The sequence below is a fragment of the Pinus tabuliformis genome, chromosome 8, assembly GCF_031772625.1.
Source record: "Pinus tabuliformis cultivar Carrire ecotype Pingquan chromosome 8, CPIR1, whole genome shotgun sequence".
Lineage (NCBI taxonomy): Eukaryota > Viridiplantae > Streptophyta > Pinopsida > Pinales > Pinaceae > Pinus > Pinus tabuliformis.
Window position 1 is genome coordinate 1904907548 of NC_142294.1, and position 144179 is coordinate 1905051726.

Here is a 144179-nt window from a genome sequence, read left to right on the forward strand (position 1 = left end):
GGGAATGGTATGTTGTATAATACTGGTATCATTGTTGGACACCTAATCCTCTAAGGGTTGGTGTGGAAGCTGAACAACCAAAAGGAGTCCAAGGGACCACTTGGAATATGAAAACAAGGGTCACTCATATGTATTATAAATATGTATCATTGTGAATAAGAAATACAATCTCATGTTTATCTTTCCTATTTTGTCTCTGTCATGTGTGTGTTTAACATGGTATCAGAGCTACAGGCGAATTTCTGCCCTGCTCAAATTTGAGCCACTAATTGTGGTCTCTTTGTGCATGTCAATTCTACATGCGTGCTGATAGAACTTCCATTATTGTGTGCATGCCTATTTCATGTTGCACACTGTTCAGCCAACCTCTCTCACCTAGATTTGTGTTGGGTTCTCTATCCACTGACTCAAATAGAAAAAAATGCGCCTGACACATCTGCCTTCTGCCAGCACAAATTCCTAACTCTGAACGATGGTGATTCTCTGCGCATGAATGAATGGCTCTATTGAATATTTCTGTAGCTTGACATGCAACTGATTCAAATGGAATACATTCTTCCAGCTATGTGGAAATCAGCTTGGTCGCCGCTTTTTGCAGTGATATTTCTTCTACAGATTGAATCATTTTCTTTTCTGTTTGGATCATAAGCTGTTTGTATATTTGTAAATCTGTTCTCTTTGTTGATTGAATATGACACCTACATTTTGGAAATATCGGTTTTGTGCAACATGATTATTATTTTAGGAGGTCAACAAATTTTGAAGGTTTCTGGTTTTTTTCACTGATAGAAATAAAACACTATTCTGAGAGATAATGTTTCCGCGGCCTAAGTAGAGTACTAAATGTCTTACTGGGAGGTCGAATCTATTTTGGTTTGACTCTTTTGGGTTATTTTTTTATGCATTCGTCAAAGGTATACGCTGGGATGTTTGAAGACCAGAGTGTGGTTATGACTGAGGGATTCAATATATATTGCAGAAATTTTCTCATTAAAGTTTGAATGCACATCTTTGAAATGGAATGTGTTGCCCTAACTAGAATTCAGGAGGACATTTCATGAAGTACCCTTGCTCAACAGATCAACAATCCTCTGTGCCAATATAATTCTAGAAAAACATTTTGACTTGTGCACTGCTAATTTGAACCATGACTGGAATGTACAAGGAATAATTGGTGAGTGTATTGAAGTTTCATTGCCATTAGCATTTCAGAATCTTATAGATTGAATGTCAAGCGAAGGAATTCGCTAGACACTGGAAGTGTGGATCTCTCAAGGACAAAGTACATGCATAGAAACACCTGCAAATATATTACAATTTAGTTAAACGAGTTAATGCTTTGTGGGTGAGTTTGAAGGAGCGATATGACAGTATACTTCATCAAATTCTCAAGTTAGTGGTTGCTCTTATCATTGTTTGTTGTCGTAGAAACAACTGGAAATCGCAAGTGTGAAAAGGCACCAATAGCTGCAAGCAAAGCAACAACAAACATAGCACCATCGACATCGAGATAGTATATATCCAAGTATGCCATCCAAGCTGCTTGTCCCTTTGGTATTGATAGTTCCTTTAAGTTGATAACCCCAGAACTCGCAAGGACGCTAAACAATTTCTCAGAAATCACAATTGTTGTATCTACAGGTCTGCTAGGCCGAACATCCGGAGAACAAATGGGTAGCATTTGAAAGCCGACAACAGTGTGCCCTTCATCCGGAGTGTTTCTAGTAGGCGTCATTGCTTCAAATTTCACTCCAGCCAACATGGTAGCACTTGGTTCCTCAGTGACTTCATGAATTTAGGTTTAAAACAGCGCATAAATTCAGCGCAGCTGGAGCCTTAAGTGGGCCAAGAAGCTAAACATGCGAAATTTGAAGTTTGAAATCCTTCCAGCACACAACGTTGGCCATCCACATTGTCCATCATGATGCCTACGCTAGCATTTTCTAATTTTTCACGGATCTTTTCCCCTGGTTAGTAACTCTAGTCTAGTATACTCGAGGTCATACATTTGATTCGCACCAAGCGAAAGAAGTTGAAGAAAAAAACGAAATAATCTTGGTCAGGAGTGGGTCTCCAAATGAGCTCGGTGTTGATCGCGATTATGGTGGTTCTGGCTATCATTGCCTCTGCTCGTGCTGGCATTGTGGGTATCAACTATGGTTGCAACTTGGTGGGTAGTCTTCTCACACTGAACCATATCTGAACTTTCAGCTTCTCTCTTTTCCTTCTTCCTTAAGTGCTGTCCAGAAAACAACAAACATATTTCTTGATGTGCTTCAAGTTTGCTCATAGTGATTAATTTTGTAAAGAAAACAAGCCACTCTATCAATTTCCATTTTTATTTAGGTTAAAAGAAGAAGAGGGCAATGTTGCTTCAGTACTCTTTTGTTGTAAGTTAAGATGGATTTAATTAATGAGGTTTTAGATTTATTAAATACCTTGATACATTCCACTGTTGATGGGAAGGTAAAAATCGACAAAGGCTCTCTCTCAAAAATTCATACATGTCTACAATATGCACAAGAACAGATTTATTTTTTGCAGCTTGAATCACAACTACAACAAGAGGAGTTACAAAAGTATAGTCATGATTCTAAACTTGTTTATGCTCAGAAAAATTCTCCTTTTGAGTCAGAAATTGCCTCCCATCAACATGCAGAGACTAATCAAAACAATAAATTTGAGGTTGATTCAAGAGCATATGTGAATGCAGATTTAGAAGTCCATCCCACACTTCCCAAGCCAATCATCAGACCTTGGGAAGAGCTTGTCCACAACAAGCATAGAACATGTCTTGGATATGATAAGGAGGTGTCCTTTCATATTCCAGACTACTCCAATCCAATCCAATTTCAAAGTGTTGGATTTCTTCATGACAATTCACCTTCAGCTTCTGCCCCTCTTCCACAGCAACAACAACATATTGTGAAATGCCAACATTGTGACCGAGTTGGCCATATGAAAGATCATTATTTTGATCTTCATCCATGTAAGCATTGCCGGTGATACCTCTTTAAAGAATTGGGGACACTTCCTCTAGCAAAAGAGTTCCAGGAATTGCATTAAGCATTCCAGAGTTGTTGGTCATCCTTAAACCATCACAGGTTGAGGTTCTCCCTTTTATGTGGGGTGAGACCTCCTTTTCAAGGTTGAAGGTTTCCCTCTTCAAAACATGAGGAGAACTTCCTCTAGCAGAAGACCTGAGCTTCATGCCAGACTTGGAAGAGTTTTGGGAACTGCACTAAGAATTCCAGTGTTGGTGGTCATCCTTAAACCACCTGCCTTATACCAACATTTCTGAGAGCACATTCAACCTAGTGCTGCCATGCATTTTTGCACATTTTGTATTAGAGCTCTCTTCTTGGACTCATACATAACCCTTCAGAATAATGGGGGAGAATGTTGGACACCTAATCCTCTAAGGGTTGGTGTGGAAGCTGAACAGCCAAAAGGAGTCCAAGGGATCACTTGGAATATGAAACTAAGGGTCACTCCTATGTATTATAAATATGTATCATTGTGAATAAGAAATACAATCTCATGTTTATCTTTCCTATTTTGTCTCTGCCATGTGTGTGTTTAACAATCATATGCCTTAAGATCCTCATAACCCCAAAAAAACACATTAGAATATTATTTTAGTAGATCAATATACTTTTGTTTTTCTTTGGAAGGTAAGGACTTGGACGAATTTACAATTTTAGGATTTTCCTCAGTACCAATATTATAATGTTTGACCTCAGCCCCTACAGGTTCTATCTTTGGCTTCTTAGCCACATCATTGAAGTCAAACAAATCTTCTAATGGTACCAAACCTCTTGGTGACACATTGTCTTTCAATTGTAGGACCTCAAGCTCATCTGGAATTTCATTAGTCTCATTCAACACTATTTCATTTACATCATCGTCTACACACTTATCTGTATCAATATGTGCAGTCTCAAATTCTTTTTTTAACTATAAAAAATTTATACTTGCTTATCACTATAGAAAACCTGCCAATATCTAATGTTATCTAGAACAACTAGCCTATGCTTCACTTCAACCTCAAATTTTCCATTGGGATGAAAATGAATCTTACAAGCACTAGGTGATGTAGCCAATAAATCATCCAAGATATTTTGACCGCTAGGAATAAAAGATAATTGATATTATAGAAAGCACTGTAGGAAATCTAAGACAACATTCCTGTAGGCCCTTAGTCTAGGGTGTTTAGCCAAGTACTCACCTTCGATTTGATTAATGATGGGTTCAGAATGACCATGTACAGAAATCCTTTTAGCTCCTGACCTCTTCAAAAATTGTAGTCTTAAAATTAGTTCTTCATACTCATCTATATTGTTTGTGCATTGAAAATTGATCTTGTAAGAATATCCATTTGCTTTACCTATTTGTGAGTTTGAGACCCAAACACCTGCCCCTTCTCCTTCTTTGCTTATTGCCCCATCAAAATCCATATTCCATAGGGCTTCACCCTCTTTATCTTCCTTCCCTGGATCTAATTTCATCTCCTTGGATTTTCTCAATTCAAATTTTAAGTCAGATACTTCCTCTTGTGCACATATGTCATTATACAGAATGAAAGAATCCATGTATGAATGCACAAAATATAGGGGATAGTTATTTGGTTTGTCTTGGCTACTTACCATATATTTCATAATTTTTCCCTGTACAACCTTCTCTATTGACCAAAAACTAGAATAATAGCATATGTCATGTCCATTTGTAAGGTACCATTTAATTTCGCTCCCCATGATCTTGATACTAACATTCCATATTTGGGAGGTTTGCCACTACAATGTCCATTACTACACTCTTGATTGGAATTTGGGCCAAAGTCACACATAGATCCTTGATCAAAACATCTCACTTTTCTAGAATCAAAATCATATAAATCTTTGTAAGGTCTTGTTATATCTAATCCTAGCTTTTCCATGATTACTCTAGGCATAAGATTGTGAGAAGCACCAGAATCAAGCATGGAATTATGTAGAATGTAGTCATGGATATTCAAACTGACATAGAAGGGTGGCACATTTCCATCCTGAGACTTCCCTTCAACTTCAGGCCCAAACAATAACTTAGGTTGGTCATCAGTCAAATTGACTTTGTCTATTCCCTCCCCTACTTTTAGTGCCTTGATGACATGAGATCTATATGCATTCTTATTAATCAATTCTGTCAGAGGAATATAAATTTTGACCTTGGATAATTCATTTTCGATACTAAAATATGTTTGAGGTTTATCAACTTCCTTGATACTCACATCCTGTTTTTGAACAACCTCCTTTTGAGGATCATCCTTTGCCTGGCTGGTGGAAGGGGTGTCACTTTGACTCTTCTTGGCACCATTTAGTGTAGTCTTCTTACTTCTTGAATTGTATTGTTTATGTACCTCGATGATAGCATTTTGGTATCCCTTTTCATACTCATCTGTCTCTACAGGGATGACTTCAGGTTGTGATAACAAAAATAGATCTTGTTCTTCCTTAGTTAGGAGAACATCGTTTGTTAAGTCGTTAAGTTTGGAAGAGCCAGACCGTTTCTGTCTTTATTTGTTCGATCGATAAGGGCGGGCGAAGCGTAGAATGCGAGTTGGCGGTGTAAAACGATGGATTGCACTGCGTGCTTCAAGGATGCTATCTACAACGAAGGAAGTCACTTCGGTGAAAGATGCCAAAAGTGATGCTGTTGGAAAACATGATTCCAGTAGCATGCCTCAATCTGTTCTAGTTGCAAGAGATAAAATAGGCCTGGGGATAAGCCTTCATTGAAGTACAAGCCCCGGAAAGCCACAGGACCAAATGAGGCAGACGATCATAAAGAAACTGAAAACATATACTGTGAAGGACGGTCAGACATTGTACAGTCTGCTCAGCTGAGGGCTGAAAATCTGACAGCAAGGAGCCGTAAGGCCGCTCGACCATAAGGTCCGTCAGGGGCTCGACTGATAAGGACCCTTTAGGGGGCTCGACTGATAAGGAGAGGAGAGGATGCGCAAGCAGGCTCGACCATAAGGATGCGCAAGCAGGCTCGACTGTTAAGGAGAGGACCTTTAGGTGCTCGACCATAGGGAGAGGATGCGCAAGCAGGCTCTCAATCTAGGGAGAGGAAATTGCTCTATGAATCGACGGAACAATAGCCCCTGACCTCTTTTTACAACTCAACCCCGAAATCGACGGAATCACAGCCCTAGACCCTTTCACCTCGGCCCCCCTACAGAACAGGAGTTCCTACCTTGACTGGGCTACTCGGCTTGCCTACTTGAATAGAGACAGTAAGAACACATGTTTTTTACTTACGAGCATCTAAATTAAGTTCTACGGATTTGATTTATAACTTATTAGTCTTCTGATTAGGCTGGCCGGGAAGGTGTGGACAAAGGCAACTGATGAGTCTTCCAAAATAGGCGTTCCAACTGATACATCTTCCGAGAGAGGCGTCCACATCATTCCCAATCTAACCCCAAATAAATTTATTTGATTTTCATCAAGGTCCTCAACTATGCTAGCTTCTTCATCTGCATAATACTCTTGGAATAGAGGTCTAATTTGTTGCTGATCATCTGGGCCTTCTTGTTCTTTTTGTTTGATTTGAGGTGGGTTTCTCCTAAAATTATGATTTCTGATTAGAGGACCCACTAGAGTTTCCCTTGGTGGAGCCCTGTCAGTTAAACTTGTCCTTTCCATCATTATTTCCATGGTACTAACTAAGGTGTCTAGCTTTACATACGAAGAAGAAGAGGAAAGATCTTGTTTGATTTTGACTCTTATTTCCGAAGAGATATGGTTAGACTACATGGTGTTCCGAAGAAGATTGTGTGAGACATGGATGCGAAGTTCACTTCCAAGTTTTGGAAGGAATTATTTGCAAGTTTGGGCATAGAGTTGGCCTTCAACAAAACTTATCATCCACACACACATGGACAAACAAAGAGGGTCAACAAGAGATGAGAGGACACGTTGAGGATGTATGTGATGCATCAACAATAGAATTGGGAAGCATACTATCTCCCTTTTATTGAGTTTACATACAACAACAGTTATCAGGAGTCACTGAGGATGAGTGATTTTGAGGCATTGTATGGGTGAAGTTGTAACACTCCTATCAGTTGGAGTGATCTAGTTAGCAGGGTATTGATTGGACCAAATATGTTGGAAGACATGGAACATGAGATGCAGGTGATCAAGAAGAATCTTAAGGAAGCACGGGATAGGCAGAAGAGTTATGCAGACATGAACAGGTTGTTCAAGGAGTTCCATGTTAGGGAATAGGTTTACTTGTGCATCAAACAAAAGAAGAGATCCTTGTGGATTGGATCATGTTCCAATATAACACCACGATTTTGTGGACCCTTCAGCATCACCGAGAGGATTGGGTTAGTAGCCTATCAACTTGCACTGCCTCTGACGGTGAAAGTCCATGATGTTTTTCATGTCTCGTTGCTTAAGAAGTATGTTAAGGATGTTGATCATGTGATTAACTGGTTTGTATTGTAGGTGGAACTAGATGGAGAATCCCAGCCCAAGCCTCATTGTATATTGCAGAAAAAGGTGCTCATGCTCTGGAACTGAGCAATAGAGCAAGTTAAAGTGAAATGGAAGCACTTTGAGCCCGATGAAGCTACATGGGAGATGGTGGATCAGATGCAGGCTATGTATCCTTCCTTGTTTGTCAGTTGAGAAAAATAAGATGGTGGTTTGGTATTTGCTTATGGTGGTTTGGTATTTGCTTTATGGTGGTTTAATATTTGTTTTATGTTAGTTTAGTATATGCTTTATGGTTGTCAATGTATGCATTATGATGGATATATGTTATATGAGGTTTTCATATATATGCTTAGATATGATGTTAGTATATGTTTTGATATATGATTTGGCATATGTTTTGGAATATATATTTTGATGATGTTGTTATATGTACACCCATGTATGGATGTAAATACTATAACGAGTTGTGTTATAAAGCTCCACTATGTGGTATGGGTGTTATGTTATTATGCTATCATGCAGTTATGTTATCATGATGTTATGATGTCATGTAAGTTGGCACTCAACAGGGTGATCATTGTAAATACCGTAATGAGATGTGTTACAAATCTCCACTATGCGATATGTTGTCATGTTATCATGATGTTATGTCTTGAGCAGATATTTCATTGTAAATAATGCGTCGAGATGTGTTATAAAGCCCCATGACTAGAATGTCTTCTCTCAATAGGTTGCTGAGGTATATGTGTGATTGAACACCAAGGACGGTGTGCCCCAAGGGGGAGGGTTTTGTAATAGCCCTTATGAAAATTCTATGTAATAAATGTTAAAAACAATAACCACAAATGACTGGGACACTTATTCCAAGTTGAATGTTGGGCAAGACATCCTAGGGTGTGTTCATTTGGTTGTTTATAGCTAAGGAAATTGGCAAAGGCAATGGATAAGGCATTAAAAGGCATTTTGGCACATTTATTTATGAAAATAATGGAAATTAGGAGAAAAAGGAGGTGAAAGGTCACGGGTTGCATGTGAGGAGGAAAATGAAGGAAAATAATGGGAAATGAAGAAAATAGAGGCCTCATTCATAAAAAGGCTTCTTAGGATCAGTTGGTAATAGTTTTTCAATTCAGTGTTGGATCTCTCTCCCTCATTATTCTCTCTCTCATACTCTAGGATGCTTAGATTTTTCTTGGAGCACTTTTGGAGGGTATGGCATACTTGGATTCTTGGAGCAAGAAGGCAAAGGAAGAGAAGGAAAGCACAAGAAGGCATCGACATCAACAACTATATCATATTTTCTTATAGGTACCAAGTTGCATGTATGATTCCTTCACTAGTTTTGGCATGCATGGCATATGCGTGGATTTTTTGTTGTGATCTGTCATTGGCATGGAGGATGGCCAAGATTGATATTGGATTTCCTAGCCTTGCCATTTCCTGGATAGCGATGGTGATTGTGAGTTTACTTTCATTGTTTTTTTTTTGTTGGTTCTTGTGTTTCCTTAGCTTGGGTTGAGTTATTAGTCCTGGAAGCCCTAGTTGGACAAATGCTCTAGAAGCCCTGTACCAACTTGGGTTGAGTTACTAGTCTTGGAGCCTTGGTTGGAAAAATGCTCTAGAGCCCTTAATGGGTTGAGTTACTAGTCCTGGAGCCTTGGTTGGACAAACTATCTTATGCCTGGTAAAATTTGTGGGTTGAGTTACTAGTCCTGGATCCTTGGTTGGACAAATGCTCTGGAGCCTTGGAAGGCTTGGATAGAGACCAATCTAATGATGGTTTTTTGATGTCCAGCCATGAGGTGGAATCATTGCTTGATGGGTTGAGGTGGATGGCCTCTAGAAGCCCTGGATGACTTTTGATTGATGTGTTCTATGAGATCCCACATTCATGCTTGGAATATGGCATGAGGGTGAATGGCTGAAGAGAGATTTAGCTCAGCTATTCTACGGTCGGGTGGAATGTCGTAGTCCCATATCCGGTTGGTTCATTGCATTCATTAATGAGAAATCCATTCCCTTGGTTTTCATGTGTAAAGGTACAAATGTATTTATGGATTTGATGGCTGATATTTTTATTGTATTTTTTTGCTTGTCATGTTGGTTATATGCACATTTTATAACAACAACTATGTATGGATCTCAAAATGTTTTTACTTGTATGTGAATGGATAATGTTTCTATGACCTAATAGATGATAATGCAGAAAATGGCATGAGGGAAAAATGGTTCATAGTGATTCTCAGATAAGTATGAGATCCATACACTTAACTCTATTATTTACACTTGTATATTTCATGTTGATGATATGTTTGATGAAATGCTTGTCATGGCTAGTAGGGATCCAGTCAAGGTCATGAATAAGTATATTCTTTTGTACTTGTTGAGTGATAAAAGGTGTCTTTTTAACCCCTATTTATCCTACATTAATTATCAATCCAGGTATGATTTTTTATCTCAAGAGTGTACTCAATCTGAGGCAGTCACTTGATTCAAGAGTAATGTTTTCTAGTTTGCAGTATATTGCTAAATACAAGAGTAAACGGATGTTGGAAATAGAATCTAATTGTAATTAAAAAAAACCTTAATGCTCTGAAACTTAAATCATTCATTCATAAAACTATATCAATTTATTAGTCAAGGATGCAGTAGTGATAACTCTTTCCTCTGTCAACTGATATAAATGAAATCAATCATAAACAAGACCTCCAATCTAAGAACTTAGACAGCGATAGTCAATTTTCTTTACAGTTGTAGATCTTTCAATCCATACTAAATCAAATAACTAGAAATAACAATTCAACTAGAAATGCTTACTAAAACACATTTGCTACACTATCAATTAAAAGGTGAAAACAAATCATTGTAGAAAAGGAACAGCAACTAAGTCTGTTGAAAATATTGAACAGTGAAGCTTAATCTACAAAAATGAATCGAACAACAATCTTTACCCCAAATGAACTGAACATCAATCTTCAGATAATAAAGGAACAACAAATCTCATTAGGTGTAGACACACAGCGAGTATAAAGTAATAGAATTAGTAATCTTATTCTGGTAAGGTGAATATTAATCGTAGGTATAAAGGAACGGCAATCGTGATTATAATTGAATAACAATTAAATGAACAACAGTTGCAGTTGTGAGTGAACAACAGAATCTAAACTAGACAGCGTAGTATTGTTTCAAAAGGAACAACATGACATTGAGTTATGAATAACAATCATGTTATCAACGCAGTCTAATTACGATCTTGATGTAACAGAGTAATTTAGCGAGATGTTTAGAAACAGAAGATTATCGAATAAAGCGAATTAAGGAAATGCAAAGGAAATCAAACCACACATGACTGTAATTGTAAAATAGTGATACAAGAAGCAAGTGGATCCACCAGGGCCGGGCCCTTAGCCACCAGGGAAGCACTGCTGTGTTTACTCCAGGATCAAATAGTGGAACAAAAACTGAGTTATATATTAATCATATATGGTAGAGTTATAGCTATCGCTCCTCAAAGAGAGTCGATGATCAAAGTTGAAATTATAGCAGTAATTCTAAAAAATCAATTCTCCTCCCCTTTGTCTTACAATTGCTACCCCATTTATAATGGGCAGGAAGATACATCAAGGTTATAGATAAATTTTAAAGTAGCAATCCCTCAGGATCAAAAGATCTTGAGGGCTTCATTTAATCTTCCATCTTTAGTTGTCTTCTTGTCCTCTTGTGCAACCACTCTATTTTCTCCGTATTTTCCTGAGTTGCGTGCTCCAGTCTCATTCTTCTTGTCTGGACACGGTTTCCTAACAGAGGAACAACAATTGCCTTGATTTTTTCTTTACCTTCTGAATAGTGATTTTCTATTCCCTTCACTTTTTGTATAGAAAAAGACAATAATTAGTTATTTTGTATTAATCACAAATCTCCTTAATTCTATCATAATTCTTTAACATATTACCATTTTAGAATGTAAAGGAGTTATGATCCAAAGGAAAAGATAAAGAAATAAATGGCAAATGCATACCTTTTCCATCGCTCAACACACCCCCCTGCTTACCCTTTTTCATGTCCTCATGAAAACCATGTAATTTACATGCAAGGTAGTTAGGGAATAGGCTGGAGAGGGATTTTCATGAAGTGGTCTAAAACCATGATTTGCAGCTAAAACTTCAAAAATGGCTCCTGTCTACCCCTCAGGAAATTCGTATATAGCCTTATATCCTGCTGCAGGATACCAGATAATGGGGCTTCGAAATCTACAACCTAGCCAAAGTGGACCTTCTCTCAAGATGAGGTTACTATAGGTAACCAGGCGATCGGCAACTAATTTAAAATTTTTATAATTGAAGGGTTCTCTATCCTGGATATTTCGATTGGAAGTCTTCCATCGGAGTTTAGCTGCTGCTATGGCAGGGTCTTTGATTGAAAGGAAGTATTCTACTCCTCTCTGGACAATTGCTTTATGGATGGGTCCCAAGATCTGGATCACACCCTCCTTTTTCATTAAGCTTTTATGCTTAGCCCACAATTGCGATGGGTTTTTCGGTTCACCTCTAACCCAGAGGTCCATCCTATTTTCTTGTCTCTGAAAAGTATTATGGACCTTGAGCCACTTTATCTGGTTAACAACAAACGAGATGAATGCTTGAAATTGGATATCACCCACAAAAGGACTGGGATTCTTTTCCATTTCCTCCTCCAACTCAAAATTATGCAAATAAAGTTCACATAGAAATCGTTGGACTTTCACTCCATAATGTTTAAAACAGTTTACGAAATCATCAATAGTTTTTAACTCTATAGGTACCCCTGCCTTGACAACCTTAGTTTTTAACTATAAATACCTTTCTAACAAAAACAAATCATAATTTTTCACAGGTGCCCTACAGGCTAGAACATTAGTATATAGAGAACATAGGGTATCCATTCGGCTTATGACTGAGCTTAGCTTATTTGTTACCTTTTCAACTTTTTCCTTTGCCTTCCGACATTTATCAAAGGCCCCACTCTCTGATGCACTGATGTTCTTAAATTGTTGCTGTGACTTTTGATATTTCTCTAGAGGAACAATCTCTTCTGTGAGTTTTCCTAACGCCTGTTGAGCCTGTGCTAGATCCTCTTAGAATTTCACTATCCTAGGATCATTGTCTGTCGAAACTCTTTTGGGCTGAAGATCTACCTGGATCTTCTTATTGTGACATCTGGTTCCTACAGTCTGTGTCCCTTTATCATAAATTGTCTAGTCAGTCGTGACGCTAGAGGATAGTGCCACTATTTGGACATCCTTATTACTGACTGGTGTATCTTCTATTTGGAACGTTGCATCTGTAACAACCGCATGTTGTTCCTTGCTGTCTTGAATGGATATGGGCTCCGTTTGAGTCCCCATGGCATTTATTTTATGGGGTTTTGTTCGGGTGGCTGCATTTCTTGTTCTTGCGGTTCTTTTTGAGATTTTCGCCATTTTTAGGGCCCTTATCTGTTGTCTGAGTTGTTTTATTACATTCCATAGCCTTTGTTGTTCCTTATGTAGCCTCTTGATTTCATTCATCTTCTTCTTCAAAGGAACAACTGTTTCTTTTCTTGGACCTGGGCTTTATTCTTCAAGGATTGTACCCTCACCCTAGCTTATTTCCATATTTTCAGTTTGGAACATTTCTTCAGTGTTCTCGTCCTCCTGATTAGGTTTCTTAGGGGAGGTAACCCTGGTTTGATCTGCTATTTCCTGGATGGCTTCTACTTCTTCTTCGTCATTCATCTCCTCAAATGCACTCTTGTTGTGAGCAGAGTGTTCCTGTGACTGCCCTTCTTCTTCTTCCTCATCATTCATCTCCTCAGATGCACTCTTACTGTGAGCAGAGTGTTCCTGTGATTGTGCTTCTTCTTCTTCCTCATCATTCATCTCCTCAGATGCACTCTCACTGTGAGCAGAGTGTTCCTGTGATTGTGCTGCCTCAATATTGAGGTTGAGCGGGCTCTGTGGTTGAATATACTCACCCATATTGGCCAAAATTTGGGCCAATTCATCTTCCTGCAATGGACTTTGTAGTGGACTTGCACCAGAGCGCTCAGTTTCTTCCTCCAATTCTTCTTCCAATTCTTCTTCCCATTCTTCTTCCACATTTTCCCCTCCTTCAAGTTGTGGGGGTTGCTCATCCTCAGAGTCTAGTATTTCTAAGGGTTGGCTACTGTTATCTTGGAGATTTCCCAACATTCCCCTACTTTTCCTCAATCTAAGGGATTGTCTGCATTTCTGCAGTCTAGTTGATGTGCTGGTGGTTCTTTTTCTTTTCGGGGCTGGTAAGACCAATCCCCCGTCTATTGAAAATAACAATTCTTCCCAACTAGAGTACTGCTGAGCAAGAATATGATTGACTATTAATCGAATTAAACCATGATTACTTACTACCATTTTTGTATGACGTGATTTCCTTATACTCCGAGCGGAATCATGCAATAAATAAATTAAACATGCAGGAAAATTTACAGTACATTTATGTCTTAATACTGCTAATAATTTGAGATGGCATGGTCTTACCACATCCTTTCTCCCATCGCATGTGATGTAGCTTTGCACTATTCTGGCTAATTCTACCCATGGTTCTCCCAGGGTTGTAGGCAGGACTCCTTTTCCTTTGATGGTAAGGTTCTGTCCTTCATCCCAGAAGATGGCTATGGCGTCTCGAAGTCTTACTTTTTTCTTGGTCCATACTGGTCTGACTGCCGGTAGTCCAGATATTTCGGCAATTACCACCTCTGTTACCATTATTCGCCTTCCCCTCACCATGGAATAATCTTCCTGCAAATTCTGCAGAAATTCAATGGCCACAGTTTCATGGGACTGTTGTAGCCGTGTAAGGTAATTGATCCATCCTGCTCTTTCCAGAATTGCTCATGCAGCGTCAGAAATTATCAGCACTTGTGGTTCGTTGCATATTGCTCTGCCTCCCATTTCATCTAAGCTTAGCACACTGTTAATTTTTTCAAAACACAGAAATGACAATGGAACAGCACAACTGTGCATATTGGAAAATGTCAATATCGTTAAATTTGCTATTTCCGAGATCTGATGGAGTTGTAGTACCTCCAAATAAGGAATTGACACATCTGCCAGTGTATTTTGGAGATCACCTACCCCCCCTGAAATATTATAGGTCATCCTCAACTGGCAAATGGAAGAGTGGCGTACTGAATGGCAACCGTACAAAAAAAAAGGAACGACGTATATATTAATGGCATGATTGGAAAAGTAGCGAATTATTGAAATCAAGGCTTATGATGAAAATTGCAAATAGATATAGAAATTCTATGAAATGATGCAAAAAATAGGGGAGAGGATACCTGACGTAAGTAAAAATGCTTATGTGGTCATTATCCACTTTAACCATTATGATTGATTTCTAACTGATATTTCATGTGTAAGAGGTTCGAAAGGGTTATATAACATAATCTGATTTGAAATAAAGATAAAGATATAAGAAAAGGGTTTATAATGAATATTGGTGTATGAAAACTATGACTTCAATACCATCAACAAAGCTTTATTGCCCACAGGTGTTCATAACCTTGACAAAGTTGCTTGTTTCACCCTTGGAACCATAATCCTTTATGTATGCCTAAGAAAGTGTTGTATGATGTCAGAGTGGAGGCCATTGTGCTAGCTTGGTAACCAGATGAATCACAATGCCATTCACCAGGAAGGAGTGGAAGGTGGGCAGGCCGGCTTGTGATGAGACCTCCTGTTCCAAGGACATTTTTTATTTTTCTAATATGCCTCTTGGATCATATCCCTAGTGTGGTGGCCATAGTGGGAATGCCACTTCACTACTTCCTTATGATCATGGTAGGTTGGCTCTTGATGAGATCCCCTATCCTTCATTTGACAAATCATGTTAGTAATCATATAGATATATATTTTTCTCTTCTTCTTTTTTGTTTTTCTCTCTTATATAGCACTTTCCTATTTATATACAGAGGATGGCTCAACACTCCTTAAGAGTAGGGATGGTGGAAGAAGTCTAAACATCTCAATAGAGGAAAAATATGCCCTTATTCTTATTCAATAATAATGATCAAAGAGAATTATGAAGATTAAGGAAGAACCAACATGATAAAAATAATCAATCAAATTAGTTTTAGTGAAAATAAAGACAGCAAAGTGATATAAATAGTTGTGTCCTTTCCTCTTTTTTCTTATCGATACAAAGCAATTTCTCTAAAGATAATGATTTTTCTTTGGTTTGTTGATTTCAGTATCCTCTAGTTTTTGTGTTCTTGCATGAATGTATGCCTGTGCCTTAAAGGGATCATGAACAGTGAACCATCATTCACAAAAATCCTCTAAATGATGTTCTTTAAGAAACACACACAAAAAAAAAATGCACTCAAAAAGTGTTGTTCCTTAGATGGAACAACTGTTGTTCCTTAAGAGGGACAGCAAAAAGAATATCTGCACGCAAAACCGTGGTTCCTTTAAGAGGAACAACAAACAAAATAAAAAAAATACACTCAAAACTATTGTTCCTTAAATAGAACAGAAGTTGTTCCTTAAACGGAACAAAAAATAAAGCAAGCACGAAATAAAATACCGATCCTTTGGCAAAACAGCCTATGATCATCCGAAATCAAAACTGTTGTTCCTTCAGAAAGAACGGCAAAAAGAAAAATGCGAAGGAGGGTTGTTCCTTTAAAAGGAACGACAAAACAATCTGGCGGAAGTGTTGTCCCTTTAAGAGGAACATAAAAAAAAATCGGGCGGAAGTGTTGTTCCTTTAAGAGGAACAACAAAAATGCAATCTAGCGGAAATGTTGTTCCTTTGAAAAGGAACAACAAAATGCGAAAGTGTTGTCCCTTCAGAAAGGAACAGCAAAAATGCAAAAGTGTTGTTACTTCAGAAAGGCACAACAAAAATGCGGAAATGTTGTTCCTATGGAAGGAAACAGTAAAAACGCGGAAGTGTTGTTCCTTTGGAAAGGAACAATAGAAATGCGGAAATGTTGTTCCTTCGGAAAGGAATAGAAAAAATGTGGGAATGATGTTCCTTCGGAAAGGAACAACAAAAATGTGAAAGTGTTGTTCCTTTGGAAAGGAACAGAAAAAATGCGGAAAACAACAAAAATTTGGAAGTGTTGTTCCTTCAGAAAGGAACAGAAAAAATGAGGGAATGTTGTTCCTTCAGAAAGGAACAACAAAAAACAAAAAATGCAGAAATGTAAAAGTCTATACAGAAAGTAGTTTATACAAGCAGAAAAGAAAAACTTATGTACAAAGTTTGAGAACAATGGGATTATTTAGTGAACCAATGCCAAGGAAGGATTATTTTCCTCAGCAAGAATTTGCATATCAGAATCTTCCCGTAGCTGCTGGTAAAAGGATTCTCAAGTAAGCGGTTTATGGTACAGTAACACTCAGTGACTATTTGTTTTAAAGGCATATCCAGATCCGTCAATAGTAGTTAAAGTAATGGTGCCATTATCATGCACTTTCTGTATTTCATACAGTCCAAGCCATCGAGTTTGGAGTTTTCCCAAAAAATATTGAAACCTAGAATCATATAGGAGTGCCCAATCTCCTTCGTGGAATATTTTCTTTTTGATTAGGGCATTGTGTCATTTTGCTCTCTGCTGTTGAATTAATGCAGTTTGTTGAAGAGCCAAGAGCCTAATTTCATCTAGCTCGTTAATTTGCTGTAATCTGTTAGTCTGGGCCTCGTTTAGATTCAAACCCACCTCCTGTGCTGTTCTTAATGTTTGTATCTCAAATTCTATTGGAAAGATGGGTTCTTTCCCAAATACTAGTTGATATGGTGAATGGCCAGTGGTATTTCTCCACATTGTTCAGTATGCCCACAAGGCTTCGGCAATCTTGAAGCCCAGTCGCATCTGTGCGATGCAACTATTTTTGTAAGTATTGCCTCTATCACCTTATTCGTGCTCTCTACTTGGCCATTTTCCTATGGGTGATACAGAGTGGTAATTTTGTGTTGAATGTGATAATTTTTTAATGTTGAAGCAATTTTATTACCTACAAATTGCGGTCCTCCGTTTGTGATTATGTCCCTCGAGAGGCCATATCGCACAAATATTTGGAAAAGGAAATGTATTACAAAATCCTTTGTAGCTCTTGGAAGTGCCTCTGCTTCAACCCATTTGGTAACATACTTTGTTGCTACTAGAATATATGTTTTCTGATTTGATAATGTGTTGATCGGACCAAAAAAATTGAGCGCCCAATGCTCAAATTGTCCGATTACTAACTGTGGGTTTAAAGGCATTTCGTTGGACTGTCTAGGGCATCCTGCTCTTTGGAAACTGTCACAGGCTTGAACAAATTTCATAGGGTCTTTAAAGATTGTGGGCCAGTAATAGCCTGTTTGCAAAACCTTGTGGCTAGTCCTGCGATATGCGAAATGTCTGGCACACGGTCCATCATGACAAGCTTTCAGAATGTCAAATATTTCTTCTTCGTGGACACATCTTCTGATGTGCATATATGCTCCTGTATGAAATAGGTAGCCCCCAATCCAAGAAAATCGGGTACTACGTTGCACAATCTGTTTTCGTTCATTGGGGGTTAGATGCTTTGATAATTTACCTACTGCTAAATAATTTTCCACATCAGCATACCAAGGTATCTTGACAACAACAACAAACAAATGTTCATCTGGGAATTGATCTTCGATTGCTACTGCATCCGCTGGCTTCGGCATTCGTGAGAGAAAATCAGCTACAGGCTTCTCTTTCCCAGGTCAATCTTTTATTGTGATGTCAAAGTCCTGCAATAAAATCAACCATATTGTTACTCTACCATTTGTAACAGGTTTATTTGCTATTATTTTATGGCAGAGTGATCTGTATATAAAACAATAGGATATGCAATGATGTAATGCCTAAATTTATTTACAGCATGCATTACAGCTAAAAACTCTTTTTCAGTTACTGTATAGTTTATTTCAGTAGGAGATAAATTCTTGCTAATATAATGAATTTCATATGGCTTTTTATCTTCTTCGTGCCCAAGGACTGCTCCAATAGCTGTGTCTGAAGCATCAGATGAAATTTGAAATGGCAGATCCCAATTTGGGCCTCTAAGCATTGGGGCTGTTGACACAAGATTTTTCAGATCCTCAAAAGCACGGTCACATTTATCTGTCCAAATAAAATCAACATTCCCTGTCAATGCGTATAGAGGTGCAACTATTTGAGAAAATTGCTCTATGAATCTCCTATAATAACCAGAAAATCCTAGAAAACTGCGTACCTCTCTCTGTGTTGTAGGAGTAGGTATTAAAAAAATTATTTGAATTTTGGCCGGATCTACTTGTATTCCAGCTGCTGAGATATAATGACCTAGGATGAGTCCCTCGGTCATCATCATATGGCACTTTTCATGGCTCAAGTAGAGCCTGGTGGCAATACATCGTTGCAGCACCTTTTCCAATGTTTCTAGTGCTGGCTCAAAATCATCTCCATACGGTGTGAAATCATCCATATATACTTTGAGCCCTTCATTTATTAAATCTGAAAAGATGTTGAGGATGGCCCTCTAAAATGTGGCAGGCGCATTGCATAGGCCAAAGGGTAGGACTCTGTAGGCAAATGTTCCCCAAGGACAAGTAAAAGTAGTTTTATCCTGGTCTTCAGGGGCAATCTGAATCTGATTGTACCCACTGAAGCCATTTAGGAAAGAAAATAATTTCTTTCCTGCTAATGAATCTAATACCTGATCAATGAATGGAAGGGGAAAGTGATCTTTTTGAGTTGCTTTGTTCAATTCTCTGTAGTCTACACAAATCCTCCATTTTCCATTCTTCTTTGGCACCACTACTAGTGGAGAGACCCACTTGCTATCGGAGATTGGATAAATAAAGTTTACATCTAAAAGTTTTTGTAACTCAGCTTTCACAATATCTTTCAGGTGAGGGTTGAGTCTCCATTGGGGTTGGCGAATGGGTCTAGCATCCTTTTCTGTATAAATGTGGTGCGTGCACAACTGGGGATCAATTCCCTTCATGCCCGGATAATCCCAGGCAAAAGCTTCCTTGTATTTTCTCTTGTTCAGCAGTCAGGTGTTTGTTAATGAAATAGAGGTAGTGGGTATTGATTGATCATGCGTGTCTTTGAAGGGATCTTCTTTTAGTTCATTATTAAATGCTGCCTCTAGCATGTGACATTGTACATGGGATCTGGATTCAGATTGGTTAATGAAGTTTTTAATAATGTCATCCTTTGTTTGGTCTTTAAAATCGAGGGCATCTTCTATGGTTAATGGGGACCTAATGTTTTTTGTGAGATATGATACAGGTTGTTTGTTAGTTTTCATTATTGTTAAACTTGACTGGATTGGAGGGTATAGAGCTAGATTCTTGATATTACTCCCTCTAGTTATAGTCATACTACCTTGTCGGCAGCCAATGTAAGCATCAGTAGTCGCTAGCCAAGGTCTACCTAAGATTAAAGGGTGTCCATCGAGTCGGTTTTTGGGGTTGATTATCAGAAATTTGGCAGGGTATTCCTAGGAATCTACAGATACCATGACATCGTGTAGTGTACCTTCTGGCCTGACTACCGATTGTTCAGCTAGTTCCAATGGGGTGGTAGTTGGTTATATTGATGTAATGCCAAGTTTTTGACAAGTGGTGGTTGTTAAAATATTAATTGCAGCCCCTAGATCAACTAGGGCATTTGAAAAGGTTTGTCCATTGATTTGCACTGTCACTATAGGATTCCCTGGGTCTTCATATTTGACAGGTGCTTCTCTTCCTGATAGTAGATCAGATAGGGTGCCGACTACTTGGACGGTTGGATTAGTTGTTATTCTCCTCTTTGGATTTCTTATACATAACTCTTTGATAGTTTTTGCATATATTGGAATATCTTGGATTGCCTGGAGGAGTGGGATCTTTATACACAAATTTCTTAATTCTCCTAGAAGATCAAAGTCAGGATGTTCTATAGGGCATGGTATGATTAATCGTTCTGGGAATGGGGGAGAAGACGTGGTTGCCTGGTTGTGAGTTTTTTGTCTGACCACATCCTCTTCTTGTAGTGGTTGTTCTACAGGTAACGGATTTTCAACTTGAGCATTTTTATCTCCCTCAGTTTCTATTATGTGCCCAGACCTTAATTGAAGGTCGTTGCACTCCCTTATGTTGGTTTCAAGTTCTGGTGTTTCGATTATTTGAATAGATTGAACCGATCTATTATTAGGGTTTGGGTTGGGTTGGGTTGGGAGTTGCGGTCTTAAGTTGGATTGGGGATTTTGTTGTAGTGTATATGGTATTGGCAGTGTGGGTTGAGGGAGGGGGATGGTTCTAGCTGGCTAATTCATCGGTCTTTTCCAGTTTGACTACCAGGCTTGACTCTGCGAAGTGGAAGGGGACCATTGTGTTGGATATGCATTGTTTTGCCAACATGGTGGAGAGTAGGGAAAGTTTGGCCAATTAGTTTGGCTTGTTTGATTTGGCCATGGTGATGAAGGAAATGGTTGTTGTGACCAGCTTGGGAAGGGTGGCTGATTTTGCCACATTGTATTATATTGTTGAGCATGATATTGCGGAGGTTGGAAAGAAGAATATGGATCAGAGGGCATACCTGGTTGTCGTGGCTACCATTGACAGCACTGATTGAGTAGGTACACTGGTTCTGATTCTTCTTTCGCTTCTTTGTACACTGCTTTCAAACCCAAGAGTGAGGGGCAGTTCTCTATGGAGTGATCTTTTGTACAAATAGCGCATACTTGAACTGCATCCAATGGGCACTCTTTATGGCTATGTTTCTTTCTACATCTAGGTTTTGCTATGCTTCTGCTTGCTTCTGTTTAGCTTACATAATATCGAGTTGTGTTGTCAGAGTCCCCAATATATCAGTTTTGAAATCCTCCAGTAAATTCCTGATTTCTGTGTGGGTTACTCCTCCACCAGAGATCTTGTTGTCCCTTGTGAGCATGTCATGTTCCGCTAGTTTTAGCCTTGTACTGCCTCTTGAACTCCTAATACACAAATCAATAATGTCAGCAAAATTTTCTTGATAGATGTCACCTTTTCCCATAATATTTAGTGTTTCAACCCATTGTTCCTTCATTCCTTTAATTAATGTAGTTTTTAACACATTGTCAGGTAAGGGTAATGATGCATAAGGAGATCTCTGAAGATTATATTGAAAATGTTCAACATACTCTTCTAGTGTCTCATTAGGTCTGGCTACCATTTGAAATATTTCATCCTTTAATTCTCTAGACCTACAATAATCCTGATATTTCTTTAAAAAAGCACCTTTCATCTGATCCCAGTCATTTATAACACCTCCACATAACCCCATAAACCATCGTAAAACTGCTCCTTTTAATGTGGAGGGAAATAGTTTTAGCTTTTGGGGATCAGTGGTATAGTCATACCCTCAACATAATACATCGAATTCAAACAAAAATGCATCTGGGTCTTCTGATGTTAGGCCATGGAATGTAGGGATATGCTGCAGCGGTATGGCTTTCATAGGTGCATTTATTGCAGTGTCCACAATGGGATATTGGAGTGTGGAGGTCTGAGGTGTTTGCTGATTTTGGGCCATTTGATCAAATATGTGTCAATATCCTTATAGGATTTCTAGGGAGTTATTCCCAGGCTAACTAGAAAGAGTAGGAATGGTCTTAACAACACTTCCTTGGTCTGGGATGATGAGAGTTCCTTGTTGAACTAATATCTGGGGGGATCTTGGCTCTTCAGGTTCTTAAGCTTTGTTCTAGATGATTTTGACAGCACTTCCCTTATCTGGGATGCTTAGTGGCTGAACTGTTCCAAGAGGAGATCTTGGTTCTTTTGTTTCCCCTATTTGTCCTCCTCCTTCGCAAAGATTACTAAGGTTCCCTTCTTATAAAGATTTTCGGCTAGAATTCTTAATTTCTTGAAAATCTTGCTCTTCTGTTTGGCTGTGCACCTCAGCAAAGGCTACAGATGGTGATTCTGTGGCCCAAAGGGAGTTAGTAGGTTGTCTAGAAGCAATTTTTCTAGGACCTACCGATGGCTAAGGTTCTGCTTTTTTAATGATATCGTCTATAAAGGTCGATCAGCCAAGGGTCACCGGTCCCTTAGCTTTATTAGGTTTGGATAGTGGTTTTGGATTCTTTTCAGGCTTTTTCTGCTTAATCATGCACACAACTCAAATACTTATTTCTACCCAAAGTAATCAACAAATCTGTAGGAGAGCAGGCGGGGGAGCAGGGTTGTTACATGCTCCGTACGTAGGTTCTTACCTTTTGTTTTTGATACCCAATTCTCTCCTAACAGGCACTTATCAAATGCACACTACTCTTCTTTAAAAAACAAATGGCTACACTCTCCCTGGCAACGGCGCCAAAATGTTGAGTGATAAAAGGTGTCTTTTTAACCCCTATTTATCCTACATTAATTATCAATCCAGGTATGATTTTTTATCTCAAGAGTGTACTCAGTTTGAGGCGGTCACTTGCTTCAAGAGTAATGTTTTCTAGTTTGCACTATAGTGCCAAATACAAGAGTAAATAGATGCTGGAAATAGAATCTACTTGTAACTAAAAGAAACCTTAATGCTATGAAACTTAAATCATTCATTCAGAAAACTATAGCAATTTATCAGTCAAGGATGCAGTAGTGATAAATCTTTCCTCTGTCAACTAATATATGAAATCAATAATAAACAGGACCTCCAATCTGAAAACTTAGACAACAATAGTCAATGTTCTTTACAGTTGTAGATCTTTCAATCCATACTAAAGAAAATAACTAGAAATAACAATTCAATTGGAAATTCTTACTAAAACACACTTGTTGCACTATCAATTAAAAAGTGAAAGCAAATCCTTGCAGAAAAGGAACAGCAACTAAGTCTATTGAAAAGATTGAACAGCAAAGCTTAATCTACAGAAATGAATCGAACAACAATCTTTACCCGAAATGAACTGAACAACAATCTTCAGATAATAAAGGAACAACAAATCTCATTAAGTGTAAACACACAACGACTATAAAGTAATAGAATCAGTAATCTTATTCTGGCAGAGTGAACATTAATCGTAGGTATAAAGGAACGGAAATCGTGATTATAATTGAACAACAATTAAATGAACAGCAGTTACAGTTGTGAGTGAACAATAGAATATAAACTAGACAGCGGAGTATTGTTTCAAAAGGAACAACATGACATTGAGTTATGAATAACAATTGTGTTATCAACACAGTCTAATTACGATCTTGATGTAACAGAGTAATTCAGCAAGATGTTCAGAAACAAAAGATTACCGAATAAAGCGAATTAAGGAAATGCAAAGGAAATCAAACCACACACGACTGTAATTGTAAAATAGTGATACAAGAAGCAAGTGGATCCACCAAGGCTAGGCCCTTAGCCACCAAGGAAGCACTACTGCGTTTACTCCAGGATCAGATAATGGAACAACAATTGAGTTATATATTAATCATATATGGCAGAGTTACAGCTATCGCTCCTCAAAGAGAGTTGATGATCAAAGTTGAAATTACAACCGTAATTCTGAAAAATCAATTCTCCTCCCCTTTGTCTTACAATCGTTACCCCATTTATAATGGGCAAGCAGATACATCAAGGTTATAAATAAATTTTAAATTCCATCTTCAGTTGTCTTCTTGTCCTCTTGCATAGCCACTCTGTTTTCTTCGTCTTTTCCTGAGCTGCGTGCTCCAATCTCGTTCTTCTAGTCTGGACACGGTTTCCTAATGGAGGAACAATAGTTGCCTTGCTTTTGTCTTTACCTTTCGAATAGTGATTTTCTATTGCCTTCACTTTCTGTATAGAAAAATACAATAATTAGTTATTTTGTATTAATCACAAATCTCCTTAATTCTATCATAATTCTTTAACATATTACCATTTTAGAATCTAAAGGAGTTATGATCCAAAGGAAAAGAAAAAGAAATAAATGGAAAATGCATACCTTTTCCATTGCTCAACAGTACTTTCATTTCCATGTTATTTACTGATTTGAAGAGATGGATCATTTTTTGGCAGTGTCCTAGGATCTGAGCCTAAAAAAGTGGCTTAAATCCTAGAGTCACTAGCACGACACTAACTCTTTTGGTCCACAGACACTCGCAGGTAGGCCTGTGAGAGTGACTTTAGGTTGTTGGTTGCTCCCTTGCCTAAAGCATGAGAGCGAATATGGCCCAAAAGACCTAAAACAACAGCGGGACCAAGGGATAAGTTGTCTGAGTGGCTGACTTGTCATCTGAGGGTTCTGTTGATGCTTTTGGATGTCTATATGGTGTGTTTATTTCAGTTCCACTTCCTTAAGGTGACTTAGGAGGTCTAATCATATCATAGTGGCCTCTCGTCACATGTTTACCCCAGTTGGTCGGTTGCTTGGGTAGATGTGGGAGGAGGGTGTTACAAAGTGGTATCAGAGCAAAGTTCACCCCTCTGACTGGATGGGCCATGTGTCGGTCATGCATGAATGTTAATTGCATGTGTGTCTCTTACACTTATATACCTATTGAAATTGCTTGATGATTGATTAGGGCTGTGTAGAAATTCTCTATAGATCAACTAGCTTTGATACCATGTAGAAATTCTCACTGTAGATCACCTGATAATGCAATGTACTAAAGAAAAATACTTGATCTAATTCTACTATCAAACTTGCAAAATCTTAATTGATTTTGAGCAAGATCAATAGAAACACATATAACAGAGAAGAAGAAATCATACACATTAAAAACAAAACAATACTCTGGGGAAAGCCTTAGCTAAAAACCCTGCTATCTGTATTATCATACAAGTGGAAATATCTCAGGATTACACAAAGATTTAGCTCACAAGCTATCCAACTCTCAGTACAATCCCTCACTGCTGCTCATAGAGAGAATAGACTACACATGTGCCTTTCTTCAGTCCTCCAAGCCTCCTATTTCCTTGAGAAAATTATCTTGGGTCCTCCTGCTGCCACCTGTGTGATTCTCACCTCACACACAACACTGATCTCTAAAATAACTGCGTAATCTTAAAGGAGTTAATTCCTTCTGCATGGATGAGTTTCCTTTATAGGAAAATTCCTCCAAATGATAGTACAATGTCCCTGTCTTTAATCTCAACTGGGTATCTGTCTGAACTGACATGCATGAGTTATTTATGAGAGAATATTCAATTATCTAAAGAACACTAGTTGCATGCATGCATGCATTAACTAACTGAACTCACAATCAGTTCCACAAAGTGTTTGGAACTAATCTAACTAGACTTAACTCGGTTAACTAAGCTAACTAATTACAACTCAAATACAACTCATCCTTATCTCCTTAATTAAGGGATAACTTCCTCAATCAAAGGGATAACTGTTGCAAGTCTTCACAAAGACTTCATGTTTTATTTTCTCCAATTAATTAACTCAAGATGGATTAATTAATTATTTTTCAAAAAGCTGGTGAGACTAAATTCAAATTTTGATTCAAGGACAAATCAAAATTGGAATATATCCCGAAATACTATTTATAGCAATGCTATTTTTAGCATTTCTATTTTTTGATATTTCCAACAGAGTTGGAGTATATCCTAAAATGCTATTTATAGAAATTTTATTTTTAGCATTTCTTGTCGCTATTTTCAATGCTCCCTCTCAACAAGAAAGGCATTCAACTCGAACCCAATCTTGAACCTTCAGAATGTTCTGCATGCAACACTTCTCTCAAGTGTTGTTGCTCCAGCAACTCCAGAAACAAAAAATATCCAACCTAAATCATAATCATGCCTCTCTCATCAAAGTCTCTAATTGTTATTGCCTCTATCAACTGAAAACTCTGCACCTTTGTGCTCTTCAGTATCTGATTGCTCTAGCCTCTGCCACTTTGATCTATGACTGCATCAATCACACTAATTCCTACTGTTGCATCTGTGCTACTGTTGGTCCTATCTCCCAGCATTCATCCGCACTGCACCTCCTCTCATCATGTTGCATCGTGTTACCCAGTACTGCACTGCAACTCAGTTACTAAGAAGTAAGTAACTGATCTCCCAACTGACCTCTCTATTGGGCTAGAAACACCCTCTAATGCTAAATCTCACTCTACCGCTCCATCCACATCTATCTCTACCCACTCAACTAGTCCTGCTACTCCTCGTCGGGGCTCTCATAGCAAGGTCTAATCAAAGAGGTTGGGTACCTCAAGGATCCTGCCCCTATTTCAGCCCTCTTGGGACTATCACTTCACATCGTCCCACCTCACACCTGGAGGTATGGCTGCATGTGATACCTCTTCCCACTTGGCTCGAAATTTCCCACTACTGGAGGTCTCTGCATGAGTGGATGCCTCCACTCAGTCTCCTCTCGGCTTCTCCAGTTGTGGCTGCTCCACAACCTCTTGAAGCTGCTTCACCAATTATGGCTCCTTCACATTTGTCTAAGACTTCTTCTGGTACTGCATGTTGAGAGGTAATGTACTTTCCCTCTCAACCACCAAGTCTCTAATAGTTTCCTTGCTCCTCAAGGCCTTGCATGCATCTTGAACCTCAAGAGCATACAAGTTCTTCACTCATGAACCGATCTACTTCACCTATCTCGTGATGATGTTTCTAAGGAAAACCTTTCCCTTACTGAAGACAACATCGTAGCCTTTTTCCTCTAACTTCGCAATCGATACCAATTTCTTCTTCAGTCCAGGCACATACTTCACATCTATCAAGGTAATGAGAGCTCCATGCTCCCTCCAAAAATAAACCGTGCCCACTCCTGAAACACTATACTTTTCATCATTACCCATCTCTATGCACATCTGGAGGTCTTTCTCCTCCAAGGTACTGAACAAACTCTTATCGTTGGTCATGTGGAATGAGGCTCCACTATCAAGAAACCAACCACAACCCATCATCAATGAAACCATGCATGTAATGAGGGTAAAATCCAATTCGAACCAAGAGGCTAGGGCCTCACCTTTATATCCTTCCGAGGATCCCTTCTTGGATTTATTCAATGGACAATTAGTTGCATAATGGCCCACCTCATGACAATTAAAGCATCGCACTTTAGATTTGTCAATCTTCTTCTCACCATGGGAAGAACTCGATTTGGAATGAGAATCCTTATCCTTCCCTTTCCTTGACTTACTGGCTAAGGCTATATTTTCTTCATCCTCCTTGAATGAAGAACCATCTCTAGTGCTCCTCCTAATCTCCTCCTACATCAGATCCAACCACAGTCGTTCCTAATCTGGTAGTTTCTCTCTTCCATTCGCTAAGTCCTGGTAGCTATGCCAGCTCTTAGGAAGGCTGAGGAGAGCAAGACTCACCATGCCATCATCAGCTATCGTGATTCCTACACTTCCAAGCTCATCTCTGCAAGTGTTGAGCTTGTTTAGATATGTAGAGATCGTGTCACCCTTTTCACACTTGATTTTCCAAAGCTTATTCTTCAGTGCTAGCTTCCTCTGGTTGCTTTTGTTCTGATATAGATCCTTCAATGTCTTCCACATTGAAAACGGAGTCTCCTTCCCATGGAGACTCGAGACAATATGGTCTCGAACTCCCTCCAGAAGAATCCTCCTCGCTCTCGCCACACATTTCTTCCATTTCGCCAATTCTTGGGCATTAGCTGCTGCTGGCTTGGGGACTTCTTGATCAATGAAGTCCTTCAAACCGTTATCCTCTAATACCGCTTCCATGTGATCCTTCCAGGCTATGTAATTCGAGCTGCCATCCAGGGCATACTCGAGTCTCAAGCCATTGAACACCATTGGTGAACTTTGAGATGTGATAAGAAATTGATTATGTACCTACAATCAAGAACTTCAAACTTCGAACTTCTCCCTTCTTTGTATATTGTTCTCCACTTTGATCAACTTGGCTCCGATACCATTTAGAAATTTCTCTATAGATCAACTAGCTCTGATACCATGTAGAAATTCTCACTGCATATCACCTGATAATGCAATGTACTAAAGATAAATACTTGATCTACTTCTACTATCAAACTTGCAGAAGCTTAATCGATTTTGAGCAAGATCAATCGAAACACATATAACAGAGAAGAAGAAATCATACACATGAAACACAGAAGAATACTATGGGGAAAGCCTTAGCTAAAAACCCTACTATCTGTATTATCATACAAGTGGAAATATCTCAGGATTACACAATGCTTTAACTCACAAGCTATCCATCTCTCAGTACAATCCCTCACTGCTGCTCATAGACAGAATAGACAACACCTGTGCCTCCAAGCCTCCTATTTCTTTGCGCAGTTTCTCCTGGGTCCTCCAACTGCCACCTTTGTGATTCTAACCTCACACACAACACTGACCTCTGAAATAACTACACAATCCTCAAGGAGTTAATTCCTTCTACATGGATGAGTTTCCTTTATAGGAAAATTCCTCCAATTGATAGTACAATGTCCCTGTCTTTAATCTCAACTGGGTCTCTGTTTGAACTGACATGCATGAGTTATTTATGAGAGAATATTCAGTTATCTGGAGAACACTAGTTGCATGCATGCATGCATTAACTAACTGAACTCACAGTCAGTTCCACAAATTGTTTGGAACTAATCTAACTGGACTTAACTCGGTTAACTAAGATAACTAATTACAACTCAAATACAACTTATCCTTATCTCCTTAATTAAGGGATAACTTCCTCAATCAAAGGGATAAATGTTGCATGTCTTCACAAAGACTTCATGTTTTAATTTATCTAACTAATTAACTCAAGGTGAATTAATTAATTATTTTTCAAACAGCTAGTGAGACTAAATTCAAATTTTAATTCTCAATTTTGATTCAAGGACAAATAAAAATTGGAATATATCCAGAATACTATTTATAGCAATGTTATTTTTAGTATTTCTATTTTTTCTATTTCCAACAGAGTTGGATTATATCCTGAAATGCTATTTATAGCAATGCTATTTTTATCATTTCTATTTTTAACATTTATTGTTGCTATTTTCAACAGGGTGTAGTATGGTTATCATGGAGAATTTGATATTGATTTGATGAAATGTATTTGAAATGAGTATGGGACTAACTGAGTATGGATGATAGGTCGCTTACATGTCGATTTCATGATACCTACTTACATCATTGTATGTTAGGTTACATTTTAAATATTTTGATTACATGCATCAGTCTTGTAGGTTGATTACAAGAACTGGTCGATTATGTCCAACTACATGTGGTTATGAGTATTTGTAGTTGGCTTGGCATTGCTTATGCATACTATTGGTTGCATGTGGAAATGTGTACAATGGAATAATGGTTATTGTCATGCATGAGGTCATAACATGCATTGTTGATATGGCCTTGCATTGACGACTAGATGTTGTAGGGAAAAGTATCCGATTCGGATGACCCTATCCCACTCTAAGGGTGATAGTACCTCAGCAACAACTGTAGAGGAAACTACTGAAGGTTTACTTCTTTATGAAAGCAAAAGAGAATGAAAGAATGCACTAACCGTTGCCTTGCGCTTAATGTCGAATCCAAACTCTTCTCTTCGCTGCTTGTTTCCAGCTCCTTGCTCTTTTGCTGGCCCAGCTACAATGAGATCCTGCAAAATGACAAAGAAGGAAACTACAAGAAGCATGCAATCATAATTGATTCACGGATTAGCATAAACCAAATATACAATTATCACAATACATTATTGAAACAAGTGCATATAGAAGAACCTCAATAGCTTTTATTAATGAAGAAGTAAAGGTTCTGAGAGTGTTACAACCATTGAAGGCTCCAATCCAGCAACACCTCCCAGCAGAAAGAATTTCTCCTCTTCACCTCCCTCAAGCAATCACCCAATAGTTCTATAGTGAAACCAACAGCATAGCATTACTTTGCACAAAATTCCAGCCCCCTGAGCTCATAGGAGAGAGATCAATATATAGATGAATTGAGAAAGGATGAGTCAGCTTGCAACTGATGTGTAGCTGCCTTGTGTCCTGTTGATCTTCAGTTGATCTTCAGTTCTTGAGTCCACTTGGAGAACCTTGCTTCCACTTGGAGAAACAGAGCCTCTGACTCATCACAAGGCGAAATACCTGATCCAAGTGTCATTTTTGGAAGTTTCCAGAGCAATGACTCAGTGTGCCACTTGTCCCATCTCGCTCAGCGCAGGTGGCCTTTGTCCCACTTGCTTTGCAACGCAGGTACACCATGGAGGAGCTGAGTTTCAGCACAGAAGCCTAGTGGAGCACCTGCTTTGATTTCAGGATTGCTTGTTTTTGAGTGTTTTCAGGTGGAGAACTGATCTGATAGCTGTTGGTTTGCTGACCTTGTTCCTCTAGGGGTAGGAACATCATGTTTAGGGACTTTGGATCCCTTGGATTATTGACAATTCATGCCTGTTTCTGTAAGGCACAAAATTGTCTATAACAGATGCCCCCTAAAGTGTGAGGTCGTTTATCGGGTGAAATGCTTTATTAGTAGGATCCGAAGTTCATTCAATCTGCTGAGAAGTGTCCTGTAATAAGATACAATACAATACATTATTTTTCATACTTTTTCATGATCTAGATGAGGCGGGAATTCCCATGCTCAGCTTTATAAATACATTTTGGTACATAGAACAGACGATCGTCTGATGGTAGACTGATAATTCTCTGCTGAAATTATCATCCTTTGAGAAGGATGGTCATCTGCTGTAATGATGTACATATCAAATGTCTTTATGTCCTGAATATATATCGCAACCCGGATGGATGAAACTAGATCCGGGGTCTTCAATCTCTTCCGATCTTCACTCGATGTACAAGTCGATCCATGTGAGAATTTCTTGAAGTCGAACATGGAAAGACATCGCTTGATTACCGGTCAATGAAGTAAACCGTTAACAAGCGCGAGAGGAATCACCGATAAGGATGATGACCCTCAAGGTACGACAGTACAATTCACATGGTGGAAATAAAGGACTTGGCGTCGACCACCATGCAAAATCTTCTGGTCGAAGGTCATTGATGTATACCTATCGCCGGAAGTGAGAAACTTGCCATTGAGGCATGCAAGCTTCAAAGTACTGAAGGGGTTGTTCCTAGATCAACTCCATGGATAATGAGCTGATGTCGACAAGGAGCGATCCGTCAAAGGAGGGCCTTAATGAATCCCACATCAGTGACACGGAACGGAGCTAGTGATTGTGATGAGGTGAAAACAAACTGTGATGTATGATTCAGGGTGGCGGTCATGAAATGGATGAAGGACAATGTATGGCAGTGGATGGGACACGGTTGACTCTCTGCAGAACAACATCTCTTGAACATATAACGACACTGATGTGATGGATTGGTAGCATTACCCCAAATGTGGATGGTGTGGCGAGGACCATGGTGATGAGACCGGTTAATGAAACAACCCAACCCGATGTGATACAAAGGACAAAGTGTCATGTTCAAGAGCGACTTGCTACCATTAAAGCTGTGAGGTTCTCCCAATTTTTCCCCAGTCATTGTTGACCAGTACCTCTTTATTTTTTATCAAGCTTGAGGAGGATAACATATGCTTGTTCTATAACCTGCCCTTCGGGCAAGCCCATCGCTATGTTTTAACGAGCCTAGCGATAGGGAAACTCGTTCTCGTCTAAAGACAAGTTTGTCGCTATTTAATGAATTTAACGAGTCTAACGACAAGGATAACTTGGTCCTTTTCATTTTTAGAGAGTCTAAAAAGGTACATAAAGTCAACTCCAAAATTCCTTTTTCGTCATCTAATCCCTTAAGTCCGAAAAAGTATAAAACAATACAGAAGGGATGAATTTTCGATCGCTTTAACGAGCCGAACAAAACAAGCGCTCGATCTTTTTGTGCAATAATCCCTCAGGTCCAAAAAGATTAAAATCTAGAGGAGGGATAGCTCTTCCGGTCGTTTTAACAAGCAGGAAGGCCAAAACTCGGCAAACTTTTCATATTTTACGAGTCAGTGAAAAGAGCTCAAAGAAGACTCGTCTTTTGAGGAACGAGTGATGAACAGGGCAGCAGCAGATTCCAGGTACAGGTTGGAATTTTCCAATCACGGCAGTGTCACAAGGATGGCTAAGTGAAATCACTCTTCGCGGCTGTTCCTCAAAATGGGTAAACAAACATATGGAGATGAACGATTGGCCAAATGAATGGATGGAGGTGAGACTGCAAGAACACGACCAAGGGCTTTAATATGGCAGTCAAGGTTATTTACCGGTTCATTTTTTCTGAGTGAGCTCGAACTCTGGGGGAAGATTGCTCACAACTTATGTTTATTTTTTAACGAGCATGAACTATGTGCTAAAACTGCTCGGATCTTGCGTTTATTTTTTAACGAGCATGAACATGGCTAAAACTGCTCGAATATACCAGTCTTAATACAAGGAACGCCTCAGGTGAGGTAGTCATATTTAAGGAGCTATACCTCACTAGTTACTCCAATTTGGCAAGTTTTAACTTTTGCCCCACATCCTTTCTTTATGCAAGCTGGAAACGGCTAATCCTACGAGTTTAACGGGTTAGACCTACAGGTTTAAAGGGAGGACCTAAAAATTTAAAAAATAAATAGTCGTCCCGTGCTTGCACTCCAAAAGGTTCGCATGCCCCCAGGTATAAAGTATAATTTCAAGGCTGCCCCTCCTCTGTCCCACCTCTGTTTTTCTACTTGTCGTCTTGCTATATTTTTAACGATACTTGTCTTCTCGTTATTTTTCGGTGCCGACGGTACTTGTCTTCCCATCAGTTCACTTTTTGATTTTTGCAAGATCGCAACAGATAAAACATTGGTATTACGGGCGGAGGTTTGCCTCTTACTTATTATCCGAAAAATGGTTATGTTCGCTGCCGCAAACTAAACTCTTTTTCCGGCGATGTCTATTACTAGGTTGCTAAGGATGGTGACTACTTGTTGCAGCAACTTCATCTCTTTCTTTGGAGGTTGCCCCTACTTATCCTTCAAAACATATGTTTTAATGGGTGAGGCTTGAACTCCAAAGATGGTGGCTACTTGCCGCCACAAATGGATCTCCTCCCTCAGGAGAGCCTAATTTCTAGACAAAGGGAGCCGATTATTTCGCTCACATAACTTTGACAAAAGAACTTTATCCTAGAACAACCCTCTCTTCCTTCCTTCGGATGGGGTACGGACTAGTTCCATTCTTCTGCGGAAATTAACTTTATACCCAAGGTTTTCTCTGCCCAAGGCAGGCCAGGGTGCATGCCCCCTGGGTCCCAGTTCTTTCTTTCTGAATCACTTGCATTCATCGGGAAGTAGAACCGGGGGTGGAGGCATTCCTTGAGTAAATAAACCGTTAAGGGATGGTATTTGACTATTTGCGATGCGTGATCCTGGAAATGAAAGTTGGTCTACGAGCTTGACCATTCTTCCTTCGTGCGGAAAACACATAACTCTAAAGAGTGAGGACACTATCGCCTCCATGCAATATATATAGTCTCGTCCAAGGAGTAAGTTATACACCAAGGGTCCCTGGACGACCATGATGTTCATATGAACTGTCTTCCCTTTCAATGTAACTGGAACATTGGGGAGAATCCCTAACGGGTGACTGGTTCCTTTATCAAAACCTGATAGATTTCTCATCTCAGGTAAAAGCGCTGGGCAACCCAGTGCTTTCCAAGCAACAGAGGAAAGGATACTCACAGATGCCCCTTCATCAATGATAGTTCCAGCCATCACCATTCTGTAGATTTGGACGATGATTCTGAATGGGATACTGGCTGGTAACCGGGGTCTGCCTAGTTGATTCCAATCAAAGGATACAACTAGGTTGCTTGGTAGTGGGACCGAATACACGGCCGGATACGACCCCGACGATGTTCCTTCCTGCGATAAAGGAATGGGCGCATTGCCCTGATGCTCATCAGAGTCTGTGTTGATGAAAAGAATATGGACGGTGTCATCCTTATCCTCTTCAGTGAGGGTGTCATTTGAAGATGAATCTTCAACGACGGTGTCATTTGAGGATGAAACCTCTGAAGGAAGAACCGGGTCAACTGCCATTTCGACCTTTAGACTTTCATCTGGTCTGGATTCAGCCGGTTCATTCTCAATGACTGACACTTCAGCTGACCACTTGAGCGGGCCAGCTGGATCTTCAACTATCGAGGGATTAGGCACGAGTTTTTGGTATCCAGGAGGAAGTCGTAACGGTGATACCGGACGATCTTCCAAAACTCTCTTCGCCTCATCTAAGAATGGACATCGGTGGATGGCGTGATCGCCTTCACACAACATACAGGGTGATCTTGGTCTCCCTTTTCGTCCTTCACTCTCGCTAGTTGACGGACTGCAATCAACATGACTACCAGAGGTTGATGCTACCGGATTGTGCAACCTGGGGGACCAGTCCCTTAGTATCCGGGGAATACAAGGACAATCACGATGGAAGTGGGTCCCTTTGCAAATGACACATGGCGATTTAGGCCCGGTCGGTGCAGTGTGTGGATTTTTGTCAGATGTCTTTTGCTTGCCCCCAGTCGCCTTCGCCATAGGCCCCTTCTGCTTTTTTTCTTTCTTCTTCTTTTCCTTCTTCTCCATGGGAGGCTGACTTTTGCCGGCTCTACCTCGCAAAGATGAAGGATCAGAGGAAGAATTGTAAGAAGTGGAAGGCTGGTGAGTAGCTCTAGACTGGTCTGACTGTTGATTCGACTGCTCAGGATTAGTGGCGATCTGAACTACATTAGTTGAAAAGAGCCATACAGGTAGGCCAATTGTCAATCCTGGAAGTGACAATGTGGCCATATGAGGCGCACCAACATCTCCCCAAGAGGAGAAGGGATTGGGACTTCTGCCAAGGTGACTTCCTTGGTTGGTGGGCTCCATACTTTTCAACTAAAATATCAACGTGGGAATAACGGGTGATTATGTTCCGATTAAAATAAATTTTATTAACGACGCTTTAGACACAACTTTGCTTTTTCATGTTTTAAGAGTCGAGAAAAAGCTAAAGATGACTCTAGTCTCCTTCGATATTTTAACGAGCCCGAAGTGACAAATGCTCGGATGGACTTTTTCAGTTATAGAGTTTGAAAGAGGCCAAAAGAAACTGCTCTGGAGTTCTAGGCAGAGGGTGTGCCAAACTTTTCGCGAAACCACAGAATACGTTTTACGGTACGGGTGGTCGATCTTCATGAATGTTGTGTTCACTGCATCGCGATCAGTAGGGCGGCCGACACGGCTTCCTATGGATAAAGGCTTTGTTCCTATAGGGGTCTCCCAATATATACGCGACGGTACGTGGGAGCACAAGTACGTATTAGTGCCACCGACTCTCAGGAGGAATCACCCACCTTCGTAGAGATCGACAGTCACTACGTTTAACGACGCCGGAACACGTCTCTACCTAGACCTCTAAATGTTTGCGTTATGTTACAAAGCGTTGTTATGTAAATTGAATTTATTTTAATGTTGATCTTGTTTAGCAGTTTGCCTTTAAGGATCACCACGAGATGTATGTAACAAATTCCTGAATGCAGTCTAAGATGAGAAGAAAACTTTTCAATCTTTCAACTTTGAAAATCTTAACTACTGAGGGAGAAGAAAGGCAAATCTTTTCACACAGATCATAGAGCACACACTAATGCAATTTTTCCTAAATCGTCATGCAAACAGTCAAATGCAAAATGCACAATGCATGTATTTTCTTTTCCCTTTCTTAATGTTGATGGGTTACAAAAAGAAAGTTGTTATATAACTTTGATTTCGATTTAAAGCGAAAACAAACAAGTTTGTCCAAAATCAAAAGACACCTTAAGATTTACTTGTTTAATCACTGGAAATACATGAAATCAAACCATAATGACGAAAGTAAAAAGACTAATCAGCTATGGACAACAAACAAGCTAACTCTTTAGACCAGCAAAATGCCTAACACAGGTTCAGATCTAAGAGGCCAAAGCAAGACTAGTTTACTCTTCGTTATGGGAAATTGTAAATGAAGTAAGAAATACAAAAGAACAAGTACAATTTCGTTATATAACAGAGGCGGAATGATGGCAAGTAAGGTTGGTTTCAGAACAGGTGCAAGACTGGTAACTGGCTGCCAAATCTATAGTGAAAACAGGCAAGAAAAAGGGAGGAAACCCCAAATGCACTAGGCAAAATTGGGCCAACGCAGGTGCTGCTCAGCCAGTCTGGCTCTCAGCGCAGGTAGCCCCTTCGGGACCTGCATTGCAAAGCAGGTAGCCTGTGTACTACCTGCTTTGGAAAACGAAAGTTGCGTTTTCACAGTTTCCGGTTCACAATTTTCTCAAAAATGCACAGTTTTTGCTCAAATCAGAAGCAATCAGTCAAGCACACTCAAAGGGATGATTAGGAGGATGAAAAGCTATCACTAAGAGCTTACAAGGATCCTTGTAGATCAACTCTTCAAATCATGAACATGCTCAGAAAATGAGCTAGAGTAGCTGCCCTCTACTTCGCTTTTGATATAGTCAAAAGCTTTTCGATTTGGTACTCTTTTGTTCAGGAAATGAATAGTAAAATACTACAAACAATCAAACAGATACGATCCCCAGCGGATTCGCCATTTTGTTGTAGGGAAAATTATCCGATTCGGATGACCCTATCCCACTCTAAGGTTGATAGTACCTCAGCAACAACTGTAGAGGAAACTACTGAAGGTTTACTTCTTTATGAAAGCAAAAGAGAATGAAAGAATGCACTAACCGTTACCTTGCGCTTAATGTCGAATCCAAACTCTTCTCTTCACTGCTTGTTTCCAGCTCCTTGCTCTTTTGCTGGCCCAGCTACAATGAGATCCTGCAAAATGACAAAGAAGGAAACTACAAGAAGCATGCAATCATAACTGATTCACGGATTAGCATAAACCAAATATACAATTATCACAATACATTATTGAAACAAGTGCATATAGAAGAACCTCAATAGCTTTTATTAATGAAGAAGTAAAGGTTCTAAGAGTGTTACAACCATTGAAGGCTCCAATCCAGCAACACCTCCCAGCAGAAAGAATTTCTCCTCTTCACCTCCCTCAAGCAATCACCCAATAGTTCTATAGTGAAACCAACAGCATAGCATTACTTTGCACAAAATTCCAGCCCCCTGAGCTCATAGGAGAGAGCTCAATATATAGATGAATTGAGAAAGGATGAGTCAGCTTGCAACTGATGTGTAGCTGCCTTGTGTCCTCTCTCTCTTCAGTTGATCTTCAGTTGATCTTCAGTTCTTGAGTCCACTTGGAGAACCTTGCTTCCACTTGGAGAAACAGAGCCTCTGACTCATCACAAGGCGAAATACCTGATCCAAGTGTCATTTTTGGAAGTTTCCAGAGCAATGACTCAGTGTGCCACTTGTCCCATCTCGCTCAGCGCAGGTGGCCTTTGTCCCACTTGCTTTGCAACGCAGGTACACCATGGAGGAGCTGAGTTTCAGTGCAAAAGCCTAGTGGAGCACCTGCTTTGATTTCAGGATTGCTTGTTTTTGAGTGTTTTCAGGTGGAGAACTGATCTGATAGCTGTTGGTTTGCTGACCTTGTTCCTCTAGGGGTAGGAACATCATGTTTAGGGACTTTGGATCCCTTGGATTATTGACAATTCATGCCTGTTTCTGTAAGGCACAAAATTGTCTATAACACTAGACCCTAGTTAAAGTAATGTTTATGAGTTGATACATTTACTTGCGTATGTCTATATGCTGTTATGATTATGTTATACATGTATCACACTAATTTGGTAATCTTGCATATAAGGTATCCTCCCCAAGCTATACTAAGGTACGTTGGTCTATTGTGATTTGGTTTATCTGACATATTATGCCTTGCAAGAAGAAATATCAAATGGATAGCAATATGGTTGACTATAGAGACTCTCTCTACGAATCCGAAGAGTAGTATGGTGTTGGGAACCCCTCTTTCTTGGAAGTTACATTGAGAAGTTTAAAGGAGGAGATAAGGAGTTGTAAGGCAGATAATGACAAAATCATACAGTCACAAGAAAAGTTAGCAGGGGTAAATGCAGTCATACTTTAGAGCTTGTCAAATTTGCAATGACAAGGACCACTACGGATCAGTCATGAGAAGGAAGATAAAACTAATGGGGCATACAACTGTAGATCACATGGTGGTCACCGATCAAATAGAGAGGACACAATCTGAGATGAACGATTATTGGACACTCTGGAGAGGAGAAGGGATGGACTGAGGTATGACTCTAGTTCTGATTTAGATAGGCAGTATGATCATTATCGTTATCATCCTTACAGGAGGAATGATAGGGGGTATTTTTTTGATGAATTTAAGAAGGAAAAGCTACCTACTTTTGATGGAGAGATAAAGAGATCACAAGATGCAGAAGCATGGCTGCTTGGTATGAAGAAATTATTCAGGTTGCATTACTACTCAGAGAACATGAAAGCTAATGTGGTTACTTTCAGTCTTAAAGGTAAAGAAGACATCTAGTGGAAAGACGTGAAGACTGTCAGAGACATAAATGAGGAATATCTGACTTGGAGTGAATTTGAGTGGCCATTCAAGAAGAAGTACTGGTTAGAGAGATACTTCGATGACAAGGCAAAATAATTCTATGAACTAAAGATGGGATCCATGATAGATGATGAGTACACCAGTAATTCCTTGGAACTGTTGAGGTATGTGCCTTACCCCAAGGAGGAGAAGGCTAATATTTAGAGATTAATTAGTGGATTACCGGTTGCATTCAAAGACAATATTAAATTCGATGAGCCTAGATCATTGGAGGAGGCCATTTGAAAGCTAAAGCATTTCTATGAACAATCAAAGTGCAAAACTGAGACTAAGTCAGACTGGAGAGGTGATGTAAAGAACAAAGGAAAATGGGATAAAAACTAAACAAGGCCACAATGTATAGATAACAAGGATAATTTTGAACCATCTAAGAAGTTCAATGCATTAGATAAAGGATAGGTACATCGACCTCAGCAGCAAAGTAAGGAGCTCGTGCGTTATTAGACTTGTGGCAAAGACCACCTTAGGAGAGATTGTCTGCAACATCATAGTGGTAGACCTCATATATACAATGCACATGAGGCACATACTATTGGAGATGTAGGCCAGAGTATTCCCTGTATCTATGCAGTCATGGAAAACAAGCAGGTCGAGCATCAGGAATATATCATTGAGATGGATGGTAAGGTTTGTGATCAAGTTATTTATATTTTGATTGACCTTGGATGTAATTATAGCTATGTTAGTCTTGACTTGGTGGATAAGTGTGATTTGAGTAAGGAATTTCATGCAGAGTCTTGGTTAGTGCAGTTGGCTACAGGTATGATGAAGCAAGTTCATCGTTGGGTAAGAGCTTGCGCATTTGACTTAAATGGTATGCCTACAATGACACATTAGAATGCATTACTGTTGGGTTCATATAGTGTGTTATTGGGCATGGATTGGTTGTATCTACATAGAACCAAGGTTGACTGCTATGACAAAGCTATTAAATGTGTTGATGACAATGGGGAACTAAGAGTCTTGAAAGGTAAGAAGAAAGACACATCAGTTAGGATGGTGACAAATATGCAAGCAAAGCTTCGCCACAGGAAAGGGTGAAAGCCAATTGTAGTACATATTTCTAGTGATAAGCGTAAGGAGGTTGAGGATGCAGATGTGTTGAAAAACTACCTGGTTTTAAAATAGTTCACTGACGTATTTCCTGAGGACATTAAATAGTTTCCACCTCATATGGAGGTAGACTTTTCTATTGAGTTAGCGCCAGGGGCAGCTCCAGCATCCAAAGCACCTTACAGGATGAGCACACCTTATTTGGTTAAGTTAAAGTTGTAGCTGAAGGAAATGGTGGACAAGGGATACATTAGCCCAAGTGTATCACCTTGGGGCGCACTAGTCTTGTTTGTGAAGAAGAAATATGGTACCCTTAGATTATGCATTGATTGCAGGCAGTTGAACAAAGTGACTATCAAGAATAAGTATCCTTTGCTGAGGATTGATGACTTGTTCGATTAGTTGAAGGGAGCAATAGTGTTCTTGAAGACTGACTTGAGATCTAGATACCATCAGGTACACATCAAAGGGGAGGACATTTACAAGACTACGTTCAGGACTAGGTATGGCCATTATGAGTTTGTTGTTGTTCCATTTGGCTTAACGAATACTCTAGCTACATTAACGTGTTTGATGAATAGTGTGTTTCATCCATACTTGGATAATTTTGTTATTGTTTTTATTGATGATATACTGGTATATTCTAAAAATGAGGAAGAGTATGTCAAGCATTTAGCAGCAGTGTTGAGTTGTTGAGGGAGCATCAATTGTATGCTAAGCTCAGCAAGTGTAGTTTCTTTTAGATGGAGCTACACTACTAGGGACTTGTTGTCTCCAAGGAAGGAATTGCAGTAGATCTAGAGAAGATAAGGGCCATCATGGAGTGGGTGGCTCCTAAGAGTGTGGGTGAGGAGATATCTTTCATGGGTTTGACAGAATATTATAGGAGGTTCATCAAGAACTTCTCGCATATTAATTATATTATCACATCATTGTAGAGGAAAGGTAAGAAGTTTGAATGGACCGCAGAGTGTGAGGCTAGCTTTGAGCAGCTCAAGTAGTTGTTGACACATGCACCGGTGTTACAAATTGTAGATCCGGACATAGAGTTCATATTATGTACAGATGCTTGCAAGAGAGGGCTAGGTGGAGTCCTTATGCAGGATGGACAAGTGGTATGTTATGAGTCTCGGGGGTTATGGAAGGTGATTGAAGTTGTTGAAGCAGAGCATTACCAATTTTTCCATAAGCCTTACATGGACGAGATCCTTCCTACAAATCATGTTTAATTTTTGAGACTATACAAAATTGTTTTTTACTTTGAATGTCTTACACCAAATTTTTGTATGTATCTGATATGTTATTTTTTTTCATTGTTATTAGAGGATGTTATTTTCGACAACACTATATCAAACTCTTTATTTATTTTGGCTAATGTTACAGAAAATGTAAGTCCATATTTTGATAGGACAATAGTCATATTTTCTGTTTTTTTACTTTGCAAATGCCTCTAAGGATCTGGGCAATATCCTAGTGAATGCACACTTTAGTGTTTATGTACAAAATTATTTTATTTTCCACGCTTATGAAGGAAAGTACAGTTTTTCCCAAGGAAAAAAATATTGGAATAATGATCCATTTGAAAACATTAAATTTGTTAATATTTAGTGAGAGATTTGTGGAGAGATCTATGAGTGATTGAGGAGAGATTTGTGGAGATATTTATGAATGATTGATGAGAGATTTGTCGAGAGATTTATGGAATAATTTTTGAGATATTGTATGAAATGATTGAGATATGTTCATGTATAAATATATGCAATTGATCATGAAAAATTATGAGTCGGTGTGCTATTGTTAAATATTTTATGCTTTGTAATTTCTTTTTACTATGCTTTCCTTCATTTGGTATCAGAGCTTGGTGTGTGTTGTTGTGTTGCAAAATTGATGTGCATGAATAACAAATCTACATGGAGCCAACTATGGAGTTTTAGAAGCAGTGAAGCATTCCTCCAAAAACTATAGAGTTGTAGAAGCACTAAAACATTCCTCCAAAATATTAATTGTTGATCTGCAGTTTTATTTATGCCAACCACTACAATTTATTTATTTTCCAGTGTTATGATTTCAAAAAAAATCCAAAGTATTTATTGTGGATCAATTTCAGCCATATTATAGACATTATGGAGACTTGTGGGTTGTGTGAAAATATGTGCATATCTATGTTTGTAGAAGTTGTGTGAGAGTTCTTCAATTTTTTAAATCAAGAAAGAAGAATATATATTCCCTATTCCAAATGAAAATATTTGTGGTCAGTCAGCATGGACCAAGCATGGAGTGTGTGAAAATTCGACAGAGCTTTTGAAGTGTTAGATTCTAGCCCATCAATGAGACCTACATTGAAAATCCAGGACATAAGTGTTGGAGAAATTTGCATTGAAAAATGAAAAGTATGGAATTTTATATATTAAAAGTTACTTTCATTGTGGACCCTTTTCAATCTGGGCATGACTGGCATGAAGTTTAAAGTTTAAAAATATGAAAAGTTTGTGCCTTTCATTAAACATGAATAGTGTAGTGTAGGTGAAATTATTATGTTGTATGTGACTAATTCTACCTTCTTTATTTTTAAAAAGTGAAAGAGTAGAGTAAGAATTTTCCATTTTTTATTTTTTAATATATTTAAAGAGTCAATATCCATGCTTAAGTCTATTTTTTAGTTGAGTAAATTTGGAGCCATAAGGTGCATTTTTGGTGGTACCTAACACCTAATATTATTGTTTTTTTTATATAGGTGAATTATCAGTTGAACCCGACATCATGTTCTTCAACAAGCGAGCGTGTTCAAGCGAGCATGAAAATTAGCACTGGAAAAATGGGAAAACGAGGAAAGAGGCTACAAAATGAAAATTGTGAAATAGAAATGCTACAACGGGATCTCAATGATGCACTTAACCAAATTGACAACTAAATAAACAATATAAAGAGGAAAATTCCATAAGAAACAAGTTTTTTAAAAAATTTTGATTCCAAGAGAGATCACGTAAATGAGCAAGAAGAAAGGTTTTCACTGGATGAACATATAAGTGATATTCTAAAACTTAATGATAATAAATATCAATTGATAGAAGCTTTGCAACAAGAATGAATGGCAAAAGAAAATGTATTGTCAACAATTGAAAGAGAAGTAAAACAATTAATTCAAGAGAAAGCAAAATGTGATGCAGCTCATGATACAAGTGACCTCATAATTTATAGTGATTGTGATGATAAGAATGAAAAGGTCCATGTATCTCTTGCACATTATGAACCTGAGAATGATAGTTCAAAAAGTGAATTGCATGTTGAAGGTGATGAATCTCAAACTGAAGATGGTAAATTGGAAATTTTTAAAAACATACAAAGAGAATTGGTTCTAAGCTTCTTAACAAGATGGGTTACGATGGAACAAGTTTAGGAAAAGAAGGTCAAGGAATTAAAAAGCCTATACAAATAAGTGTAAGAACAAAGTATTAAGGCCTTGGTTATGGAGGACACACGAGTGATGCAACTAACAAATCTGTCAAAGGAGAAACATTAATTACGGGTGAATCATTTACTAGCACAACAAATCAATTGAATAACCAAGAACAATATTGCAATCATTGTGGAAGGAAAGGACATCTACAAGCTAAATGTCGGAATCTACATCCCCGTTGTATTTGTGGTCAAACAAGTCATGATCATCGTAAGTGTTGGAATAAGTATATATCAAACCCTCATATAACAATGCAATGTTGTTGGATTGATGTAAATGAATGGAAAAGGTTTTCTTTTATGTTGATAGGTTTCTACAAAGTTAAATCTTCAATTGTACAACAATAGCTCTCACATAAAGTTCATGAGTCAGTCGGTTCCCCAAAAGTTAATTGTTATTAAGGAAATATTTGTTTCTTGAGTCAAATGAAGCATGAATAGTCCTTATAATGGTTCGTGGTAATCCAAAAACCACTTTGTAATGTTAGAGGAAGGTTTGTGGTCATCGAGAAACAGCTTGATGTAATGAATGGTTTGTGGTTATCCAAAACCACTTGATATTTAGTGATAAGCCAAATAAGGTGAAATTTGTAATAGTTGAGGGTAAGCCCATGAGAAGGTTAGGGGTAAGAGAAATAAATTCTTGATATAAAGATGATTCAATTTAGAATATTGACTTAACATCCAGATAATGTAGTGCATGAAGACAATGATAACTAAAGATACAGATGAAGATGAAGAAGATTGAAGATGGCGCAGAATCTAGAAGATTGAAGACAAAGACAACTCAAGACATTCAAAATACTGAAGATGAAGACATTCAGAGATGATCTTGGAATATTTCCAAATGGTCATTATGGGGGAGAAATGTTCGAATAATGATCCATTTGAAAATATTAAATTTGTTAACATTTAGTGAGATATTTATGAGTGATAGATGAGAGATTTGTGGAGAGATTTATGAGTGATTCATGAGAGTTTTGTGGAGAGATTTATGAATTATTGATGAGAGATTTGTGGATTAACTTTTTAATGATTATAGGAAATGATTGAGATATCCTCATGTATAAATATATGCAATTGATAATAAAAAATTATGAGTTAGTGTGAGAGAGTTGGTGCATTATTCTTAAATATTTTATGCTATATAATTGATCATAGAAAAAGGATTTTAAAGAATCGCACCTAGATTCTTTTTCTTTTATTGAGGTTCGATAGACTGCATTGGTCTTAATGGACATTATCATCATCATCATCATCATCATCATCATCATCATCATCATCATCATCGTCGTCGTCGTCGTCGTCGTCGTCATCATCAAATTTATTTTTGCTGTGTTTTCTTTCAAAAAATACTAATAATTAACTATATAATATAATATATGTAATTATTGGTAATTATTATATATTGTACTAAATGTAATGATTAATATATTTATATATTATTATATTATCGCTATTATAATATATGTGTGTGTGAGATATTATATATAATTATTGATGTTTAATATATATTATAATAAATGTATTAATATGTTAATATATTATTATATTATCACTATTATAATATATGTTATAGTGAATAGAGAGAGATAGAGAGGGAGGGGGAGAAAGAGAAAGGGTGTAGTCTAACTTAGAGATGAAATGAGCTTTTTTAGAGCGTTTTGTGGTTAATTTTAACTAAAATCCGACAGAGATTTTTTTAAATTTGAGTTTAAGTTGTATAATTTGTAGCATTCCACTATCGTAGGAGCTTATTCAAAAATGTATTTTAAATAATAAGAAATGGAAATCTTGCTTCAAATTGTATCCCCATAATCCAGTGATACAAACTAAGCATATATATATATATATGTTAATTTTTTATTATTAAGTTGCTAGGTTGAGTCTAGTTGGTTTATTAAATAATTTTTAATTCTCCTAAAATGAATTTCATCCTTAACTCCTCCCACATGATTTGAACCTAAAACTTAGTGGAGACTAAACCCCAAGAAAACTTAGTGGTCTACACCTCATGGGTTTGCTAACTTATGATATATATAAATAATATTATGATATTGTAATATGCATTTAATATTAACTATAAGAATTATTATATATGTTTTTTATTATAGAAAGTTAATTATTAATGTTAGAATTAATATTATAACGTATAATAATTTATATCTAAGTTGTCTTTAGTGCGAATTTTTTGAAGCTTTTCCGGTGGGTTTTTTTGGTCTAATTTCTCTAACATCCGACAAAAATTGATTGAAATCATAAGTTTGATGGGTAAGTATGTATAATTGAAGTGCCCTAGGGGTTTTTGAGGGTGTTGAATCCATAATACAATTAGAAAACTGGTTTAAATAACACAAATCAAGATTTCCACCACCAGAAAGTCCAAAAGTCGCACTAAAGACAACTCCATTTATATCTTAATTGCACCAGGTGCTCCATAGCCAAGTATGGTAGAGATGTAATGTTTAACATTTTGAATAAATTAAAGAAAAATAAAAATTAAATAAAAAACTGTTAGATTAATAATTAAACCAGCTTAGACCCATTTTAACTAGGGATTTACCAAGAGTCTAGATGGATAAAATCTTTTGAAATGCAAACATTTTTTAAAGTAAAAAGAGATTTGGTCCCTCTTAGCTTTGTAGAGTTAAGATAGATCTAGGTTGGTATTAGTTAAGATTATATATTGATAGTTAATGTAGTATATTATGATTTACTATAAATATATATTATCAATTTAAGTTCATTAGGTTTAATAGTATTAAATGTTGTAATACATCAAAATATTTTAACTGGATATTTACCAAGAGTCTAGAGGGATCAATTCTTTTAAGATGCAAACCTATTTTAAAGTAAAAAAGAGATTTGGTTCTTCTTAATTTTGTAAAGTTAAGATAGATCTAAATAGGTATTAGTTAAGATTATATATTAATAAGTAATATAGTATATTATAATTTACTATAAATATATATTATCAATTTAAATTCATTAGATTTAATGTTGTAATACACCAAAATATTTGTATATATATTTTACATTTAAAATTAAATTTTCTAGCCTTTAAAACTACTTAATTAATAAAAACAAAACATTTTTTTTTGGCTTTCTGTAATCTACCTTCATAGAATTTTGATGTTTGAGAACAAAGTTAATAAAAACTCAATTGAATATCAGTGTTACTTGCATGTCCAAAAACACTTCACACCTATCTAGCGATAACATATAAATAAATGAAACTAAATAATTTGAAAAAAAAACAAAACCATAATATATTTTGCTAATATAAATTAATATAATAAATATTAAACTTTATAGTTAAAAGATTAATTAAAATAATAACCACATAAATCAATTACTATAATTCTACTCTTGGGTATAAACTAATAATGACATCTTCTAAACCATAATATATTTTGCTAATATAAATTAATATAATAAATATTAAACTTTATAGTTAAAAGATTAATTAAAATAATAACCAGATAAATCAATTACTATAATTCTACTCTTGGGTATAGACTAATAATGACATCTTCTAACACCTCCAATTAATAATAATTCTACTCTTGGGTATAGACTAATAATTCTACTCTTGGGTATAGACTAATAATGACATCTTCTAACACCTCCAATTAATAAGAGACGAACTTTCTGCTATTCTTAAAATCACGCTATTTTTATGGGATACTATTCTCTAGGAAATTTTAGTATTTCTATTTATTTGGCTCAAAAGTCTTTATAGTAATTTCATATCATTATTACTATTACGATTATGGAGAAGCTAAAATTATATATTAAAGCTAAAATTATATATGTATTAATATATAGTAAAAATATTAATTATTAAGATGAGTTTGTTAAGGTGAGTGAGAGAAAGAATATTTTTTCATATAATTTGAGTGGGTTTAATGGTTAAACATGTGTCCCTTTTTAAGAGGTTACAAGTTCAAAATCAAAAGGGTAGAGTATGTATGTCTTTGCAGACTTAGTAGTCACTTGTCCCAAAAAAAAGAGTGTCTCATACACCAATTTGGTTTATATATTTTTGAAATATTTATTTTTGCTAAGCTTGGTAGGATTTTTCATTTTCTATTTATAATCAGAAAATTTACACCACATATGTTGAATAGGTGGCCTCAAATCGCCCAGTGAGAAACCAAGTCTGTTGGCCATCTATCCTCATTGTAAGTCATCCAAAAACAATAAAGTTTCAATCTTTCTAACCAAGCTAAGTATGTCTATGTTTCATGACCAAACTCTATATGTCTAGCTATCCTTAAACATGCATGACATAAAGTAAATGCTAACCACATATAAACAAAAAGAAAACAAGGTAAACTAACTAGCCCTTCTGCTCCTCCGATGTTGATTCCACTGGTGCCGAATCCTTGACAGTTGCTCCAAACATCTCAGTCAATTCTATGATGCATGGTATGTGCCTTTGAATTCTGTCCAATCTAATGTCCTACTTGTGGAGTTGAAACTGAATTCTCTGCAGATCTTGTTTGTAATTCGGCATGCCTTGGAGAGAGAGATCCATCTCCACCGAGATTTGTTCCATGGTAGGCTTTTCATTAACCAGTAGAGATATAAAATCTGCTTGAATTAGGTTATCCTTCCTCTAGTATTCCCAGGGTCCGGGACTAATGTCCTCCAATTCTCCAGCTCCTCCTCTGTCTCACTGCCATGCTTGATTTCTTCTTCCCATTCTTCTAGCAAATTTCGAATGCCTTCATCTGTTCCTTCTTGGTATGTCACAGCTGCTTCACTGATGAGGTGCACAACTAATTTCCTTCCTCTGCAGGGTTCTGACGTGCTCAGGTCCTTAGCCTTGACAGGCTCCTGACCTCATCTCCCTCGACCCCGTCCTCTTGTTGGTCGAGCCATATCTACATGGTTCGATACCTGTTCACAAGAAAAAGATGTTATCCACAAGCATTGTAGCATATTACTGTCTTGGCTGGGATTTTCAATACCGGTATTCTCTTTGTTCTTAGTCTTGTCCCATTTACTAGCACAGAAGGGTGCAAGGTGGGCGATGGGTCAGTCTTGAGACATGGCCGGTCTCTAGATCCCTCTGACTTTTCACTTCTCCCTCTCTGTTGCCTCACATACCTAGTGTGGTTGTCATGCCCCTACTGAGGCCATGCAAATGGGTTTAGCTGCCACCCAGCCAACTTTCTTCCATGATATGCCATTCCATGCCCCTCTGCCCAGTGAACCAGGGCCATTCCTCTGCCCTTTCTATGCCCATCCTTGCCCACAGGAATCTTAGTTGGTTTCTTAGCACGATTATTACTCCCAGTTCCCCATAGCTTTCCATGGTTGCAACCACTACTCCATCCACCAATCCAACATGTTAGTTGCCTTTTGCTACCCTCAGCCTCCAGTGTTGAGCAGCTACCTACCCATCCCCAGCATCTAACCCCTCTTAGCCTATAGAATGTGAGTTCTAGGGTCTCAATGCCACCCGCAGTAAGCTCCTCACAGTCACAAGCCGAATCAAATCCCAACAGGCTCAAAGCAAAGACACAAATCCAGACTAAAACAACACAATGCCTCCGCCAACTGCCCCTGTATTTCTCCCAATTTCCCTTCCCAGGCATCTCCCTCTCCCCTCAGCAATCAAACCATGCCGACATTGCAAAGGAGGTGAAGAGCCAAGATACATACCCGTTTCCGCTCCAAGGTTGTCGTCGTTGTTGCTGTCACCTTCCTTCTCTGTTGTTCCAGCTCCTAACTCCACAAACCATATTACAATTCTTACACACCTGTCTTACCTTAATTACTATGCCTTTCACCTCACCCCTGCCATCTCTGCCACCTTTCCCACCACCCTTGCATGTACTCATGCCAAGGGCCATCGCACCCATCGCTTTGAGCATCTAAAGGGCGGTGGAATGTGTTAGCACTCTAGGAAGCTCTCCTAGGTTGTAGCTCAGAGATGCCTGGTAACATATAAATCTTCAATATCATTCTCGAAACTATTGGAATGGATGATCATTTGGATCAAGTCAGATGATTGTTTCAACTTTGTTTTCACTCAAGACATGCATGAACACCCTCAGCTTGACAAAGCTTTAGACCACTAATGCTCAATAGTTTATAGATTCAATGAATAGATCGAGAATCCTGACTGTACCAACAGATACATACATAAACACATATGAATGGCTAGCTACAGAAAGTAAATGAAGCTTGCAAATCTAATTTATCAACACAGAGATAAGATGATAGTTATCTGGCATTAGACATAGAAGAAAACATGAATAACCTATTCAAGTGCAAGCTTAGAATAGAGGAGAAAATGGGAATTGAACATGTAACAACAAAAGAAACTCGTATTACTGGAATGAAGATGAGACGCTGGAAGGAACAGAGTATCCATAGTCTCCAAAAGTTGAACCCTTGATACTCTGAACTTTCAACCATTTATAAGCCTTTTACAATGCCCTTGAACCCTCTGAGGCTTTAGAGGTCTTAATCTATCCCCTATGTCTTTTTAACTACTTGATGCCTTGACTAGACATGCATGAGATCAGAGGTCTATTTTTCTAACAGCATAGTAACCAAATTCTGGTAATTTTTCCGCACTGTCAAGTAGCTCGCTCGTGCCAACGATGCTCCATGATTTCTGTTGGTTCGACTGTGTTGTGCTGTGGGTTTTTTCCCCTTTTCGGTTTTCCGCCTCTCGGCCTCTGTTCGCTTAAATCCCTCCTCTAGTATTAGCAATCATTGCTAAACACTTCTAAGGATGGTGGCCACCTGTACTGTAACGGAATGGGTCTTCGGGCCTTTGAAATCCTTTCAAATACCAAAAACGATTGTTTTCTGTTTTACACAGAGAAACACTGCAACACTGTGAAATTCCACCAAAACTTTATTCATTTTGGACTTCAAAAGTCCTTAAATACGGTCTATTCCTCTATCGGGTCCGTCCTCATCGCTATCGCAAGTCGCTTCGGCTTTACTCCTTTGTATTTTAAAAATATGTTAAAAATTAGAAAAATAACGTGAAAATTGGCTCCCTCCGGACTTCAAATATTATATATTGCGCTTCACAAACCCTTTCGGATCCGGGTCTTATCGCATCAGCGTTGTTTCTTTGTATTTCGTTAAATAACAAAATATGTGAAAATACATTAAAAAATGCCTTTCGGCGAATCTCAAAATCTATGCAATAATGCTTATATAGCCATCGGATTCGGCTAATCGCATCACATACATGTATGGGTATAGGGCATGCTCCATAATGTTTCTTCGATTGCGATATCGCGATGCAATTAGTCACAATCTCATATCATGATAGCCCCAGGCTGTTGTAAGCACTCTGTTGTGGTTGCCGATTGTGATTTGCCGATCAGATCTGGACCGTTGATCAGCCAGATCTGACGGTCACTGTGCCTTCACTTGTTTATGCCTCCGATACTCTGTTTTTCACTGTTTTTTATGTGTTTCTCGATAGTGTTTCTCCGCAATTCTAATGGCTCTTCTCATGCGATTGTTTTTTTATCTTTGGCATGATTTTACGAGATTTTGAAGACTTAGAGAGAATATTTAGATCCATTTGGATCAGGACCCAATTCAATTATAGATACGAGAGTAATATTTTTGAAATCCGGCTTATGACCAAAACATAGCAAGAAGAGACATAGTCATCGGAACTAAAACAAGGAACATTTCCGCTAAAAATAACAACACCGCACCTCAGGGGCTAACAAGACATACCTCTTCTACTCGTCATAACAAGACATACCTCTTCTACTCGTCATAACCATCCACAGGAACCACCATCCTTCGACATGCACCCTGATGAAGGTATATATTTATAAAATATTATCACCATAATTATAAACTCTTTTTTTGAAATAACTTATATATCATCCACACGTGGATTGCACTCTTAACTCTCTATAAAATTTATAAAATTTAATCAATAATTGAAAACTAAATAATGCACAAATCCACTAATTTACATTTCATAACTCTATGTAAAATTTAATCAATAATTGGAAACTAAATACGGCTCAAACCCACTAATTTAAATTTCATAAATAACTTTAAATTTATTCATGTTATACTAATAAATGATTATATAAAAATAATAATTCAATTTGATAATAAAAGATTGGTTTAATTTATCAATATTTTTATTAAACTAAAAAAATATATATTTCATCAGGATTAAAGAAATACGTTAAGATGTTATTAATACAACCCCGTTCATACCTGTAGCCACAGATACACATGACGACTGCAGCCCTCAGTGGGCTTGGCTTCTGCACTGTCCGCTGCTTTCGCCACCAGAATATTGACGGTTGTGCCGGATTCAGTCGCCGTTCACGCACGTGGCGCATTTTTGCTCAATCCAATCGCTGTCGATACACAACAGCGATAGAGGTGGCACATTTTTTCAATGTATGAACTGCTATCGATACACGTGGCATATTGTTGTTCAATCCACCTGCCAAATCATATTCCTCGTCCCCTCGTCGGACGATGCAGAGGAAGCCCACCACGCCCGCCGCCACGCCAGGATCGCGATCACCGCCAAAACGTCGCAGCTTAAAGTTCGAAGTAGTTATTTTAATCTCCACTACTGTTAGCTAAAGAAGCTTATGGGACAGAAATTTTTAACTTAGCTCGGGGCAGAAATTTTTAACATTTTTCTACTGTTTTGGTCGAAATTTAACGCGTAGTTTAAAATCCCAGAAAATAGCTCAGAAATTCCACAAGATTATGAAAAGTTTTGGCAGAAATGTTTTAAAATCTTGGTTACAGTTATTAAATTTCGGGATTTTGGGTGTCCTAGAGTTTTTGATGGTGCTAATCCATTTCCTATGCTGTAGTATAACGATTTTGTTTTTTGCGCTGAAAGTTATGGAAATTTTGGTCATATTTTGAAAGAAACCGGCAGGGATTTTTGTAAATCCAAGTAAAAGTTGTCAAACTTCATAATTTTAGGTGCCTTAGAAGTTTTTGATGGTACTGAAACCATTTCCACCATCAAAAACATGATTCAAACACTGACTCTATAATATTTTTTGAATTTTTTTGCCTGGATTCCAGCCACTTTTGGCCATCTGCGCAATTGCTCTGCCTACTCCTAAAAAAATGATTCAAACACTCCAACTACCTGATTTTTTGAATTTTTTTTACCAAAAAACTATCTTCTAATATTTTTTGAGTCCATAGACAACACCAGTGAAATTTAATAGAAATATTGTTAATAAGCAATTTATTTTTTGTATTGTTCCAAATTTGTAAGTATTATTGACATTGTAAAAAAAAATTAATTTAATTTTTTTAAATGTTAAATTAAAAGATATATTTTGAAATATAATTTAAATTATATATATTTATCATTTCACTAAAACTTAAATAATCAAATTTATTTTCGATCCAGGATCTTGTGATCTATATTAAACAATTGAGAAAATACTTTTGGTCGTAATTACATAGTAGAAGATTTGTAGAAGCCTTTCGAACCATCTAGTGTGGTTCATCGTCATGACAAGATGAGGAGGCACATCTTGGCATCAGATTAAATAGAGAGCAATGTAGAGACTCTTTAAAGCCTAAAATAAACCACTAGTTTTTGAAAAATAATATTTTAATATATAACATCAATTAATATGTTTTAAGCAAAGTCTTTCAATAGAAATCACATAACAGAAAATTTTGGCCTACCCATTTCGAACCAACAAGTGTGTTCATCATCACCACCAAATGAAGAGACAAACCATGACAAAAGCTTAAAGGCTATATTAAAGTATTAATAGGTAACGCTATATTAAATGTTATATTAAATGACTAACTTTTGCAAAATAATATTTAAATTAATTTATTAAAACCAAATATTACTAGTTTATATATATATATATATATATATATATATATATATATATATATATTCAGTATGGAAAAAAAGCAGTATATATTTATATAGAATGTATTTACTTAGTGTATCAAGAAATGCATGAAGTAGAAAGATAAAAGATTGTGTTGTTCATAGCACTGCTGAGTCTAAAAAAACACTTACATGGAGAGATGTAAGTAGATATGTAACAAAATAGACACATGGATGACCATTCAAGTCCCTATAGCTAAAGCAACCCCGTCAAGATGAGAAGATTCAAAGAGTAATAAACAAACATACCTGTGGTGAAAGGGAATGAGGCATTGAGCAAAGAATATATTTTCTGGGGGAGGAAAAAAGCAAAAATGAATTAAGTACCCGGCAAAGAGAAATCTTCAATCTGGAATATGCTTGATCCCATTTGAATCTCCATTTTCCATATACCAGGCTGGATAGAGAGTCATTTCTTTGACAGTTCATCAGCACGAGTATTATAGGATTTGTCCACATGATTGATAGAATAATCCTTTTTTCTGTTCCATAATACATTTATCCTATTCATCCACCCTGTTAACATGGAGTTCTTTATAGATAATTTCCCTATGACATGCTCAATCATGATTTTAGAGTCACCGTAGATCTGAAGATTCTGTATATCAAGGAAGGAGCTTAAATGTAAGAGGCCAACAAGGGCCATAGCTTCAGCCTTGTTGTTTGTACCTTTTCCTCCGTTCCAATAGATAGAAAAATGTTGGTCTTCATTTATTGATATGAGAATGCCACAAGCACATCTACCATTTTGAGTTGCCCCATCAAAAAAAGCTCTCGGAAAACTGAACTGGACCCTCCTCTGATTCTTTGATTTTTTGTTTTTGTGTATGGTCAACTTTGCTGGAATAGACTTATGAAGAGATATTATATTCTCAAACACAGACTTAATATCTTCCTTCTCATCTTGGAATAATAACTTATTCCTCAGCTTCCAAACTAACCAAAAGAGAAGTTGAGGAATGGTTCTAATTGAAGATTTCTGAGAGCTCCACCAAAACAATGCATCTTGTAAGGATGAGTGATACACCAAGTAGAAGCCAAAAAAGTTTGCAAGATCCTTCCATAACTGAAGAGTAAAACAACAATTTAGGAACATATGACAATTGTTCTCTCCCTCCACTTTACATATAAAGCATATACCAAGACCAGACCAATTTTTTTTTTGAAAATTCTCCTAAGTAAGGTTTTTATTGTGAAAAACTAGCCAGGAGAAATGAATCATTTTATAGGGAGCCCCAGTTTTCCATAGAGACATTGGGAATATATTCAGAAAAGGGGAAGGAATTACTTTTACTAAAACTAGATAGATTTCCTTTACTTGTACTTCCTCCCTCTCCCTTTTACCCCTCCATGTAAGGGAGTCATTTCCTTCCATTCTACATATATCTGATTTTCTCATAGTCATCGTGATATTGTTCCATTGATGCTGTAAACCTCCTCTTAGACCCAAATCCTAAGGATCCTTCCAAATAGGGGCGCCTCCCTGCCACTCTGCTATGATTTGACTCCATGTGAAAATTCCTTTTCGGTGGAGAGCCATTATGATGTTTGGTGGAACAATGAAATTCTCCTCCATCCCCATTATATGATCAAAACCGATATACACGTTTCTGTCATTCTGAATATTCCAAGAGAGGTTTTGCAGGAAGAAAGGCTCAATTTTCCGGAAACTCAACCATATAGCAGATCCATGGGGGGAGCCAATAGTTCCTTTCCTATACCAGTATTTTAATTCTTTATTTCCCATATACTTCTTCCTTATGGATGTGCTCCATAAACTATCCCCATTTATACCTCTCCATAGGGACTTACATAGAAGATCCTTCCCAAAATTTCTTATGTCCATGATTCCCCAACCTCCGAGAGCTTTTGGAAAAGTAATGTTTCTGAGATTAGTCAACTGATATTTTCTTTTTTTCCTTACTACCTCCCCATATAAAATTTGCCATCAGTTTGTTTAGGATAGTAATAATACCTGTGGGGACATAATATAGATGGGCCCAATAAACTGACATCTAAGCCAGAACAGATTGTGCCAGCACTGCTTTGCCTGCCATAGAGAGACACTTATACTCCCACCCTGCAATTCTTCTAAAAAAGCGATCAGTGATCCATAACCAATCAACTTTTGTGTAGCCTGCTGGTTTAAGATGAAAACCCAGATATTTCATACCTTCCTTTATGGGTTTTACTTCTATATTGAATAGTTCTCTCAGGAATTCCATTTGATCCCTATCTCCTTCATCAAAATAGAAGAAATATTTTCCTTCATTTATAAGGATTCCAGAGGCTCTTTGGAAATTTTTTAGAATGTCATGTATGCATTTCCATGTAACTCGACAAAGCCTTCCAAATATCATGATATCATCCACGAATAAACTGTGGGATATGTGATTTCCCCTACAAATTGTCAATGGTCTGCATTGCTTTTCCATAACATCCCTTTTAATATGTAAATTCAGTGAGTCCATAACAAGAATTCCCTGTCTGAGACCTCTGGCTACTAAGAAGAAGTTTGATGGAAGACCATTGATAAGGACGACAAATTTGACATTTTCTACACAGGCTATACTCCAAATTATGCAATCATTGTTTAGCCCAATTTTGCACAAAATACATCTTAGAAAACCCCAATCAAGACTATCATAGGCCTTCTTTAAATCTAATTGGAGGATTGCTGCATTCAACTTTTTAGTGTGTAATGAGTGTAAGCTCTCCCACGTGTTGGCCACAGCCTCAATGATATTCCTGCTCTGCAGAAAACCCTGTTGCTTCTGGTATATATATTTTGACAGACTTCCTCGGATTCTATTTGCAATGATCTTTGAGATGATTTTATAAATCACCTTACAGAGAGAAATAGGTCTAAAATCCGAGAAAACATTCGCTTTTTTCTTTTTAGAGATGAGAGCAATGAATGTAGACAAAATATGTCGATGAATGCTACCCTTCTGTCTCGATTCTTCCACCATTTCAAGTAGGTCCCTCTTGATCAAATCATAAAAATGTATGAAAAACTCAATAGTCCACCCATATGGACCTGGACTTTTGTATTTTTTGAAAGTCTTCATAATTGATAGGGGTTCTTCTTCAGAAACAGACTGGAATAGAGCATTATTTTTTCCTTCATTAAACATAGTAAGAAAGAGATCAATTCCCCATAAGATATCCTCCATCCTGTAGTTTTCATTTCTTTTATATGAATTTTCAAAATGTGCCTCAGCCTCCTTTTAAATTTCCTCCTGGGAGTGAAGCAAACCACCCCTTTCACTTTTTATTTCCCAAATTGAATTAATTTCCCTCCTATTATTTGCAAATCTATAATAGAATTTTGTATTTCTATCACCTTCCTTAAGCGATAAAGCTCTGCTCTTCAGTCTCCATGATGCTTCTTCGATATCTAGCAATTTGTATATTTTCTTTTCCAATTCCCTTATACGACTTCGGACCTGAAGAGGGATATCACTTTCTTTTAGCTTCTCAGTAAAAGCATCCAATTCCTCTTGAATCTCTTTCAAATCTTTCCTGTTATTTTCCTGCCACGACTTTACCTTAACCTTTAGAGCACACAGATTATCCAGAAGGGCTTGGGATGGGGATGAATTTTCCATTTGGAGGCATGAAGATATTAGTTTATTAGAAAATATTAATAAGTAACAACTATATTAAATGGATAGTTTTTGAAAATTAATATTTAAATTAATTTATTAAAACCAAATATTACTAGTTTTTGAAAATTAATATTTAAATTATGATATTAGTTTATTAATTTATTAAAAAAAATATTAATAAGTAATCGTTATATTAAAGAGCTAGTTTTTGAGAAATAATATTTAAATTAATTTATTAAAAAAGAAAATCAAATTCAAACTCTAAACACAGAGAAGCCTAAAATTATAAAAACGTATAGAGACAAAATCATTTGATAAATAAAATAATTAATGGAAATAATATAAACTAAATTAAAAATAAGTAATGGAAAAATAAGTAAAATAAAACAAATATATACATAAGTCAAAAGAAATATATATATATAAAGAAAAGTAATCAATAAATAAAACTAGGTCAATAATAAAATATCGGGTTGAGACCCATTAAACAAATAACAAAAATGCTAAAAGTAGTTAAGAACGAATAACATGATAAAATACATAAAAAACACGAAGGATCAAGAAAATAAACTCTAATGAAGAATAAATCAACAACAAATACGATAAAAATGACATCAATACCTACATAGATAAACAAACAAACAAAATAAATAAATCCCAAAAAGAGGCCTAAAAACCTAGGAGGATAGGTCAGGGACCCAACTTCTACTAATATTCCAATCATCATCTCTATTCAAATTATTGGATTTTTTTCCAATTTCTAGGGCCTCCCTCAATTTATGATGATGGAAATGACTAACCCTAGCAATGACTTGGGCCTCCTCAATGCAGATGTGATGCTTAGATTTATTTGCATGCTCCACCAAAGCAGAGGAGTGGGTCCTGTGATGCTTGATGTCAGCAGCATACTCACAAATCCTTTAATTAATCGAGTGACCAGTCTCACCAATGTAAGGAGTCCAACAAGAGCATGGGATAACATAAACACCCTTCATATTCTTAGGTTCCACTGGGTCTTTTACAGATCTAAGAGAGCTTCGGGTGGTATTTAAAGGCCTAAAGGTTGAAGCCACCTTATGCTTCCTTAAGATCCTCGCAATCTTGTCAGTGGTCCCTTGGACAAAAGGAATATGAACACCAAAAAATCGATCATTTGTATCTTTCTTAGCACTAGGAACGTTTTAAGATCTGAGGCAAGCCTTAGTACATTGGTGTCTACTATAGCCATTATTAAATAAAACGTTTAGGAGATGTGCTTTCTCTTCATTGAGATGGTTGTCATCAGAAACTCTCAAAGCTCTAGTTGCTAAGGTGTTGAGAACACTAAGCTTTTGAGCTGGGAAATGATGAGAATTAGCATGAAGATATTGTTCCGTATGAGTTTTCTTACAAAATACCCGATGAGAAAAAGAGCCATCATCATTCCTTGAGAGGAGGACGTCAAGGAAGGGCAGACTACCATTACATTCAAATTCCATGGTGAACTTTATAGAACTAACTTGATTGTTAAGATGGAGGAAAAACAGTTCCAACTTTGCTTTACCGTGGGACCAAATGACACAAGTGTCATCCACAAACCTCTTCCACATCTTAGGCAAAAGATGAGAAGAAATAATTGCCTTTGATTCAAAATCCTCCATGAATAGTTTAGCAACCACATGGGAGAGGGGGGAACCCATGGCGACATCGCAAGTTTTCTCATAGAATTCCCCATCAAATGAAAAGAAAGTAGAAGTAAGACAAATACCAACTAAATAATCCGTATCAGGATTTGTGATGCGCTTGATGACTTTGATGGCCTCGTTGATAGGGATATTAGTGTAGAGGGAGACCACATCAAAGCTCACAAGCTTGTCATTTGGATCAAGCTTGAAACTCTTTAACTCATTAACAAACGATGCAGCGTCCTTGACGAAGGATTTTGTATGGCCAAGAAGGGGCTTAAGCTTCTGGGCTAAATATTTAGCAAGAAGATAAGTTGGCCCTCCAATCCTGTTGGCAATGGGTCCCAGAGGATCCCCTTCCTTATGAATATTTGCCAGACCATAGATTTTGGGGGTAAGAGGGAAACTTTCAATAAGCTTATGACTGAACGAGCTGACCGAGCTACTAGCCTTTATAACAAGAGCCACACTTTTGGAAATCTTCTTCAGGGGATCCTTGTTGAGTTTCCTATAGATCCCGCTATTATGGAGGTGGTCCAACATATTCCGACAGTGATCATCTTTATCAAGAATAACCACAACACCACCTTTGTCGGCTTTGAGAACAATAATACTCTTATTATTATTTAACGATTTGAGAGCATGAAACTCAGGCTTGTTGATGTTGTTCTTGGGGGGCTTTGCCTTTTAAGGACATCTGCACAGTCTCTAATACCATATTCAATGTCACAAACGATATCGTCGACTAGGATCTTTCTAGGATCAAGAGCAAAATTTAAACCTTTCTCCAAAAGACTAAAGATAGGGGGATCAAAAGAAAAGCTAGAGAGATTGACAACCCTATTACTAGAAGAGAAAAGAAAATTAAAGAAAACAATATTATCCAAACCTAGAGTCTTATTACCAATTTTATTATTATTACAATTATCAGAATTGAAAATAAAGTCACTAACCTCATTAATATTATTATTATTATTAAGCCCAGTGATATTATTATTATTATTATTATTATTATTATTATTATTATTCAAACATAAAGTATTATTTCTATTCCTAATATTATTATCCCTATTTGAGGTAAAAATACAATCACTATTATTATTATTATTATTAAACCAATTATTATTATTATTATTATATTCAATTGAATATTATTATTAATAGAACCACTTCCACTATTTTCGAAACCAACAGAACCAAATAAGAATTAACGGACAACGAACCTGAAGGAATCCGACCCGATGAATTTTTAGAGTTATTAGAGCCAAAACACGAGACCGTTCCAGCTTCACCCTTGATGGAAGAAGGGTGAAAAACACCGTCAACCTAAGATCGGAGAGCAGATATTTGATTAGAATTAATTATGCTTCTGGAAGGACCAAAAAAGCAACTAGACTCATTAGGTTGCGAGATAAATTTCTCTGAGAGCTTACCGAACTTCTTGGGTTGCTTTATTTTCCATATTTCTTCCAGACAAGTAGATTTCAGTGCCGAGCATGCCTCATTCCTTGACCAAAGGGGAGCAGAGATCTCATTTGAAAGTTCCAAGTGGAGAGACAACAAATTACGAGAAATGGAATCCAAAACATTTCTCAACCTGCCAATCTCCAAACAAACCAATGCCATCCTAGCATTAAGAAAAATATGAAAGCAACTAGAATTATTAAAAGGGTGCTTAATCTGAGCGAATAAAGGATCAAATTAATATGAACAAATGATATTAAATAAAATCAAATATTAATTTATGGTTCGATATATAGTTAAATAATTAGATTATATTAACAATTAAAAATTCAAAGTCAAACTTAACACAAGGACTTAAGGCCCTAAGTCCTTGTGCTAAGATTGACTTTGATTGTTTAATTCTTAATTTAATCTAATTACTTAACTATATGTCGAACCATAAATTAATATTTTATTTTATTTAATATAATTTGATCTTATTAATTGATGTTATATATTAAAATATTATTTTCCAAAAACTAGTTGTTTATTGTAGCGATTAAAGGGTCTCTACGTTGCTCTATATTTAATATGATGCCAAGGTCTACCTCCTCATCTTGTCGTGACTTGTATTGATGATGAACCATGCTAGATGGTTTGAAACGCATCGAAAAATCTTCTACTATGTGATTACTACCAAAAATATTTCCTTAATTAATCAAATTTAGATAATTATTTATGGTAAACACTAATAGGTGATGAAATAAACACTAATAGGTGATGAAATAATATTTGGTCTAATTTTGTTTTTTATTTGTTTTTAATACAAAAAATCAGTGTTAATTTTTTTTTGGAGCACTCAAATTATACATAATACATAAATAGATTTTGTGATTTCAACCAATTCGAGATTTTACAAGTTGTATTATCTATTTTTAGAAATCTAGATCCACTATTCTAGGATCTAGAAGATTCATCTATTCTGATATAGTAATAATTGTGATTAATAAAAAACACAGTGTGATTTGTATGTAACCATGTTCATTCTCTCAATTTCTAAATTGGTATTAGAGCTCATCTGAGCCTAACTCCCTCACTAGGCCTAGGAAGTTGAAAGATATTTGAGGATCGATTATTTGTACATAAATTAGTATAGGTATGTGAGAGTTTTATTTCTATTATCAAATTTATTTCTTGTTGTGTAGATTTGTGTGCATGTGATCTTTGTTCTATAGATCTGTATGCAAAAAATAGCCAGCATTTTAAAGATTCATCTTTTTGCTCGCAAGCCACCGATCAAAGCCCGAGCCATGTTTTCCACCCTTGAAGATATTTAAGACACTAGAGCGTCACTTGATGTTTTCCTCTGATTGATCCTTGGAGTGACTCTTGCGAAGAGTTCTTGGTCCCATAATTCCAGAAAAATAAAGAATATCGAGCTCCAGAGTTTCTAGGTTCTTCAAATTTGGGGTTCTGAGTTTTTAGTAACGCTGGAGAATTCCACTGTGAAAGAAGGGGCTATGAATATTTCAATAATGGTGTCTAGGGTTCAAAATAAATTGACATGGTGTTGGCCTTGTGGTTTTGATATGTTTGTGTATTTTAAGTTTTGAAGATGTGGTCCAACATTGTTGGGGAGGTTTGGTCCTCACAGGTCTCGTGGTCTAATCCTTCCAGGCTTGGTTTCTTCAATGAAAAAAGATATCGTGTATTCTAAGGAAAAAATTGGAGCGTTCGTGTATTTTGTAGTGGCAATTGCAATTGCCTACGGATACACACTGCTTTCACTAATCTTCTCTGTATCTGACAAATTCACCTCCTCTACATAGACAACCTTTCTTCTCTATCACTGATTTGGTGATGGTGGGGTTGGTATTATTGGGGCTTCTACAAAAGTTGCCTTTGATTATGTTGGCTACAAGGGAGATTCTCACACTGAATGGGGAGAAGGATGTTGTATATTTGATCCTATATGCATAGATTGAAAATAACAATTATTGTTTTTATCTTCTTTCGTTTTAATGTTTATATTTCATAAATTTATCTTGGTATGTTTGGTCTTATTAGCACTTATACCCACTCTGGAATTGGTAGACACTGCTATTTCTTCATCACCACAAGTTCGAGCTACCACTTGACCTCCATTTAAAGTATAACTTCTTCTAATATAAGTCAGTCCTATGTCAATGATAGTAAAACATAGTTATATTTTAAATGTATAGCTCGAAGTTGTTGTGATGAAAAAAGAGTAGTGTCTAGGATATTCTATAGTGGGTGTAAGTGCTAATGAAAACCAGCCAAACCAAAGTGAATTTGTGAAATGTAAGCATTAAGAAAGTGACTTGGAAATAATGCTTCCATGTGTAATCATGTAATCCAATATTCTAAAATCTAGAAAATTCATCTTTTCATATATTCATATATATATATATATAACCATTATAATCAACCTAAAAGCACAACGTACTTTGTATTTGTATCTTTTCATCCATCCATCTATATGTAACCATTATGATCCATATAAAAAAAACGATGTAATTTTTGTATAACCATGTTCACTTTCTCAATTCTAACTCCTTGACATAGTCGCTGGAATCATGAAGTCGCTCAGAGAAGGACTGCTCATATAACCCCGCGGGCCTTTATAAGTTCCCAATTTAAGCAAGCTGATTTGAAAGTAAGTCCCCTTCTCCTCTCTTTCCATTTATATAATCATTGCTGTAGTCAATAAACATTAACACGATGTTAGAAGCTTTCCCATATTTAATATTATATTTTAAAAAACACGTGTGTTACCCAAAAAATAAAAATAAAAAGCAAAGTCAGTCACCCACCGTGTGATTCAAGGGGGTGATGAGCATCAATCAAAGCAGTCTGGACGAATCTGGGATTTCAGGAGAGTCCGGATGTATTCAATTAGGGTGCATTCAATCATCAAGGGTTTGGGATAGATACTCATTACCCATATGCAAGTCAGAGTAATTAATTAAGGATAAGTTGGATGAGAAGTCATATAGCATTGGCAAACTATAAATTAAAAGGTAAAGAAATGAAAATTGTGGCATTAAAAAATATGAAATGAAATTTTATTAAAGTAAATGATATAGAGTTTTCATGAATTAAATGATGAAAATTTTGATAAAATTAAACGAGTTTAAAAAAATTGTATCTATTATTTTATGATATGATTTTCTCAAGTGATAATTTAATATAATTCATTATATGTTTTTTTAATTCAATATATATTGTTATGACAGTCCAGGGTGCAGGGTGCAGTTAAATTGGTGATCGTCATGGAGTTTTATGTAAAGTAATGAGAAAAGTTGAAATCCTCATGCACAAGTTATAGGAGTTGTCTATAATGCGACTTTTTGAGATTCCGGTGACGGAATCCGGCGGAAGAAATTGAGATGAAATCATGATTTGTTGCAGTTAAAATGGTTTTTTAACTGCATATTCGGATTCAGCACCCTGAAAAACCCCTGGGACGGTTTCATTGTGCAGAAATTAGCTATCAAACTTGGATTCCAATAAATTACTGCCGGATTTTCACCGGATAAAATCGCCGGAAAGGCCTATTTTACTTTTTATCCTAATTCAAATTATGTTAGTATGAGAATGAATTTTGTATCCTTTAACTCTATTTTAATTTAATTACAAATTACACATTAATTTTAATTATTTTATAATAATTAATTATTATTATTATTATTTTGGTTCTTTTATAAAAACATAATTTTTATATTTTATACTTCTTTTTTCATATAAAAATATTTTTTCTAAAATATGATGCATTATATTTACCTGTTAATCTTCATAATATAAACAATGACTACATATTAATATACGTTAATTAAATTAAAAAATAATAAATACAAAGATTTCATCACAATAATAAAAAAAAATTATAAAATATTGTATTGTTAAAAGTCATCATACCTTAATTAAACTAAAAAATGATAAAGACAAATATTTCATCACAAACATAAAACAACTAATAAAATATTATATTGTTAAATGCCATCATCAAAAATTAAGAAATATGATTAACTAATATTGTCTGTATTAAAATATATACACTTTAATATATATTTATGTGTTTTAATATGTGTGTGTGTGTGAGATAATAAGTAATCTTTCATTGACAATATGTAGAAGAAATTATACTTCATGAAAATGGAAATAATAGAAAAAAAGAAAAAATTCAAAATAAAAAGAAATAAAACTTAAAAGAAAAAATCAGTAGTTGAATTGAGGTTTTTGTGATCCATATCAAGTTTATGAGAGATTTTTCGGCGTAAATCACATGATATTTCATTTTTCGATGCGTTTCGAACCAACCAGTGTGGTTCATCGTCAGGACAAGTTGAAGAATCAGATCTAAGTTGCATGTTAAATAGACAGAGCAGAACATCCAACGACTATAATTTTTGACCAGGTAACGGCTATATTGACTAATAGAAATGGAAGCTACTAAATAGCCCATAATAAGACTTCAACGAATCACCTTACAAATAAATAAATTTAAATAATAATAAACCATAACAAAAATTGAATTCATAATGTTAAACTATGGATAAGTGGCATACATTTTTAGTCAAAGACAAACTAATACAAATTGAATGCCTAATACCATGCTTGTGGTAGGTATAAAAATAGATAATATGATATTTACACTTTAATATTTATAATACAAATTTACAGTGTATTTTTTTTTTAATTTACCTTTTATTATATGTCAAAATAAGCTATCATTATTTACTCCACCTCTCTTTATCCCAAACAAAGATATCATTTTAAGAGGTACATTCAATTGCATTTTAATGATTTTTTTAATATAAATATTTCATATAAAAATATATATTTTTAAATGATATATAACTAAATAAAAATTTGAAAATAGTGTACATATATAATTATTAAGAAAAATATTTGATTGAGGTGTCAAAAACTCAGCCAACAGATAGGGGAAGCCCACCATCCCACCACCTCTCTTTGCATTAAAGAGGGGGGATGGAATGGACATCATACCCAATGCACTCGAACATGCAAAATCCTTGGCATTCTACTGCATTAAGATGGAAATTTCCCCAAGATATTGTGTTACAAAAATGTGATTCCCAACCGTAGGCTAGATATTTCCACCACGACACTAGATTTTCTAGTTCATTAGTTTATGAAGGCCTAAGCCCCCTTAGCATGGACCCCTACCACATCCACCTTTTGGCAGAGCTTTGAGCCTAGAGAAAAGGAGAGGTCACAAAGAATGCCAATTTAAGAATCTACGTCATCTAGTGGAGTGGGAAGCTTCGACCGCAACACCTCAGAGCTTGGTGGGTCGTCAACATAAGGGTAAATTATCCTATGTGCAATTTCTACAAGTTTTCCAGCTTGATTTTCTATGCATGGTGGAATTATGTTTATGGCATGTGTAGGGTGTTCTGGTGGCATTGAAAACATTTGGATATTTTGGTTAATTTGGTCATTCTCTTCTAGGATCTACCCCCTAGATTTGGCCCCTTTGTCACTTTTATCTTACCCTGTCCCCTGCTCAACCTATTGGATGGTGTTGTCATTTATCTCAACCCTAGGGTTTGACTTTGACTAAACATCAGTCATTAATGTCAAATAATTAATGAGCAATTTTTATTTTTTTCTACATTACATCAGTTGGAAGCTCCATTATTGGATGGTTGAAAACCATAAGTGCTAGGCTTGGGTTCCTTAGTCAATGGATATACCTCGAACTTGGCGGAGGATTTTGAAGTGGAAAATAAATAATTTTACCACAAAGATGATTCCTAATCGAGTATCCTCGATGAGATGTTTCTTGTGGTATGTGGCATGCCCCATGAAGCTTCCTGGTTTGTGAGATATTCCAATTTGAAGATGAAAATCCTTATCTCTGGGCTAAAACCCAAGGGCGGTGACATGGTATATTTTTATTGGTTGTTGGGCATTAATTATCAAGCATGAGGGTTTATTGTCATGTTTCATAGAGAGATCATGTTAAAGAAGGGTATCATTAGTGTTTGTACCCATATGAAGTATTCATCACACCCTTAAGGCCATGTCCAGTCACTAAAATCCAATGGTTTTCTTGTGTAGGGTTTAAGTTAGTCACTTAATGACATTTATTAGAAAACATACCTCCTCCAACATTCTCCTTGAAGCACATCCTAAGAAGCCCTTTCTATCTAAAACTTAGTCTATAAAAATAAGCATAATCACTCCTCCAAATATAGGACTTCAACAATAATATTGTAAGCATACCTATGAAATTTCTCAACCTCCTGAGGCAAGCAAAATGAAGAAATAACAGAGAGCCTAGGACTTTAATTTGTGTTGCAGTTTGGCTTTTTTATTCTTTTTTTTTATCTTTGGTCCAGAGATTCATTTGTGTGTCTTTGTAGGGCATATAGCTTAGGGGTTTTGGATTAGGATCAAAGGTTTTCCTACAAGACTTTGGCCATCTTTTAGGGCACTAAATTTTGGACCAATGAAGATTGGAAATCTAACTTTCAGTTTGATTTTGTTTATCTTTTCGCTATTAGATTCAATGGGCATTAGGATGTATGTTTCCATTGTTATTGTAGGTACATGCCTCCTTTTGAAGACCTCATCTTTCATCAGGAATGCACCTATTCTTTGGTATAGGACCTCGGCCTACTCATTAACTTATCATGGAACCTTTGCAGAGATTTTAGGACCTCTACATTTATGAACTAGACTTTGAATCATTTTAGAACTTTGGATATCTATTTCAGAACTTTGACTTTTTCGGACCTGTGTAGTAGTCTCAAAAGGATTTTTTTAATTGAAATATTTTTTGTTTCTTTTGACTCCATTTAGGTTTCCATTGGGCATTCTCCTAACTATAGGTGTAGACCTTAGTTGTAGACCTAGGGCTAATTACTAAGCCTTTGTGGTTTAGAATTGGAATTTGGTTGATATTTCATATTAAAACCTCAACCTTCAATCACTCTACAAGACTCGTCCTTCTAGGGCTTCAACCTAAAGCAATTTAAATTATATCAACATTGTCCTATTCCTGTAGCTATGACAAGTTTTGAGGTATATACTAAAGTCAAACAAGTGACCTAATAAACTAGGTTTTCTTACACAATAGTACAGGACTAATAGATCTCCTACATAAGACCTATTGAAGTGTTTACATACATATTCATGTGTACATTCACACAAGAATGAAGCAGGCCTACTTATCATTCATGTGACAAAAAAACCTATTGATTATTATTGAAACTTGACATGATAATGATGATATTGATGTGATTTGACATAACAATACTTACGTAACAGTGACATTCCTAATTGAGCTTGTGAAATCATCCTTGGACAATGATAATAACACTAATGATATAGATGACTTAACATTCTGAATTGGTAATGATGTAAACTTGATCGACTACAATTATATTTGGGATAGCAACAAGAAAGTGATCTACAAAAGTACAGTGGGAAATTATTTAGAGTAGTGATATGATCGTACACATGTGAAAACAACATTTGTGACAACAGTGATATGTACATGTACAACAGTGAATACACTTGACAACGATTTAATGAGACAGGGACACATTTGTATGACAAGTGAGTAATCTTGATGACAATATTATATGACATAGATGAATGATAACAATAGTGAGAGGATGATTGGAGGTTGTGGTTGATCTTTATTGTATCAGTTTGGAAGGTGCTTCATAGCTATATCTGAGGAGCTATAATACACATGCTAGAAACCTTCCTTGGGCAAAGTTTTAGACAATTACAAGTAGTGCATAGGGATGACCTAAGGCATTTTGGATTGATCCATCATCAAACATCAACTCCCAATACTTACAACAACATAAGGAACCTTGCACAGTGAGTTGGATAGATTTCCTCATGAGCTTCTGAACACATATTCTTTCATGAGAAATGAAGTACAGTGAAATTGACCATTATTAGATTGATTACTTATAGCAGAAACAATAAAAATGTATTGTAACAACATTGGTAGCCAAGATTTTATGTATAGTTGTGTATTGACTTGATTTGGCATAATGATTGAGCAGATATCAGTTTGGTGAACAATTTTGAAGTACAGTGGTCAGTTAGAGCAATGTTGAGCAGTGTGGTTGCCAAGACGTGTCAGTGAAATCCATACCGAGCAGAGCATCAAAATCTTCATTATTGTTTTCTTATGTTGATTCAGTGCGCAAGGGGATCCATTCTGAAAATTGTGAAATGTGGTCCACCTGTTGATTAGGGTGGCAGCGTGGTGCAAGGCAGGTGGTTGGAGTCACCTTTAGGTTGGAGCTTGATAACACTTGAGGGTGCCAGGGTGGTGCTAGGGTTAGTTAGAGCTTATAGAGGGCGTTGGAGCATCCATCCAGTTGCAGTTGGTACACAGGGTGTTGGAGCATCTATCAGGTTGGAGCCTGATATCGAGGTTGTTGGAGTGTCCTCCTAGTTATAGTTGGTAAACAGGGTGTTGGAGCATCTTACAAGTTGGAGCCTATAAATCAAGGGGTTGGAGCCTCCTTTAGTTGGACCTGAAAACTTGATGTAATTATTATTTTTGAAGAAGAACACAAATATTAAGAAGTGTTTGGTGGCTTTTGACCTAGAGGGGGTTTTCCACCTAAAAATATTTATGTTCGTATTCTTGATTATTGTGCATTGTTGAATGGTGTTGTTTATTGCTTTTAGTTATCTGATTAAATATTATTGAAGATTAAATAATGCTCTGAAAAGATAATAAATTTCTAATTGCTAAGAAATATTGATTCCACCCTTTTAGTATTTCCAACAATTGGTATCAAAGAAGGTTCCTTCAGGAGGAGCTTAACAGTTAGAAGGCAGATCTCAGAAAGAAGAGATGGGAAAATAAAAGAAGCAAGCCACCAAGCGTTCCAAGGAAGTTTCAAGTATTGACATAATTTCAGATCCTATTACTAATGATAACAGGAAGGAAGCACTTGAATAAGAAGATGAAAAATTTACCGAGATCAAATTTAAAAATGAAGTTATCAGAGTTATAAAGGAACTTTAGAGTGAAAAAGAACATGTCAAATTTCTAGAAGCAAAAATTAAGATATCAAAAGGACAAGTCAAAAGTCTTAAGAATAAAATGAATAATCAAAGGAAATCATCAGCAACCTTAAAGTGTAGCTGGAAGAATCTAGAAAAGTTGAAGAGTTAGAATGGAAGAACATGGAGAAAGAAAATTGCACACTCAAAGAAGAAGTTTCTCTTTTGAAACTCCAAGTGCAGGAAGAAAAAAGGAAAGAGAAAGTCCTGATAATCCAAAATAATGAATCTAGTACAAGGTACGGATCTAAATTTTCTCAAAAGAAAAAGTAACTGGATACAATTGTTGTAGAAATAGACAGGTTCGGGAAGGAAAAATGAAGGCAAAATGAATGGATACAAGTTATCAACAAAGAAGCAGAAAATGTCACTCTTCTAAAGCTATAAATAGAAGAAGAAAGAAGAAGATAAATCTTGAAAAGTTAGTTTCAAGAAGACCTTGCTCAAAAGCAAGAACTTGATGCAACTCTTAATGAAATCAACAAGTTCAAGGATTAGAAAAAAAACACTTACAGGTTATTGATAGGAAAGATCAAGAACTGGCTTAGTTGAAGATGAAGGTAGAAGAAGCAGGTAAAGCTCCATGTGACAAAGGCCCAAGCTCCAAGACTTTCAAGGTTAGATTGATGAAAAGAATGAGAAAGATGAAAGACCGAAGAAGATTAAAAATGTTGTGGCTCCAAAGAATAATGTTGAAGAAATCAAGGACAAAAGTCAACAAAATACTATGACTACACCACCGCCTTTGAGGAAGAATGAATATAGAATACCATCCAGACAAGATAAATCCTCTAGGTACACTAATTCATTTAATGGTTATTGTTTTTCATACACTAACTTTGGACATATGGCTAGGAATTGTAAAGATTATGACAAGTACAATTATCAAAGGCATCATCAAAACCCCAGAAGCAGGTTTGCAAGATCATGAGACAAGTTTCACGATGACTTTATCAAAAAAATTTACATGTCAGCTACTCCATCACCTAGGCTAAATACTAAATGTTTCAAATGAAATAACTATGAACATATAGCTCGCAATTGCAGATACACTGAGGAATCTTCCATGAATGACAATCCCAACTTAGAATGTTTGAAATGTCGTAACCATGGGCACAAAGCTCAAGATTGCAGGTACAAGATGGAATCAACCATGAATGACAAACTTAATATCAGGTACAAGAAGGTATGGAAAAGAAAACAGGTATAGGAATACCAAGAAGATAAAAAGGTTTCAACAATCATGCTTGCAGGTTTCGTAATGGAAAAATATCATGATGAATCAATAAGAACATTGGACGATAACATTGTTTAAGATGATCTAGCCAAAGAGCTAGGTGATACATTATTTTGAAAGATCCAATGTTGACACCCTCAATTTTGAGGAGGGGGGTATACGGAGCAACAATGCACATTTTTGAAGACCTATCTATTGACAAGTTGACAGTTCACAAATATGAAACTTTTTGGACAAAATAACAGCTTCAAAGTCATGAAATCAAATCAGGTTCATGGGAGAAGAAAGGTCAAAGGAATACATTTCCACAATGATTGATCATTAGAAAACCTCAAAGGAATCAACAACATTGTTCAAAGAGTAAATTACATAATGTCTCAGCTATGGAAAGTTGTGAAAGGCAAATTTGATCCATAATCAACAGTGGAAATCCATATGAATATTAGTATTGCGAGGAGAGACAGGTTGTTGTAGCAAGCATTGAGGAAAACATTTTGAAGAGTGATAGCTACTTTATAGGAAGACAGAGGAAGGAAATTCATCAGGGGGAGCACATGCAAGTTATAGGTCCATAAGAAGCAGGCAAATTATCAAGGGGAGTCACCATTTTTCCGTTGATGTCAAAGTGAGAGAGAAATAAGGAGAAGGAGATCGAAGCATGAAGTTAGGGGGATTTTTACTCATAAAGGAGTATGTGTTTTTCCGTCAATGAAAAAGGGGGATATTTCATGGATGGTGTTGTCATTGATGACAACCATGAGGTTTTACTTTGGCTAAATATCAATTGATGATGTCAAATAGTTAATGAAATATTATTATATTTGTCTAGATTACATCAATTTGGAAGCTGCACTGTTGGATGGTTGAAAACCCTAAGTTCTAGGCTTGGGTTCTCTGGTCAATATATATACCCTAAACTGGTCAGAGGATTTTGAAGTGAAAAATCAACAAATTTTCCCTGGAGATCATTCTAAATGGATTCTCGTCGTCGAGATATTTCTAGTGATATGTGGCACACCCCGAGAGGTCTCTTTCTTTGAGAGATATTCAATTTTGAAGATGAAAACCCCATTTTTGGGCTAATACCCCAAGGGGTGGTGACATGGCATATTTTTATTAGCTTTTGGGCATTAAATATCAAGCATGAGGGTCTATTTTCATGTTTCATGGAGATATCATGTTAAATAAGGGCATCATGAGTGTTTCTACTCATATTAGGTATTCATCACACCCTTAAGGCCATGTCCACTCACTAAAAGCTAACATTTTCCTTGTGTATGGATTAAGTTAGTGACTTAATGATGTTTATTGAAAAAAACCCTCCTCCAAAGTTATCCTTAAATCCCCTCCTAAGAATTCCCTTCCATCTAAAACTCAGTCTATAAAAAGAGGCTTAATAACTCCTCCAAATATATGACTTCAACAATAATCTTGTAAGCATACCTCTAAAATTTCTCGAACTCTTAAGGCAAGCAAAACAAGGAAATAACATAGAGCCTAGGGTTTCAATTTGTGTTGCAATTTGTTTTTATTTTTTATTTTTTAATCTTTTGTTCCGGGATTCGTTTGCGTGTCTTTGTAGGGCATATAGATTAGGGTTCTTAGATTAGGATCAAATGTTTTCCTACAGGACTTCGACCCTCATCTAGGGCACTAAATTTTGGATCAACGAAGATCATAAATCTAATTTTGGGTTTGGTTGTGTTTATTTTTTGGTTATTGGATTCAATGGGCAGTAGGACAGTTGGTTTCCTTTGTTATTACAAGTACATGCCTCCTTTTGAAGATCTCAACTTTCATCAGTAGTGCAATTATTCTTTGGTACAGGACCTCAGCCTAGTCATTAACTTCTCACAGAACCTTTGCATAGATTTTGGGACCTCTACATTCATCAACTAGAATTCGGATCGGTTCAAAACCTTGGATACCTATTTCAGAACTTTGAATTTTCGGACCTGTGTAGTAGTCTCAAAATCGTTTTGTATTACAATCTTTTTGTGTTTCTTTTGAGTCTATTTGGGTTTCACTTCAACATTCTCCTAGATATAGGTATAGGCCTTAGTTGCAGACTTAGGGATAATTACTAAGGCTTATGTTGTTTTGAATTGGAATTTGGTTGATATTTCATCTCAAAACCTCGGCCGTCTAGGGCTTCAACCTAAAGCAGTTTGAATTATCTCGGCACTATCCTATTATTGCAGCTAGGGAAACCTCAGATGTATATACTAAAGTTCAACAAGTGACCTAATACACTAGGTTGTTTGCACAAAAGTCTAGGACTAAAAAATCTCCTACATAAGACATGTTGAAGTGTTTACATACATATTCATGTGTATATGCCCACAAGAATGAAGCATAAATATATATTATTCATGTGACATCAAAACCTATTGATTCTTATTAAAACTTGACATGAAAATGATGATATTGATGTGACTTGACATAACAATACTTATGTAACAATGACATGCCTAATTAGGCTTATGAAAGCATCCTTGGACAGTGACAGTAATAATAATGATATAGATTCCTCAATAGTTTGAGTTGGTAATGAAGTAACCTTGATTGACTACAGTGATATTTGGGATAACAACAAGGAAGTGATCTACAACTGTACAATGGGAACTTATTCAAAGAAATGATATGAGTGTACACATGTGAAAACAATATTTGTGACAACAATGATATGTACATGTACAACAATTAATACACTTGTCAATGATTCAGTGAGATAGGGACAACATTGTATGACAAGTGAGTAAGCTTGATTACAATATTATATGACATAGATGAACAATAGCAATAGTGAGAAGATCATTGGAGATTGTGATTCATATTTATTGTAGTAGTCTGGAAGGTGCTCCATAGCTATATCTAAGTAGCTATAAGATGCATGCTAGTAACCTTTATTGGGAAAAGTTTGAGACAACTGCAAGTAGGTCATAGGGATGACCTAAGGCATCTTGGATTGAGCCATCATCATACATCAACACCTGATACTTACAACAACATAAGGAGCTTGGAACAGTGATTTGGACAGAATTCCTCATGAGCTTTTGAACACATATTCTTTCATGAGTAGTGTAGTACATCGACATTAACCATTATTAGATTGATTACTTATAGCAACAGAAGTAACAGTGTATTGTAACAACATTAACAACCAGGATTTCACGTGTAGTTGTGTAGTGGCTTGATTTGGCATTGTGATTGAGAAAATGTTAATTTGGTGAACAATGTTTGAATTATAGTGGTAAATTAGAGCAGTGTTGAGGAATGTGGCTTCCACAACTTGTCAGTGAAATCCATATCGAGTAGAGCAATAAAATCTTCATTATACTTTTTTATATTGATTCAAAGAATAGGGAGATCCAATCTAAAAATTGTGAAATGTGGTCCAGTTGTTGATTAGGGTGGCAGGGTGGTGCAACGCAGGTGGTTAGAGTCACCTTTTGGTTGGATCCTGAGAACACTTCTGGGTAGAAAGGTGGTTTTAGGGTAGTTTGGAGCTTGTAGAGGGTAGTGGAGCATTCATCCAATTGTAGCTGGTACATAGGGTGTTGTAGCATGATCTGATATTCACCCTATGGGTGACATCAATTAAAGATTTATTAAACCAAGGTATTACAGACTCATGTGCTGGTGTGCATTCTGTGTTATTGAAACAACAAATTGATTAGATTTCCAATACACAGACATTAAAAAGGAAAGACAATAGAGAAATACAGTAAGCAACACAAAGACACAAACAATTTTAATAAGGAGTTCACCCTATTCTCCAGGGCTACGTCTCCGGTCCAAATTTCAGTGGTGGCCTTGTTTTATTGTGCCTTTGGGCAAAGAATTTACAATACAGGGACTCAATGTGAGTTCACCTGAAGCAAGTTTTGCTTGGAAGGGTGGTTCTTGGATCCCCCAAACCACTGGAGTACATAGACTCTTCTTCTTCCTACCAGCTCTGTGACCCTCTATTCTATAGTGGAAAGAGCCAAATGTGATGCTCAGTCTAGACAGACTCCTCTACAGGAAGGCTTGAATCTTCAAGCTCTCTGGTGCTCAATGTTGCCTCTGGTCAGCTCGGACCTCTGTCTCCTTCTGCTTTGCTTTACTGTTCTCTGTGTTCAATCCTCCTCTTAGGGTTCACTATTCCACTTCTTCGTCTCTTGACTTCTCAACTGACTACTCTAACTGTCTTCTTCCTCTGTTCATGGCTTTGGCCATTCAATCCCTATGCTTGTTCATTTCCTCTTCCGCCTTTGTCGATTCCCCTTCTGCAGTTGCGCTTGGAGTTCGTTATTCGGTGTCATCATGAATGCTCAGGGAGTGGCCACTTGTCCTCCTCTAAACGGCACCAGTAATGCTTCGTTGGTTCGTTTATTCAGTTATGTCATGGATGCATTCTTCCTCCACCATGGCGGTCAAAGGGATTCCAAATCCCTTTAAAACGTGGCTTAATTCCTTATCGATTCCGCTTCTTCCCATCGGGCATGATCTCAGCCGTCTGATCTGAGTCTCCCAGATCCAATGCCATACACACGTTTCGCAGGGTTGACTTGATTGACCGATAGCGCGCAATCAACAACACTTTTCTCTCACCTCCACTTGCCACGCGTCGATCGATGTATGGAATCACTCCGCTCTCATCCAAAACCTCTTACCGTTCAAGGGCGCCCCAATCAAAACTGCCAGTTTCCAAAGCACGGGTCTCGCCTTGTACGTTTAGCACTTTTTCCCTTTTTCGCCTGCGGTCCTCTAGTACCCCCACGTGACCGAGTGCTCGGGCTTTCCCATTTTGGCCCTGTCCGCCTAGCGATGCGCTAATCGTGCATCAAAAACCTCCTCCTTTTCCCATTCCGGGGCTCCCAAGGGCTACTTTGGCCTCCTGTGCAGTCTCCATGGGCCTCGGTCAGTGCACTTTGACCGAGGTCCTCATCGTTCCACGTTGGCTACCATTTCCACTAGTTCAGAGGTGTTTTTGATCGCTATTTTAGATTTCCTTAGAGATTTGTTACCGCCTGATACAGTCATGGTTCCTTGACAGTCTTCTATCGATCTAATTCGGATCACGACCTTCACACTGAAAAAGCTTTTCGACCATCAAAAGTTGGTTTTCAAGCATCGACTAAGTGAGGATACTATTTCTTCACTTGTCCAATCTCAGTCCACTTTGCACTACTTGGCTTTGAACCTTTGAGCCCAATCCTGAGGTACTCAACATCTCCCCTATGCATCGTCCTCACCTTCCTATCCAGCACTGTGTCTTCCTGAAACTCATTAAGATATTCAAGTAGCAGGTCATCAATAGAAGGAAATTGACTCTACTCTTCAGGGTCCTCAATCATTGAAGGTTCAAACAATATCAAGCAATCTGCATTTACGACTGAGTAGATGTGCATGTAAGCTGGTAAATCAAGGCGAAAATCATGTTCACCAATCTTCTCAAGTATCTTAAAAGGTCCATACCTGATATGTTATGCTCTTAACCTGCAAAGTAATACCCAAACATAGAATACGCGAAGAAAAGATACCCAGAACACAGAATATCCGAAGAAAATATACCCAGAACACAGAATAGCAATGATTTTATTATTCAGAGAGAAATGTTCACAGGCCTCTTCGAGGGGGCAACCTCCAATAGAGCAGAGCTCGATTACAAAACAAGACATGATACTCCTCGCAGGGAGTCTCTATCCTTTATATATGACTCATACATGCAATACCACAGGCCAATATCGTGGGTTTTATTAATACCATCTATCTAATACTACCGCCCATTTACCATCTATCTAATACTACCGCCCATTTGCAACTAACTGTGGTCCCGTCATTAATTGCGGGTTAACCACTTACAAATATTAATATGGGCTTTATTGACTCTTGACTATGACGTGATCCCATGACATAAATAAGGGGGTTAGGGTGGGACCCTAACATGCCCTCCCCCTTAAGACTAGCCTTGTCCTCAAGGCTAAAGCTGCGGAAACTGCTGAAGAATAGTGGCTGGTTCCCAAGTTGCATCTTCCGGAGAGGTGTCTTTCCATTTGACGAGGACCTCCTTAATCATGCGGCCGCACAGGTGCTTGTCTCGTGTGTCTAGAACCTGTTCAGGTTGAAGCCAGATTGACCCTTCTTCGTCCAATTCAGGTAGACTGGTTTGAACTCGGCAATTGTTCCCAATCACTTTCTTGAGGCACGATACATGGAAAACTGGGTGGATTTTTGCTGTAGGTGGCAAAGCCAACTTGTAAGCCACTTCTTCAATGCGCTGAAGTACTTGGTATGGTCCGTAGAATTTTGGAGAGAGCTTTTGACAACCCTTGTCTTTGAGTGATGTTTGCTTATATGGTTGCAGCCTCAAAAAGACCTGATCCCCTTCTTGAAATTGGCGCTCTGAGCGATGTTGGTCGGCCTGTTGCTTCATACGGTTCTGAGCTTGATGAAGATTCTCGCGCAGATGGGCGAGCATGGTTGCGCGGTGTTGTAGGAGTTGATCCACGGCTTGTACTTTGGAGCACCCCGTGAGATAAGAAGTAGGGGAAGGCAGAAGTTGACCATAGACTGCTTCATAGGGAGTCATTTTGGTGGTGGCATGATAGTTGGTGTTATACCACCATTCAGCCAGAGGTAACCACTGTACCCAAAGGTGTTGCTTTTCTGAAGTGAAACACCTAAGGTAGGTTTCTAGACATTTGTTGACGGCTTCGGTTTGACCATCTGTTTGCGGATGATATGAAGTACTGAGTTTGAGTTGAGTGCCTTGTATTCTGAAGAGCTCCTGCCAAAAATTACTGGTGAAGATCGGGTCGCGGTCGGACAAAATAGAAGTGGGCATGCCATGCAATTTGAAGATCTGATCCATGAAAGTTTGAGCAACCAAAGTTGGTGTAAACGGTTGGGGTAGGGCGCAGAAATGAGCATACTTCGACAGTCGGTCCACAACCACCATGATGACTGACTTGTTCCCAGACTTTGGAAGACCTGTAATGAAATCCATGGAGACCTCCGTCCAAATTGACGCCGGAATGGGCAATGGTTGTAATGTGCCGGGTGTGTTGACGGTTTCCCCTTTGTGGAATTGACAGATGTCACATTCTGCTACGAAAGTAAGGATGTCCTGTTTCATGCCGGTCCAAAAAAATGATCTTCTGGTGCGAGCATACGTCTTCTGAAAGCCCGAATGTCCTGCAATGGGAGATGAGTGCAATTCTGCCAAAATGCGACTTTTGAGGGAGGATGTTGGTGATATTACGACTCTGTCCTTGTAGCGAAGAATATCATTCTGCCACGAGTAGCCCTTGCTGGAATTAGGATCTACCTGCAATTGAGAAATGAGTTGGGAGAGCCCGGGATGTGAAAACCATTCCCTGCGAGCCTCTTCAATCCAGTCTAGAATGGGGAGGGAAATTGCGAGCAGAGTACTTTCCTCCTCAAATTGGCGCGACAATGCATCTGCTACACTGTTGTCTTTCCCTTTCTTGTAAATGATCTCATAATCATATCCCAGCATTTTGGCTAACCATTTATTTTGTTGTGGGGAAGATAGGCATTGCTCCAAAAAATATTTAAGACTGTGATGATCTGTGCGGATTTGGAAACGTCGCCCCAACAAGTAAGGTCGCCAGGTCTCGACTGCATGTAAGATGGCCATCATTTCCTTCTCGTAGGTAGATTGGCCCAGATTCCTCCCACTTAGTTGTTGGCTGGTGAAGTCCAATGGTCGCCCTTCCTGCATTAAGACTGCTCCAATACCTGTTCCCGAAGCATCACATTCAATGACAAAGGATTTGGTGAAGTATGGTAGTGCTAAGACGGGAGTGGAACACATGGCGGTTTTGAGAGCGGTAAATGCCTGTTGTGCTTCCTCGTTCCAGAAGAAGGAATTTTTCTTTAGGAGTTGAGTTAGGGGCTTCGCTATGCGGCCATAGTTGCGGACAAATTTACGATAATAGCCTGTGAGACCCAAAAATCCTCTCAAGCTTTTCAAGGTCTTAGGTTGAGGCCATTCTTGCATTGCCTGGATCTTTTTGGGGTCCACCTTGACACCTTCACGCCCCACAATGTGGCCCAAATACTCAACTTCTTCCATGCCAAACGAACACTTAGACATCTTGAAAAATAATTTATGCGTGCGGAGCAGTTGCAAGAGTAGATCTACATGCTGAAGATGTGCCGCCCAAGTGCCACTATAGATGAGGATGTCATCGAAGAAGACAAGGACAAATTTTTTGAGATATGGTTTGAGGAGGTGATTCATAAGGCTCTGAAAAGTAGAGGGGGCATTACAGAGACCAAATGGCATGACCAGGAACTCATAATGGCCTTCATGAGTTCTGAAAGTCGTCTTGGGAATGTCGACTTCCTTCATGCGAATTTGGTGGTAGCTTGAGCGAAGATCCAACTTAGTGAAGAATTGAGCCCCATTGAGTTCGTTCAGCAAATCGTAAACCACCGGGATGGGAAATTTATCTTTGACTGTCAACTTATTGAGGGCCCTGAAGTTGGGACACATCCGCCACTCCCCATCTTTCTTGAGGACCATGACCACTAGGGATGAATAAGGACTAATGCTGGGACGAATGACACCTGCTTCCAACAATTCCTTGATGATTTTTTCTATTTCATTCTTTTGGGTGAACGGATATCTGTATGGCTGCACATTTGGGGGTTGGGCCCCTGGAACCAATGTGATGCTATGATCATGTTCCCCTCGCAAGGGTGGAAGCTCATGAGGCTTGTCAAAGACCGTCCGATGTTTATTTAAAATCTGTTGCATCTCAGGATGAATTGGCAGAGACATGGTGTCGACTACCTGGATGGCATTAAATTGAGCTACCACTCCATGATGGCCCTTTTTTAACAATTTTTCCATCCTATGCGAGCTGATGATAGAGGGGGCTCCCGCCTGTAGTCCACGGAGGGTATGTGTGGAGTTGTTCTGCTTAAAACTCATATATAACTCCTGGAAATCCATTGTGATTGGCCCAAGAGTGCGGAGCCATTCTGCGCCTAGGACAATGTCGCAACCCCCCATGTGTATTGCAAACATGTGGGTTTTCAATTGATAATCCCCCATTTGAAGTTTGACATTTTCACAGCGACCTTCACATTTCATTGTGCCCCCATCTGCAATCTGGACTTGGAAGTTAGAAACTGCCCGGACAAAACAATGTGCTGCTTCAGCGATCTTTTGATGGATGAAATTATGGGTACTTCCACTATCAATCAAGACTACTACTGGGCAATGTTTAAGAAAACCCCTGATTTTGAGAGTTTGAGGGGAAGAAATTCCTGCCAATGCATTTAGCAAAATAATTGGTTCATCAGATACAATCTCCTTTTGGTTATCTTCTTCGATCGCCTCCGGTTCCTCAAGTGGTGGATCTTCCTCGGTGGAGCTGTAGTCAGTGGCATCTATTTGAAAAAACTTGGGCTCTTTGCATTTATGACCCGGGGAATATTTTTCATCACAGTAGTAACATAGTCCTTGCTTCCTTCTTTCAGCCATTTCCGCAGGTGACACCTTTTGAATCTTAAGTGTCTGAGTCGTGTTGGGAGCCTATGAGGGACGACCTTTAGCGGGGAAGTTGGGGCGGCTGGATTGGGCTGTTAATGCACGTTCCACCTTACGAGCTACCCGGCAAGCCTCTGTCCATGTGGGAGGGTGGTGGAGTAGAACCTGAGCTTTGATGGCTTCTTTAAGACCGCTGATAAAGCATTCCATGTAGAACTCATCTGTGAGACCCTTAGTGCGGAAGGCTAAGGCTTCAAAAGCAGTAATATATTCCTCCACTGTACCCGTCTGTCGGAGCTTAGTGAGACGCCCCAAAAAAGAGTCTTCCTGTTCAAAGCGATTTCGAAGAGCTTTGGCAAATTGGGCCCAATTCTGAAAATGTCCATTGCAACGCTGATGCCATTCCTTCCATTGCCATCGTTCATTGTCCAAGTACATGGTGCCCACCATAAGCTTAGTCCCCTCATCTATGATATGATTCAATTGGAAATACTGCTCCATTTGTGCTAGCCATGCTGACGTGTGAGAACCGTCAAATTTATGCATATCCAACTTGGGAGGTCGCTGACTGGGTGGTGGATGGGTGTGCCAGACGTGATGAGAGTGGCTAGACTCACCCTCATGGTATTCATGGCCATTATACGCCTCCTCGTGGGCTGGCTCCTTGCCCTTCGAGAGCTCATCATGTATCTGGAGACTTATTCCTTTAAGCTCAAGTTGAATATCCTTCACCGCAGTTTGGAGGGAGTTCACATGGTCTTCAATGTTGTCTATCCTTTCATTGGCCATCACTTGAGCGCGAGTTTCTACCATACACCAACCTGATGAAAAATTGGGATCGCCTAAAAAAATTTTACTAAGAAATTGAATGGTACCACCTTGCTCAGCTCGTCGTCCTGATTCTGATGGGCTAGGTCACCGATAAGCGCCCCGGAAGATCTCAGACTTTTTTTTTTGGAAAAATCCTAACGGAGTTTTACTCCTTCCTAATCAATACTGCAGTCGCCAAATCCTCAAAATGTCAATGCCGCCAAAAGTCCTGCGAAAATTATATCCAGGGACAGGAACCCTTCACAACTACTCCGATCTGGTGGATCTGAGAGATCTGAATGGTGGAACAACTGCTGCTGTTGATCGGATGGAGCTGCGGGACTGATGTCGGCTACTGCTGCACTTGCTGATCTGGAATAGATGATGTGCGATCCCCCGATAGAAAGGGAACTATGGTCTTGAGGAGTGTCAAGTGCTACAGATCGCAATATACATAAGGGTATGACAGTAGTACTCGGCCCAATGTTTCAGGGCTCTAACTAAGGAGGATCGACCGTACCCTTTGCCGTACAACCCGACTACCCTATCGTACGGGCGAGTAATCTCTCCGAGTGTTGTTCTCGCTGTACTGTAGCCACAAGACGGCCGAAGGTTTATCTATGGCGAGGTTTCAAGGGAGCTAGGGGGCTTCCTATATACCCAGAGGGTACGTGGAAGACAGTCCGTGCGCGGTTCTGTCTAATGCGCTACTACTCGAAGGGGTACCCACAGGGGTTACAAGGGAGTCCAACAGACGTGACCACCTCTTGTATTTCCTGTGTGCATGCCTCCCCAAATCCGTAGGTTTATGCACTTAACAACAGATCCCGTGGTTTAAAGACGCCGGAACACGTCTCTAGCCAAAAAAAAAAATTTGCTAAAATTTGGAGATCCCACCGAGCCCTGGAAAGTGCTCTGATGCCACTTGTTATGCTCTTAACCTGCAAAGTAATACCCAAACATAGAATATGCGAAGAAAAGATACCCAGAACACAGAGTATGCGAAGAAAATATACCCAGAACACAGAATAGCAATGATTTTATTATTCAGAGAGAAATGTTCACAGGCCTCTTCGAGGGGGCAACCTCCAATAGAGCAGAGCTCGATTACAAAACAAGACACGATACTCCTCGCAGGGAGTCTCTATCCTTTATATATGACTCATACATGCAATACCACTGGCCAATACCGTGGGTTTTATTAATACCATCTATCTAATACTACCACCCATTTACGATCTATCTAATACTACCGCCCATTTGCAACTAACTGTGGTCCCGTCATTAATTGTGGGTTAACCACTTACAAATATTAATATGGGCTTTATTGACTCTTGACTATGACGTGATCCCATGACATAAATAAGGGGGTTAGGGTGGGACCCTAACATGATAGGCTTTAGCTTTTTACCTTCACCTTGCATCTTATCCTTGCTGATATATAGCCAGACTTGGTCTCCAACTTGAAAACTATGCTACATCCGATGCTTATCATGCCTAGCCTTGTACTTGGCCTGGCTCTTTTCCAGTTGTTCTTGTACTGCCTAGTGGATCTCCTGGATCTATTCAATGAACCTAGTTGCCTTGTCCACATCAATGTGTCCATCAACAATGGTGTCTTTACCAAAGACAAAATCCAAAGGAGACCTTGGTGTGAAACCAAAACAGGTCTCAAAAGGAGATCTCTGTGTAGAAGAGTGTTTGGCTCTATTGTAAGCATGCTGCACATAACACAAGTGTTCATCCCAAAGCTTAGGATGTTTGTTGCAATATCCTCTCAATAACTGGATCATTATCCTATTTACTACTTCTGTCTGGCCATCTATTTGTGGATGAAAAGCTGTGCTTTTCTTCAACTTGGTGTCCATCAGTTCCCAGAGACTCGACCAAAACTTCCCCACAAATCGGGTGTCTCGATCAGATACAATGGAAGTGGGTAATCCAAAATGAACCCATACATGTTCAAAGAACAATTTTGCAGTTTTTTCAGCTATGATTTGTTTACTACAAGGTATCAAAATACACATTTTGCCGAACCTATCCACAACAACACATAGATAATCATGACCTTTCCTAGATTTAAGCAGTTCTCCAACAAAATCCATGGAAACACTTTCCCAAGGGTGAGAAGGAACTGGTAATGGAGTGTACAAGCCTAGTTTTCTATTGTTGGGCTTGCTTTTAGCACACATGGCACACCCTCTTACATATCTGGAAACTGTCTCATTCATTTTCGGCCAATAGCAGAATCTTTGCAGTTGTGCAACTGTTTTACTTACTCCATAGTGACTTGATATCAGAGACGTGTGTGCTTCCCTAATTATCTTTATCCTCTCAGTTTGTGGAATGCAGAGTTTCCCACAATGGTACAAGAGTCGGTCCTTTATATGATAGTCCAATTCTTCTACTCTTTTGCCTTGACTCAAAGTTGCATATACATCTTTAAAATCCATATCCTGGGCATATTGTTCTGTGTAGCTTGCATGTAGCACAAAATTATGCTTAAGTATGGTAGATGAATTTATAATAGGTCTAGATAACATGTCTGCAACCTTGTTATGTATGCCCTTTTTATATCTGATGACTAAGTGAAACTGTTGTAGAAAACCCATCCATCTATAATGTCTTGATTGCTGCAACTTAGTTTGGGAGTGTAGATATTGAAGTGGCTGATGATCAGTATGTATTACTGTCTCTTTGCCCATTAAATAATGTTTCCACTTTTTCACACTCTGAACTAATGCATACAATTATTTATCATATGTAGGATAGTTAACTATTGCAGGATTAAAAGTCTTAGAATGATAGCATATGGGTTTACCGTGCTGTGTCAACATTGCTCCCATGGCATAGTCATTGGCATCAGTTTGGATCTCAAATGGTCTTTGTAAATCTGGAAATTCTAGTACAGGTGTTGTACTAACTTTCTCTTTCAAGGTGTCGAAGGCTTTTTGATGTTTGCCTCCTCACTGAATCACCTTATTCAATCCTATGAAAGCATGTAAGGGAGTTGCAATCGAGGAGAAGTTAGAAATGAACTTCCTCCAATATTGTTCTGCTCCTAAGAAGCTTCTCACTTCTGTAGCAGACCTGGGTTTAGGCTAGTTCACAATGATTGCCACTTTAGAGGGATCTATTTTCAATTCACCTCCCCCTACTATATGACCCAAGTAGTTTAGATATGTTTTGCCAAATTCACATTTTGAGAGTTTAACATAAAGTTTTTCTCTTTTCATAACATCTAATGTCTGCTTAACATGCTTTAAATGTTCTTTGTTGGACACCTAATCCTAAAGGGTTAGTGTGGAAGCCGAAAAGACTAAGCAGTCCAAGAGACCTTGGGATCTCAAACCCAAGAGTCACACATTGTACTATAAATGTATATCTGATGTTAATAAAAATATGAACTCACTGATTTATCTTTAACATTGTTTTACTGTCCATGTGTGCTTAACATGGTATCAGAGCCGCTTGTTTTTCTGTGGCCTGTTATGTGCACGTTAGTCCTGCACCTCTGCCCATAATTCTGTGTCTGAGCTACTCATACCTGAGCACTGCCTCTGTCATGCGTTTTTTACCTCAGCGTTGATGAATGCATAGAAGCGTTGTTACTGGTGCGTTTTTTACTGCCTCTCTACGCATGAATACTGGTGCCTCACATGGTGACAGTGAATGGTATTTAACGCCGCCCTCTCTCACGCTGCTGACCTGATTCGAAACGCCCCTCTGTCTTGTTTGTCCTGCGCTGCTCTGCCTCTGCCTGGCGCAGAAAGAATCAATGCCTGGCTCTGCCTAAACGTTCACATTCTCCTGAGCGCTGTCACTGTCCTCTCTGCCAACGCTCTAGTGCTCTGGCATCTATCATAACGCATATGCTACGCAAACGCATCTGCATAACGCTCACCCCTAGCGTCGGAGCTAACCTGCTTGTAAGACGAGTATGAATTCCTTACAACATTTTACCTCTGCTCGATATTTCTGGATGACGAAGAGTTTCCTATGCAAACTTGTGATGTCTGCCCAAATCTTTGTTGAAAGGGGTTGGTAGACGTTACAGGTGCGGATGACATATTAACTGCAAGATTATCATTTACAAGTCTTGACGCTGCCATCTCCGTGGAGCTCCGGGCTTCTGAGACCTGAACAATATCTCGTAATATGGCAATCATCGATAGAGGTGTCAACAATAAACAGTTGATATAAATCATTGTGTACAGATATGTTAACGTACCAGCTTATGGAGGAGATTGTTCTCTTCGAGCAATTCACGCTCCTGAACTTCAGTATAAAAACAAGTCGCGTCACAGGCTAACCTGCTTGACGCTCAAGCTATGGAGAATACGGGTGGATGCATCTGAACTGCGCCATGGATTTCTACACTCGACCTTCCGTTCTACACTCGACCTTGTTGCATCTGAACTGCGCCATGGATTTCTTTTACACAAGACAAACGATGACCAACGAATGCCAATGATGCGGATAAACAAGGTTTGTGCTCTGAAGAAAAAATAATAGATTCAGAGTCCCCAAGGCAGACCGAGGACATCAATGCTTTTAAGGATGAGATCGTGAGGGTTGTTTCTATGATCGGAGGAAAGTTATGCCTTGAACGTATCGCATCCAGTTATGAGAAGGCCTTCAGAAAAAAAAAAAAAAAAAAAAAAAAAAAAAATCTGGTAAAATATGGTAATCGTAAGTTACTTTCTATAATTCAAGAGATCAGGGTCCGGATGGAGGTTAGACTGTTTGCTCTGTGAGCGAACTTTCCTCAATGTTTCCAAGTCAGAGTTCCGAGGTATGCTTGCTTATTTTTTCTGGCTGTATCAACTTTCATTTGCTGTGTAAATCGGAGGAAGAGAATGGCTGGATCATCTTATTTGTTGTGATATTCTCACGAAGATCACACAACATTATTTGTTGTGATATTCTCACGAAGATCACACAGAGCATCTTGATACAGCTCCAGTGCGCTTTCTTCCTTTAAGATTGGAATATAGATTGGAGTGGCAGCTCCAGGTGCGTTTTATTCCTTAAGGATTGGAGTAGATTTTTCGTGCAGCTTCTGATCTTAAGGGTTGGCGTTGTCTATTCAGCGGATCGATTGCACTTTCGTGTTGTCTTTGCAGCAAATCGAATGCACTTCTATATACCATTCCTCGCCGAAAGCCGGATCCAGTTGAAACCAGAATGTATTACGATTCACCGATTTCCAGCAAATCATCTTTGGCTCAGAAAAATTCAGAGAGAAAAAGTTAAAACACAGCACAATTATTTCATGTTCAGATCAGACCAAGGTCCTATGGCAGCTTATTGAAGAAACCGTGTTGTTGGTAGGCTACCTTCATTTTCGGAGTTAAATATTGTTGCAGAGGAAGTCAATAGAGAAGCAGTCCCAGGTTCCTGCATATTCTTCCTTCTAATTCTGTCTTCGAAATTCTTATCAATCCTGTTCTCAAATGATTTGAAGAAATTTGGTTACAATAGTACAATGATTGTGAGCCTTATATCATGTACAAACCCGAGTCATGTATTAGGTGCTGAGTGGGAATAATGTATGATGCTTGTGTATAGTAGAGTTGGAATGGTCAAAGAGTTAAGTCTTATTCATATGTAAGTTGGTAAGGTACCTTGCTGGAGAGTATTCTTGTACACAGTATTGCAAGCTGATTGATTTGAGTATTCTGCCATAACTCTGTAGTAGAGAAGATTGAGTTTATTTCAGTGGCGTATGCAATCAACTTGTTCAATTTCTTAATAAAAGAAGCCTATACCAGGTGTACTCCTCCAATAGCCTTGTAACTTCCAGGCCTAAAGCAATCTTTCTAAAGTTGGTTCGTGACCTGCATAGGCCAACTTTGTATTTTCTACAACGACTTCCATAAAGAATGATCTAGCCCCAAGGCTACAAACTTGTATTTTCTGTGGTTACACTTATCTACAGCCACTGTTCTTCCTAACATTTGCTGAATTTAAAGAACAGAATCTCTGAAATTCTGGTGATATTTGTATAATTTTGACAGTTTCAAGATATCTCTGGTTGATTTTTCCCTTTAAGCTATAGGGCTCTCTTGTGCAACTTGAAGATATTTAGCAGCTTACATTTTTCTGTGGGATTTGGAGATTTTTAAGGTGTAGAAAAATGGCTAAGCTTGAAAGAATATTAGAATTATTGAGAACTCTAATCATGTCCACTGCTAACAGCACAGTCAAAATTAACAAAGCCTCTCTTTCAGACATTCAAACATGTCTGCAATATGCACAAGAAAAGATAGAGTTTTTGCAGCTTGAATCACAACTGCAGCAGGAAGAATTACAACAGTGGAGTCATCATTTTGAACCTGTTTCTGTTCAGAACAATGAAACAGACTCCCATGAACACCAAGTCAATAATGGTACAGTTCATTCAAATAAAGCAGCAATTGTACATGCAGATCCAGAAATTCAGTCTGCACTTCCCAAACCCATCATCAGACCTTGGGAACAGCTTGTCCACAACAAGCACATAACTGGTCTTGGATATGACAAGGACTTTTCCTTTCATATTCCAGACTATGCCAAGCCCATTCAATTTCAGAGTGTTGGATTCATTGATGACTGTTCACCTGCTTCTCATGACAGTTCAGCTTCAGCTGTTCCAGATTCTGCGCCTCTTCCACAGCAACAACTACAACAACAACAACAGATCGTGAAATGCCAACACTGTGATCGGTTTGGCCATCTGAAAGATCACTATTTTTATCTTCATCCATGTAAGCACTGTCATAAAACCAGTCATTATTCACACAGATGCTTCAGAAATAAACATCCTGCAAGAACAAAGATTCATCTTGGATGGATCGCTTCTTGGCAATGGGCATCAAGAGCCAAGAAGATATTCCAAACACATGTCAGAACTTGTTCCAGAGTATTGAACAGTCTTGCAGTTGAGTTTTCTCCATCTTCTCACCTTGTACCTGACAGGGGGGGAAATGATGGTCATCTACAAGCTTCAAAGTCACATCAAGCGAGCCTGAGCCACAACCTGCCACACCAGTTTCAGAGTTGTAGCCAGAGACAAAGATGCCTGAACATGCCTTCAGTTGGCAATCTGGGACACTTCCTCTAGCAGAAGACTCCAGCTTCTTGCCAGTTTTTGAAGAGTTCCAGGAATTACAGAGTTGTTGGTCATCCTTAAACCATCACAGATTGAGAACACTTCCTCTAGCAGAAGACACCAGCTTCTTGCCAGTTTTGGAAGAGTTCAGGAATTGCATTAAGCATTCCAGAGTTGTTGGTCATCCTTAAACCATCACAAGTTGAGACTTCCCTTTACAGGTTGAAGTTTTACCTTTTATGCAGGGTGAGACCTCCCTTTTATGGTTGAAGGTTTCCCTCTTTGAAACAATAGGATCACTTCCTCTAGCAGAAAACTTCAGTTTCTTGCCAGTTTTGGAAGAGTTCCGGGAACTGCACTAAGCGTTCCAGTGTTGGTGGTCATCCTTAAACCACCGCCCTTTTTTTAACAACATTTCATAGAGCACATTCAGCCTAGTGCTGCCATGCATTTTTTGCACATTTTGTATTACAGCTCTCTTCTTGGACTCATACATAACCCTTCGGATTAAGGGGGGGAATGTTGGACACCTAATCCTAAAGGGTTAGTGTGGAAGCCGAAAAGACTAAGCAGTCCAAGAGACCTTGGGATCTGAAACCCAAGAGTCACACATTGTACTATAAATGTATATCTGATGTTAATAAAAATATGAACTCACTGATTTATCTTTCACATTGTTTTACTGTCCATGTGTGTTTAACAATCTTCCCACATTTTACTAAAAATCAAAATGTCATCCAGATACACAATAACAAAATCATCAAGAAAAGGTCTGAGTACATCATTCATTAATCTCATGAAAGTAGCAGGAGCATTACTTAAGCCAAAAGGCATAACTAGCCATTCAGACAATCCTTGCTTTGTTTTGAAAGCAGTCTTCCATGCATCTTGCTCTGTAACTCTGACCTAATGGTATCCACTGTGAAAATCCAACTTGGTGAAATAAACAACCTCTTTCAATTGATCTAAAAGATCGTCTATGCAAGGAAGGGGATAACGATTCTTGATTGTTATCTTATTCAGTGCTAGGTAGTCAATGCACATTCTCCAAGAGCCATCTTTCTTTCTCACCAAAACGATTGGTGACCCACATGGTGATGTGCTAGGCCTAATGAAGCCCTTCTCGAGCAACTCCTACACCTACTTCTTGATTTCAGAATTCTCTAAAGCAGACAGCCTTTTATACCTGTGGCTGCTATAGTTGTTTCATCTCTCGAGTCTGACCCCAAATCTTTCTGAATAGCTGCAACTTTCTTCTTCTTCTTGCCCTCGGACTTCTTAGGTCTTAGCTCTGGATGCAGAATCCAACAATGTTCATCATCATGCCCCTCCTTTTTACAGTGAGTGAAAGAATCTTTGGCTTTCTATGCAGTGTTAGCCTTCCTTGCTTTCCACTTCTACTTTCTTTTCTCCTTGCTCTTGCTTACAGTGGGTTGGGGTGGTCCCCCAAATTTTGGATTGCCATTCTTTCCTCTAGCCTCTAAATGAGTAGCTTGTACAGATACCTCGTCTATAATATTGGGATTAAACATGAGGATGATATGCCTCATGTAGCTGTGTAGACCACCAATGTACTTCAAAAGAGTCTCTGGTGAGTCTAATGAGATATACAACATCAATGCTCTCTTTCTGAACTCTTGAGTGTACCCTTGCACACTTTTCCCTTTCAAATGCTGAAGAGTTTGCCAGCTCATCATGGATTGTTGCATGTAGGCCAATGGATAGAACTGCTCTTTGATTGCAGCAACAAATTCACTCCAGACAAAGATGGTCTTGCCATGTCTTTTCATATCAGTATGGGTTCTGTCTTCCCACCAAACCAAGGTAGTGCCTCCTAGGCGTAGGCTTGCCAGTTGAATCTTACTTTTGTCTGAGTTTATGTTTTGTACCCTGCAATACACATCAATTTGTCTAATCCAATTGTCCAATTTTCAACATTTAGCTCTCCATCATATATAGGCAAATCAAATTTAACATCTAAATTAATCAAAGATGCTTTCTTATTATGCACAGGGCTATTAGAAGGTGTGAGAAAGTTTTCCTCTTTCCCTGTTCCTTTGGAGTGGTCATGGAAGTGAGACTCATCTTCTTCTTTATCTTGCTTAGAGCCTAATGCATCTTCCACCTTTTTCTTTCTAAAGTCTCTATACATTTCTTCAACCATAGACTTTATAGCTAGGAAACTCTCTATGAATTGAGGGGCTGGCCCTACATAACCTTCTTCTGACATTGTCTTTTGAGAATAGACTCTCCCAATTTCAGGACTAGTTTACACCAACTCTCCCTCTCCTAATTTGAGCTTTGATCTTGTGAACATTCACAGCTAAACCAACATAAGCTTGTCTAACCTTACAGCCTGGGGCTTTGATACCACTTGATCTGATATTCACCATATGAGTGACATCAATTAAAGATTTATTAAACCAAGGTATTACAGACTCATGTGCTGGTGTGTGTTCTGTGTTATTGAAACAACGGATCGATCAGATTGCCAATACACAGATAATAAAATGGAAAGACAGTAGAGAAATATAGTAAGCAACACAAAGACACAAACAATTGTAATAAGGAGTTCACCCTATTCTCTAGGGCTACGTCTCTGGTCTAGCTTTTAGTGGTGGCCTTGTTTTATTGTGCCTTTGGGTAGAGAATTTACAATATAGGGACTCAATGTGAGCTCACCTGAAGTAGGTTTTGCTTGGCAGGGTGGTTCTTGGATTCCCCAAGCCACTGGAGTACACAGACTCTTCTTCTTCCTACCAGCTCTGTGACCCTCTGGTCTACAGTGGAAAGAGCCAAATGTGATGCTCAGTCTGGACAGATTCCTCTATGGGAAGGCTTGAATCTTCAAGCTCTCTAGTGCCCGATGCTGCCTCTAGTCAGCTTGGCCCTCTGTCTCCTTCTGCGTTGCTTTACTGTTCTCTGTGTTCAGTCCTCCTCTTAGGGTTCACTGTTCCACTTCTTCGTCTCTCGACTTCTCAACTGACTACTCTGACTGTCTTCTTCCTCTGTTCATGGCTTTAGCCAGTCGATCCCTATGCCTGTTCGGTTCCTCTTCTACCTCTGTCGATTCCCCTTTTGCAGCTGCGCTTGGAGTTCCCTGTTCGGTGTCATCATGAATGCTCAGGAAGTGGCCACTTGTCCTCCTCTAAATGGTGCCAACAATGCTTCATCGGTTTGTTTCTTTAGTTATGTTGTGGATGCGTTCTTCCTCCACCATGGTGGTCAAACGGATTCTAAATCCCTTTAAAATGCGGCTTAATTCCCTGTCAATTCCGCTTCTTCCCATCATGCATGATCTCAGCCGTCCGATCTGAGTCTCCCAAGTCCAACGCCATGCGAACGTTTTACGCGGTTGACTTGCTCAACCGATAGCGTGCGATCAACGTCGATTTTCTCTCACCTCCACTTGCCATGCATCGATCGATGTATGGAATCACTTCGCTCTCATCCAAAACCTCTTACCATTCAAGGGCGCCGCGATCAAAACCGTCGGTTTCCAGAGCACGGGTCCCACCTTGTACATTTAGCACTTTTTCGCTTTTCCACCCGCGGTCCTCTGGTTACCCCACGCGACCAAGTGCTTGAGCTTTCCCATTTTGGCCTTGTTCGCCAGCGAGGCACGATTAGCACTAATCGTGCATCAAAAACCTCCTCCTTTTCCCATTCCGGGGCTCCCAGTGGCTACTATGGCCTCCAGCGCGGTCTCCATTTGTTTACTCTCACCCATCGCACCCTACAGAAGGGCTTTCAAGTATGCATTGCACGCTTTTCACTGAACAGGTGAGATGCATTGCACCCTCTGCACTGGGCAGTCTGTATGGTCCGGCTTTGACCAGTTCTGAGCAGTTTTCTGTGGAGAACTTCTGGGAGATGATGTAATCATCTAACCTTGTTTCTTTAGGGTGTGAAGCAACACTTTTAGGGACTTAGGAGCCCTTGGTTTATGGACATGTATGATTGGGATTGCAGTGCCCAAAAATGTCTATAACAGTTGCCCCCTAAATCATGAGGTTGTTAATCTTTTGATGTCGAGTGAAATGCTTTATCATGAGGATCCGAAGTTTTTTCGAGCTGGAAGGAGACCTGTAATAAGATACAATAAAATACATTATTACCATAATATTTTCATGATCTAGCTAAGGTGGGCATTCCCATGCTCAGCTTTATAAATTCATTTTCATGTACATGAAATAGACAACCGTTTGTGTGGCAGACTGATGATTCTGATCGAGCCATCATCCTTTGATTCAGATGATCATCTGTGCAGCAATGATGTACATTTGATGTCTTTATTTTCCTGAATATATCGCAGCTCGGATGGATAAAACTAGATCCGGGGTCTTCAAACTCGTCCAATCTTCACTCGGAGTATAAGTCGATCCACATGAAAGATGTTCTGGAGTCGAACATGGAAAGACATTGCCTGATTACCGGCCAATGATGTAAGTTGTTAACAAGCACGAGAGGAATCACCGATAATGATGATGACCCTCAAGGTACTACAGTACAATTCGTGTGGTGTGAAAAGGGATTTGGCGTTGAACACCATGCAAAATCTTTCGATCGAAGGCCATTGATGTAAACCTGTCGCCAGAAGTGAGAAACTTGCCATTGAGGCATGCAAGCTTCAAAGTACTGAAAGGGTTGTTCCTAAGTCGACTCCTTGGATAATGAGTTGATGCCGACAAGAAGCGACCCGTCGTAGGAGGGCCTTAATGAATCCCACATCTACGACACGAAACAGAGTAAATTATTTTGGAGGTGAAAACGATCTGATGATATAGGGTTCAGGGTGGCGGTCATGAAAGAATGGAGCGTGAATGTATTGCAGCGGATGAGACACAGGTGAATTCTCTGAGCGACTTCTCTTGAACATATAGGTGACACTGACATGGATTGGTAGCGTTAACCCCAAATATGGATGGTGTGATGGACCAATGGTGATAGGACCGATGAACGGAATAACCCAACCCGACTTGGACGTGGAGTGAAAGTGTCATGTTCAAGAGCGACTTGCTACCAATAAAGTTTCTTCAAGTTTTCTTCCCAAATTTTCCCCAGTCATTGCTGACTAGTACCTCTTTATTTTTGTCAAGCTTGAGGAGGATAACATATGCTTGTTCTATAATCTGCCATTCGGGCAAACCCGTCGCTATGTTTTAACGAGCCTAGCGATAGTGAAACTCGTTCTTGTCTATATGGACAAGTTTGTCACTATTTGGTTTTAACGAGTTTAACGACAAAGATAACTCAGTCCTTTCCAATTTTAGAGAGTCTGAAAGGGATGTAAAGGAAACTCCAATAATACTTTTTCGTCATATAATCCCTTAAGATCAAAAAAGTATAAAATAATATGAAAGGGATGAATTTTCGATAATTTTAACGAGCCGAACAAAACAAGCACTCGATCTTTTTGTGTAATAATCTCTCAGGTCCAAAAATATTAAAATCTAAAGGAGGGATAGCACTCCCAGTAGTTTTAATGAGCTGGAGAGGCCAATTGCTCAGCAACGAGTGATAATCTCGGGTAGCAACTGATTCTAGGTAAGGTTTGGAATTTTCCAATCATGGTAGTGTCACAAGGATGGCTAACAGGATCACTCTTTGCAGCTGTTCCTCAAAAGGTGTAAACAATCAAATGGAGGTGAATGATCGGCTAAAACAGAGTGGAGGTGATGGTAAGAACATGACCAGGGCTCAAAAGCTGATGATAATGCATTCACAATGGTTATTTACCAGGGATTGGTTCATTTTTTAATGAGCTTAAACTCTGGGGGAACGTTTTCTCATTGCTAAGGTTTAATTTTTAACGAGCTTGAACTTCGCATAAAAACTACTTGTGCGAGTCATATAATAAGGACGTATCATCAATAGGTTCAATTTTTAGGGAGCTTGCACCATTCGAAACTTTGCTCCGGATCCTTTCATTATGCAAGCTAGGAACAACCAATCCTACGAGTTTAAAGGGTTGAGAAACTACAAAATAAGAAAATAAATGGTCGCTCTTTACTTCCATGCAAAAAGGTTTGCATGCCCCTAGGCATAGCGAAGTAGAGTTTTCAGGTTACCATATGAAAGCTCTCGCATTTGCAAGATTGCTCCATCCGTGTCGCAGACAAAACACTTCCTTGGCGATGTCTACCGAAATAGACAAAGGTGAGTGGCGTGGTCGCCTCCACTCACATAACTTTGACGAGGGAATCTTATTCCAGTCTAGTCCCATTTTCCTAAACGGACGGGTGTGTTAGACTAGTCATATATCCTCCGCGGAATCCTACCCTATACCCAAGGTTTTCTTGCCGAAATAGACCAGGGTGCATGCCCCCCTGGGTTTCAGTCATGTCCTCTCGAATCGCTCATGCTCTTCAGGTGGACAAACTGGAGATTGATGAGACATTCCTTGTGTAAAAAGACCAGTTAGGGATGGCATTTGACTATTAGCTATGTGTGAGCCGAGGAATGAAAGTTGGTCTACGAGCTGGAACACTCGACCTTCATGTGGAAAACACATTACTCTAAAGAGCGAGGAGACAATGGCCCCCATGCTATAAATATAGTCGCGACCAAGGAGTAGATTATAATCTAGAGGTCCTTGGACTACCATCACGTTCATATAAATGGTTTTCCTTCTCAACGTTATGGGCACATTGCGAAGGATCCCTAACGGTCGACTGGTTCCTTTGTCGAAGCCTGTCAGATTTCTCATCTCAGGCAGAAGCGATGGCGAACCAAGTGCTTCCCAAGCAGTTGAGGAAAGGATACTCACAGAAGCCCCTTCATCCATGATGGTACCAACCATGATCATTTTGTAAGATTGTACAATGATTTGGAATGGTACATTAGCCGGTAAATGGGGTCTGCCTAGTAGATTCCAATTGAAGGAAATGACTAGGTTGCTTGGAGGTGGGACCGAATAGACGGTCGGATATGACTCTGACGAACTTCCTTCCTGCGGTAAAGGAATGGGTAGATTTCCCCCATGTTCATCGGAGTCTGTGTTTATGAAAAGGCTTTGAACGTTGTCGTTCTAATTCTCTTCGGTGATTGTATCATCTCAAGATGGACCTTCGGAAGACAAGACTTAGTTGGCTGCCGCCTCAACCTTTTGACTTTCGTCTGGTATGGATTCAGCGGGTTTATCTTCAATGATAGATGCTTCGACCGACCATAATGGTGTGTCAGTCAGATTTTCAACTAGTGATGGACTCGGCAAGAGCTTCTTGCATCCAGGAGGAAGGCATAGCAGTGAAGTAGGACGGTTATCCAAACTCTTTTAGCTTCGTCTAGGAAGGGACAATAGTGGATGACGTGATCGCCTTCACATAATTTACAAGGATTTACATTTCCTTTTTTGTCCAAATGCTTTGCTTTCACTAGTTGATGGTGTACTTTCAACATGATCTTCAGAGGTTGATGACATCGGATTGTGCAAACGAGGAGACCAGTCCCTTAAGATCTGAGGGATGTAAGGACAATCTCGATGATAGTGGTCTCCTTTGCGAATGACACATGGAGATTTAGGCTTGGACAGTGTAGTGTGCGTATTTTCACTAGACGATGCCCGGTTACCCCTTTTCGCCTTTGGCTCCTTCTTCTTCTTCTCTTTCTTCTCCTTCCCCTTCTTCTCCCTCTTAGTTACTTGATCTTTGGCTTTACCAGCTTCATCAAGCGAAGAGGAAGGAGGAGAGGGAGAATCGGACAAAGTAGAAGGTTGGGGGGTAACTTTAGTATCATCCAGTTGCTGACTCAATTGTTCAGGAATCATGGTATTCTGAACGATAGAGGTTGAGAAGAGCTATATTGGCAAGCCAATCGTCAATCCTGGAAGTGACAATGTGGCCATATGAGGTGCACCAACATCTCTCCAAGAAGAGAAAGGACTAGGATTTCCTCCAAGGGGAAATCCTTGGTTGGTGGACTCCATTTTCCTCAACCTAAGACCAACGCGGGAATGGTGATATTATTCCGATTAAAATAAATTTTAGACGCTTTGACACAACCTGTTTTTCCAATTTTTAAGAGTCAAGAAAAAACAAAATATGACTCTAGTCGCCTTCGACTTTTAATGAGCCTGAAGTGACAAGTGCTCAGATGGACCTTTTCCTTTAAAAAGTCTAAAAAGGAATGAAAGAGACTTCTTTGGAAATCTAGACAAAGAGATTACCAAACCAATTGCAAAACTGCAGAATACTTTTTACGGTACGGTAGTCAATCTTCTTTAATGCTGTGTTCAGTGCATTGCAATCGATAGGGCGGCAGACACGGCTTCCTATGGATAAAGGATATAGCCTATTGTGGTCTCCCAATATATACTCGACGGTACGTGGGAGCACAAGTCCGTACTGGCACTTGTCGTCTCAAAGAGGAGGAATCACCCAACCAACAATGAAAGCGATAGTTACCAGGCTTTACGATGCCGGAATATGTCTCTAGCCTAGACTTCTAGATGTTGTGCGTTAGGTTCCAAAGCATTTTTATGTTCATTGAATTTATTTTACAGTTGATCTTTCTTAAGAAATTTTCCTTTCAAGTTCACCGTGTCATGTAGATATACAATTCCTAAAATACAATCTAAGATGATAAACAATCGTTTAATCTTCTTTTTGCAATGAAAATCCTAGCTACTAAAGAAAGAAAGATGATATTCTTTCAACATAAAGTAGAGAGCACACACTAGATGCACTGTCCTCAATCAAACCAAGAAGCAGTCTAAATGCGAATGCACATGCATGTATTTGTTTTCAACCTTCTTAATGTGTGAATGACAATAAGAATGCTAAGTACAAATCTGAATTATCTTTTCAAAGTGATAGTACTAAGAATTTTCTCTTCAAAATGAAAGGAAGATAATGACAACGCTTTGCGACTTTGAATTGGAAACTGCTTTCGACACTTGAAAAGCTACTAATTCAAATCAAATACAAGAGTAACTGTATAATTGACCATCAAGAACAATAGAATTCTTTTCTTTGACTGAAAATGACACTTGCGACACTTTCAAATAAAAAAACAACAGTTTTATTATGCTACTTCTTTGTAAAATAGAACTGAAAATGGCGCACAATACATAAAAACATTCACATTTCTTTGCACAATGAAGGCGGAATGATGGAAAGGAAGGGGGTTTCCATAGTGGTATACTAATTACAGACAGCAAAACCCCTGAATAAAGCTGAAGAGAGTGAACACAGAAACCAAAATATGAGAGCAGGAGAGGTCTTGTCTGATCAGCGCACCTGCAACACAGGGAAAGTGCGATGCAGTGCACCTACTACACACGGGAGGTGCGATGCATCTAGATTCCCAAGAGGAGAAAGTGCGATGGTCCAGGGACGAGACTTCAACTTGGTTCTGGGTCACAGTTTGCAGCCTAGTTCAGGGATTTAGGCCGAGCAAGTGATGTTGAGTAAATATAAATTACAAGGGGTGATCTAATGAGTTTACTAGAGCCACCACTAGGGCAATTAGAAGGTTTGCAAATCGATTGTTCAGTTTATAAACAAAACCCGAAGATAGACTGAAGCAACATTGATCTACTTTGCACTTGCATAGCAAATGCAGTTCGAAGGCTAGCTGGCCTGACTTCAGGCTCCATCTGTAAGTTTATAAAACAAACAAATATAGACAAGCAAACAATCTATTCGCTCCCCAGTGGAGTCGCCATTTTGTTATCGGGAAATCTAGTGTCCACTCAAAGCTGCTAGTCCCACTAAGACTAGTAGCTATCTTAGAAACAAACAAATTAAAACTACTTTCACTTTCCTTTATGAGAAATAGATAAGAGGGGAACAAAGGACACCAACCTCAGTCTTGCGCTTGGTTCCTTGCTTAGTTCCTCTCCCTTCTGACAGATCCTTGCTGCTTTTCCTTCGTCTACCCAGCTTCAAAGAGCACCTGTGGGATCAAAGCAGCATAATACTATTGAAGAACAGAGATCTACAATCATAAACAATATAGGACCAGATATATATTGACCACACAAATGCATATATCATCAAACATAAAAGAATGTGGAGGAAAACTTGAATATCTTTATTAATATAAAGAATAGAAAAGAGGATTACAACTAATTGTTCTGACCCAGCGTCATCCTCCTAGCATGAAAGCCCTTCTTCACCTCATGAAAATCTTAGATCACCCAACACTTTGATGTTGCACCAAGAAACCAACAGCACTTCCTTACAAGATACAAAATTCCAGCCTCTGGATCTCTGGGATGAGGGATCCATATATAGATGATTGCAGGGGGGTGAGTCAGTTTCTGGGATTTTTATTAGTGTCCTCTCTCTGATAGTTCTTGATTCCACTTGGAGATTGATGATCTCTTACTCATACCTGGGTGAATTGAGAGAGGCAAGTGTCACAGGAGAAGTTTCTGGAAGATTCCATGATGATCCACCTTGAAAACTGTCTCTGCCATTTGTCTACTCTCGCCCATCGCACCCTACAAAAGGGCTTTCCAGTATGCATCGCACCCTTTTCACTGAGTAGGTGAGATGCATCACACCCTTTGCACTAGGCAGTCTGTATGGTCCAGCTTTGACTAGTTTTGAGTAGTTTCCTGTGGAGAACTTCTGGGAGATGATGTAGTCAGCTGACCTTGTTTCTTTAGGGTGTGAAGCAACACTTTTAGGGACTTAGGAGCCTTTGGTTTATGGACATGTATGATTGGGGTCGCAATGCCCAAAAATGTCTATAACAAGCCTCCTTTAGTTGAAGCTAAAAACTTGATGTAATTATTATTTTTTAAGAAGACAACAAATATTAAGAAGCATTCAGTGGTTTTTGATCCAGAGGGGGTTTTCCACCTAAAATTCTATGTGTCCATTGTCTTGATTCTTTTTCATTGTTGAATGGTGTTGTTTATTGATTTTTGTTATCTGATTAAATATTGTTGAATATTAACTAATGCTTTGAAAATATTAATAAATTTTCAATTTCTAAGAGATATTGGTTCACCCCCCTCTTAGTATTTCCAACATATCCTAGGCATAATGCCTAATGGATATATCTTGGCTTAGTTTATCTTGGTAAATTGGTTCGCACCTCCTCTAGGGGTTTACTAATCTTATGCCTTGTCTACTACTGAACGTTATTCCTCACCAGAAAATGCGCTCTCACCAAGGGACGGGAGGTCATGGCCCCTCAAGCAGGGCCTTGTGCTCAGAATCAAGCCTAATCAACCATTGCTATTTTTCATTCTACTACTCCACTTGGAATTCAGGAAGAAATCCAACAATTAGAATATTTAACCACCAATTACTGCTAAGCCTATTCTAAATATGAAATTCAAACTAATTTTCCTAGCCACATCTTGAAACCTGGCCACACCAAGGGACGAAGTAGCTAATACCTTAATTCCATCACTCTTCATTAACAAATGAAGGCACTCCTTGATTGGGGGTTGAAAGAAAAATATGTGCACAATGAGATCATTGCATTCCTCAATGAAATCCAAAGATTCTAACACCACCAACACTCCTACTTGGTCAGCCCTTATGCCTATCTGGCACTTATAAAGTGTCACCTTTAGTGCAGTCTCAAACCTCCATCAGGCTCAAGTGCACATGACCTGGCCCGAGTAACATCCTATGACAAATGATGATCGTCCATTTTCTCAGTTTATGTTTTGGCTTCAAAAAAAAAAAAAAAATTATAGTTAAATGCATTACCAACTACAACTGGTAGATGACGCGTAGTAGTTTTGATACAATTTTCAAATAGTTTCTTAGAAGTGGACTAGCTAGAATTGTACTCATATCTGGAATATTTGGATGGTTTGGAAACTAATTAGCTACCTTCACCGTCATTGGCATGGTTTCCTTTGTGGTAAACCATGATGGTAATTAGAAAAAACTATAAATTTTGTATAACAACATTTTTGAGGTAATAAAATATCTTAATTAACAAAGAAAATAATTTATAAGAAATAAAAAACCATAATATTAAAAAAAATTATAATAAAAATTTAAATCTTAGTTTATTAATTTTATTCAAAAGGAAATTTGAAAATAATATACATTCTTTCTTTTTTGTAAGTTGGTATAAAAATTTTCATTAATAGAGAAAGATTTACATTAAGAGCATATTTATCAAAAAATCTGGGAGTGCAAAACTCAAACTAGATATCTGAAGATAACCTTTGAGCTAACAAAAAGCAAAGGGAACTAAATTAGATCATCATCTCTGTTGTACAAAAAATTACCCAAGTCATAATTCATATGCTCCCAAATCTAGAAGTCACATGAGTTTAGTTACAAAATATAAAAAATTAAAAGGGTTGTCATCCTGTTCACACAAAAAAACCAAGAAATTTGGCCATTCATGGTACCGGGTTGATACCATGCCGTACATTGGAGCCGCAAGTACATCATCTCCCTTGAGAAGAATTAGGATTGAACTTTGTAGAAACCATTTTATCCTTAATCTGAAACTGCCAGTAGAGAAAGAAGAGCCCCATGGGTTGGTGGATCAATAGTGGGAGGTGGAGCTATGTTAACAAGTTGAACATCAATTATGTAGGAGTATCAACGAGGTCATCCGTATCAAACTCTAAGTCATACACTACATATTTTTCCACCTGCCACAGCCGTATGTGTATGTCATCCAAACAATGATGAACACTCCTAAGGAGTCTTTTGATGTCTTCCTAACCTACAAAGTTTTTATTATTGTCCACCTATTTTTCAAAAAGCACTAGGTGAAATAGGGTGTCCAACTACTGATAACTAGCGACAAAGTGTAAAAAATGCATTCTTCTTCGTCGATATTTCCTAAGGTAGGGAATCCATTTGAAATGTTGATTACCCACCTTTGAATTAGAGAAATAGGCTTTATTGAAAAATTATTGGGATTCAAGGTGTCAAATCTCTCTTCTGATCTCTAGAGGAACTGAATCAAACAAGTTTTCTACCAAGTTCCATCTAAATAGGTGTCTAGATTGAGACATGGAGCTACTAGTTGTTCCTCCCAGTCTACTTGCCATTCTCTGACGAGGTGGCATATTGAGACAAGAATACACAAATATTCACTTTGTTGATAGACCCCAAGACAAACCCCAAGATCTAGAAACATACACCCAAAACAATAATTTATATGAATATTGACGATGATTGTATCGTACCCAAAACCCACAAAACACAGTACTAAGAAATACTTGTAATGATTGAGACCCTTGAAGGATTCTTTCCCAAGCAATGTTTTAACCTCATAAAGGCAATTCGAGAATACAATAAGGCCCACCCAATACCCCAACTAATCTTCCTTACCTAAATACCAAGTGTTGTTACTAGACTGGATAAAAGGAAAATGTTTGCGACAACTTGACTCAAATAGACAACCCACATGATGTAAAGGCAGAGAAATGACCACGACCAATGGGACTTTGCTAATAGACACCAACATTACACAATGTGACCAAAAATTAAACATATGAAATCATAAAATCCCCCATTGTAACATCATAGATACCACATTTTAGCACATGAAACCATGGTAAACGAGACTGCTAAATCCAAATTGGAAAAATCCTCGAATACCATACCTTGCATACCAAAACCGGGTAATTAAAAGAGATACTTGGAAAGTCTAGACCATGGAGTATTGAGGAAGGAAGAAGGACCACCAACTCGAATACGGGCCCTGAGGCTGCACTATGCAAGAATAGGATGAAGAACATTGACATCTTTCAAAACTTTGAAGGCCCTTAAACCAGAGCTGACTGAAAACCCCAATTCCCTCCTTCGGGTAAGCGTATATCAGGCCACTAGGAGATAGCTTCGAACTCACCCAGTACACCATACCAAACATCACATAATAACCTATGACCTAAGCACCATAGCACCTCTTTGTCGCTCTCAAAAACCCAACGTACACTCACCAATCTTTCAATAAATCGTCCCTTTTATAACGACCAAGGGAGGATAAGTGCCATAAAAGCAGGATAGAGTTAATGCTCCATTGAAGGATGAAAACAATATAGGTGTTAACCTTGGCACACTTGTTAAGGAGGACATTCCCTCTGTGTTGCAGGTCGCCATTAATGAGTTGAGAGTGTACATCCTTCCCTCCCATAATTGAGCATATTAGATCCATTATGGAAACCCCACCTAATACTAACCAACGATGATGAAAAAACTAGCAACTTGTAATATTTGTCACCCATAACCCTCCTAGATTGATAAAAGCCCAATGTCAATTGTTGATATGCTTTACTCACACTATAGTGCCTCCATGTATGTCAGTCGTGTCGACACTTGTCCTTTGCATCACAAATTCCAACACAAAAATAATTATGGGCCCGTTCCCACCCCATCGAGAATAAAATAATATACATTCATTATTAATAATAATAATAATAATAATAAAACTTATTTTACTAGTTAAAATGGTAGTGATGTTTCTATACCAAAATATAAATCTTCTTTAAAATGATATAAATCTTCTTAAAAATGAACGTGAAATGTTTTATTTCAAGAAATAACAAAGATGCAATGATATTATTAATTCAACTCTCCATAGAATGAATGTGGGATGTTTAATTTCAAGAAATAATCAAATGTCATATATGAAACATGTTATTTGGGATTCACAATTTTTTCTTAGCAATTATAATTATGTTTAATTATATGGGTTGGTTAGTGAATTAACAACATTATAAAATTAAAATTTGAGTTATTTACTCTTTAGATAAATCTTCGAGAAGATAAGATGAGGAGAAATATAGGTCAGAAAGGACTCTACTTATTCCCATTGAATTTTGATAAAAGAACAAAAGAAAATTTTGAATTTAAAATACTTTGAATATGTTCTTTATAAAATAAAATAACTAAAGATTTAGAGATTAAGGATTTCCATATAACCAAGTTAACGAACAACAATATGGTTTCCCAGCATTATGAGTATTTGTTACTCGCAGGTGATAGTCATAGTTTGTCTTAAATACTTATATATAAGTATTCTGATACATCCCCATTAGAGTTTTTTTTGGTAAAGATGTTATCCCTAAATAGGATGCGCCCTTTAGCTTCTACATAGTAGTGACTAAACTATCCAACTTTTACTTTTACTTAATAATTTATAGTTTATAGGGAAGTGTTTCATCATTCATAATAATTAATTAAACATTTATTTGATATCTGAGCATGTATTTGTACATTTTCTACATTTGGTTTAGATGTATTAGTATTTAGTTATGTTTCTCCCCACCATTGGTTTTGTGCAACATTGTGTGGAACCATTGTAATATTACATGTAATACCATTGGCTAAGATAAATAAAGTAAGTCATTTTGCATTTAGTATTTTTATATTTATATTTTTTCTTTTATATTGGGTTAAAGTTATACTCTAGGTTAACCATTTTCTGCTTTTAACTAAAGTGTTCTTAGTTTTGAGGTTTAAATCACATCATTTGGCTTCAAAATATCAGTGCAAGCCTAATCTTCTCGCATATTTGATTTTTTAGCTATATACACCACTTAACAATCATTGATCAATTATCGCAATAGAATTTAAGTTTTAGTTCCATTGGAGTGTGCCCTCCCACTTAGATCTACATCAACACATGCTCTTAATCCATTCTCTACTTTGGTTTAGAATTAAAGTGGAACTCTCGTTTTAGAAAGAACATTTTTGTTAAATTTATTTCCTTTTATGAAATACTGTCTCATCCTAATCTCCCTTAGATATTTCTTATTTCAATTTTTTTTATTTATTTTTAATTATTTTACTCTAGATTCTCTTCTCTTGGAGATTATCTCTCAACCTAAAACAATGTCTTCTTCCCTCTTGCTAGTACACTTAAGCAAGGTGCACCTTCCTTCTATATTGTGCTAGGGTTATATAGGAACTAGGTTTTTCATACTCTTCCCCCTCACAATGCACCTCTTTTCATCATTTTGTCTCATAGAAATTCCTATTTAGACTAGGGAAAATCATCACTTAAAAAAATTCCTAAGAAATAGCTAGCCCCATCTATGAATACTCAAGGAAGAAGCCTTGAACTCCATTTTTTTAGTTGGATACAAGAATCACCTTACCAAAATATGGAAAACAAATGAATGGAGAGATATTATATTCATGGAGACAGAGAAGAGACATTGGAATTTGAATTCCGAGAATCTCCCAATGTATATATCAATAATCTTTCTTAATGTAAATGTATCATTCGTGGAGTTACCAATGTCTGGCCTGACATGGTATCAGAGCACAAGACCCATTTTTAGCATTATTTTCCCTATGAATCCTATCTACATCCATTTTCCCTGCCATTGTTCTTTGTCCCTATGCCAGAACTTGGAGAAATTAATTACATGTACGTTGTTTTGCGTGCATTGTCTCATACTCATTTGTCTGCATGCTACATCTTTGTGAAGTTTGAAAGTCTTGGTCATGAGTAATTGCTAGGATAAACTCCTTTGATGTACATTCATCTACGAGAATTGGTTGGAGCCTTGAACTCCTGGTGCATTGGTCGTTGCTGACAACGTTGGTTCTGTGCTACATTGATTTGAATTAATCTCTAGTTCCTGTGTTGAATTGGTCTGACCTGTATTGATTCTTATTATATGTTGGATGCTTCTGTGAACTGTTTGTTGGTGCGTTTGGATTGTACATTGGTTTTGTATGTTGGTTCATTCTCTTTATATACGCTCTTTATATGAATGTCGAACCTTCATGTGTGTTGATTGAAGTTAAGCCTTGATATATATATATGTGCATTAATATATGGTGGTCATTCAATTATATATGTGTGTTGAATACAATGACTATGTTGAATAATAAATTAGGGTCGTTATTTTGAACCATTTATATATGCACATTAAACCATTCAGGATTATTTGAGTTCGATTATATATGGAGTATGGAATTTATGTTATATAAATGTTGTGGTTTGAGATAAAGTGCTTGAAGCCAAATTTTTTACTATTCAGAGTACAATTTAGAATTTCATATAATGCATCCACTCATATCTATAGTCAAAGTAGATCTCATTGGAAAAGAGAGCTACCATGAATGGTCCAAGAAGATAAATCATACACTCATTTTCAATGAACTTTGGGAAGGAATATGTGATGAAGAAGTTGGGAATCCATCGGAAAAACCCACTTTTGACAAAGAGCTCACCATATGGGAGAATCAGAATAGCAAGGCCTATGCCTTAATTGCAGCATCAGTAAATGAAGAGGTAACTTGTCACATTACACCATTTACAAATGCCTTTGAAGGTTTAAAGAGGCTGAAATATTTATATGACTCACACTTTGAGCTTGAAGTAGTCCAATTAATCATCAAACTCTTCAATCTTTAATTGAAAGATGATGATCCCCTTTCCTAGAATCTAAAATTAGAGCTATTATGCATGATATAGAAGCCACCGAAGTTAAAATAGATGTTCCTCTCACAACTTTCATCAAGGCACTATATCCAACATACTCTATTTATCTTGAGTCATTACAAGCCAGTGGAAAACTTAAGGAGATTTCCTTTCACTCGCTTATGGAGAATTTTATTGAAAGAGAGAAAGCTTTTGGAAAGAAGAAGACAATTGCTCAATATTCTGAAGAAGTTGCGTGCCTTGCAAATAAAGAGAAGAATCATGCACAAGATTCTCCTAGAGAAAGAGGTAGCAGAACAAGATGTGGAAAAAAGAATAATAGAGGTAGCAGGGAAACATTATCAAGGTGGAAGACGTGATATTCATTGCATGTGATATAACATAAATGGGGATGATGCTTCCACATGCAAGCTCTCTTGGGAAAAAAATAGAAATAAAAAAAAACGAAGAGAAAGGAAAATGACTAGATCCAAGGAAAGGTAAAGCACATGAATCTGCTCATTATATTGTGGCACATTGTAATATTGGAATAATTGAAGATTTGTTTAATGCTTTACTTGATTCATGGAAAGATGCATGATGGATTGATTCAAGAGAACCTACCACATGACCTTTCAAAGATATCTATTTGAAGAATTCAATGACAATGTAGATGGAGTGGTCTACTTTGCAGACAAGTCAAAATTAAAGCCTTACAAACTTGGCACCATCAGGCTCAAACTACTTGATCTCCCTAACTTTCTTCTACATGATGTTCTCTACCTCCCAGAGTTGTGGATAAACTTGTTGTCCTTGGTTCACATCCACTAGCAAGAACACTCATCACATGTTTGATGGCAGGTTTGAGGTGAGATAAGAATCAAACAACTCACTTCTCATCATTGGGACAAAAGAAGAAAGACTCTTGAAGCTACACGGAACATCTGGTCATGCGCAAAACTTTTCAAACAATTTTGAGTATGATGAAGGTACACTACAATTCAGTCTCTTATGCATGATATATTTGGACATCTGAGCTATGACAGTCTTCGTTTATTGAAGAGAAATGGAGTTACTAGTTTTCCCACCATTCCTAGGAAACTTAAGCAATGTGATGCTTGTATATGAGGAAAACACAACAGACAATCATTTCATGATTCTCATTATAGAGCACGTATAAAGCTTGAATTGATTCATTATAACTTGTGTGTCCCTATGCTTGTTCCTTCTGCAAATGGAAATAAATACATGATGACTTTTATTGATTATTATAACAGAATGTGTTGGGTATATCTATTGAAGAGCAAATATGAAGCTTTTGAAAATTTCAAAAACTTTCATGCATGGATTGAAAAAAAATACAAAATCTCATATTGGCTCTATTCGTATTGATAATGGAAAAGAATATACTTCAAATGGATTTGAAAACTATATTTTTCAACATGGGATCCAACATCCCACAATTGTGCCTTATAATCCCCAATAAAATGGTGTAGCAGAAAGAATGAACAGGACTATCTTCAACATGGTACGTTTAATGATGTTTTTAAAAAATGTAAAGCTAATGTTTTGGGTTGATGCAATTCTATGTGAAATGTATATTAAGAACAAGTTTCCATATCATGTTCTAAAAAACAACTCCCTATGAAATGTGGTATGGGTACATTCCTTTAGTGAGGCATCTCAAGGTTTTTGGTTCCACCTGTTATGTCTTGATACCTAAGGAACAAAGAAATGTCTTCGTGCAAGGAGCCAAAAATGTATATTCTTGGGGTACTCAGATACCTCCAAAGCATATCATCTCTATGATGAAGTAAATAAGAAGTTTATACTGTCTAGAGATGCGATTTTTCTTAAAACTTCGAAGACTGACAACGTTGTTGAGCGGAAGTTTGATCGTGTTAGCATGTTTGTGTTTCCATTGATGTCACCTATTGTAAGTCATGTACTCATGAGTCATTATCTATCACCTTGAGTATGTTGTATAATTTTTTAATGTTGTCATGATGATGTAAAATGTCATTATAGTCTTAGAAGGTCTGTAGAAGAGGTGTTGTGATGTAACAAGGCCTCATCTAAAGTCGAGCTACAACTTTCATAGAAGTCATGTTGATGTTGTGTGTTGAGTCATGTATTCATGAAGTCAAGATGGGCTTGGAAGGATGTTTGACAGGTCATATCAACCCCCTAGAGATTTGTTGCAAGTTTGAGGGAATTTTTTTTGTTTTACATCATGCTCTAACCCTACCGCATGGATGATGGATTATGAGTGTGGTTGAAAGGATCTAACCGCTCTATAGAAGTTCTCTGTGCATGGTCGCAACCCAATTTTCACAAGTTTATCCGTGTAATTGAATGGAACCACATAATTTTCTATGGATTTCATGTACACATTTTATTTTATTTTTATATTTGGCGATGATCATGGTCGGAATTTTCCATAAAAAGGTCGAAACATGTCATGGTGCCTCTAGAAGGTGATCAAAGTTGAAAACATCAAATGGTTAGTGGAGTAAGTGGCTTGATTAGGTAAAGATACATATCTCAATCAAATCTAAAGCATATGAAAAGGTTTTGGGCAAGCTCCATCATCTGAAGAATTTATTGACTTAACCATCTCTAGAAATTACAAATATGAGAAGAAAAGTTGCTCATTTGGTTGGTTCTCTAGTAGTGTGAGTGAGTGAGTGTGCATGGAGATAATGTGCACAAACTAGTGATTGCAAAAGAGAGTTTAGAGCTTCATTATTGTAGTGTGCTTCAGAAATTAATCATCAGCAGTGTTTTAGATTGTGTGTAGAGATTGAAGATCATTTTGAAGGAAGTGTGTGTTGGAGATTTGTTCTCCCATTTGGAGTGTGGATTTGTGGTTGTTGGAGTGTTCTTATTTGTTTTATCCTTATATTGTGCAGTAGCCTTTTCAGTTCTGAATCTTATTGTCTTGATTGCAGAATTGTTTGTACTTAGAGTAGGGGCTTCAAGTTAAGTGCATGTTTATTTTCTATTGTAGGAGCGGGTGCTCCAAGTTGGTTTTGGCCAACATGTCTCATTTAAGTCAACGAGTGGGTGCTCCATTGCTAGTGGTGGCTAGCTAATGTAATGTAAATGAAAATATTTTGAAGCAATAAATAATAAGAAGAAGCAACAAATATTTCGATGGTATTTTTCCCTGGAGGGTGGTTTTTCCACCTAAAATCCAAGTGTCTACATGTGATGATTGATTGTGTTTTTCTTGTGCATGTGAACGATCTTTTTATATCCTTTTGAAGTAAATTTCTGAATAATTTTAATTTTCATAAATTTTATAATATTTATTTAATATTGATTCACTCCCCCCCCCCCTAGTATTACTTGTTTATAACAATTGGTATCATATCCAACTCCTTTGTTGTAGCTTGAACAATGAAATGATAGATTAAGAAGGGACAATGGTTGGCCATGATGTGAAGCATCCATTTGTGTATGGTGAGAACTACAATCTATGGAAGATGAGAATGCAGGGGCAACTCATGAGTTTAGGTGTTGATGTTTATTTTACTGTGGTGTTCAGGTATGATGTTCCTGATGTCCTTCCATCAGACCCTAGTGGAAAAAATATTTTTCAAAACAATGCCAAGGCCAAAAATGTTATTTTTGCAAGGCTTAGTGAGAATGAGATGATAAAGGTAATGCATTATAAATTAGAGAAAGAAGTTTGGGATAAACTTGAGAATATATATGAAGGTGATAAGAAATTGAAGAAATCGAAGCTCCAAACATACAGGATGAGGTTTAAGAGTTTGAAAATGAGGGAAGATGAAACTATTGGAGAGTACTTCCCAAGGGTTGAAACAGTGACCATTAGATCAAGAGAATAGATGAATTTCCGTGTTAAAACACAGTTCTACCACAGTTTTTCAAAGCACGCATAACTTTCATTAGTATCTTTGGATCGCCATCGATCATTTCAGTGATCGATGGTCGATCAAACCTGCAACATTTGAACACATATATTATCTACGAACACACACATGCGCACAATTCAACACTGAAAACACACTATTTCATATTACACACAATATGATTATAGATCTAAGGCATTTCAGCCTTAGGAACAAGTTCTCCTCTCGACTAAATTTTATCTATCTCTGTCTTACAAATCTCTATATCTCACTATGTATTCTCTCTCCCTTATTTTTCTCACGATATATATATATATATATATATATATATATATATATATATATCGATAGATAGAACACGCAGGTTCATCATTTACAGGAATATGAAAGGGATTTTTCCTTACCCCCAAAATCTCCTTTCATCATTTGGTATTAGAGCAGGGAAAAGATTTCCTGCGAGAAGGAGAAAGAGTGCAAGCAGAAGGAGAAGGAGGTACAATTGTTTAAAGTTGGAGAGTTTGTGGTCTTACTGTCATACAAATAGCGATAGCGGAAGGTGAGAAGACTTGCAGCAACCTAGAGCAAGGAGTGCTCAATTGGTTCCAGAGGAGAGAACCAGAAGGATGCAAAAATACTAAAGCTCAGAGGACGAAGCTTGGTGAGGTATCGTGTAGCAGAGGAAGACTGTTACTGCAAAGGTTGGTTGCAGCTCACAGAAGATCATGAAGACAGCTCCATAGTGAAGTGGGTAGAATTGCTAAGGATAAGGAGGAGCATATGACCAAGAGGTCATAATTTTTGTGCTTTAGGAGTCTGATGCAGGAGCATCCGACACTCTTCATTAAAGAAGGAATCCAAAGCAGAGAAAGGAGGACGATGTGGACCATCGAGCAAAATAGGGGACAATTCTGTTTAAATAGAGCTAATTAGTGGAATGGATAAAATTCTCGAGGAGATTTATTAAATGTAATGTGCCACATATGTGTGCATATAGAGAGATTTAGGGGTTGTTAGAGGATTGATCAGATCCTTCCGTGATCCAATCCAACATTTCTTATATATTATGAACCTGTTCAATAGAAGGGAGAGAATACATAGTGAGATATAGAGATTTGTAAGACAGAGATAGATAATATGTAGTCAAGAGGAGAACTTGTTCCTAAGGCTGAAATGCCTTAGATCTGTAATCATATCGTGTGTAATATGAAATAGTGTGTTTTCAGTGTTGAATTGTGCACATGTGTGTTCATAGATAGTATATATGTTCAAATGTTGCAGGTTTGATTGACCATTGATCATTAAAAGGGTCGATGGAAATCCAAAGATACTAATGAAAGTTATGTGTGCTTTGACAGACTGTGGTAGAACTATGTTTTAACATAGAAATCCATCGAAGGCAAGCGAGATTAAGTTAAGGAGGAACGAACAAGAATGCACAAGAGTCATTGAGTCTAGATGATCAACAGATCAGATCAAAGCGGAGGATAGAGCCTTTATATCGCATCAGAGAAGTTGTGTGTTAGTGGACTGACTATGGAGTAGTGCGATCGCCGATAGCGATATATCGCATCGCAAAGGGTCATGAGTTATAAACCCCGGCCTTATGTATTTTGTGATTGCAATGATGCGATGTGATCTTGACCGTCAGATCGAGAGTCAGGATTGACAGTCGTGATCTAATCGTTGGTCGCTAATCGCAGAGGGCAAGCACGAAGGATAGTGGATGTGCCAAAATGCCGATATCGTCGATAAGCTGATGAAGCCAATCGGTGATTGGGGTTCGGGCTGATCGAAGATCAGAGAAGTTGTGGAAAGGCTAGAAGGTGCGGTCCTAACGATTTTATGAATGCGGGTTTTATAGTTTTTGAGATCCGGCAATGTGTTCGAAGCAGGGTTTTCCCTTCATTCCTGTGTCTATAGATAATTTTGTTGTCCCAGGGTTTTTATGGAAAAATCGCATAAATGAACGCTCCCAATAGTATATTAGGCTCTGATATGTTGTATGATCCTGGTTTAAAGGCTAAGGCCTAAATAAATGCTTCCGATAGGGTTTGTGGGCCATAACCCGCAGGCCTTAGGATCGAAAAGTTTATAAAGAGAGGGGTTTTGCCTTACCCCAAAATCTCCTTTCGTCACCTTACCAGCAAGATTTAACCCTAAGGTTTCTACTATTAAGGAGATGTCTAACTTGAGAATTCTCACTGTGGAGAAATTTCTTGGAATTCTTACAACTTATGAGATGTGAATTGCATAAGATAAATCTGAATCTAGTTAAGCAGCATTCAAGGCCTCCAAGAAGGTCAAGTTTCTCACGAAAAATCTCAAGAAATTCCAAAGTAAATCAAGGAAGAGGAAGATTATTCTAGTAGTGAATCTGATGAACAATTTGCTCAATTTTCTAATAAATTAAAGAGAAGTTCCAGAAACTATAAAGGCAAGCTTCCTTTAAGTGCTCTGAATGTGGAGAAGTTGGAAATTTTGCTGCAAAGTGTCAAAATAAAAGAGGTGAAAAGGAGGAGAAGAAGGAGATGAAAAGAAAGGATAGAACTCAAAAAATTAGAAGAGGTAAAGCTCAAAAGAGAAGGAGTTACTACTCCCAATAAGAAAGTAGTGAGAAATCTTCATCCGAAGAAGAAGGGAACAATGAATGTGTTTCTATGGTTTTTTATTCTAACGATGAATTAGATTTTAGGATGGAGAGATTGGTTATGAAGGTGAGCTCATTATTGCACTTGATGAGCTAAGTAAGGCTAGAAACAAAAATAAGTTGTTGGAGGAAGAAATACGCAAACTAAAGGATAATAAGCTTACTTTTCATGATAATTCTTTAAAGACCCAGTCGAATGAGCTTGAAATATTCAAAGAAAATTTGTTGCAATAGATCGTGATTCAACAAAACAATATGGTAGAGTTGGAAAGAGAAAATGAATCCTTGAAGTAGAATATTGGTGGAGCTCCAATTGCATGCACCCATGAAGAGGACATCATCGATCTAAAGAAATAATTAGAAGAGGAAAAAATGAATGAAAATGTGCTTTCCAATTAGTTGGAAGAATGGAAAGAAAATTGTCATAAACTTGAGGAATAAATTGTTTCATTAAGGGCTAATCTATCAAAAGAAAAATCTAAAGCATGTCTAGATAAAAAATTTATCAAGGGATTTGAAACCTTGCAAGATATTATTAACATGCAAAGGTCACTAGAAGACAAAACTCGTTTGGGCTTCAAGCCTCCTCTACAAAATGTTAAAGACCAACCAAGTACAAATTATGCAAATGTCTTAAAAGGAAAGGAAAATAAAGAAAATGTTGCAGCAACCAACAAGGGTGTGCAAGATAATGGAGCTCAAATCAAATCAGTAGAAAATTAGCAAGTGAAGAAACTAAGATCCTCAAATTCCACTCCTCCTTCATGGCAACGAAAAGTCAGGTATCCTACTCTATTTAAAGGTTATTGTTTTGCATGTCACAATTTTGGAAACAAGGCCATAAATTGTATATTGAATATGTTTTCTAGAAGAAACGTTGATAGATCAAGAGTTTCTCAAGGATTAAATAGTTTGCATGCTAATGGAAATAATTTTTTTGCTCCACTATGAATGGGATCGAGTGTTTCAGATGTAATAACTTTGGTCACAGATATAGTGAGTGTAGATATAGCTTTCCAAACTCATTCATGCAACACACATAAGAGAAATATAATCAACAAAAAGTTGTGAGAAGATGGAAGAAGAAGGCTGAAAGTCATGAAAATTGTGAGCTTGCTTTGATAGCTCATGATTAGCATGAGCAGTGACTAATTGATAGTTGATGCTCCAAACACATGAACGGTGATAAGAGAAAATTCTTGTATCTAAAGGAATATGAGAAAGGTAATGTTAGTTTTGGAAATGATGTAGCTACCCATCAAAGTCAAAGGAATAGTTAGATTGGACAAGAAGATGAAAGAATAGAATGTGCTCTATGTTGATGGATCGAAACACAATATCCTCAGTGTGAGTGAGATGTGTGATAATGGGCATGAGGTGACATTCAGATATAAAGAGTGTGAGATTAGAAATGAAAAATCAGGAAAGTTGGTGGCAAAGTCCATTAAAAGAGACAACATGTATATTTTTTTACGACACTAGGCATAGTTGTTGCATGAGAAAAATAGAAGAATCTTGGTTATGGCATAGAATATTGGGTCATCTTAATTTTGATAATGTAATCAAAATTAGAAAGATTGTAGTGGTTAGAGGATTACCATAGTTGGCTAAACTAGATAAAAAAATATGCAAATCATGCCAATTTTGGAAAAAAACAAGAGTGCAATTCAAATCCAAGGAGATATCTAAAACTAGACCATTGGAGTTAGTGCATACAGATGTATGTGGTCCTACAAGGAAGAAAAGTCCAAGAGGAGAGATATATTTCATATTATTTGTTGATGACTTCAGTAGAGCCACCTGGATTATGCTCATGAAGGAAAAATTTGAAGCTTTCAGCAAATTTAAGTATTTTAAGGCACTTGTGGAAAATGAAGTTGATTTTAAGATAAAGTGTCTTAGATCTGATAGAGGAGGTGAGTACATGTCCAAGGAATTTGATTATTTTTGTGAGGAGCATGGGATCAAGAGGAAATACACCATAGAAAAATGGTTTAGTAGAGAGGAAAAGCAAGTTGGTCCAAGATATGGCACAAGTTATGTTAGATGAGGTTGGTGTGTCAGATACTTTTTGGGGAGAAGAAGCTCAAACAACAATATATTTATCCAATATATTCCTTCTTAGGCCTAATAGTGACAAAACTCCATATGATATGTTGAAAAGAATACCCGAAAATGTTTACCACTTCAAAGTATTTGGGAGCAAGTGCTACATCAAGAGGACTGAAGACAAGCTTGGCAAATTCAAACCAAGAGTTGATGAGGGCATATTCCTTGGCTAATTTTTCAAGAGAAAGGGATACAAATGCTACAACAAGAGAACCAAAAAGGTAATTGAAGGTATTGATATTTTTTTTAATGAAAATTTTCATAAAGATAATGATTCCAAAGATGTTGTAGTTGATTGTGATTTCATAGAATATGAGGACCAAGAAATTTCTGACAAGGACGAAGAAGAGGAAGAAGGAGCGAAGACCTCTACTACAAAGAAGGCTCCACCGAGTCACATCCAAAATAAGAACCCAAAAATTCAAATTCGTAGGAACAAAGCTTGGAGTGCATGTAAGGAGGACATTGTTGGATAGCTTCAATCAAGAACATTTTGCTTTATTATCTCAAATAGAGCCCAAAAACTTCAATGAGGCTAGAAAAGATAAAAATTGGGTTAAGAAAATGAGTGAAGAGTTATATCATATTTAAAAGAACAATACATGGGAGCTTGTCCCAAGGCCAAAGGGCAAAAACATCATTAGAACCAAGTGGGTTATCAAGAACAAGCTAAATGAAGAAGGCAAGGTGGTAAGGAACAAAACAAGACTTGTGTGCAAAGGATATACTCAAGTAGAAGGTATTGAATTTGATGAAATTTTTGCACCTATAGCTAGATTAGATGAATTAAGAATGTTTTTGGCCTTTGGATGCTTTAACTTTCTTGAATGGTGATCTAGAAGAGGAAGTTTATGTAGAACATCCTAAAGGTTTTTTATTGGGTGATGATGAGAATCAAGTGTGCAAGTTGAAAAAGGCTCTTTATGGCTTGAAAAAAGCTCCAAGGGCATGGTATGCAAATCTAAATAAACATCTACAACAATAAGGCTTTAAAAAGGGATCCATGGACAACTATTTATATATAAAATTTGAAGGTGATCTTTTTCTAGTAATCATTATGTATGTAGATGGTATTATCTTTGGGAGCGATTTGGAGGAGATGGGCCACAAATTTGCAAAAGAAATGAAAAAGGAATTTGAGATGTCAATGTTGGGTAACCTAACTTTCTTCCTTAGTTTGAAAGTTATTCAAGATGATAAAGGCATTTTCATTTCTCAATCAAAGTATCTTAGAGAGAAATTAAAGAAATTTGGCATGGAAGATTGAAAACCAATGTGCACTCCTATGTTAACTGGCTATAAATTTAGTAAAGATGATGAATCACTAGAGGTAAATCAATCCATGCATCATTACATAATTGGTAGCTTATTGCATCTAACTACTTCTATGCCTGATATTATGCAAGTTGTAGGATTGGTCTCAATATTTCAAGATAAACCAAAGGAGACTCATATTAATGTTGTAAAAAGGATCTTCAAGTACCTTCAAGGCACTTTAGACTATGGATTATGGTACCCCAAAGGTAAGCATTTAAATTTTATTAATTTTACTGATGTTGATTGGGCTGGTAGTATTGATGACAGGAAAATTACTTTAGGTGTAGCTCACTTTTTGGGAGATTTTTTTGTCTCTTGGGAAAGCAAGAAACAAATTTCTATCTATTTGTCCACTACTAAAGCTAAATATATAGTAGCAACCTATTGTTGTACACACATGCTATGGATGAAGTAAACTCTTCAAGACATGCATATGGTAGAAAACACATGTACAGTAAGCATCTCCAAAAATCTAGTTCTTCATTCCAAGACCAAGCACATACCAATCAAATATCAGTTTATGAGAGAACAAGTGGTCAACAAAGTTGTGAGGTTGGAGTATATTGCTTCAAATTAACAATTACAGACATATTCACTAATCCACTTCCAAGGGAGAAATTTGTATATCTTAGAGAGAAGATGGGTGTTGTGCCTTTTCGAAGGCATTGAGGAGTTTTTCATGGAGTTAGCTACATTCATATGGCTTCCACCAAGAGCATAACTGTAAAATTTAGAAAATGGTTGGTGGTTGGTAGTTTTCTTTCTTTTCGAAGCACCATGAACTGTTTTCTTGCTTCTTCTTCATTTCAAGATGGATTTATTATTCATGTATATTGCTTCTTCAAGATGGTGTGGTCTCAAATATATTTAGGGGGGAGTGTTCACTAGATTAGGGGAAGTATTTGTTGCAGCCTTTCAGGGGGGAGTACTTTATCATTGTTTATGTATCACATTGTCTTATGTATTTTCTTTTTCCATGTAGCCATTGATGTCAAAGGGGGAGAAGATTGTATTTTCTTTTTCCTTGTATTGCGCATTAGTGTTTTTAGTTTTGAATCTTATTGTCTTGATTGCATAATTGTTTGTACTTAGAATAGGGGCTTCAAGCTAAGTGCATGTTGATTATCTATTGTACGAGTGGGTGCTCCAAGTTGGTTGTGGAAAACATTTTTCATTTAATTCAAGGAGTGGGTGCTCCATTGCTGGTGGTGGCTAGTTGATGTAAAGTAAATGAGAATATTTCAAAGCAATAGATAATAAGAAGAAGCAACAAACAGTTCAGTGGTTTTTTCCCTAGAAGGGGGGTTTTCCACCTAAAATCCAAGTGTCTACATGTGATGAGTGATTGTTTTTTTCTTGTGCATGTGAAGGATATTGTTATATCTTTTTGAAGTGGATTCTGAACAAGTTCTATTTGCAGAAATTTTATAATATTTTCGTAATACTGATTCACCCCCCTTTCCAAGTATTACTTATTTATAACAGATAGTTTGCACAGATTTGGGCATGCAAAATCATTTCAAGAATTTGATAATGAGATTACTAAAGCAGAGATCCCTATCTTGGATCAATTTGTGGAATATCCTTCTAAATCACTCCCTCCCCCTCATGAAGCTCCAACCACTGATGAAGAAGACACTTTGAGTGATGTGATTGAGATAATTGGAAGGTTAAATCTTGTTTTAGCTCTGTCTCAGTCAAATAAACAACCTAGGCCATCTCAGAAAGGTCCTCTGAAATGACTCACTAAGACACTTAAAAGTTTTCATTCTAATGAGGCTGGAAAGATAAGAACAAGAATCTCTACTAGACAAAATGGGGGTGATGTTTACAATTTTAATTTACTTGTTGATATGGATGTTTCTTATGATTGTGAATTAAATTTGTTTACGGATTTCAAACCAACTTCCTTCAAAGAAGTTGCTTCTCATGATGAATTGAAAGAAGTAATGAAGGAAGAGTATCATGCCCTAATAAATAATGGAACCTTGAAGCCGGTGAATACTCCATTGGGAACCAAACCAATTGGTTGCAAGTAGGTCTTCAAGAACAAGTATAAAGAAAATCTCTCACTTGGAAAGTATAAAGCTAGGCTAATGGAAAAGGGTTTTGCACAGAAATAAGGGTTCAATTATGAGGAGACTTGTCCCCCCACAAAAAAATGGGCTATTGATCAGAATTTGGATTAGGGGAAAAAAATTTCTCAAAAATCAAAGTGCTAAGAATCACTCAAAATCTAAATGATCGTGTCCGTCTCAGTGATATGATCCCAATGCAACTCATTTTGTTCAAAAATGAGTTCGTATGAGGAAGTTAAAGCTCTTTGACCATTTCACCAAATAGGCAAAATTGTCACAAAGGTTGACTAGGATGCTGACTAGGCATCTGTATAGCCTAGTTAGCAAGGAGAATATTCCTTGGAATATTCCCATACAGGTGGACGAGTCATATTGTGCCAAGTGGCATCTTGTTATTGGGTCTGCGTGGTCGAGTTGGACCAATGGGAAGGCAACACGTGGCAAGCCTAGAGGCCGCCACGTGCCCCTACGATGGTGTGGTAAAATTTTATGGAGGCATCGGGGTTCGACCCCGCGAACTCCCCTTTGGGACCAAAGCTCTTTACCATCTCCACTACTGGTTGTTACTTAACCAACTATGATCATTGCGCATATTTATGGTTTAGCGATTTGGATTGGCAGTTAGGGAGGGCCAACCCTCCCCATGTGAATGCGACAATGATCACAGTTAACGTTACATCCAGCGGACAACTAACCGTTAAAGTTTAATGCTCCATGTGAACACTACTGCGGCAAAAAGTTAACGTAGCCTCCGGCGCCAACAAACCACAACTGCTAAGTGTTATGCTATGTCATGTGTCTACTTCTCCAAACCGTCGAGGTAACAGTTATTTAGCCGTGTGGGTTGTGCTAACGATGACATGTGTCCACGTCGTGGAGACCACCACGATTACGACTAACGTTTAGCCTAGCTGTGTGGTTTAAATGTGCACTAATCCTAGATTATCGCTAATTAATCCAGCTTAACATTAATTAAATAGGATTTTAATTTGGCAGGAGTTTTGGCGGTTCTAGCAAATCCAGAGGTTCCTCCAAAAATAACGTCCTTAACTAGAGTTCCTCCAGATTTGGAGGAGGTTTTCTAGGGAAAATTGTTTCTCTCATAACTTGGGAAAAATTCGACCAAAGGGGTATCAAAAAAAGGTGTTCCCAGATTATTTTGACCTTCTGAACACAATGGAATAGGTTTCAGAGGCAAAGAGACACTTTTGTATGTAATTTTTCAACATTGAAGTTTAAGGAAGCCTAGGACCACTAGGAAAGGAGGTCAAGCCCAAAACAGTTGTAGTCCATTTGCAGAGTTTGAAGAGTCATCTTAGGGGTTTTTGGATTCTATGAGTACATTGAAGCAGGTTTCAGAAGATGTAGATAAGTGTAAACTATACTTTTTTCCATTTTGAGAAAACACAAAGGTCCAAGCCATGGAAGTTGGACCAAGGAGATATGGCACAAGAGGGGTGAACTCCTTTATCAAAACACTATGTTAAGTGTTTTCCTTGATGGTTTTCTATTCATTTACTTGTTTTTTTTTAGCACTTGCCTTTCATGCTATTATGCTCATGACTATGACATAAAACTTGACATAAATTCACCTGTTTCCAATGACAAACACCATAAGAGAACCATGCACATGAAGCAATTGAAAAGCATTTTTTTTTAAATCTGAAGTTGAAATTAGCATAGAAAAACTAACATTCAGCCACGGATCAAGTTGGTATCAGATCAAAGGTTTATTTGCTTGATTGCTTGAGATTTGTGCAAGGAGAATTAACAGTGTGCAAGCTTATGTGATGGCAGCTTCAACAAGTGATGTCTCTAATCTCTCTTCCTTAGCAAGATTCTTTGATGAAGATATGTTGCAAGAGTTTTTCATCATGAGAGATATGGTGCAAGATATGATTGAATATAGGAAGGAGAACACTATACTTCAAGAGGAGTTGATGGCCATGAAGGAGGAGAAGCAAGAGATTCTTGAAAATATGCATGAGATGGAGATTTTACTATATGATGCCAAGGAAACCCTAGCCAAGTATATGCATGAACATGAGGTATGCAATTCAAGTTTATCTTAAATTTCCTCTCAAAATTAATGTTTTGGTGCTTTTTAAAGACACAATAGAGGAATAGGGTCCAAATTATTGATGAATATGGGCTATGAAGGTAAAGGGTTAGGAAAACATGCACAAGGCATAGTTGAACCAATTGTTGTTGAGGAAAGGCCTAGGTATTTGGGTCTTGGTTATGGAAAACATGATGGAGAATGCTCAAAATCCAAGGAGGCACATGATGGTGTTCCAAGAAGGACTTTCAATTCATGTTCATTACCTCAAGCTTGTGAAGTTTGTGTTCATGAGGAATGCAAAAGTTTTATACCCACTTTGCAAGAAGATGCTCATAAGAAAGAAATTAGTGGAAAGGGAAAACAAGAGGATGTTGAAATCTCTAGGTAATTTAAACCATTTTTGGTATTCTTAAGAGAGCCACTACCTCATCAAATTCACCTCCTCAAGAAGATGACAAAGGTGAAAGTGCAAGGTATAATCTTCCTTTAATCAAGTTTCTTTTGATTATGATAAACATGGTAATCTTCACATAAGAAATGGAGATAATTTACATGTTCTTTTTGTGGTTTGAATAATCATAATCTTTAAAGATTTTGGAAGAAAATGTCCACATACAAGAAAATTTCAAAACAAAAGAGACAGAAAACCAGAGGTCCATTGGATAATGGAAACCATGTTGCAAAGAAGATGCAATTATTTTGCACTCTTTTCCATTAGCAAGGTCATCTCATAGACAATTGTTGGACTTTACATACAACAACTCATCCAAGACATTTGAAGAAGGTGGAGAGAGAATTTGGAAAGAATGAAAAATAGGATTCCATAATTGATGTGGATCAAGATGATTCACAAGATGATGTGCCGCTGCAATATCACCATTGAAATGGTTTGGTAAGAGGTGGTTTGATTTATTATCCAAATAAGGCTTGAATTTCTTTTGTTGATAGATGCAATTATTTGCCTTAAAAATGCATATCTTTGCCTTATGAATGCATTACTTTTCTATTGAAAGTATTTTTCAACTTGTATGATGCAAGATGTTGAAAGTGGAGCTCTGTTTGACTCACTTAAATGCAACAAAGAAGGCAAGTTGTGGTTACAAATTTGTATGTGAATGCATTCTTGATGTTGCATATTTTTGCCAGGAAGGTGTGTGAAAGTGGGGTATGTTACTCACTTCATTTGCAACAAATTTTTCAATTCAGCTCTTATGTACCCATACATGTTTTTGGGCTTACTGTACTTGTGTTTGTACTTGAGGGAGAGTTTAAGAATTGTACACATACATGAGAGTTTGTGTGTGTGTGTGAAAAATGGAATTGTTGCTAATTTCATTGTGTTTGGATAAATGCATGAGTGTCGGATTGTGTCGATTGTTGTCACACGTATGTCATATTGACTTGGAAGATTTGATTTTATCTACAAATATGAAAGGGATATGTTGACGGATTGTTGCATGAGATGTGAAATTCTTGTTGTTTATGCAAAGAATCGTCGAGTTGTTATACATGCTTATGTTTGGCTCTCAAGTCAAGCCAGTTGTATGAAGAGGCATTTTTTGTCGACTTCTGTTTAGTCGATAATGTTTTTTCAACTTGTCTTTAGTTGATGGTTTGTACACCAAGACACAAGAGTACATGGCAATGTTACATGATGTGACAATTTTTGCTTTGAAGGAGCAACAGAAGATGTCGTCGATTTTCATTTCTTGCATAATGTGTTTTTCCATTTAATGGTTGTATTTGTGACAAGATGTCGTAGGATTTTAGAAGGTTCATTCTTGAGCAAGATGCTCATTTTTAGCCTTCATTCTCAAATCATGACATGAGTAACATGTTGAACTGGAGGATGATAGAGGCAAGAAGCGAAAGTGGACGGGATGCTAAGAATTTGCAGCTATTATAGACCGTTGTATGTGTAGATGCCAATAATTTTAGTGGGACAGTGATCCAGGTGGATGTTGGTGGCCACCCACCTATCCCACTTGGACCCCCACAACTGTATCTTTCAGCTTTTCAGTTTCCTTAACTGTAGCACAATTTACTATTTTTAGCAGTTTTTTGAGTCCTGAACTTTCGGAGCCGTTTTGAGGCCCCAAATGACGTTTTTTGGAGAAACCAGGAGCAAAATGGGTCATATACCAATGTTTATCTTTCGAAAGTTATAGTCCTCAGATATATCTTTCTAACGAGCTATTGTACGCGTCAAATGGAGTTCGGATGCCAAAGTTAAGATCCTAGGAAGTTGATATACCAATTTACCCAAATAGGGCCCATAGTTTGGTGTTTCATCTTCTAGGGTTAGGTTTTTGGATGTTTAGGGTTTTCCATTGTTTCTCAACAATAAATAGGCCTTAGAGCCTCATTGTAACAGAGTTCAGAGGCATGTAGCCGCCACATCTCTTCTCAGAGATAAGCTACCATCGCCCTAGCTGGTTTATTTCCATTTCTATTTGTAAGCATATTTTAGTATTTTACATTAATGAAATGAAGTATTATTTCCATTGCATCTTTGTGTTTATGGTTATCTCTGTAATTTGTTGCATTCTTGTTTAAATATGGATCAGTGGTATTAGAGCGGTCTGCTTTTTCTGTTTTTTTCTTTGCATGTCCCCAACGAGGTCGGGATATAAAGAGCTAAGGCTCAATTTGGTTGAACCTTTACAAGATCAGCCTCGCAAATCCTGATGGCCTCCCATGGAGAATGAAAAGAAAGATGAGGGGGCAGAAGATCCTATCAAAATATTGCTCGAAGAAGCCCTCAAGTGACAAAGGAACGCAATGATGGACAAATTTTCCCAGATCCTTCAGCGGCTACCCAGAGGCGACACATCGACTTCTAACAACTACTCTGGAAATGCCACACCCTTTAAGGTACAAGTTAATTTTGAAATCCCCATCTTCGAGGGTAAAATAGACATAAATGTCGTAGATAAATGGTTAAATCTGATATATGGGTATTTTTCTGTTCATGATTTTTCCAGTCAAGAAAACATTATTTTCGCTCTTCTCAAAGCAGCCCCCCACGTCAAGGACTAGTGGGAAACCTACTATGAGAAGAAGGATGAAAGTACAGGCTCACTGTTTTTAGCCACACCCACTCGGAATTCCCTCCGGGATTCCATCAAGGAGCAGTACTACCCTATCAAAAACTATGAGGACAAATACATAAAGTGGACCACGCTGTGGTAGGGAAGGGACCAAGATGTGCCAGAGTTCACAAACATTTTTCATACCCTTCGTACACAGATGGGTATAAAGGATTCTGAGCTACATTTGGTACTCAAATACCGCGGATGCCTACACAGATACATCCAAGAAGAGATGGAGTTCCTGAACATCTCCTCACTTGACACAGTGTACCGATATAAATCAAGCAGAAGTTTAAACAAAAGAAGCGAGACTTTGGATCTATGAATCCGAAGAACAAAAGACAAAGCCAAGGTGGGGTGACCCAAGACAACCCGTCAAAGCTGCAAGAAAAGAACAACACCACGAAGTCGAAGAAGGACACAGGAAAGCGGTGTGAGTTCCATAAGAGCCCCACTCACAAAACAAATGAGTGTCGGACCAAGCAATTGCTGGTGACTGAGTTGAAGGCTTCAGAATCAGATGCATGTTCTGACCCTGAGTCAGAACCCGACAAGGGGAATGGCAAACGGAAGCAAATCATTGATGCGAAACCCAACACCACTGTTGCCACCGCCAAGGTCCAGAAGAATGAGCTCGAAGATCCAGAGGAGGGGGAGTGTCTTTTCCACTCACAAATGTGGGTGAAGGGTTCACTGCTGTAATTCATTGTTGACAGTGGGAGCCAAAAGGACCTCATTTCAGTAGAGATCATGAAGCGGTTGAGCCTGCCGACTACACCACACCCACAGCCATATAGTATCGGGTGGCTTCACCAAGGACGAGATCTCTGAGTCCGCCAACAGTGCCACCTTCCCTACAGCATCAAGCCCTTCACATATGAGGTATTGTGTGATGTTGCACCTCTTGATGTTTGTGATGTATTATTAGGCCAACCATACTTGTGGAGGCGACATGCTGTGTATGAGTCAAGGCCTCGCGTTGTCATTATTTCTTTAGGTAATTCATTATATAGGATACTAGAGGTAGCCCCACCTACCGCCACCACTTTGATATTTGCTAAGAAATGCAGCAAGATTGTCTCCCAGACTAGGAAATCCATTTTCTATCTAGTTCGCTCCCAAAGTAAGGGGAAGATCGTAGCCACATCCATGACCCCTGAGAAGGGTTCCTCCACGCAGCAGCAGCAACAAATGGATACGGTCATGAAAGAACACAGGAACATATTCTCCCTAGCCACAGGGGTACTGTTGCATGGTCAAGTCAAGAATTCATTCAATATGACTCCTAGAGCACCTCTAACCAACGGGCCAAAATATCACCCTTCATTCTGAAAAATGACAAGTGCAAGAAGCGACATGGTCCTCACACCAATACCAAGGTTGTGGGTAACAATTCTTTGGAGCATAACATTCCCCCATTCCTTTGCTTGCACCAAGTTCAATGTGGACCACCCTCTACCATGCTTCTCACCAGTACTAGACACATCAAAGATTGCAGAACAACTCACCAAGGACCAATTTCAGCAGAAGTTTCCTCATCTCATGGAGGAACTCAACGCAATGGGGACCATTGCTTCCTAGGGGGGGAGGAATGATCCAGGTGGATATTGGTGGCCACGCACCTATCCCACTTGGACCCCCACAACTGTCTCTTTCAGCTTTTCAGTTTCCTTAACTGTAGCATAGTTTGCTATTTTTAGCAGTTTTTCGAGTCTTGAACTTCCGGAGCCATTTTGAGGCCCTAAACAACGTTTTTATTTTAAAAACGGGACCAACATGCGTCATAAATTGATATTGCTCTTCCCAAAGTTATATTCCTCGGATAGATCTTTCTAACGAGCTATTATACACATCAAACGAAGATCGGATGCCAAAGTTACGACCCCGGGAAGTTGATTTACCAATTTACCCAAACGGGGCCCACAGTTTGGCGTTTCATCTTCCAGGGTTAGGTTTTTGGAAGTTTAGGGTTTTCCATTGTTTCTCAAAAATAAATAGGCCTTTGAGCCTCATTGTAACAGAGTGGCATGTAGCTACCACATCTCTTCTCAGAGATAAGCTACCATCGCCCTAGCTGGTTTATTTCTATTTCTATTTGTAAGCATATTTCAGTATTTTACATTAATGAAATGAAGTATTATTTCCACTGCACCTCTATGTTTATGGTTATCTCTGTAATTTGTTGTGTTCCTGTTTAAATCTGGATCAGATGCGAAAACACTGAGGATGACCCGGAAAAGGATTTTGTATGTCTTAGTGCTTGACAGATATAGGGTTAAGATAGATCTATGCAAGGTGATTTGAATTATGATACAAATAAATATCACTTTTTGATATATTCATCTCTGTCTCTCTCAACCATGTTTGACATTTTTATTATTTCTTGTTTTGGTTGGCTCGCTAGATTATGACCACATTTGTGCTTGTTTATTACAATATATTGTTCATACTTCTTGCAAACAATATCATATTAATCACCTTGGGCCTAGAGCATATGAGTTTATAGGAGAATTAATTCATGGAAATCTTTTAGTTATGTATTATAGTTACATATGCGAGCATATATAATGGAATAAAAGAAAAAAATGGAAATATAATGAATAGAGGGAATGTGTTGAATGTTGGAAAATATCACCAGTAAGTATCTCCACTAAGGAGCATTACTAATCCAAATTCACATCTTCTTACATGATAAAAATAAGGGTTAAGAACATTCATCATGGCTACTTGTAAAATCTTATGGACAAAATTCTAGATGAAATAGAAGAAACATGGGGGGCTTTTTGCGACAATACCACTTTATACCATAACAAAAGGCCTTCCTCGAAAAGAGTCTACATTATACCTCAAAAGTGCCCATGGAAAGTGAAGGAAGGACAGGGAAGAGGGGAAAATATCTTCACACTTGGATCTAAGCTACAACGAACGAAGCCAGTCAAACACCTTAGTAAGTTATAGAAATAAGACACAAGCATATCCACACTAGGGCACCTAGAATGGAAGAAAATCAATTGGGCTCTCAATCCATCCATGCTTGCATTAGTACACCCGAAATTGTGGGAGCATCCTTGTGAAGAGATTAGGCTCACAATTTCCTCATCTCAATCGGATCATAACTTTAAAATTGCCTCTACCACCTTAGAAAGGTATTTTGCAGCCAAAAAGTGTCCAACAAGTGTTGGAATGGGTCAGCAGCAGAAGGAGAATAGTGGTTGAGGGACATAGCCATTTGCAATGCAAGGCATGTCAGTATACCTAAGTGGTTGTCATGGAGACTTTCCAAGTAGAATTAGTTGATTGGGAAGGAGAAGAGTATTCATCTCTCATCATATAACCAACTTATGTGGGTCCAAAATCCTGTTAGTGGGAAGGAGTGATCAGAATCTAGATTAGGGGCAAAACTTTGCTAAAAAATAAAAGTGCTTGAAATCACTCAAAATCTAAATGATTGCATCCGTCTTAACGATATGATCCCAACACAACTCGTTTCGTTCAAAACGGAGTTCGTATGAGGAAGTTAGAGGCTGCTGACCATTTCGCCAAATAGGCAAAATTTTGGCAAAGGTTGACTGGGATTTTGACTGGGCATCTGTACAGCGTAGTCAGCAAGGAGAATATTCCTTACAATATTCCATGGAATATTCTTGGAATACTCTCGTATAGTTGGATGAGTCATATTGCGCCAAGTGGTATCTTGTTATTGGGTATGCGTGGTCGAGTTGGACCAATGGGAAGGCGACATGTGGCAAGCCTGGAGGCCACCACGTGGCCCTACGATGGTGTGGTAAAATTTTATGGAGGTGTTGGGGTTCAACCCCGCGACCTCCACTCCACGACCAAAGCTCTTTACCATCTCCGCTATCGATTGTTACTTAACCAACTATGATCACCGTGCATGTTTATGATTTAATTGTTTTGGGATTGGCGGTTAGGGAGGGCTAACCCTCCCTATGTGAATGTGCCAATGGTCATAGTTAACATTACATCTAGAAGACGGCTAATCATTAATGTTTAATGCTCCATGTGAACACTACTGTGGCAAACAGTTAACATAATCTCCGGCGCCAACAAACCACAACTACTAAATGTTATGCTATGTCATGTTTCCACTTCCTCTAAACGCTAGGGTAACAGTTATTTAACCACACAGTTTGTGCTAACCATGACATGTGTCCACGTCGCGAAGACCACCAAGGTTAAGGCTAACGATTAGCCTAACAGTGTGGTTTAAATGCGCAATAATCCCCGATTACCACTAATTAACCCAACTTAACATTAATTAAATAGGAGTTTAATTCGGCAGGAGTTTTGGTGGTTCCACCAAATCTGAAGATTCCTAAAAAAATAGTGGCCTTAACTAGAGTTACTCCAGATTTGGAGGAGATTTTCTAGGGAAAACTGTTTCTCTCATAACTTGGGAAAAATTTGACCAAAGGAAGATGAGAAAAAGGTGTTCCTAGATGAATTGGACCTTCTGAACACAATGGAATAGGCTTCAGAGGCAAAGAGGCACTTTTGTATGTGATTTTTCCATGTTGAAGTTTAAGGAAGCTTAGGGCCACCAGGAAAGGAGGTCAAGCCTAGAACAACTGTAGTCCATTTGCAGAGTTTGGAGAGTCACCTTAGGGGTTTTTGGGTGCTCTGAGTCCATTGAAGTAGGTTTCAAGAGTTGTAGAGCATTGTAAACTATAATTTTTTCCATTTTGAGCAAATACAGAGGCCTAAGCCATGGAAGCTGGACCAAGCAGAAGTAGCCCAAGAGGGGTGAAATCCTTTATCAAAACATTGTGTTAAGTGTTTTTATTGATGGTTTGTTGTTCATTTACTTGTTGTTGTTAAACACTTGTATTTAATGCTATTCTGCTCATGATTCTAACCTAAAACTTGACATAAACTTACCTGTTTCCAATGATAAACACCATAAGAGAACCATGCACATGAAGCAATTGACAAGCATTTGTTTTTAAATATGAATTTGAAATTAGCACAACAAAACTAACATTCAGTTATGGATCAACTACCATACAGACTCTCTTTTCCTTAGAAACTCACAACAATTGGAAAGTCCATCAAATGGATGTAAAAATTGCTTTCATGAATTAAGATATGAAAGATAATGTTTGTATGTCTCAACCAGAAGGATTTGTTGTGAAGGGATAGGAGCACAAAGTATGAAATCTTGTCAAATCCTTGTATGGCCTCAAACAACCATTGCGAGCCTGGTACGAGAAATTTACCAAGCATCTTCTGAAACTAAATTTCAAACACTTTGATCTTCATGATGCAACTCTATTTGTCAGGAAAGTTGGAAAAATTGTTGTATATCTTGGGGTGTATGTAGATGATCTACTGATGACATGGAACAATGAAAATTACATTGCATCCATAAATAAGGAATTGAGGAAAGGTTTTGAGATGACAAATTTGGGATATGTTCATTACTATCAAGGTATTGAAGTAACCCAACATCTAAAGTTTAGATTCCTCCCCCAAAAGAAGTACATTAGATATTTTTTAACAAATTTTGCATGGCTAAGTGTAATCCTTTGACCACTCAAATGGAACAAAATTTAAAGCTCACATCCACAGAAGGAAATGAATTTGAGGTTGCAACAAAGTATAGAAAGCTCGTAGGAATTCTTAACTACCTGACTACTATTAGACCATACATTTCATTTTTTGTTGGAATCCTCTCCAGGCTTATGCAAAAACCTTGTGAGGGTCATTGGTCTACTACAAAAATAGTTCTAAGGTACTTGAAGGGAACTCAAGACTTTGGACTCAAGTATATACAGGTGGATGACTTCAACTTGATTAGATACTCTAATTTAGACTTTGATGGAGATAAAGAAAATGGAGTATCTAATTTAGGTTACGTTATGAGTCTTGGATCATGAGTTTTCTCCTAGAGGTCATGCAAATAGTAAGTTCTAACAAATTCCATAATAGAGGCAGAATATGTGGAATCTACAAAAGCAACGAAGGAAATTGTGTGGTTCAGGAAAATTATTAAAGATTTGCAGGAGAAATAAGTGCATTCTACTCCTCTTTTGATTTACAATACTTCTGCAATAAAATTTGCCAAGAACCCAAAGTTACATAATCGAACTAAGCATACCAATACAAAGTATCATTTGATTCAACATCATGTTAATGTAAATACTGTTCACCTATGCCATTGTTCCACAAATGAGAAAATTATAGACATCTTCATCAAAGCGCTTGGAAGAAAAAACTTTGAAAAATTCAAAATGATACCTAGAACCACCAACATCCCTTCAGATTGGGGGTGGGGGGGGAGAGGGGAATGTTGAGACCTAATCTTTAGGGATTAGGAAAACATTGTAAATATTGTAGATAAGAAAATGAGAAGGAAAAGAGACATTGGAATTGAATTCCACGACTCTCTCTCTCAATGTATATATCAACAATCTTTCTTAATGGAAATGTATCATTCATGGAGTTACCAATGCTTGGCTTGACTTTGATGAAATAAAAAAAAAATTATATCCCCCAATATATCTATACAATCTCATGTGTATGTGCTTACAATTTCATCATGCACTTAACCAAACATTACAATAGTACATTGAGATTTTCATAAAAATGTATATTCAACTCCATATTCAAGAATTAGATTGGATTCATATCCTCAAGTTCATTACGGCTTATTAAATATTTTTTGTTAATATTCCTTTTTTGAGTATCACCCTTGATCATTTTTTTTTATGTATGCCTCAACCATTAAATGAAAAGTATAGAAACATCCTTGCTTCCATTCCTCTCACTACCCCACTCCTACAATCATCCCTAATCCTCACAACTTGAATCCTATCATAACACCTTCTCCAAATTTCCCTTAAACCAATATGAATTAGATAATTAACTTGCAACAACATTTTAACAGTGAGTCCTTGATTGGAGAATCAGGGCCAAAAACATTTTAGAGACATTTTGGGGCATTAAGCAATTTTTTTGGGGAAAAAAAACTCTCGCTTATGTAGGACCTCCTAACACTATTGTACACTCAAATATCTCTCCAACAATGCAAGAATCACATCAAACAATTTTGTATGCAAAAGTTATGCCTTGGGAAAGTTGACCTATCATATTGAGTCTTGACCACCAAGGCATGGGAGGATGTTGTGTTAGCCCCTATTACCCATGTATATGGAGATATCCACATGTGGAATTTCAATAAGGCTAAAAGAAGTACAAAACCATACCACTACATGAGGGTTGAGGGAATCAAATATTTCCCCTAATTGACTATTGGGTTATGTTAAATACTAGGCCACTAGGAGGAGTAGGGGTTCCATTCTGTGTTATTTTTTTATTCCATAGTTGATAAAAGCAATCATGAGTGGGAAGTTAGAGAGAAGAACAGAGTGGGTTAAGGCTCTATGGCATCCTTACAAAGCACAAGTTTTAGGTAACTCCACAGAGGGTAATTCTTCCTTTTTGTTACATATTTACATACTAAATAAAAGAGAGCAACAAAATCTCACCTTCTAATTGGTTTATCTCCCATAAGGATTTTCCAGGGGGAAAATCGTGTCTCTTGTGGATGGTCTCTGTATTTCTTTTTGTTCTATGTTTCTCACATTTCATCTAATTTATTCATTTAAACATAGAAGTAATAAATAAAGATTAAAGTATAAAGGGTAAATTAACCTAAATAGTATATATTTAGTAGTTCTATCATATCTATTGTGATGAATTATTTTAGTGGAATATCCATGGAAATTTAGAAATCATTGTTGGGAATCACAATTTATGTTAGACCAAAACTCTCAAGTACGTGTTAGTCAACTATTCATGTCGCCAGAGATAAGGATCCACGAGAGGCAGTTATTCCATGTCACGAAACACATGGGGAGCATTGGTTTATCCAATGTCCAACAATCTCCCCCCCAATGTGAGTCGATTTTGTATCAAACTTGTGACCTATGCTCTAATACTACTTGCTGGGAATGACGATTATCGTTAGACCAAAACCAACCAGAGATAAGGATCCATGAGAGGCCATTAGTCCATGTCACGAAACACACGGGGAGCATTGGTTTATCCAATGTCCAACAATCATAAACATTAAATTTTTTATCCCTTCATCCTCCAATCAAAACCAATGGTATCACTTCAATAAAACTTATACACACTTTGTATTAGATTATTGTGCTTTGATATGTCAAGTTGCATCCAAAACCATATATATCAATCATTCTAACTATAAATATTAAGGCCCCTTATATATCACTCCCCTCAATGAAATAAAATAAGTGTCACCTTACCAAACCCTAGGACAACAAACCCATATCTCCTGCTCACCCAAGACAATACATTTCAATCTCCCAACATTCTTTTCATTCATAATTTAAATATTAAATACTATCTAGCCACGATCATACTAAATAATGGCATTCAATAAACCTCATATGGTGCAACTTTGTGTAATTTCTATATCTTCCCACAATTCCCCATCCCTCCCCATATAAGCTAGGTTTTGTATGGAAACACAACCATTTTAATGTGGAGTAACATTTCGAACAAACACTTCAAAGATGATCTCATTGATTGCAATGTTTCTTTTAATGTGGAGTATCATTTCCAACAAACACCTCAAAGATGTCATTGATTGCAATGTTGCTTTAGATGTTTTTTTACAAATCCATCTGAAGGAGATGTATAATTCATTTCTTTTATGAAAGAGATATTTTAATTCCTGTCATGAATAAAATATTATAATATCAAGAAATAAGAAATTTGTATTTTATATATAGATATGGAAAATAAAATTTCTTATATACATAAGTACTTTTCATACTCTATTAAAATTGATTTAATGAGTCATCCTTAGTTTCAATGTTAATCATAAATAAAATATTTCAATATCTACTTTAAGTAAAGAATTTCAATATCAAATTTCTTTATATTTGTGTATATTCTTATTGTTGAAACATTTCAATTATGTGTTGATAAGTGTGAAATATGTGATTTCCCCTCACTCAACATGGAGTTGACACATGATATGACTTAAAGAAAATTTACACCTTCAACTAATTACAAGGATGTACTCAATATGAACTCAACATGTCACAGGAAGGGGAGGATAACAATATTTCTCCCAACAACCTTAAATAAGTAGAATTGAAGAACCCAAATAATGTTACTTATAATCCTCTTAAAATATTATAAATAACAATTGATAGAAATTTATTTTAAAATGTAGAAACCTTGGTAAATCTCCATAATTTATAATATGCAAACTATAAAAAAAATTGTCAATATTTTTTAAATATTTTTACATTTTTAATGATTTTAATCTCTATAAAATTGTAATGATTTTAAAAACAAAATAATTTTGTATTATAATATTTAAACTTAACCAAAAACATAAAAAAAAAAATTACAGCTCATCCACAAAATCTAACTCTCAAAATTTTCCTTATTTGATATAGAATAGAAAAAAAATCATTATCTACCTTAGAAATTCAAACCTATCTCTAAAATTCTTTAAAATATCTGAGTGAACAAGATCAGGACATTTCTCCCAATAACCCTAACCCTAATCATTATATATATTGGAAATTAAAACTTATCCCTAAAATTCTTTAAATCAATAAATTAATTACAATATCATATCTATTTTATAATTCCATCATTTTTTTTTCACCATCAAAGTTGAAATCTATCTATTTCATAATTCCACCCTAACATTTTTGGTTACGATTAAAGTTGAAATCTATATTCAAGATTTGGGGTGTATATTGTCCAGTTCACAATTCCAATATTCAAAAACAGAGTTCACAATTCCAATATTCAAAAACAGAGTTTTACTTTCTTGGTTTAAAGTTGAAATCTATATTCAAGATTTGGGGTGTATATTGTCTAGTTCACAATTCCAATATTCAAAAACAGAGTTTCACTCTCTTTGTTTATCAATGGAAGTTAACCTGAGTTTATGACTAAATCAGTGTACTATTTAAGTAGTGGTGGATAGATATTGATAAACAAAGGAAGTTAACCTGAGTTTATTACTAAATCAGTGTACTATTTAAGTAGTGGTGGATAGATATTGATAAGTAGTGGTTGATAAATATTGCTAAGCAATTTACTAAATTAGTGCGGCATTTAAAGAGTGGTCGATGAATATTGATGAGCAATTACAATGTAAGATAATTATGGAGATGTCAATTACTGTGTAAAAAATTTCTCTTTGTTTATAATGGAAGTTCATAGAAATTTAACACATCATCTAAGTTGTGGTTGATGAATATTAATAACACATCATTTAAGTTGGCAAGAGTTAACCGGCGTGTCATAGGGCATTAAATGTTTGGTTAACTGCGCTCTCGATATCCCAATATAACGTAGCCGCGATAACTTTGTAAATAAAAAATAATGAGTGTGTGTTATAAAGATATCGAGGACACAGCTAACCAGCCATTTAATGCCCTATGACAGGGTAATTAGCTCTTGCCATCTAAATTATGGTTGATGAATATTATAATCAATTACGGCATGGTTAATAAATATTTTATAAAAGTGTCGATAACTGTGTAAGATAATTATGTAATGTCCTTTATTTGTGCGCATTATAGATTATATGATTTGTACTAGTAGCTTTCATTTATGTACTAGATTTTTCATTAATGTAAAAACTCAATAGTTAATTATTCATTAATGGTCATCTTAAAATATTCAATAATAGACCATCACAATCTAACCTTTGAAAGATATGTCCCTATCCCTGATTTTAGTTTAGATGACGTGAGATCGATCTCTTGAAACGTGTAATTCAATGCAATCAAGCTGATATTAACTATAATATAATTTTATTTTCACTGTAGTATTTTTTCAGTTATAAATAAAATTTTATGTTATCGGGTTTTAATTAAGCGACAGTTGTATATATTTACAGTTTGATTTTGCCAAATGCTGCTTAATACAACTAGATAACATAAGAGCATAAGATTTATTTGTTGCCACAGCAAGCTCAAAACCAAGTACACATAATCCCAGGCCGCATTACAAACAAAGTCCAATTAAAAACTATCCAATTCTGACGTGAACGTCATCCTTATCCTTCTCATCATTGCACTTAGATGCTCCAAATCTAAACCCTGTTTATTTAAATAAAAAACCATATACCATCTCCTATCTGTTACCCTCTGGCACAGTAATTTGTAAATACTTTACACAGAGATTGACTTCTTACCTTTTGCACAGAGTCCCATAAAAGAATTTGGATTTATCCGAACTATACCCCTTAAATCCAAACTATACCCCTCTGCAACTGTAACGACTGCTTCTTTTTGCCTCAATAATCCGAAACATTTTCACGTGTTGGCCACTCCAACAAAGTAAACCGAGTACGTGGGCTCTTGGGAAAGATTGTTTCAAAACCAGCATTTTCCTTTTTTAAGCAAACCATGGGGCAAAGATTATTTCAAAGCAACATTTTCAATATATATATATATATATATATATAATTAATTAATTAATTAATTAATTATAGAGATTTAGTTTTTGATAATTTAATCTGTAAATATGTTTTGTTACAATAACATGATTTATTAATAACACATGTTTAAATAATGAACTTATTTTAAATGACACTTGTTATGCATTTTTTAATAAACAATTCATCTATAATCACTATTAAAAATACTCTAGAATATATTGTTCACGTCTACCAAATAATTATCATGCATGTCTATTTTGGAATGAGGCTTCTAGAAAATTAATTCAATTACTAATAATTATTTGGTAGTTGTAAGGATTTAACCTCAATGTAATATTCTACAATATTCTTAGTAATATACACAAATCTCCAAAGTAGTTATGGACCTTTTGTTCTTTTAATTAAATTGATTAATTCAAGCATATGAACAAGTGTTATATGAAGTGAGTTATGGTTTTTTCGGCATATGGTATGAATAAGCTATGGTATTGGCCCATTGTAACAACGTCTATTTATCTCTATATTAAAGTATGGATAAATCTTCATGATTAAAAATGGTATTCCATTCTTTCTAAAATGTATGTATGTTTGAGTTATATATCAATTATTTTTATAATTAATAATAATTTAAAACAAAGTTATAATTTAATAAAATTTATGTTTTTTTTTTTCTAATTTTAAGACTGTATGATAAAAAAATGTTTCGATACCATTATTTATTTTATATGCTTTGATTAATAATCAAATTAAAAATTTGGAAATTTTATTGAATAAAAATAAAATATGTTTTTTAATTAATTTATTATAAATAAATTGAAAATTATAAAATTATAAATTCTAATGATTAAAATTGTATAATTTAAATAAATTTCCAAATAAAAAAAATAAAATAGATTATAAAAACAAAAATTAAGATAAATGTATAGAAATCATGAAATTCTAAATTTTCATTGTTAAAGTGCATAATATTTAAGGAGTTATCTTTAGTACGATTTTTTGGACTTTCTAATGTGTGTGAAATCCAGTGAAAAAATTTGAGATAAATTTTAATGTGTGTTATTTAAACTAATTTTTTAACTATATATGAAAAAACCCACCAAAAAAACTTCTAAAATCACACTAAAAAAAACTTTTAATAAATTTTTAAAAAATAGATTAATTTATATAAAATTGTAATTTTAACCAATAATTACTTATAATCAAAAAAAATAGTATAAAAAATAATATATTTTTAAATACATTAAAAAGATAACGAATCATATGCATGAATAGAGTGATATTTGTATATCTCGTCATATTTGGCGTCTCTTCCTTATATATGTAATCAAAGCCATTTTCGGAGATCGTCCACATTTTCATTTTTCTGTACCATCTTCATTGAAACATATTTGAATTCTCATTTATTTTCATTTTTATGTATCATTTTAGTTGAATTCATTTATTTTCATTTATTGAAAAAATTTATGCATATCAATCGATTATTTTCACACCAAAAAAATTATAAATGAATTTAACCATGAATTATAAAATTGGATCCAATCAATTGTGCATTTCATTTCCCCATTTAAATATAAACAATGCATTTCGTTTATCCAACCTGGTTAAGTGGAGATTTGACAAAGTAACTTTAGACCGTTTTTAGGTAGGCATGGAATCATTAAATAAAAAAATAAAAAATAAAAATAGAGAGGAAAGTCAAAATCCAAAAAAAATAGAAATAATGTTTGATAATAAGTTGAGTTTTTTTTACAATAAGATTAATAAACAATGAGATATTTAAAATATTATTGTTGGTTTAAATTACACTAAATATAAATTAAATAAGTTTAGATTGATTTTAACTCCGGATTTATCACGTATTAATAGGGATCAAATATTTTCATGTGGAAACCTTTTTTTGAGTGTAAGATTTGATCTCTCCGTGCTAGATAGATATGGAGTTAAGATGGATCTAGGCTCGTTTGAGTGGCCAAAGAAAATGTAAAGAACATATGATTAATTTTATCAATAATATGTAATTTCATTTAATATTAATATAATCATTTTAAATATGCTAAATATGTCTCAAATTAATCATATTGTTAATAACTTTAATGATGAAAAAAAATGAATGTAGAGTGACAATATAATAGTGTTGAATGATAGAAAATGTGAATAGTATGAATATAGTTAATTACAAATAGCCTTCATTGTAATTAATCTCAAACTATTTTCTTCTACTATTCTTGTCGTTGTCACCCTTGTTACTTTTGTCATCTTTTCATAGTGATTGTCATTAGATTATGTGAAAATCACAAGTTACATCATACCTTATCTCTCTTTCTCTCCAATATTAACAGGTTAAATTACTATAACACAAAAATCAATGTACATTGTCAATAATATTTTGTCCTTGTACTAAAATCAATTCACAATGTTAATCCAATCACTTTAAAATTAATGTACCATCATACATCTAATTACATCAAATCAGAAATCAACATCTACACTAAAATCAATGCATCTAATGCAAGAAATGAAATAAAATTAGAAAACAACATTTACATTGAAATCAGTGCATCTAATGCAAGCAATCAAATAAGATTAGAAATCAACATTTACACTCAAATCAATGCATCCAGTGCAAGTAAGCAAATAGGATTATAAACCAACAACTACACTAAAATAAATGCATCTAGTGCAAGTAAGAAAATAGGATTATAAACCAACATCTACACTGAAATCAATGCATCTAGTGCAAGCAATCAAATAGGATTAGAAATAACCATCTACACTGAAATCAATGCATTTAGTGCAAGCAATCAAATAGGATTAGAAATCATTTACATTGAAATCAATGCATCTAGTGTAAGCAATCAAATATTATTAAAAATAAACATCTACATTGAAATCAATGCATCTAGTGCAATCAATCAAATAATATTAGAAACCATCATCTACACTGAAATCGATGCATTTAATGCAAGAAATCAAATAGGATTAGAAATCATCTATATTGAAATCAATGCATCTAGTGCAAGCAATCAAATAGGATTATCAATCACCATCTACACTGAAATCAATGCATCTAGTGCAAGAAATCTTCTTCCCTCTCTCCCCCCTCCATCTATATCTATATCTCCCTCCATGTATCCTTCTTGGTCTCTCTATCTCAACCCCTCAAACACACATGCTCTCTCACTCCATATCTATCAATCTCTCTGTACCTCCATCCCTCTCTCCATCTCTCTCTTCTTCCCTCTCTTCACTTTCCATATATATCTCTATCTCCATTTGTCTCTTTATATCACCCCAAAACATACACTCTCTTCCTCCAATCTATCTATCTATCACCTCCTCCTCCTCTCCCCCCTCTCTCTCTTCCCCTTCTCTCCCTCTCCCCCACTTCTATCTCTCTTCGCTCCTCATGTCCTCTCTCCATCTTCCTTATCACTCCCTCTCTCTCTCTCTTCCCCTTCTCTCCCTCTCCCCCACTTCTATCTCTCTTCCCTCCTCCTGTCCTCTCTCCATCTTCCTTATCACTCCCTCACTCTCTCTCTCCACCTTTCTCTCTCTATATCTTTCTTACCTCCCTCTCTCTCCCCCTCCAACTCCATCTCTCTTTCCCTCCCTCTCTCCTCTCTCCTTCTCTCCCCCATTCTCTCCATCTCCCCTTCTTTGTCTCTTTATCTCACACTCAAACATACACACTCTCTCTCCATATCTCTCTTTTCACTCCCTCTCTCTCTCTCCACTTGTCACTCTATATGTATTTCTTCTTCCCTCCCTCTCTCCCCCTCCAACTCCATCTCCCTATCCCTCCCTCTCTCCTCCTCTCTCCCTCCCTCTCTCCTCCTCTCTCTCCCTTTCTCTCCTACATCCCTATCTCTTCCCCCATCACTCTCTCTCTCTCTCGTTGCCCGCCAGTCCTCTCTCTTCCCCCATCACTCTATCTCTCTCTTCCTCTCCCTCTCTCTCTCTCTCCCTCTCTCTCCAACTATGTTACTATATCTCTCATTCTCTCCCCCCTTCTCTCTATCTATGCTTCTTTGTCTCTTTGTCTCACCCCTAAACATACCCACTCTCTCTCTCCATCTCTTCCTTGTCACTCCATCTCTCTCTCCACTTCTCACTCTCTATGTTTTTCTTCTTCCCTCCCTCTCTCCCCCTCCAACTCCATCTCTTTATCCCTCCCTCTCTCCTCTCTCGCAATTCCTCTCCCTCTCTTAACCTTCTCTACCTCTCTCACTTCTCTCCCTCTCTCTCACTTCATTCCTCCTCTCCCCTCTCCTTTAGTTTATCTCAATCTCTCCCTTGTCACTCCCTATATCTCTCTACCTCTATCACTCTATGTCTTTGTTCTTCCCTCTCATATATATCTAGAGTTAGTATATATATATATATATGTGTGTGTGTGTGCGTGTGTGTGTGTGTGTGTGTGTGTGTGTGTGTATATATATGTATATATATATATATATATCTATATATATATAACAAATTAAAAATTGTATTAATCCAAAGTTATTAAATTTAATAATATATTAATAGGAATATTAGATTTAATAATGATAATATTTTAATATTAATATTAGGGTTACTAATATTTTTTTTCACCTATTAATAGTAATTTGGCTCATGGTATTTGGCCTATAGGCTTCACCTAAATAAAAACTCTATAAAGAGGTTTATGGAGTATTTGATGACTTTGAATGTTTGGCCATTAATCCCTATTAAATTAATCTGGATCATTTCTTGATAATTTCGGATCATTCCTCCCCACTGAGACTTTTTAGACCTCCAAAAGGTTGTCTATACTGTTTGAAGGTGAAGACAATGTCTCTCCACTTTCCCTGTGTCTTTGGGCCAACCATTTCTAAATTTTTACATGTTACTCATCCACACAATCATCGGTACAACATAAAAACTACAAAGCACACTGTTCCATTTTATTTCCATATCTACATCCATGTTTGTTGTTATCAACCACATACTGTTGAATAGAAACAAGTTGAATAACAACACTAAACATACTAACCTAAATTAAATTGTACCTTGCTAACTCTTCATAACTGGAACACAACTCCACTGATTGTGTAACGATACTCATTGTACAATTTCTAGTTCCTTAAGCACATCTTTTTTATTTGTTTTGGTTGTTTTATGCTTAAGTGTCATTGATGGTACAAACATAGTTTTACTTGCATAAGTTCCCCTTTTTAACTGTTCCATTGTTTGAAAAGATATGTTTTCTTATATAGGATGAGAATGCACAAAATATTCAATTCCCCTTTCAAATAAATGATATTGATTATGTTCCCTATAGAAGATTTATTTCTGATCATATAAATATGGGCTACCTAAGACCATTCCACATGCATCTAGTGGTACTACATCATATGTTACCTTATCCACAAATTGAGATGTGATTGAAATTGTAACACACACTACTTAATTACTTGCAACTTATGACTTTTACTCATCCAATTCAGTGTATAAAGTTTATGATGCATTTTAGTTTTAACCCCAACTGCTTAACCACTTTCTCAGAAATTAAGTTAACTTGAGATCCACTATCAATCAAAGTTTCGATATTAGTTTTATTCGTAAGGACCCTTATGTGAAATAACTTGCATCTCTTCTTATCACAAGAACCATCAAAATCAATACCATCATTAGATTTCTCTGCCAAACTTACTGCAATTTGAGCCTCATCACTTGATTCTAAATGCAAATTTGTTAGTTTTGTTGTTGCTGCAACTCTTTTCTTTCCCTTCTTCTCTTTAAACCACTTTGGTCCCTTGTCAAGGTGTAGTTTCCAGCGATGTTCTTCATCATGCCCTTCCTTCTTGAAATGCTTTCAAGAGAGCTTCTCCTCTTCCATCTTAATGGAATTTGTCTTCTTGGATTTTCCCTTGCCTTTGCCCTCTTTTCTGGACGATGATTCTAATGATACACCAACTCTATATTTTTCTGCTTCAATGTAAGTTGCTTGAACATCCACTTCATCTAGGTTAGTAGGGCTAAATATGAATAAAATATTGTGAATATATTCAGGTAATCCTCATATATATTTCATTAGAGGTTCTTATGTGTGTAAGGGAATATCAAGCATTAATGCCTTCTTGCGAAACTCATCATGAATTCCTACATTGATTGTCCTTTCCTAACTTTATACTTTCACATTCTATTAAGGCTTTCTCCTCATATCCCAACAGGGAGAATTTCTTTCTAAGTGTAGAAACAAAATCATGCCATGATGGAAAAATCACACCAATCTGTTGAGTCCCATGTTGTTACTTACTATGCCCCAGATGAGTGTTGTGCCTTCTAGACGAAGTGAAGGCAATCAAGTTTTGACCACATCATCAAAAATTTGTTGCACACTACAATACACCTCCATCTGTCTAATCCAGTTATCAAGTTTCTCAGCATTGATTTCACCATTATACATGGGTAAGTCAAATTTCACATCCAATTTAAACAAAGGTTTTGGAGAAGACGGTTCAGGTTGACCACCAAAAAGAGAATATAAAGGATATTTTTTATCATCATCAGTTTCTATATTTTTACCTAAATCAGATGGTCCTTCATCTTTAGGATTTTCGAAATGTGATGCCTCAACTTCCTCATCTTTGGGTTTATCTTCCGCTTTCACCTTTTTGAAATCATGGTACATCTCCTCGACAATGGCTCGCAAGGTTATGAAATAACCCACAATGACTGCATCAGATCTGATAGGATGATCACCTCTTCCTTCTTCAGCGATCTCATCCCCTCGAGTTGTCCTTCTTGAGCCAACTTATGGATCTCTTTTAACAAGTTCTCCTTCACCACATCTTGAATTTCTCCTAGTGATCATGCACACTTAAACCAAGCAATAAATAATTGTTGTGATACCACTTGCTCTGAATCCCAATCGAAATTGATACTTGTTTCATTAACTTTTTTAAAGTGTTTGCATGTATTTAAAATCACCATTAATAAGAGCTCAATTTAACTAACATAGGAAACTTGAAAGGAAATTGCAACAAATAAATATTAACAAAAAAGCACACAAGAGAAAATGACACCAGCATGTTGATAACGAAGTTCGACTATATTCAAGCCTGCCTCTTTGGGCTCGGTCTTCAATTGAGAGGCCTTCTCTGTTATTTAATCAAATCCAACAAAGTACATCAGTTTTACATAAAAATGGCTTTTTCCTGGTCCGGATGTTTTCTTCTTGACCCTAGGAACCCAACAGAACTTTCGACTCTCAAAAAGACCTAGAACTCCCACAACAAGCCTCCTCCAAAGTTTTGTTGTCTCGATGCCCTTCTCTGAATAAAAACTCCTTACTGCATATAAAATTTAATTTTTCCCTTCTTGACTCAATGTTATAATTTTATAATAAAGTTTGAGAGGTCAAGGGATCAAATCCTGAGCTCCCCACCAATTGTTGTGATATGGTTTACAATGGATAATATATAAAAAGATTTAAATGTTTTGGTGGTGGGATCAAGGGACCCGCCACCCCACACCACACCACACCAGATACATTGCACAACATTAATCTTATGGCTTGTGCATCGTTACCATAGTGTGGAGGTAGATAACATTGGCAGAGTTATGGCGGGGGCCGCCAATCTTGGCAGGCACCCGCTATTTTTTTGTTTAATAATAAACATTATCCCATTAAATATATGTGGTGCCATATAATTGTTAAGAGCCAATCGTATGTTATGACGGTGAGGCATGCATGTTATAGATATTTTCGGGCACTGCAACCCCCAAGCATAAATGTCCATAAACCAAGGGCTCCTAAGTCCCTAAAGGTGTTGTTCCAACCCCTAGAAGAACAAGGTCAACTAATTACAACATCTCCCAGAAGTTCTCCATGAAAAACTACTCAGAACTGGTCAAAACTGGACCATTTCACCTGCTCCATAAGAAAAGTGCGTTGCATCCCACCTAAATACACACAGTAGGTGCGATGCATGTCAAAAAGCCCTTCTATGGGGTGCGATGGGCGAGAAGGGACAAATGGCAGGGTCAATCCGCAAGGTGGAGAAACATGGAATCTTCCAGAAACTTCCCCTGTGACACTTGCCTCTCTGAATTCAACCAGGGATGAGTAAGAGATCATCAATCTCCAAGTGGAATCAAGAACTATCAGAGGGAAGACACTAATCAAATCTCAAAAGCTGACTCACGTCCCTTGCAGACATCTATATATGGATCCCTCATCCCAAAGATCCAGAGGCTAGAATTTTGTATCTTGTAAGGAAGTGCTATTGGTTTCTTGGTGCAATATCATAGTGTTGGGTGATCTAAGCTTTTCATGAGGTGAAGAAGGGCTTACTTGCTGAGAGGATGATGTTGGGTCAGAACAATCGGTTGTAATTCTCTTTGCTCTTTCTTGATTATCAATAAAGCTATTCAAGTTTTCCTCCATATTCTTGTATGATTGATTATTTATGCATTTGTATGGTCAATGTACATCTGATCCTATATTTTTTATGATAATAGATCTATGTTTTCGGATAGTGCTATGCTGCTTTGGTTCTACAGGTACTCTTTGAAGCTAGGTAGACAAGGAAGCGAGTGGCAAAGACCTACCAGAAGAGAGAGGAATCGAGCAAGGAACCAAGTGCAAGACAGAGGTTGGTCTCCTTATTCTTCTCTTATCTATTTCTCATAAAGGAAAACAAAAGTAGTTTTTAGTGTGTTTGTTTCTAAGGTAGCTACCAGCCTTAGTGGAATTAGCAGCTCTGCATAGACTCTATTCCCAATAACAAAATGGTGACTCCGCTGGGGAGCGAGTAGATTGTTTGTTCATCTACATTTGTTTACTTTATAAACTTACAGACGGAGCCTGAAGTCAAGCCAGCTAGCCTTCGAACTGCATTTGCTATGTAAGTGCAAAGTAGATCAACGTTGCTTCAATCAATCTCCAGGTTTTGTTTATGAATTAAATGATTGATTTACAAGCTTTCTAATTGCCCTCGTGGTGGCTCTAGTAACCTCCTTAGATCTACCCCTGTGATTGATTTACTGATTACCACTTGCTTGGCCTAAATCCCTGAACTGAACTGCAAACTGTGACCCGGAATCCAATCAAAGTCTCGTCCCTGGTCCAGCGCACTGTCTGTTCTGTGAACTTCAAATGCAACGCACTTCCCGAGTGTAGTAGGTGCGTTGCATTTCAGTTTCATTGTGTTATAGGTGCGCTGATCAGACAAGGCCTTGTTCCTAAATTTTGGTTTCTGTGTTCACTCTTTTCAGCTCTATTCAGGAGTTTTGCTGTGTGTAGTCAGTATACCTCTGTTTGAAAACCCTTTCATTGCTGTTATTCCGCCTCCATTGTGCAAAGAACTGTAAATGTTTTTATGTATTTTTGAGTCATTTTCAGTTCTCCTTTACAAAGAAGTGGCGTAATTGTACTGTCGTTTCTTGATTTGAAAGTGTCGCAAGTGTCATTTTCAGTTATAGAAGAGAATCTGATTGTTTTTGATAGTCGATTACACTGTTACTCTTGTATTTGATCTGAATTAGTAGTTTTTCCTAGTGTCGAAAGCAAGTTTTCAATTCCAAATCGCAAAGTGTTGTCATTGTCCTCATTTTGTTTTGAAAAGAAACTTGTTAGTAATTGTCGCTTTGGAAAATAAATCATATTTGCGCTTAGCTTTCTTTTTATCATTCACACATTAAGAAGGCTGAAAACAAATACATGCATGTGCATTTGCATTTAGACTGTTTGTTGGTTTGATTTAGGACAGTGCACATAATGTGTGCTCTATGCTCTTTGTTGAAATAACGCCATCTCTCTTCCCTTAGTAGCTAGGATTTTCATTGCAGAAAGAAGATTAAACGACTGTTTATCATCTTAGATTGCATTTTAGGAATTGTACATCTACATCACGCGATGAACCTGAAAGGCAAATTTCTTAAGCAAGATCAACTATAAAATAAATTTAATGAATCTAAAAACGCTTTGGAACCTAACGCACAACATCTAGAAGTCTAGGCTAGAGACGTATTCCGGCGTCGTAAAGCCTGGTAACTGTTGTTTTCATTGTTGGTTGGGTGATTCCTCCACTTTGAGGCGATAAGTGCCAGTACGAACTTGTGCTCCCACGTATCGTCGAGTATATTTTGGGAGACCACAATAGGCTTTATCCTTTATCCATAGGAATTCATGTCTGCCGCCCTATAGATCGTAATGCACTGAACACAGCATTCAAGAAGATTGACTACCGTACCGTAAAAAGTATTCTGCAGTTTTGTGATTGGTTTGGTAATCCCTCTGTCTAGATTTCCAGAGCAGTCACTTTCGTTCCTTTTCAGACTCCTTAACGGAAAAGGTCCATCTGAGCACTTGTCACTTCAGTCTCATTAAAAATCGAAGGCGACTAGAGTCCCC

At 37.4% G+C, this 144179-nt stretch overlaps 1 protein-coding gene across 1 annotated transcript; it reads right to left on the reverse strand.

Moving 5' to 3' along the window:
• Nucleotides 1-1393: 1393 nt before the first annotated feature.
• Nucleotides 1394-1735, reverse strand: LOC149244046 (exosome complex component rrp43-like). Its single transcript, XM_089371392.1, has one exon. It carries the CDS (start codon nucleotides 1733-1735, stop codon nucleotides 1394-1396), a length of 342 nt encoding a protein of 113 aa, XP_089227518.1.
• Nucleotides 1736-144179: the final 142444 nt, after the last annotated feature.

Bases quoted from the DNA above. Each gene is read 5' to 3' on its own strand.
- LOC149244046 (XM_089371392.1), bottom strand. From the start codon at position 1,735: ATGACGCCTACTAGAAACACTCCGGATGAAGGGCACACTGTTGTCGGC.